This window comes from Salminus brasiliensis, chromosome 14 (assembly GCF_030463535.1).
Source record: "Salminus brasiliensis chromosome 14, fSalBra1.hap2, whole genome shotgun sequence".
Classification (NCBI taxonomy): domain Eukaryota; kingdom Metazoa; phylum Chordata; class Actinopteri; order Characiformes; family Bryconidae; genus Salminus; species Salminus brasiliensis.
Window position 1 is genome coordinate 17,137,857 of NC_132891.1, and position 142,290 is coordinate 17,280,146.

The 142,290-nt window shown below is 40.3% G+C and overlaps 10 protein-coding genes and 2 non-coding genes across 16 annotated transcripts; 9 read left to right on the forward strand and 3 right to left on the reverse strand.

The window, feature by feature from the left end:
- The first annotated feature begins 4,773 nt into the window (after positions 1-4,773).
- prim1 (DNA primase subunit 1) lies at positions 4,774-11,504 on the forward strand. Its single transcript, XM_072696651.1, has 13 exons — positions 4,774-5,032; positions 6,425-6,582; positions 6,681-6,787; positions 6,877-6,950; positions 7,146-7,282; positions 7,895-7,953; positions 8,935-9,044; positions 9,506-9,597; positions 9,739-9,874; positions 9,998-10,067; positions 10,403-10,506; positions 10,655-10,753; positions 11,106-11,504. The coding sequence occupies exons 1-13, from the start codon at positions 4,924-4,926 to the stop codon at positions 11,123-11,125; spliced, it is 1,275 nt and encodes a 424-aa protein (XP_072552752.1). The 5' UTR covers positions 4,774-4,923; the 3' UTR covers positions 11,126-11,504.
- A 278-nt stretch (positions 11,505-11,782) lies between these two features.
- tfip11 (tuftelin interacting protein 11) lies at positions 11,783-21,840 on the reverse strand. The gene is made up of 14 exons (XM_072697175.1): positions 21,758-21,840; positions 20,878-21,084; positions 19,794-19,950; positions 19,528-19,684; positions 19,307-19,434; positions 18,997-19,152; positions 17,861-18,052; positions 16,664-16,978; positions 16,471-16,577; positions 15,392-15,560; positions 14,854-15,097; positions 13,517-13,659; positions 13,064-13,229; positions 11,783-12,322 (listed from the first exon to the last, which is right to left on the reverse strand). Exons 2-14 carry the CDS (start codon positions 21,078-21,080, stop codon positions 11,952-11,954), a joined length of 2,508 nt encoding a protein of 835 aa, XP_072553276.1. The 5' UTR covers positions 21,081-21,084; positions 21,758-21,840; the 3' UTR covers positions 11,783-11,951.
- On the forward strand, positions 21,823-31,589 carry naca (nascent polypeptide associated complex subunit alpha). 2 transcript variants are annotated; one of them, XM_072697176.1, is made up of 9 exons: positions 21,823-21,919; positions 23,142-23,217; positions 24,863-25,597; positions 29,910-29,995; positions 30,272-30,349; positions 30,434-30,580; positions 30,915-31,043; positions 31,160-31,282; positions 31,478-31,589. In XM_072697176.1, the coding sequence occupies exons 2-9, from the start codon at positions 23,148-23,150 to the stop codon at positions 31,490-31,492; spliced, it is 1,383 nt and encodes a 460-aa protein (XP_072553277.1). In that variant the 5' UTR covers positions 21,823-21,919; positions 23,142-23,147; the 3' UTR covers positions 31,493-31,589. The 2 variants fall into 2 exon arrangements, with proteins under 2 accessions (XP_072553277.1, XP_072553278.1); XM_072697177.1 differs by lacking the exon at positions 24,863-25,597 and having other exon boundaries at positions 21,830-21,919.
- On the forward strand, positions 25,605-29,903 carry LOC140577279 (uncharacterized). The gene has a single exon (XM_072697178.1). It carries the CDS (start codon positions 28,299-28,301, stop codon positions 29,481-29,483), a length of 1,185 nt encoding a protein of 394 aa, XP_072553279.1. The 5' UTR covers positions 25,605-28,298; the 3' UTR covers positions 29,484-29,903.
- Positions 30,727-30,802, forward strand: LOC140534982 (small nucleolar RNA SNORD59). Its single transcript, XR_011977521.1, has one exon. It is a non-coding gene; the product is annotated as a small nucleolar RNA SNORD59 (small nucleolar RNA).
- Positions 31,330-31,402, forward strand: LOC140534981 (small nucleolar RNA SNORD59). The gene has a single exon (XR_011977520.1). It is a non-coding gene; the product is annotated as a small nucleolar RNA SNORD59 (small nucleolar RNA).
- Positions 31,590-32,322: 733 nt separating the features above from the next.
- Positions 32,323-34,781, forward strand: LOC140577302 (uncharacterized). Its single transcript, XM_072697214.1, has 3 exons — positions 32,323-32,712; positions 32,793-32,981; positions 34,368-34,781. The coding sequence occupies exons 1-3, from the start codon at positions 32,539-32,541 to the stop codon at positions 34,566-34,568; spliced, it is 564 nt and encodes a 187-aa protein (XP_072553315.1). The 5' UTR covers positions 32,323-32,538; the 3' UTR covers positions 34,569-34,781.
- Positions 34,782-37,610: 2,829 nt separating this feature from the next.
- LOC140577216 (calcium-independent phospholipase A2-gamma-like) lies at positions 37,611-46,555 on the forward strand. Its single transcript, XM_072697080.1, has 9 exons — positions 37,611-38,867; positions 41,272-41,421; positions 41,550-41,707; positions 42,090-42,184; positions 43,620-43,791; positions 45,045-45,102; positions 45,191-45,385; positions 46,020-46,215; positions 46,293-46,555. The coding sequence occupies exons 1-9, from the start codon at positions 37,611-37,613 to the stop codon at positions 46,553-46,555; spliced, it is 2,544 nt and encodes an 847-aa protein (XP_072553181.1).
- A 3,275-nt stretch (positions 46,556-49,830) lies between these two features.
- Positions 49,831-74,890, forward strand: nfascb (neurofascin homolog (chicken) b). 4 transcript variants are annotated; one of them, XM_072696302.1, is made up of 28 exons: positions 54,155-54,386; positions 54,493-54,559; positions 57,372-57,516; positions 57,633-57,738; positions 59,786-59,976; positions 60,400-60,522; positions 60,673-60,843; positions 61,990-62,101; positions 62,211-62,395; positions 62,523-62,654; positions 63,005-63,148; positions 63,246-63,357; positions 63,466-63,629; positions 63,850-63,997; positions 64,109-64,233; positions 64,324-64,425; positions 65,157-65,369; positions 65,518-65,594; positions 66,332-66,557; positions 66,793-66,908; positions 68,106-68,316; positions 68,408-68,530; positions 70,500-70,673; positions 70,787-70,918; positions 71,097-71,163; positions 71,928-71,939; positions 72,239-72,274; positions 73,843-74,890. In XM_072696302.1, exons 3-28 carry the CDS (start codon positions 57,423-57,425, stop codon positions 74,072-74,074), a joined length of 3,528 nt encoding a protein of 1,175 aa, XP_072552403.1. In that variant the 5' UTR covers positions 54,155-54,386; positions 54,493-54,559; positions 57,372-57,422; the 3' UTR covers positions 74,075-74,890. The 4 variants fall into 4 exon arrangements, with proteins under 4 accessions (XP_072552400.1, XP_072552403.1, XP_072552399.1 ...); XM_072696299.1 differs by lacking the exon at positions 54,155-54,386 and adding an exon at positions 49,831-49,891 and having other exon boundaries at positions 64,109-64,425; XM_072696298.1 differs by having other exon boundaries at positions 64,109-64,425.
- Positions 74,891-87,785: 12,895 nt separating this feature from the next.
- On the forward strand, positions 87,786-92,132 carry LOC140576659 (acidic mammalian chitinase-like). The gene is made up of 12 exons (XM_072696173.1): positions 87,786-87,810; positions 87,929-87,955; positions 88,045-88,249; positions 88,344-88,400; positions 88,502-88,667; positions 89,161-89,285; positions 89,621-89,744; positions 89,857-90,039; positions 90,306-90,422; positions 90,502-90,634; positions 91,529-91,594; positions 91,691-92,132. The coding sequence occupies exons 1-12, from the start codon at positions 87,786-87,788 to the stop codon at positions 91,876-91,878; spliced, it is 1,416 nt and encodes a 471-aa protein (XP_072552274.1). The 3' UTR covers positions 91,879-92,132.
- Positions 92,133-93,695: 1,563 nt separating this feature from the next.
- On the reverse strand, positions 93,696-107,987 carry LOC140577325 (N-fatty-acyl-amino acid synthase/hydrolase PM20D1.2-like). The gene is made up of 13 exons (XM_072697244.1): positions 107,730-107,987; positions 104,693-104,779; positions 104,352-104,587; positions 104,170-104,256; positions 102,238-102,371; positions 102,000-102,119; positions 100,793-100,868; positions 100,611-100,672; positions 99,198-99,276; positions 99,018-99,089; positions 97,183-97,348; positions 96,736-96,835; positions 93,696-96,639 (listed from the first exon to the last, which is right to left on the reverse strand). The coding sequence occupies exons 1-13, from the start codon at positions 107,947-107,949 to the stop codon at positions 96,510-96,512; spliced, it is 1,569 nt and encodes a 522-aa protein (XP_072553345.1). The 5' UTR covers positions 107,950-107,987; the 3' UTR covers positions 93,696-96,509.
- Positions 107,988-108,233: 246 nt separating this feature from the next.
- lemd1 (LEM domain containing 1) lies at positions 108,234-118,037 on the reverse strand. Its single transcript, XM_072697357.1, has 10 exons — positions 116,492-118,037; positions 115,397-115,508; positions 114,538-114,678; positions 114,167-114,228; positions 111,595-111,660; positions 111,071-111,148; positions 110,055-110,141; positions 109,840-109,926; positions 109,379-109,443; positions 108,234-109,088 (listed from the first exon to the last, which is right to left on the reverse strand). The coding sequence occupies exons 1-10, from the start codon at positions 116,684-116,686 to the stop codon at positions 108,779-108,781; spliced, it is 1,203 nt and encodes a 400-aa protein (XP_072553458.1). The 5' UTR covers positions 116,687-118,037; the 3' UTR covers positions 108,234-108,778.
- Positions 118,038-142,290: the final 24,253 nt, after the last annotated feature.

Here is a 142,290-nt window from a genome sequence, read left to right on the forward strand (position 1 = left end):
TAGCAGGATTGCTGTATGGTGGGTGTGGTTGAGGTAGGATGATGCTAAAAGCCTGTGACTGACCGGGGCCCTTAAATGTGTATTTTAATATTTTGTCAGAATTGTTCTCTCACAGAGTTGTGGGGCGCAGTGTAATGTCTTTTTTGACAGGGCCCAAAATCCCTGGCAGCGCACCTGCAGAAGAGGGCTAGAATGCAGCAGAATGCGAGTTGTATTATGTCCCAATATACTATTATACAATATTGAGTTTATCAAATTGTATTATGATATCATAATTTTGTCCAGACATATTGATGCTATAAAAGCAAATCTCTGTCTAAAAATATTAGATTAGAGATTCCTTAAGCAAAAATTTTCCTGTGTAATTCAGGAACGTTTCATTTGGTCCATTTATCATTTGGTATTTATTTAGGCACAATGCAAATAGTAACTATAGTTTTCATATTATGCAAAATATGTTTTTTGCAATACAGCGGCAATATGTAACAACTGTCTCCACTGCCTGTATGTACAACCAACGAAAATTAGATTTGGGGAAACCGTAGGCCTCAAGCATAGCCTTTACACAAGATTCCATATGCTATGGAATTAATTTCTGTAAAATAATTCATGTTGTGGCTTAAAGGTCAGTGAATGGCTGAATGGACTAGAGGTCCAAAACAGACACTGAGATTGGTCAGACGGTTTAGCACCACAAATGCAGTAGTTTGGGAGGAATAAAAAAAAAAAAAGAAAAAGAAAAAGAGAGGAACACTGTTTGTGTGTCGAGTTTGCACACAGGTCTCCCAATCAGTACAGAACAGTGGGAGAGAGGCAATGTGAGAAAAGGTGGTGTGTATGATCCCTATGGAAACGCATGACTCATCTCTCCACACACACACACACACACACACACACACACACACACACACACACACACACACACACACACACACAAAGAGAGAGAGTGAGACTTGCTCACAGGGAGCCAGACATCCCCACTACCGATGCTACTCCACAGTGCTTACTACCACTGCACTGCAGGTTGGCAGAAGAAAGAAGCGAAGGCCATAAAGAAGGCCTGGAGGGGGGATTACTTGGCTAAACTCTGACCTCTAGTGATTGAAATACAGAGCTGCACACAGGAGGTGAATATTAAGTCTGGGACTGTTTTTTTTTTTTTTTTTTGAGGTGGAGAACATGCAGGGTTGGTGTACTATGTTAAATAATAGATACACTACACGGACAAAAGTATTGGGACATCTGCTAATTTACTGTTACCTCTGAACTCAAGAGTATATAAAAAAAATACAAAAGAGTTGATCCTGTTTTTGTTGGAGTAACTGTCTCTACTGCCCACAGAAGACTTTCTACTAGACGTTGGAGCATTGCTGTGAGGATTCGATTGCATTCAGTGACAACAGCTTTAGTGAGGACAGGGGGCTGGATAATCACCCCCTCACTTTCCCCAACTCATGCCAAAAGTATTGGATGAAGCACCACCATTCCAGAGAACACACATCCACTGCTCCACAGCTCAATGCTGGGAGGCTTCTGGGGCTCACACCTGGCATCAAGCATGGTGCCAATAGGTTTATGCTTACCTGCTCCAGAGAGTCCTACTCTATTGGCAATACTTCTATACAGGGACTAGACACGCTGTGTGCATGCATTTACACATCTGTGTCAGCAAAAAAGAAAAGGCTGTGATGTGATGTGCCTTCTTGCCAGCTGCCAAGCAGCAAATTGTTTACATGACATGATGGTCATAAAATCACGTGCCAGCAATGTTTAACATTGTATTTATTTATTTATTTTTTTAATCAACGGCTATATTTGGTCTCTGGAACAATGGGGCATAATCACTTTTGGGATGAGATGGAGTGGTGATCATCCAACATCCTGACCACACTAATGCTCTAGTCACAGTGTTCCATGGACATGGACAGTACAGACAGTCACTCCAACAAAAGCAGGATAAACTCTCTGTAAGTAACCATAATTGAGCAGGTGTCCCAATACTTTTGTCCATATAATTAAATTACTTACCTGAAATCTGAGGTCAGAGGCTTCTGATGTCCACCAAGTGGCAGAAATTTGCATTTCTCTCGCCCTCCTTCAGGTCCAGAATCAGGTTGCAGACGCAGGTTTTTGTTGCTAACCTTATTTTAACTCACCTGTTGGTCGAGTAACGTTGGCACCAACACACCCACACCCTAAATACAACGTTGTGTGTTTGCTGAGTGGTAATGAATGAGTGGGCGATTGGGTTGCCTTAAACAAACATAAATCCCAGACAGCACACCTATTTGTTTAGATATATTAGCTGTGAGTATGTTTGTGGCCTAAGTCCTGGCATGATGTCTGATCTAAGCAACTGTCCCAGTCCGGCCCTGCTCGACAGGCAGCCAGGGCCTGGTCATGTGCACCCCATCTCACAACACACAGGACAACAGATCCGCTGCTAATGTGTTGGTGTTCACTTCAACAGACCAGAGCAGACTAATGTGTGGGCCGAGGGAGAGCCACACATTAGGCTTGACCGTCTGACTCGGTGCGGTGCTGGCCGGTCATTTTTTTTTTTTTTTTTTTTGTCAAGATGACGTACGCCGTTATAATCTCGCGAGGGCGAGGCGGTTGCAGGTGTCGGCTAAAAGAATCCTCATTGGCTAGAAGCTCCATACGGTTTCCTTTGATTCTAAAATGCAAATTTATGTAAATCTTTGGTCTTTGTCTTACCTCTCATATTTTTTATGTAATGTTTTCAAAATGTATTTTTGTATTTAACTGTTATAGTCATATCTGTATATAACTGTATATATAAAAATAGTATAAAACTGTTATTTTCAATAGCGCTGTATTACTATTGCATTTTTATTTTTCTTTCTTCTCTGTAAATGTCGCTTAAAATGCTTAATAAATAAAGCTTGCTGTTGTTGTTGTTGGTATTATTATTATTATTTTATTTAAAAAGGAAAATGCAGACTCAGATTTACTTGCAATAAAAGTTAGGTAGGCCACTCTTAGAACCCATTTCTGTAGGCACAGGCACTGTATTAAAACATTACATAGCCAATTAAAATGTGCACCTTCCTGGTTATCATTAAATGTTGGACACAGTGGTGTCATGGCATGGTTAGCATGGTTAGCATGGTTTCACTCACTGCTGTATATCGTCGCTGTCCAATGGAAAACATGTATCCCCAAAATAGTAACTTTACAGGAGAAGGAAAAAAAAACTCCAGACCCGCAGCTCAAGCGGGTTGCCAGGTTGAGGACGCTGAACCTGCAGGAAGGAGCGCAGGACGAGCTTTTACAATGGCAAGAGACGAGTCATACTCAGTAAGTTGATCAGCAAATGTATCCGTTTTTATTGTTAGCACATTGTAAACCAGCGCAGGAGAAAATCAGAGACTTCGGCGTCTGACTTGAAAACCGTCTGGGATCTAAGCTGCCGCCATCTATCAAACGTATTGCTAATATTTACTTTTGTTTCACCCCGTCTCTAGTTATTAAGCTTATTAGATGGATGCCGAGGCTTGTTAGGTTGAGCAGCGCCTAATGCTGTATCTGTGGATGCGGGTCGCTTGCTCGCTTCCGTGGCTGCAGCACGGGGGGCTTCCTGAGTGCTGTGTTCCCTACCTGGCAACCCGGGGTGTGGCAGTAGGACAGGGCAGCGGGGCAATGGGCGGGATAGAAAGCTACAACACGACCAGAGGACTGAGAAGCACTGCTGTCAAGAAATGCTAGTGCTAACACTTGTATGTTTCTTTAATATCTGATTACACCTTCTGACTTTAACTCAATGTAATATTTAATGGACCTTTAACTTTCAATGGAAGTGAGTGTAAAAATATTTTATTCATTTCGGTCTTATTTGGTTCTATTGGTCCATTTATCACAGTATTCATCACACAGTGTACAGCTCCGGAGTTCAAATGATGAGGGACGATAAATGTATAAGGCATCCCATACAAATAATAACTCAACTAGCAGCTGAAATGAAATGTGAACTCATAATATCTCAACATAGACAGCATCAGGAATGGAATAGAGTATAACTAACTAGAGCAAACCAGATATGATCTGATCAGTAATCAGTAAAGTCTGAAGAATGGCGAGTAAACAATAACGCAAGATACAGCTGTAGTGATTTTTGGAATATTTTATTTGTATTGACATACTTTTCCAAATTAAAGTACTTGAGCCTAAGACTGTTTATTCTACAAGACAAATTAATTACAAATTATAAAAATATTGATTGACAAAGATTGACACTTTGTAGTCACCTATAGTCACCACTGTGGATTTGCATGTTTAGTTTAGCCTCCAGAGGATTTAATTAAGGTTGTTTCACGCTCGTTGTTCATTATATTCAATTTCATGCAACAGCAAAGGGATTTCTATTGTATCCGCTGCACCAGCTACGAAGAACGCAAACGCCGCGAGATCTGCCACAGTTTACGAGGGATGCAGGTGGCGACTGTCCGACTTGACGGCTCTCCCCACCAACCTCCTCCCCAAAATGCAACCGCCTGCTCTCGCTGACCTCCAAAGAGCAGTTCGTCTTAAAAAGCCTAGCTAATGTTTTGGCAGATGTAAAGTAGTTTCCAAATAAACAAAATAAATTAATAAATAGTAACGGGATATAAAATCTCAATATTATAACAAATAAAATATTATATTAAAACATTAAAACATGTTTTGATTTTAATTCATTTATTTCAAACTTCAAAATAACTCCAGGGAAACGCAGACAGGCCTGCTCATATCAGCCAGGACTTTAGATGGCAGCAAAGCGCCCGACACTAGAGCAGACAGGCGAAAAACAGACGAGTGAGGTGGTTCGTCATTTCCCCAGATTTCCCGCGCTGCTCTTGGACGCAGACCCGCCGTGTCTACTACAGCTACAGCGGTGACAGCAGTGTTTCTGACAAATACATAATGTCCACCTCCGACTATGATCCTGCCTGTTTACCCGATCTCCTGCCGCTGTATTACCGCCGTCTGTTCCCTTTCTCACAGTACCATCGGTGGCTGAGCTACGGCGGCGGTGAGTAGACTTATTAAAAACAGAGGTGGTGAAGCTGACTGACTGACTGACTGACTGATTAACTAATATGGGGACATTAAGCGAGAATGCTCAGTCATTTTTTTCCCCATCTGTGCTTCTTTACTAAACGAAGCTGAATATATATATATTTTTTTTTTGGTTTTAGCTCGGAGGCAGGTCCCGTTTACTGTAGCTATCTTAGCTACTACAGTCCCTTAACAACAACACCTCGCGTTTAGCGGCTCCAGGTGTTTTTGTTGTGATTGAGGGAACCGTTAGTCTGTCTGTTCTCTATCTGTTATAAAGGTAGCTAGTATTAGCTATGTGTTTTCCTCAGATCAGAGCTAATTTATTAGGGAAAGACGTTGGAAAATAAGTATATGAACTTATAACTAGCTATAGAAACTGCTGAATAAACGTAGTGCTACCTTATTCCGGCTGTTTGTGGTAGATAACGTTAGTGCTAGCTGTATTATTATGTTTTTGGTAGGTAGTTTTTTTTTTATTTTATTTTATTATTATGTATGTATTCATTATTTTATATATATATGTATGTATTTATTTATTAGAAATTGACGAAACTGAGATGGCCGTGGTTATGGTGGTCGTTTATCTTCTTGCTCATATTGCACTAGGTACTGTCTTTAGCCATTGTAGGTGCAAAACAGCTCATGAACCTGGCTTGTAATTCACTCACCCAAGTGGGCTAAAGATTCTCCACAAGAGCACTTGCAGTTATTTTTCCTTATTTACACTCTGTGGGCAAAAGTATTGGGACACCTGCTCATCCATATTTTCTTCTGAAATCAAGAGGCTTGAAAAAGAGTTGATCCTGATTTTATTGGAGTAACTGTCTGTACTGTTCAGGGAAGGCTTTCTACTAGATTTCGGAGCATTGCTGTGAGGATTTGACTGTATTTAGCGGTGAGAGCATTAGTGAGGTCAGGATGTTGGATAACCACCACCCTACCTCATCTCACCGCCCCTTCAACTCATCCCAATTTCAGCTTTCTACCCCTCTAGTCCATGCCTAGCGTTAGGCACGGTGTCAGTATGGGTCCTGTTTATCTGCTTCAGAGAGTTACATAAATCTGTCAGCGATGGGTGAACCCTAATGTAGCTAAATGCAGTCATTAGAAGGGGTGTCCACAAACATTTGGACATATAGTGTAGGTTTGTAATACTGTATTAACACATTTTGACATGATTAAATACTGGATAATATCAATTAAATAATGCGTTCATTTACTTTACTCAAGTGTCTGTCGAGGTCTTCCAACCCATATCTATAATGGGTTGCTATTAAATTTCGCTTGACTTTTGACCAATAGTTAATCTAGCTAACAATGTTCTACTAACTTTCTCTAACACTGTAAATGTTCTATTCCCCAGTGGCCAAGAACTACTTCCAGAACCGGGAGTTTTCTTTCACCCTCAAAGATGATATCTATGTTAGATACCAATCTTTCAGCGCACAGAACGAACTGGAGAAAGAGATGCAGAAAATGAACCCGTACAAGATTGACATCGGAGCCGTCTACAGCCACAGGGTGAGGAGTCTTTGAGATTCTTCCACGATTTGCAATGTCCGGTTGTTCCTCATGTGTCGTCATTATCTTACTCTCTGTGTGTACTTCTTGACTGACAGCCCAGCCAACACAACACTGTGAAGTCTGGAACGTTCCAGGCCCTGGAGAAGGAGCTAGTGTTTGATATTGATATGACTGACTACGATGATGTCAGAAGCTGCTGCAGGTACCTCCACTTACTACTTTACAGCTATCATTGCACACCTACTCTGCCTCACTTGGTGTGTTTATATGGTATTTGACTCTTATTTCCAGTGCCGCAGATATTTGCTCTAAGTGCTGGACTCTGATGACCATCGCCATTCGAATTCTAGATCGAGCACTGAGAGGTGAGAAGTGTGTACAATGTGAAATGTTTTCTACTCATTCGTTCCACTTCTGTGTACCATCTCAAGATATACACTCATATAGGCTCGACTGCTACTCTATTACTGTACTGTACACTAAAGCAGAACTGGATCTAGAGTAATATGTGAAGTGGAAAAGCAACTCATACATGACAGATGTTTGTTTTTGTGGATCAGAGGACTTCGGTTTCCAGCACCTCCTCTGGGTGTACTCAGGCAGGAGAGGCGTGCACTGTTGGGTTTGTGACGAAGCTGCCAGGAAGCTTTCAGTGGCTGCTCGTTCAGCTGTGGCGGAGTACCTCAGTTTAGTCAAGGTAAAAAATAAATAAATAAAAAATTCTACGCCTTAGTATTAAAACCATATCGTCATAGCATAAAACTATGAGCATGTCAGTACGTCCCAAGGAATATGTATGCATTACATTACATATTACATATGTGTGTGTACTTTTTAAAACATTGAATGAGCAAACACTTTCTCTGTATTTCTCTGATAACCTCATCAAATAGCAACACTGTTGCTAAAGTCTGAATAGACTGATAAATGGGATGATTAGGAATTTCTTTTGGGTAATGATCTCTTTTGTGGGATAATTGAACTGATCATCCCTTTAGTATTATGGGCAGCAGTGAAAAGAGGTACTCGAACATGAGAACATTATTCTGAAGATTTTGTATGTAACACTAGTAAGAATAATTATATTAAATAATTTAATTTGTGTAAGTTTTCTAAAATACATACATTTAGTATTAATCATTGGTATGTTTCCATTCTTTTTTTATATATATTAACATATTACAACTAATAAATAAATAAATAAATATATATATATATATATATATATATATATATATATATATATATATATATATATATATCCTATGGGCCTTGTTCCAAAAGCCTGACCGTGCATGCAAATGTTTAGGGTGGCGAGGAGACGGTGAAGAAAGTTGTGCTATCAGACCCAGTTCATCCCTCCATCAGGTGAGGTGACCTACATAATACACCTTTGTTAGAAGGACAATAGTCATTTCTAGCCATGCAAAACCATTTTGTCTATGTTGCAGAATTTGATTTGTAGTCAGTCACTGTCTAATCTGCATTATGTCCACAGCTTAAGGTCACAATCTCCAATTTAAACTCTTTGGACCCGTCACATAACAGTTACTAATAAGCCAATATATGTTGCACAGGTAGCAAACATACACTATATGTATTAATGTTTGTGACCGCCCCTTGTAATGAATGCATTCAGCTACTTTAAGTTGCATCCATTGCTGACACAGATGTGCAAATGCATGCACACAGCTTGCATAGTATTTGTAGAGACGTATTGCCAGTAGTGTAGGACAGGTGAACATGAATCTATTGCCTCCTGTGGCAAGCAGGAGCATTGAGCTGTGGAGTGGCAGAACTGTGTTTTCTGGAATGATGGTGCTCCATCCAATACTTTGGGGTTTAATTGGGGTGGTGATCTTCCAACATCATGATCTTACTACCGCTCTTGTCACTAAATGCAAATCAAATGCTCACAGCAATGCTTTAAACTCTAGTAGAAAGCCTTCCCTGGCCAATCAAGATGAGCACTCCAACAAAAGCAGGAAACACTCTTTTACTCTTGATTTCAGAAGAAACAATGAATGTGAAGGTGTCCCAATAATTTTGGCCATACTGTGAGGGGGAAACCCACGCTGAGGTCTTCAATGAAGAATGGAACACATGTTTTTATTATTGTTGTTATGCTAGTCTCTGTCCAATCTGTCCTATGCTCTTGTATTCATTGTGGTTATAGTCACACTATAATCGTAGCCTATTCAACATGGTAGATGTGTGTTTTTGCATCATCTGGCAATATTTTAAACTAGGTGTTAACCAGTGTTAGAATATTCATTAAATGTGGTTATACATGTAAACAGGCATCAACAGTTTATTAACCTGTAATCCTGATGCTAATGTGTGTTACAGCCAGTCTCTTTTAGTGGTGGAGCATTACTTCCATCAGTATGCCATTGTGGGACAGGACCTGCTAAGCAGCAAGGAGAGTATAGACAAAGTGCTCAGCCTGCTGCCTGAAGATATCCTTTTTGTGCTGTGTTCAGTGCGCTGTTCATTATATTGTGTTTACTGTACAGTACACTTTCTAGTTATGCTGGCTCTTGACCAGCATAGGGTATGTTTTATTTAATTGATTTAGCTGGTATGTAAGTATTATCAACCTCAACAGGTAGACCACCAATATGACCAAGCTTGAAGTTGGTCGACCAGCATGACCATGGTGGTCGGCCAGTGACCAGCATCACCAAGCTGGAACGACCAAAATCAAATGCAACATACACAATGCTGGTGAAGAGCTAGTTAACCAGCTAGCTTACCAGCATGGGCTGTGTTTTTGTCTGGATGACCAGCTTATCAAGCATCTTTATCATCAAAGACCAGTGTAGCCCATTCAAAACCAGCTACCAGCAAAAGCTGGTCTTGTGCTGGACCTTTTAACAGCGATGTTAAAGTGGTGCTGTTTCTTTGACTAAGAATGTACATGTCAGGAAGGATCTGCTGGTTCTTTATCAGACTGAGAAGAATCCAACAAAGCGCTGGGACAAATTGAAGGCTATGGTGCACCAGAAAAGGGTAAATAATATGTAGGGGGAAATTTAAATACTATATGTCAAAAAAAAACAAAAAAAACAAAACGAAATGAGTTAAACTTGTGCCACAACTGGAATATTTAAATATAATCTGAACATTTAAAATCACTGATCATTTGTTTAGGCAACTAGTAAGAAGGGCGGTCAGTACTTTGACAAGGAGATCATGTTACAATACTGCTACCCACGTCTGGATGTGAACGTCAGTAAAGGAGTAAACCATTTACTGAAAAGTCCATTTAGCGTCCATCCTAAAACAGGTAAGAGGGCGTTGACCAGGTTTGCAGTGTTTAATACTTATACATAAATAAATTTGATGTTTTAATTATAGTAACTCTGGCTTGAACTCTTGATGAATGTGTCATTTATGCTTGTTTCTTTAGGCCGGATTTCTGTACCAATTGACCTAAGAAATCTGGACAAATTTGACCCTTTCGAAGTGCCGACAATAAGGTGTTTTGCGCTGTCCTAAAAACATCATATTCATCATATTAATCTTAGAGAGGGAGGGATCACAGTTTTTCAAAAATATAAAACTTGTGATTTGACAATCCATGTATGTGATTCCATTCTATTACTACTACTACTCGATCACTCAGCTATTTAACAGGCTTGTCTCGAAGGATGAACAAAACTGTGGGTGATTCCATTATAACTAAGAAAGCTTTAAGTCATTAAAAAAATGAATATCCAGAATGTCTCGTATTTGAAAAGTGGTGGTAAATCCTAAAGCTGATAACCTGCTAGGAAATATAGGAACTATAAATACCCTCTCTCGACATCTGCAGCCTTATATGTGAAGAGCTGGACAAGCCCAGAGCTGACGAAAAAGAGGAGGATATAAAAGATAAAGAGAATGAAACCGAAGCTGGTGAACGACGTAAAATCAGAGGTCAGCGTGTACTTTACATGCATTTAACGTGAAGATGTGTTATAAATATTGATTGATTGTGTTATACATTGCATGCTTTACATTGGTTGTCTGCAAAAGTGTTCCTCTTCTGCAGTTAACTACACAACTCTTATTTTTTGCTTTACAGATTATAAGCGTACGAGCCTGGCCAAGTACATAAAACTATTTGATCAGTTTTTGGATGCCATGGCTCGCTCTAGGAAAGGAGAGATGCTGAAGAAAAGTGGTATGTTTAGAACAGGCTTGGGGGGGTTGCTTTAAAATGTATTTCATTTCATTACTAATTACCTGTGAAAGTAACGTTATCTGATTTACTTTGTTTCTTTTGGAATGATTGTTGTTTTTTTTTTAAGGCCATGTATTCATATTTAAACGATAAACAACCTTTTTGTAAAACAAAAGATAGATATTTAAACACTATTAAGAGATGAAGGTGATGAGTGAACACATGCAACAGAAGAAACGCCTTTAAAAATAATTTGTGAAATGTAATTCATAGAAATGCAATTTTCCTGTGAGGACAAAGTTAAGACACCATATGCCCTATATGCTGGTATATTTCTTTCTTTTTTTTGCAGATCTCCAGAAAGAGTTTTAACAGCATTGATGGCCCAAACACATCTTCCTTCAAGAAACATCTGCTACTGCCTTAAAGGATTATCCCTTTTTATGAGGCAGAGGAAAAGGGGGATTTTATTATTCTGTGACTCAAAGCACTAACCACTTCAGCAGTCAGCAGAGTGTGGATATTCATTCAAAGACATCTGGAAGCAGAGAGAAACTGTATAAGAAGTATCTAAGTCACAGTAGTCAAATTCCAAGTGATACTTTACTTGTGTATAATTACTAGCATCAGATTTTGTACATTTAAAATAATAATTTTGGGGGCTTGTCAAACCTGCTTATTATTGGTGTTTTACTTTTTTGGTCACTTAAACTGTATTTTTACATATGTTAATAAAGAGGTTTGTTTGGTAGCTGTTTGGAGTATTACATATTGTTAAGTATGAATGGGGGGGTGGTGTGCTGATTAATCCAAACTGCTAATCAATGTAGCTTTTCTATACATTTGTGAACCATGGGATGTCTGAACTATACTAGAAGGCAGAAAAGAGCCTGTCTTACATATTGATAGGTCTAGTTTTCCAAAAGCATCAGTGTTAAGATTACTACTAATTGCTAAGTGTGTTTGGTGTAATAAGAAACCCACCTGTTAACTCAAAAGGATGCACAAAACTACTTCAGTCATCTAAACTTAATTTCCAAAACATTTCCCAGTTTATTTCAAAATTTCAGTTTGTTTTTACAAATATATAAAACGTGCTGTACAGTCACAAAAACCTATTCCACTACCTAAAGTCTGCATTAAAACCAAAGTGCCCCAAAACACCCTACACCACCTGGCAGGTTGAGCTCTTTCCCTCTTATTTGGCCATATCGATGAGACTCTGTAGCGATGTAGGAACCCATGTCTTTTTGCCCTGGACAAAGACCACCCCCCGCTCGATGTAGATCATTATCCTGCCGAAAGTGTACAGCTGCTTGCCCATGTGCCGCTTGCCCACCAAGGGCATGAAGACTATGCCGTTCTCCTCAGCCTTGGCTTGGATCAGGTCTTTGAAGTGGGTGGGTATTGATGGGGGAACGGAGGTAGTCCCTGGAGGGCGCGGGACATTGCTTTCTACCTCGCGGCGCTCCTGCTGTTGTGCCGAAGCCTCGTACTGGAAGTCCTTCCTCCTTTCTGTCTGGGTGAGATACGCAATGTTCTCCCTCGCACCAGGTTGCATGTAGCCACCTGTGGGGCAAAGAGCAGGATCCAATTAGCATTTAGAGAGTGTCCTGCCTTATAGTTCAGTGCTGGTCTTAACGAGCCCTAGTCAAAATGGCCTGACCATTTGCCTTTGGTGGAATATCAAAGTAAGTGTAGTTCAGTTACTGCAGTATTTAAGCTGGCTTGTACTTCAAATTTTCCAGTACTTGTACTTCCAGTAGTTAATTTATAATTTTACCCCATTTTCTACCCAATTTGGAAGACAAAGTACCCAATCCCCATTTACATGAACTCCCTCAAATCACTAGGAGGGTGAGAACTAGCACATGTGAAGCCAGCCACTGCCTTTTACAAACTGCGGCTGAGGCAGCATCACTAGGTAGCCAGCTAGTGACTATATGACAGCTGACAGACTCCAGTGATGTGGGGAGGAAGTGCTATCAATTCACCCCTAAGAGAGCAAAGACAATTATGCTCTCTAGGAATCTGGCTGCTGATGGCAATCCTAAAGATACTCAGATCATAGTGGCAGCACCTAAATGACCTTAATTACTGACTTTTTAAATTCGTTTTACTTTGGGTGATTATCCTGCAGACATTTATGACCAGCAAACTGACTTAACACCAAAATGTTTTTTCTCTTTGACAGAAAAAAAGTGATAAAAACCAACAACTGTAGGCAGGTAGACAATGTTGATGATTTTTGAACAATAAGTTGCTTTTTGAATGAGGGAGTATCTGTATGGATTTCCCTGGCCGACTGACCTAGTCCAGAGGCCACAGCTCTGTTCATGATGTCAAGAGCCTCGTTGAGCTTCTCCTTAACGACTGGGTGACTGAGCAGAGTCTCCGAGAGCATGCCCTTCCAGCCCAAATACCACTTGGTGATCTCCTCATAGTTAGGACTGTTACTCAGCCACGAACACAAAACCTGAAACACATCACATATGAAGAAAGAAAACATGAATTTATTCTCTGCAGAGTTCAGACACTCAACGGATTCAAATGAAAAGAATAAAACAAATAAAAAAGCTGAAGAAGCCTTCCCGTTCTTTTAATGTTTAATGTATCTGTAAACTATCTGCACGTCTAAAATAAATCTGTTTCCATCAGTTACATTGTCAAAAATCCCAAAGCCTTGTTTCTTTAAGCTAAAAACCTGCCTGATAATAACTAAACACTTCACTGGCTAAGAAGAACAAACAGGCCTAAACCCACCTGTAGCCATTTGTTGAAAAAATGCTTGTCAAGTAGTCCCACCATGGAGGAGAGAGAGAGCATGCCTTCCCAGTCCATCACCCAAGTGAATGGTTCAACCAACTGCTGATGTGGGTTCACCACCAGCTCCCCTAGACACAGAGCTGCACCACAAAAACACATTAGGAAACAACAATAAGGCTTTTAGCTTTGTAAACACATCACATTAAATAGCTTTTGTCTTTGTTCATAAAATAGCATTAGTCTATGTTCACATAGTAGATGAAGTGCCATTTATTTATTTATTTATTTATTTATTTATTTAAAAAAAAAAAAAAAAAAAAAAAAAAAAAAAAAAAAAAAACTGTTAAATGTAAATGCGCAAAAGAACAATGCTCATTGTGACCCGCTTCTCCTCAGCCCACATTTATGACGAATGTCGAGCTGGATTGATATACATTTTGCATAAATCCCGATCTAGCTGTTCAGGTTGAGTCGCACTGACACATATTGGATATATAACAGATTTCTCAGAGTGGTCTAAACCTGAAGTTTGCGTTTAACGTTTTTTTTAAAGCAGCATTATGCAAGAATTGGCACTCTCCCTATATTTGGGAAGTGTAATTCACTTTTACACCACTGCTGTAAACACAAATGACAAAATTTAAGCTCCTCTCTCATGATACATATGCATCTGTTGATAAGCTGAAGAATACTAACAACATCTGTGAAGTGAAAGACCCATGTAAACTGACACTGTAGAGTAATATTACAGGATTTTACACAAACATAAAGGTAACACAGCATACACTTTACCAAAGTTACATAGTGCAGTTAGTAGCATTCCAGCTCAAAGCGGCAATGATGGAGACGGCATTTTTATTACAAGCTATTATTTCATATATTATTATATTATAGCTTATTATTATAAGCTCTTATTTTGAATAAAATTGTGCCATTAAGTTCTTTTAAGCAGTATTTCATAATGCTGGTATTACAACAGAAACATCTGTAAAGAATGGGATGGTTTAAAAATATTTTGGTGTGTATATGGGTCAGTCTGTACAGAAATATGGTTTATGGTGGTACTCATTAAAACAGAGTTTAGGTCAAGCTACTGAAGCAAGACTCCTACAGCCAGCTGTAATAGTCTAATAATAATAATAATAATAATAATAGTAATAGCCAGAATAAGTTTGTTATTATTATTATTATAATTATCATTATTAATAACCCTTCTGATGCAGTTTGCCAGATCTGGTAGTCATGTGGATCCACTCTGCCAGCATAATTACTGAGACCATGAGCTACAGAGTTGGGTCACCCCTAGAACCTTGGACAGACAATCACACACATACCTAGCTTAGGGACAATGTTTTTGACCATGAAGGCCTCCCAGGCTCCAGGAGTAAAGACGTCCTTCCAGGGCTGTAGGATAAGTCTGGCAGAAGCATCGCTGGGGTGCCAGCGCTGCAGTGCGTGGGCCAGTTTGCTGCGGATAGGCGAATATAGCGGTTCCAGGCGCGCCTGCATGAGCGGAAGCCATGGGTGGATCCATGAATGTATGGGAACGGTGTCCGTTAGTGGGTTCCAATTATCCACCTGCAGAAAAGAATATATATATATATATATATATATATATATATATATATATATATATATATATATATATATATACACATATATACACACACACACACACACACATATATAGGAATTATATTATTAAACAACAAAAAAAACTGCCAGAGAGTGTGCTTTAGGGGGATAAAGTCAACAATGTTACAGAAAAAAACACATGTAAATGTGTTTTGTGTCCATTTGACAAACTAAAAATGAAAAAGTAAAAATAAAAAACATGCTTGTTTTAGACATGCATGCATTGGTGAAAGTGACCTCTTTCTGTAGTCGTGGGAAGATGAGCTGCTCCAGTATGTAGTCTAGAATCCAGAGAGGCAGCACAGGTGCCCAGCAGTCCACCAAATCCACCATCGGGCCCACATTCCTGGGCTGCCACTGAGCCACACAGCTCCTCAGCACTGGAACCCACACTTCCCATATCAATCTGCACACAGACAGACTCCTTATTAGATCTCTGTTAGAGGTCATGTGGACTTAATCCTCAAATCATGCTGAACAAACCACAAGATAGCATACCAGCTGCTTTGTTTTTATAGACTAAAGTAAATCATACTGTGTGCTGTCTAATGTTTGTTGAGTTAGCTGAAAGACATTTGTGGGCGTAAATTTACAGAGATGAGATGAGCTCAACCCAATGTTTGTCAGCAACGTTAAACTAGCATCTCCTGTTCTAAACTAAAGACTTGTTGCCTGATCGACTGCATCTGGGTGAAGTGATTAATCATGCCATCATATCATGGAAAAACAAATCTTACTTCAAATAATTACTTTTAAGTACTTTTACTTTTTGTTTAAAGTAAAATGTAAACATTATTCTGGATGAGCTAAGAGATTCCGAACAGTCACTAAAAGTGAAAGAAGAATGTGGACTGACGTGATACAGTAAGATTACCAGACTTTCGCCAGTATTGTCCTGCCCGCTTCTCCAAAGCTGCATACTACAGTCCGTAACAGACAGTGATGCTAGTCTCACTATTCAGTGGAGCATAAACATGATTGGAATCTGCCATTTCAAGGTAGAAATGCTCCACAGTGTTGCTTTAAAGTTTCAAAACATTGAACTATTCACTGTACAGTCCATAAATATCTGATCCATGGTTGTGATGTCACAACCAAAAGAGGCTTGTCATGATCAAGCACTTTAGATGATAAAGAATGTTTCTGATGCAGATATGTGTAGTTCTGCAAAAGATGTGCAGGGGAAATGATGATGTGTGCTGTTTGTGACTGTAAAGGAAACATCCTAAAGACTCTAAAAGAAGTGTCTATTTTTATGATTTATGACATTTTGTTCCACATACAACAAACTGCAAAACTACTTTGGTAGAGTCTACCTGTGATAGGGGTCCATGCTGTTAGTGTCAGGTGTGGCGTGTTGAAGCTGAGTGCCCTCTAGAATGGCTCTCCATTGGCCTACATCTTCTAAACCATATGAACAGTCCTAAAAAAAAAAAGAATATATCACATATGAATGATGATGTATGAAAAGGTTTCCTCGCAAACATGTGCATCCTCATGTATTTTCACCTTCAGAGGATCCCAGGTTCTGAGTTTTTCAGTCAGCAGTGGGTGCACAACAGACACAGCAAGGTCAGCAAGCCCCATGGTCTTGTACTCTTGGTAGAAGTGTGTTTGCAGTTGCTGGAAGGCTTCAGCACACTCCTGGAGGCTGAGTGGTGTTCTGCCTTCCTCTCCAGCTGTCTCCATCTGCTCCACCAGCTCTAGCACTCGCTCTAGGCGCTCCACAGCCTCTGCCTCCTCGCTCAGCCTGGCCTGCAGGGCGGTGCTTTCGTGCGTCAGAGACACCACAGTGTCCTGCTCGTGCTGCAGACGCCGAGCACTCTACTCAAATAAGAGTCACACACAAACACCAGCAGAAAAAGGTCAGACCGCGACAGTATCGGCAGTGTTAGTTTTCTATGTAAAAATTGTTGCAGTTGATCGGCTGAAAAAGTATAAAATTCCTTAAGGTCTTCCTATTTTTGGGAGAGGTTTCCAGGATTAGTGAGATCTTGATTATTATGGAGCAGGGCATATTGGCAAGAACCTAATACAATATATATCACAATACAGAGGTTCAATGTATTGTGATATATTGCAAAAAAAAGTATCATATTTTAGGAAAACTGTCTTAATATAAAAAACACAATTATATGCATAAAATTGAGTTTGAGAAAATATGACTTTTTATGCAATCAGAACAGTGGTATCTAAAGATGGTAAGGGCTTAGACACAACACAAAATGAGCCACTGTCTGCCACCAATCTTTGCATGTAAACTATTAATAAAAAAATACAATAAGTACAGTATTGCAAAACAATACCGGGATACTTTGATATATGTACATTTTTGTACACTCATAACAAAACTGTAAAAATGCATTGTTTATGCTATCTGAAGACTATTATTAAATAATTAACCATAATCAGTTGTAATAACATTCAGTAAAGCATTTGCTGATTGGCAAACTAATTCTATTGTCATACATAAACATTAATCAAAAAGGTCTAGTGTGTTTTACTGTCTAGATTACATTATACGTCAAGGGACATTGTGTCTTCACTGCACTTTCAACAGTGATTTAGAATTATTATAAGGTGTGAATTGCGTGGATTTAAATGGAAGAGATGACAGGTTAAAGTTCCCGAAAATGTTCTTAAAGGAAACAGACATTTTCAAACTTAGGGAAAGAAATATTTTGAGGAAACATGTGAGGCACATACCTGTAAGATGTCCTGCTCAGTGAGTTCAATCAGCAGTTTGAGGTTGTGTTCAAGTTCTGGCAGAGCGAAACTGGTGCTCTTCTGCTCTCGTGCGCTCACACTTAATGGAGCCTCCTCAGGGACACTGTGCTTCTGGCTCATCTGACTGTAGCTGTAGTACACCTTTTGCTCCCTGCCAGTCATATCTATCACCTATAGACAGACAGACAGATACACCAAGAGAATTAGTTTACAGGTTAATTATGAAGTGCCTTTTTATGTCGAACTTAGCCTACACAATATTTTTGGTTTTTCACAATGTTCTCTATGTTAGTTTTGGAGACTAACATACACTACATGTTTGATGCAGACCAAACATCACTCATGTCCTTGTACGAGTTTGTACGTCCTTGGGGAGGAGGGTCAAGAAACTGTCCATCATGGCTACAGAAACACTGTGTAATTCCAATGGTTTTGTGCTCAGAAAAGAAAAATAATAAGACTGGGTGTCACGAAGAGGACAGTATGGGTTGTCTACCCTTCACAAAGAACATGAGGTAATGTTACAGAAATGTAGCTACTAGGTTAACTGTATGTAAACAGAAGGTCTCATGGAGGAAAAAACAATTATGAAAAGAAAAATAAATTAATTAAAGGCAGAGGTATTTCCGCCGCAGATCAACGACCCTTTGCTCACTTCTGGTGTTCCACATGAGAGCTGCAGCATCTGTATCCCAATCTCTCTTCAATATGTTTATATATGTGCGCCAGAGAGCACGGTGTCCTCCAACTTGGCAACGTCATGTCGTAGGACATGTCAAACTAGGTGTAAAATTACACAAAAACCTGACATGCTATATTTTGTCAGCGGCGTCCCAGATGTCAAATTGCTGTTATTTGATTATGTCACTCAACACAGTCTGTTACTTATTTACAACACTCTTTAGGTCTGATCCTGGTATTACATGCATTCAAAACAGGTCATTTGCAATCAACTGATGTGCTGCAGTATCTCATTAAGTTCAATGGGATTTTTGCACTTTTCTGTGAAGCTTATACAACCAAGCACCAGTTGCTACTAAAAAAAAACAAACAAAAAAAAACAAACATTTTTTTTGCATTTGTTTAATGTTGTTAAAAGTTACCAGCAGTCTCACCTTAACCTGGGCAAGTTCTCCAGCTGGCTTGCTCATACTCTTATTGGTGAGTTTTCCATGAGCCTTCAGCTCTTCCACAGTTTTGAAGGAATATTTGGGCTTTTTCTTCCCTGCTCCAGGATCTCTACGCCATTGCCCCAACTCCCTCTGAAATTCCTGCAGAGAGAGAAAGAGAGAGAAAAAAATGCAAAAATCAGTGTCTGATCTTCTGATCTTGGCAGGCTTCAGGGGAGAGTCTGAAGAACAGGAAGAGCTCTTTAATTAATATCAACAAATGAGTGTCACAAAGCATCTCAAATTCCTGACTCACATTTTCCTCTTCCTCCTCGGAGTCTACCACTGGGAAATCCTGCAGAGACTGCTGAGTCCTTTCATTCCCATAAGCCCCCACCGCTCCTTTGCCCTTCCGCACTTTAGCCTCAATTGGGTTGACAATACCTGTAAAAGACATCCACACATCAGGACACATTCAATAAAACCCAGATTGTCCATCTCTGTGGACCTGAATCTGCAAAGACACAGACACTCTACCCTGCGCATTTTTGCCGAGTCCTTTGCCCGAGACGTAGCCCATCTTCTGCAGAAGCTTCTGACCAATGCCTCTTGTATGCTTTTCCCAGACTCCGATATCCTGGCCCGGTCTGATATTTCCCGCAAACGTCTTCTGGGAAGTCTTAAAGTTACCACCCTGGGGGATGTAAACACGTAACGTTACACGTAAGGTTATGAAGCCAACAATGTGTCTGAGAACTAATTCTCACAGTACAGAAGTTCAGTGTAAGAGTCTTGCCATGTACCGTCTGAAGCTTTTTGGGTGCAGTAGCACGGGGTGGTGGAGGCGCTTCCTCATTCTGGTCAGAGTCATCAGAGCCTTGCTGCTGTTGCTTCTCCTCAGCAGCAGTCTTCCGCAGGCCGGCACTTACAAAGTTTACAGGGGCTGTGTAGTCTTTCGATCTATAAAGTTTTTCACATACAGACATAAATTAGCATTCTCTCAGTGGCGACACAAACAGGAGCAAACCATCATAATGCCGACAGACTGTTCACAACTTCTATGCTTATGTTCTTTTAAGGTATGCACAATTTAAGTACATTTTAAATGTGCTTTTGTAACTTCAGGAAGGATGAGGATATGCTATATAATGTGTCATGTTTTCTACACTGTTTATAGCTCATAGATCATCATATCACATATCTCCAAAGGACATGCTGTATTAGCAAAGAAATCAGCATCTGCCTGAGTAAAAATACTGGAGACCCAGAAGATCTGGTTGGACTGTAGCCACACAGCACACGGCCTGTTCACCTTACTGCCATCAGGCAGGAGGTACCACAGCATCCAGACCACAACAAACCGGCTAATGAACAGTTTCTACCCACAAGCCATCAGGTTCCTGAACAAGATGTGAACCTTTCACCAAGTACCACTGCACTTAGACACTTTATTATTAATACTATATATATATATATATATATATATATATATATATATATATATATATATATATATATATATATATATATAAATATAAAACTACTATGGACAACATCACTTATTCAACAGGAATAGACATAAACATACATATTTATATTTAGCTCCACTCTCTCTCAGACTATACCTGTCTCAAATGTACAGATCAAAGAATTTCTACAAATCCCTTCTGTCTTTGTATATTCTGTATTTTGTGTATATTTTGTGTGTATTTTGTATTTATTTAATTTAATTTTTTATATAACTTTACTTTTAATATATTTAGTATGTATACAGTTTGTCCTCCTGTAGAGCATCAACCTGAGCCTCACCACATGCATTTCAATGCATAAATGTCCTGACATGTTGTGCAGATGACAAATAAACTTAAAACTAAAGCATGTAGGTACCTCTTGCCTCCAAAGCTGGGTCTCTCATCATCAGAATCATGCTCAGCCCATATGCCGTAAGTAGCCTCCTCTTTGGTCTGCCTGTGCCGACGTCTCTCTGGATTAAACTCATTGGCCAAGTCCCATTCAGACACCTCAAACTTCTCAATCTCCACTCCATCCTCCTCCTCTCCTCTACGCCCATATAGATGGGACATAGACATGATTCTGCAGGAATGAGAACAACATATATAATAAATGGCACACAGTCAGATTCAGCAAAATGACAATATTATTATGATGACTTACATATGTAACATGTTTTTCATATTACAGTAAGTATAATTAATGCTAGAGAACTAAATTCAGTGCAGTGGGTAAAATTAATCAGGTTTTAAAAAATTAGCTTTTCTTTTTTGTCCATTTCAAACGGAAAGATTGTGATATTACATTTATCACATATTGCCACGTCTAGATCTTCTGTTAAATCATAAGCTAGGACCCTATGGCTCACCCTATATCACATACACACACAACCACTACTGACTACTGCGTTTCTCAGTAGGACACGATTACAGCACATGGGTTGCTAAAATATTAGGACTATTTTTACAACGTTATTTATTAAGAATAAAGCTGATACTTTGTTTATTAATCAGAAATTATTTATCTACTAATCCTAGCTACTATACAGGGGCCGAAACAGGCGAAGAGAGCTAGCCCCAGGTTACCAGAACAGCGCTGCTGTAACGTTTTGGTTAGCAGCGCTAGGCTACAGCTAGCTAGCTAGCTAGCTTTTTTTCTCGAAGGTTGTCTGGCTAGCGAGACTGTTAGCTGATTTAAATGTATCAACACAGTTGCTGTAGTTAAATAAAATAAGGCCACAAAATCCAGCACCCACCTAGCTGTATGAGCTCTTGAGCCGTTAACGCTGATCTTTATAAACTAAGCAGCTATTTCCTGTCGGCGAGGCGCTGAACCGGAAGAGCGGTGTGTATGTGAGAGTGACGCAGAGGTCAGAAACCCTCTCTCACAGCCATCTTGGACCCCGAGCCCATACCTAGTAAGTGTTTCTGCTTTCAATCGTGTGGCATCCAATCTTTCTAAACGGGCTTGTTCTGTCAAAACCGGCTAATGTCGTCGCGTAATTAGTCTTCTTTAATTCGTGGTAAATATTGACACGACTCGTCTTTCCAAATTTGAGATATTTTGGTTCAATGCAGCCGGTAGACTCTTCAAAATGGGGGAGCGGTGGCAGCGCCTTCTGTCTAGCTAGCTAGAGCTCGACAGTTGGCGTTTTTGCTTACCTTGGAAGAGTTTAGAATGGGGAAATACTGCTGTTTTCTTGTTAATATCGGTAAAGCTTTAGGTTTTAGTGTCCGTTATAGCCGTATGGAGTCGTGCTATTGAGTGAACCTGCCAGAAGTGAGCTAGGTTAGCCACCTAATGAGCATCGGCTCGGGGTTGCCTGTAAGCTGGATAGCCAGCGCTGCTTCAGCTGCTACAGCGTGTTCCTGAAGCTCATGTCCGACTAGTCATGTTGCGACATCGAAATGCACGTGTAGCACGAGTTGTGAAAAGTCATATTCTTGAAGGTTTGTCATTTCTACATGTAGAAACCTAACGATAGCTACTTAAAAAGACCTTAAACGACAAATGTGACTTAATCATGACAGATCATACAACTAAGATATAGTTGTATGATCTGATCTAAACCGGTTACCAACCCTGTTGTATCGGTCACTGCTTTCTAGAGACTGACTTTGTAAATCGCTTGAGCTTCCACATCTTTAAAAACTGGCTGTTACAAGTCTTACATCGCTTTTTTAATTAGAAAAGAGGCACGTCCTAATGATAAGGCAAAAGGGAAGAAACGCTCAGTATTATTCTTGCCCCAACGTGTATTCAGCGAACTTGTTTGATATTTGACGTGTTGTACCTTTGTAATCGTAGTTCTTGGGCAAAAATAATGCAACTAACAAAAGAAAGTCACCGAAAGTGTTTTACATGAGCTTGTATTTGATTACTGTCTCCGGGTTTGTATAATGGTGGTCTTAATTACAATCCATTTTTGTAATGCTGCCCCCCATTCACGAACCATAGGTTCAACCTCCAGTTCAGTTAAGCTTGCATTATACTAACAAGTGGTGTGAGACCTGAGCACATTCGTAAGCAATAAATGTCTCATTTAATTTGGACTCTTTTTGTCTTGAGTGCTGATGGTGGAGTTACAAAAGCCATGTGACGAAATAAAGTTTGTAATGATTCCTCTGTTTCTGTTATAGACAACAATGCCAGGCGAAGCCACAGAAACTGTCCCAGTGACAGAGCAGGAGATGCAGCAGCCCCAAGTGGAGACGGGTTTGTAGTACTCCATTGTACTGTACTTCAGACTAAACTCTGTAGAGGGGTCTTGGAGCTCATTTGAAATAGATAAAACACACACACAATGTGGTCAGCATAACGTTTTGACTTTGGTCTTTTTTATTATTATTATTATTATTTTTAGGGTATTTACAACAGTGTCTGACATTTGGTCCTTTTCACTTTGTGACCAGCTGTTGTGGACACTATTTAAGCAGCAGGTTTGGCTAGAGTGGGGGGTAGGGGTGGTGTCAGGTTTGGTTAAGTGGTGTGTATAAAACCTTATACACAAATGTAGAGCTGACAAATGGTTTGGTTTTAAATTGACATGATCCAAGACCTCCTTCCCCAGAAACCAAAATGATTGCCTGTGATGCCTGTTGTTTATGTGACGGTGTGGTAGTGTTTATAAGCACGTGCTCACTCTTGTTATTGTGCATGGGATATGGATAAGCCAACTGTGCATGAATCAGGTCCTATGTAGTGTCAATTTCTAACCCCTACACACTTTGTGCTGGTTTCCTAGACAGTGATTATGCCTAGAACGTTGTTCTTTCAATGGAGAATCTCCAGTCATGCTCTGTAGTCTAGGCTTAATCCTTGTATGGGGAAACTGGCTCTAACAATATTTTGTTTAGTAGTCACTCTGAAGTTCAGTTTGCGTTGTACAGTTTGTTCTTGGCTTCAGGTTTTTCATACTGAGCGTTTCATTAAGAGTTAAAGGTGTGTTTGAAGTCTTTACTTCCCCAATATAGAAAGCTTTTTAATGTTTGTGGATATCCATGTATTTATGGATTAATGGTAAAACTGAATTAATTGTAGGTTTGTGCTATACCTACCGACGTTGTCCTTTTTTAGTACTGTGAAAAATATAAATGCTACAGAAGGGGAGGATAATTCATTGATTTGCTACAGTTCAGACAACCCTTTTCACTCAACAGATGTTTGGTTTTCAAAATGGTCCTTGGCAAAGTGATGCTGTTCACATCTGTAGCCTACAGCTTTGACTTCATGTTCTATCTATTGTTTGTGAGAGTGAATGGTTGATGAAAACATACTATAGGGAGGTCCGCTTGGATGAAAACTGTCAATTTATGAAGGTCTGAGGCACCTTGACTGACATTTAGGACCACATGACATTTCCACAGCCATTGTCTTGTCAAGTAACAGGTTTTGGTTGCTTTAGAGATCTGAATTTTGAAGCACATTCTTGTCTAGAGAACCTTCCTCAGCAGGTGTTGGACGTTCACTGTACTTGACCGTGGGCACTGCATGATAGAAGTGGAAAATGGGCACTTTTTTTCTCCCTTTCTTTCTTTCTTTTTTCTCCCCCACCCACTGATAAATGGGCACCAACTAACGATTCACAGTCAAACTATTGGATATACTTTTTTAAAACTGTTTTCTTTAGATAGAAACTATTATCAATGTTCTGTTGCATATAATTTTATTTATTTATAAACATTTTAATACTTGACCTCCCATCACTGTGTGGTCATTAGGCACTTAAGGCATGCTGTTCACAGGCAGGTCTTTTGATTATATGCAACAGAATGTCTTGAAATTTCTCAAGCTGCTGCTGACCCTTTCACTGTGACTGCCCTTCCTCCTTTCTCCTGCCTACTTTCCTTGCTCCCCTTAGCTCCTGGGGTGGTAAACACTCCTGCGTGTTCTGAGGCAGCAACTCCAGAATTTACCAAGCCTACTCCAGTGGAGAGTGCTGTTCCTGAGGCCTCTAACGTTCCTCTGGAAACCCAGAAAGATATCGAGATTGTAGCTCACTCTGTGGAAGAAGTAGTTCCACCTCAAGCAGAAAGCCTACAGTCCAATGGTGAAGTGGCAACACTTGTTCCTGAGGAACAGGTCGTCACTCAGCCTGTTACTGCAAATGAAGACTCCAAAGGACCAGAAGCACATGCCCAAGAAGCTGTTGTCCAAAGACGAGCAGATCTTGTTGAAGACTTGAACGAAGCTCTGGTGGAGTCTACAACCCATGTGTCAGATGTTACTACTGAAGAACAGCCTGTGATTACTGATGTAAAACCAGTGGGATCTGCAGCTGAAGAGTGTGTTGTGATGGGAGATGTGGTAGATGGTCTGGCTGTTGCTCCTGAAAACATGACCGAACCCCAAAGGGTGGAAGCATTATCTGATAGCTTGAAGTTTGAGAGTGTAGAGGCCACCCCTGAAGACGTAAAAGAAGAGTGGAGTGCTTTAGCCACAGAAATGGAGGAAAAACCTGTTGATCTTACTGTAGATGTGGCAACTCAAAATGAAATGGTAGCAGAGAAGGAAGTCATAGCCGATTCAGAGACTGTCCTGGCGAAGGTGCAGGCTAATCGTGCTGGCCCTTCTCTCTCCTCTCAGCACCTGTCAGGTGGGTCAATTTGTGTGAAGTTTGACCCTCTGCTTACAGAGCAAGAACTCCATTAACCTTTGCACTCTTGCACACCAGTCCTCAGGTGTGGCGTTATCTAAACAGTCTTGGTGATTCTCAAAATACTTCATTAATTAGATACTAGTTTGTGTACAACAGCTGATTTAAGGTGTTTTTTGTGATCCCACTGTGGTACTATTCTGGGACCTGTGTAGTGTGAGAGAAGTTCAGAACACTGCAGGGTCTAGGTTAGTGCTGGGCAGTATGTCTATTCTTTCAATATACGCACAAGTGCCCCAGGCAGTCTTTGCGCCCACCTGATTAAAACAAACCCACTAACTGTCAGCGAACACTGATTGTGTTCGGTAGAGGAGAGGCTGTTAACCAACAGGTCTGGGAGACAGTAAAGGGAGCTGTGTTTAGCAACAGCTCAGTCATAAAGCATAGCTCATTTAAAAAGTTGCATTTTACCTAATTCTCTCCCCACATGTTCACACACACAGACTTTCTGAACATGCTGTATGTTGTTTTTAATATGATACAATGTGAAAATAGAACTTAAAAACAATGTGATCCACATGTTTGGCCCTACTGCCCAGCCTTATTCTAGGTCTTTCTTACTGTTGCTTCTCGGCATCTGTAGATGACATGAAACAGGCCAGATGTGATGTCTGCCCAGATCTATATACACTCTTGACTTGCTTCACTAGTGACTTTTCTGTCTGTCTTAAGTTTAACCTGGAGGTCTGCACGATGCTAGTTTGCCCGCCAGTTCCGCATCATCTACAGGTTTATTCGTGTGCAAGATCAAGTTTGCCTGGATGTAATGACTGCATTTTGTAAACAGAGTTGCAAGTCAAAGTGCAGTCTCTTATGTTTGCTGTACTAAAATTAGCTGGGCAAATGAGGGTGTTAATGTGGGTGGGTCTGCACAAGGGCTAACTTGTGTCAAAGGGGGTTCCCGCAGAAATTACGTGATGACAGCAGGCGGGTGCTGTCAGGGGTGGCACTAGGTAATGGGACTGTGAACAAGCAGAAGTGATGCCAGGTTGGCAGTGAATGCAGACCTCTGGTTTAACTGTGTGATTGTGCTTCTAACACATTATTTATTTAGTCAGTTTCAATTATTTTTTGTAATAGTGTTTTCAGTCCTGGTCTACCACTTCAGTGTTTTCCTGTTTTAAGAAGTTCAGTTCAAGACAACTTAAGAAACACCAAAATATGCAGGGTGTTCCAGGTTCAGGGTTAAGAAACGGTGCTCCAGAAAACTCAACAGTGTGCAGAACAGGAGATTTACACACTTGGAGGAGAGCCCAGTAGTTTGGTGCAAATCATAGCTGGTACTCTATGCAGTTTTGTTTTAAGGGTCACATCAGTGACTTGTAGAGTGAACAGTTGTTCAGGTTTGCTTTAGACACTTCAGTGGTTGTGCACTATAGCTCGCTTGTTTGTTGTTGTTTTTTTTTTAAACTAATCAAAGAGTTGCATGTTTAACAAGTTAAGCTTTGGACTAAACTTTCAGGGGTGGACTTTCAGCAGTATTAACTTTAATTTCATTGTGTGAAGCTGCTTCTCATTGCCTAGCTACACCTTGTGTGTGGGTGTGGTTAATGCTGTACTAGTTTAGTTTTGCTCAAATAAGCATATTACCAGCAACCAGTCTTACTACTTGGGTGAGGCATAATTGGATAACTAAGCTTTTCACACGTATTGTGTGCAGAACATACAGGCTTATGCAAATCCCTGGGTGCACTGGGCCAACATTTTAAGTATCTGCTTGTGCAGAACCTGCACAAGCTACATTAACACACTAGAAATGAAGGGTTGTAGAATCTCTCTCTTTTGGCAATTTTTTTTTGCTAAAGGTTATGAATATGAATCTGTGGTTTGTGAATTTGTGATGCTTAAAATCCAAGTGTAAAGATCGCAGAAATGTTAAGTGCTGCAATGCTTGCGGGTTACCTGAGTGGCAGTAATGGCCCAAAAAACTGCTTGGTTTGACAGTTTGGAAGCTTTGGTGTGACTTAACACCTTTTTTGCAAGGAGTGTGCGGAGGTTTTCCCCTTCACCTTAACGTGCATGGATATGGATTTTCTTAGCACAGTTGCTGCATTTCAGAACAAAAAACTCAAGCCCTTTATTTTCCTCAGCCTCCCCAGCTGTCCCTCCTGCTGCCTCCCAGCCAAAGGCTAAAGGGGTTAAGGCTGACTCCAAGCTATCTTCATCTCCACGCACTTCTGCCCCCAAGCCTGTACCTGTGGGCCGAAGAAAGCGCTCCTCTCTCTCTGCTTCTTCCTCTTCTCCTACCTCCCCCAAGTCTGCTTCTGGCTCTAAAGCCACCCCACCCTGTTCCCCGCTTGCATCTCCTCCAGCTGACTCTGCAGGTGCAGGGAAAGCTGAAACCGTTGCTCCTAAGGTTGTGAAGGCTGGTAAACAGGCGAAATCCAAGAAGGCAGATGCTTTCAAACTTGCTGAGCCTCAGCAGGTAGCCCCAGCATCCCCTGCCAAAGAGGTTAAGCCAGCACCTGAGCCTGCTGCCGTTTCGGTGACCACTTCTCCGTCAGTCGAGACTGCAACAACTGCCCCAACCACCCCTAAAGTCGCTGTCCCAGCTCCAGTGGAGGCTAAACCTGTGAAGGGTGCACCATCTACCCCAGCCTCTCCTAAAGATGCTGTTCCTGCCCCAGTGAAGGCAAAACCTATGAAGGATGCATCTCCTAAAGCTGCAGTTCCAGCCCCTGTGGAGGCAAAGGCAGTGAAGGATGCACCCCCTGCCCCAGCATCTCCTAAAGCTGCTGTTCCAGCCCCAGTAGAGGCAAAACCTGCAAAGGATGCTTCCCCTAAAGCTGTTGTTCCAGCCCCAGTGGAGGCAAAACCTGTAAAGGAGGTACCCCCTAAAGCTTCTGTTTCAGCCCCAGTGGAGGCAAAACCTGTAAAGGATGCCTCCCCTAAAGCTGCTGTTCCAGCCCCAGTGGAGGCAAAACCTGTAAAGGAGGCGCCCCCTAAAGCTGCTGTTCCAGCCCCAGTGGAGGCAAAACCTGTGAAGGCTGCACCCCCTGCCCCAGCATCTCCGAAAGCTGCTGTTCCAGCCCCAGTGGAGGCAAAACCTGTAAAGGATGCTTCCCCCAAAGCTGCTGCTGCAGCCCCAGTGGAGGCAAAACCTGTAAAGGATGCTTCCCCCAAAGCTGCTGCTGCAGCCCCAGTGGAGGCAAAACCTGTAAAGGATGCTTCCCCCAAAGCTGCTGCTGCAGCCCCAGTGGAGGCAAAGGCAGTGAAGTGTGCTGCATCTGCTGCAGCATCTTCTAAATCGGTTGTGCCTTTAAAAGTAGATTCTAAACCAACTGCCCCTGCTCCAAAATCCTACTCTGAAGTTGTGGCATGTTGTCCACCCAAGATACAAGAGGCACCAAAGGTTGTTTCTGAGGCCCCTGTAGCTCCTAAGGTGACTGAAGCCCCCAAAGTAGCTGCTGCTGTTCCAGAAACTGTCAAGAGTGCTGAAGTGCCTAAAGAGAAGTCTGAGGCCCCTAAAAAGAAGCCAGATGTGGTTCCTACTGTTGTAACAGCACCCCCTCCTCAGGCTGCCCCTCCAGCTCTAGAGGAGGATGATGACCTGCCTCCACTCATTCCACCTGAGAAACCTGTAACCATGCCTGTTTTTCCACCACAACCTGCGGCTGTGGCTCCCCCAAAAGCAGCCCCTGTAATCACCACTGTTGTGCCCCCAGCAACCCCTGCCCCAAAAGCCACCAGCAAGGCCCCTAAAGTTCAATCTGCCCCTGCACCTACAGCAGTCAAAACCCCATCCAAACCGGAATCAGGCATCAAGAACGACAAGGGTATCTCTTTGTGTTTTTCTTGTCTGCTGCTTTTGTTTGCTGGTGTGTAGTTTTGTCTGTCTACACACATTAGGTTCTTGTCACCTTTCACTAATGTTGGTGTAAAGTATAACTGTGGCAAAGTTTACCTCTGTCAGCTACTGGCCTGTTTCAGCAAGTAAAAAAACATAACATACCTTATTTACTCAACATCACTTGGGTTATTACTTGTGGTGAAGATGTCTGTTGTCCATTGCTGTAATATACTGCACCTGTGCAATTCCTAGGTTTGTATGGATGTGTATGTATAGTACAGGCTTAATTTTGTGCTTATTTGGGGTGCAGTTGAATTACATTAGGTAACGTAACAGACCAGATGGAGGGGAGGAGGGGAAGGTTGTAATGTTTTCTAGCTCTTTTTTTTTTTTTTTTTTTTTTTTTAATAATGCTGAAATGTGTTTTTCTAACTCTTCTTTTTTTTAAATATACATATGAAGGGTCTGGCACTGAATCCGACAGTGATGAGTCTGTTCCTGAACTCGAGGAGCAGGATTCTGCACAGACACAGACACAGCAGGCACAGGTAAGATTGCCTAAATATCTGTAAAGAGGGGGGGGGGGGGGGATTACTGGATTCTAATGTCTATGCTGGTTCCACATAAATTGGTTGTTGCGTAAACGCAATTACTGCGTGTAAGTTTATTGCAAGTTTAATTCATTTGCTATAAACATCAATTGTGTGGGACCTTTTTCAGTGTGGTAGTTCCAGATTAGCTAAGGCTGCAAATGAACTAATTTAAGTAATTTAAAAGTATTTTTAGGCTCTCAAGTTTCCAGTAAAAACATTTTCTCCCCACAGCTCGCAGCTGCTGCTGAAATCGACGAGGAACCGGTCAGCAAAGCAAAACAAAGCAGAAGCGAAAAGAAAGCAAGAAAGGTATTCACAAATCTTTTTTACCGTACTTCTGCCTTGGTGTTGTCAGTCTGTAACCTTTTATAATATTTTTTTGTATTTTCCTAGGCTATGTCCAAACTGGGTCTCAGACAAGTGACCGGTGTTACCAGAGTAACCATTCGCAAATCGAAGAACATCCTGTTTGTCATCACTAAACCAGACGTCTACAAAAGCCCTGCATCAGACACTTACATTGTCTTTGGCGAGGCTAAGGTGAGAATCATCAAATCGTTCTATTTCATTGAAGTTTTTCTGGGATTGTTTGCTGTGAATTTTAGTGCAGAATGACTAATAGGGAGGACCTATGTATTGCTGAGTTTTTTTGTACCGGACATTTTATTGTGTAACGAAGCCACATCCTCTTCATGATGATTTAAACAGTTTGACTTTCGTTCTTCTGAGTCTGATGAAGCCAAACTTTCTGTTCTGAAAGGGGATTTTATACACATGTATAAAAAAAATAGAAATAGGAATTATCTTAATAAAAGCTGTTCTGAGGACTCCAAGGGAAACCATTAATGCCCTTACACGTGTGCCTGTTCCCCAGATTGAGGACCTGTCCCAGCAAGCTCAGTTGGCTGCTGCAGAAAAGTTCAAGGTCCAGGGAGAAGCCGCTTCAAATATCCAAGAAAATACACAGACGCCCACAGTACAGGAGGAAAGCGAAGAGGAAGAGGTGACCATTTGTTTTCATTACGCTCAGTTTTATGCTCATCAATTTACTCATTTGTACTATAATATTCAAAGCACCCCCTAAAGATACTGATATTTTGTCCCCATGATCATTTCTAGGTTGATGAGACCGGCGTGGAGGTTAAGGACATTGAGCTGGTCATGTCACAAGCCAACGTGTCACGGGCAAAGGCTGTACGCGCACTGAAGAATAACAACAACGATATCGTCAATGCCATCATGGTGAGTGTAGACAAGTAAAGCTTGACATTCTGCAGTTGTTCTCCATTACTTCTGTGATGATTTAACAGTATGACTTTCGTTCTTCTGAGTCTACTGAAGCCAATATCTGTTCTGAGAAGATTTATTAACAAGGTGTTGTAAGGAAGTTTTACTTACTTGCTTTAACATCTTGTGCTTTTCTCTTTCTCTTCACAGGAACTGACGATGTAGGTGGAGATTAGAGCGGGTCAGAATGAGATGTTGCTGAATTAATCTACACTATTTGTACAATTTATACCCGAGAGAAATAAAGTTGTGGCTTGATGAATCTGTCTGTGGTTTGATTGATTGTTTAGGATGCTAGAGATGGACACCTTCAGCTGTTGGAGATGAGATGAATTGACCTGCTAGCCTTTCACAGTGTTTTAAGCTAAACAAGTTTTTTTATTCACCATAAATGTTCCCAATAAAAACTGACAGAACATCACTGTTTTCGATGATTTACTATGTATAATATATTAAGAGAAGATGCTGGGATACTTCTAAACTTTCAATCTGTTAAAATCCAGAATGACTTAAATACTATTGCATCTTAAGATGTATGTAAATGGAAACTTTTTTTTTTAACTAGAGAATTGTCCTTTTTAAAAAATATTAGCTGTTTGCAGCGATGCAATTAAAGATGACGTCCATCTACACATGGTCATACTTTAATTTTTTAAGTTTGTATATCTCAGTGGTTTCTGCTGTATTCCTTGATGTATAAATTAGGACTTAAATGAACTAGAGAGCTTGCTGCATCAAAGGTAGCTTTTTTTTTTTTTTATTTTTTACACCAAATTTTATGGAGAAATTATACGATGTTCTAGTAGGTAACTAAACATATAAAACTAGTTATTTGAGTTATGTTACAGTGGACACAAATACGTACTTTTAAAGTGAGACCTGTGTGGACTTTTATTATGAAATTGAACTAAATAGGTGGCCGCCGGTCTGCCTGCCGTTTAATCAAACCGGTACTATCGGCAGGTCTTTTATAAACCCAGGTCGCTCAGAGGCGACCGACAGTCATACAGACAATGACCTAAGCAGACTCTGACATAACTGTATGTCAACCTGTATTACAAAAAAACTATTACCTAAATTGTGTAACTGTTTTTACGGAAGTGTCAGGGACACGTGGGTAAACTTCAGTGTCTGTGTATACCGGGGTCTGCTCTGGTGCTCCTCTGCTGTTAAGATAGGGTTAGTGTCGTGAGAACTGAGTAGCTGTAAGAATGGCTCTTCAGCCCTCTGTTTATCGTGTAGTCCAGTGTGTTAAATTCGCAGGTTATGATGTTAATAGGGCAGCCATAACAGTGCTCAAAGCCCTGCGGTGTAACACCGGTCTCAGATCAGCTGCTGCGGGTCCTCTGCGGCTCTTCTGCACTGCCTCTCCGCGGGCTGTCAGGGTGAGGATATCTGCTCGGTTGTGGCTTTAACATGATCATAGTCCGTTAAACTCCCGAGGTCACGTGTAAACTTTTCTCAGGTTCTGTACGATGGAGAGTGTCCCATATGCGTAAAGGAAATCGAGTTGCTTCGGTTGGTGCAGAAGAGAAGGGCTGGTTCAGTGGACTTTGTCGACATCTCCCTGCCAGAGTACGATGAGAGGAGATACGGAGGGGTCAGTTATGAGGTGGCCATGAAGGAGATGACCGTGATCGACGAGAATGATAAGGTCAGTGTCCTGATCTTACACTAAATGTCCAAATGTTTGTCCAGACTTCCTTTCTAACAAATGCATTCAGCTACTTTAAGTTGCACCTATTGCTGACACAGATGTGCAAAGCCTCACACAGCTTGTCTAGCCTCTGTAGAGAGGTGTTGCGAATAGAATAGGGATCTTTAGGGCAGATAAACATGAACCCACTGTGATAGGAGTGCATGAAGACCCCCAGCATTGAGCTGTGGAACTGTGTTCTCTACAGTGATGGTGCTCCATCTAATATATTTGGGGTGAGGTGGGGATCATCCAACAACCTGACCACACTAACACATTTGTTGCTGAATGCAATCAAATTCTTACAGCAGTGCTCCAGTCTAGTAGAAAGGTTTCTTGGACAGTAAAGACAAAAGCAGGATAAGCTCTTTTTAAGAAACAGTGAATGAACAGGTGTCTTAATACTTTTGTCCATATTGTGTACTGTATAACACTCCACATATGCAACGCGAAAGCAAAGTGTAAAGAATGAGATTCTGATTGGCTGCCATGTATTGAACTCCATTGAAAAGGCAGTCTGGCTAAAGACTAAGCAAACTAAGCGGTGCAGATTAAAGTGCTGCTAAGAGAGACAACGGAGATTTATTTTTATTATTTTTTAAATTAAGACATGTGGACCCCCGAATGGCAAGCAAAAAAAGGAAAAGAATAATGGCCATTTAAATTTGAGACAAGGCCGTTATTTAAATGAGCGAAAATTATGCATGTGTTTTTTTTCCCCCCACAGATCAATATCAATATTACAGTACATGATAAACATGGCCACCTAACCATCACACCTATATGAGCTTATTGGACAAGCCAGTCCAAACACATGGGCATTAATGTGAATATAGGGTATATATTACAATTGGAATTTGTGCCCATTTAGTCAAAAGACCAAAGATTAAGAATTCATTCATTCATTCATTCCACTTCCTCCCAAAGATGTTTGGTGGGTTAAAGTCAGGACTGTGTGCAGACCATTGACTTGAACTAAGAGGTGCAGGTTATAGTGGGTTCACAAAATGGGAACAAAACAGATGGAAAGCTTGTGCAGTTTAGAGACTTAGTAATGATGTAGTAATGAATAACAGAAGTTTGGTGTTCCTAAGTGTTTTTTATTTGTTTGTATTTTAGTAAACTTCACATATAACAATCATTACTGCCATAGATCAGCATTTAATGCAGCATTTGGAAATGCAGGGATAAATTGATGCTTATGGACGGTATCTGAGAGAAGGGTTTTACTGTGAAAACTGGATTACTGAAGGGGAGTGCAATGTGCAGTACAACAGCTGCGGCAGTCAGTTTAATCCCAAGGCTTTCTTTACTTAGCTTTCCTCTCTTTTTCTCTCATGGCAGATTCACCGTGGCATCCATGCATTTGCAGTTATGTACAAGGCAGTGGGTCTTGGCTGGTTGGCCAGGTTCATCTCTCTTCCTCTCATCAGACCTCTGATGGACCACACATACCTTGTGTTTGCCAGGAACAGACTGAGGTGGACCGGACGAGACGAGTGCACAACAGGACATTGTGCTAAAAGAGACAAAAGAGCACCCTGAATGATTTAATTAAAAAAACAATACTACATTAAAAAAAATGTAGTAAAATAAATGACAAAAGAAAAATTGAGAAAAAGAAAAATTACCATTAGAATGATTACACTACATGATAAATGTGGCCACCTAACCATCAAATCTATTTGAGCTTGTTTTGACATGTCTTATAAAAAACATGGGTATTAATATAAATATATTATACATTTTAAAAATAAATAAATAAATGATCAAATTTCAGTTCACCCCAGAGGTGTTTACTGTGTGTGCAGACCCCTGACGTTCCTCCACAGCACACGTTTTTGTGGCTGAGCTGTTATTGCACCTAGATACTTCTGTTTCACAATAATAGACCTGACAGTTGACCAGGGCAGCTCTAGCAAAGCTAAAATTTGACACACTTGTAATAAAGGTGGCTACACAAAACAATTTGATTTAGATAATGTATTAAATGATTCCATATGCTAAGCCTGAGTAACATCAGTAGATTGTAAAAGAAAAAAGAAAGATCCTGTTTTATTAGAAAGTTAGGAAGCTGTTAAATATAAATATAATATAAGTCTTGATAAATAGTTTATGGGAGGATACAAAAACAATATGATATAACAATCCATCCAGTATTAATTCATTATGTCTCTGCATAATATCTAGTACAGATTAGAAAGTTGGAAACTTGATCTCAGGGCAGCGCAGGGTTTTACCACCCCCACCCCCTCCAACTGTAAAACGCCCCTGTGTTTCCTGGAAAGTATTGACATCTAAATCTGGCATGCTTTCAGAACACTGAAGGTACATTCACTAAATATAGAACACTTATAGCTGTGCATGTCCAGGAGCACTTGTTTATTTTGTGCAGGAGAAAGTGGATTGGTGCGTTGGCAATAGGATTGAGCCAATAGGATTGAGTCCCTACATGACATCACAACTAAACCCAGTGTAAATAAAATAGAAAGGAAAACTAGCCTACTAGCAGGGAATACTGTGCTGATAAGCTTTGAAGATAAGTGAGAAAGTGTTCACCATAAAGTCCCGTTGAGGAGGACAGTAAAGACACAGGTAAAACAATATCAAAGTTTCTCTGTGTGTTTCCATGAACATGAGTCAAACTCAAGGTCAGGTTGGCTGTGCTGGAGTACAGGGTGGACACAACTTGCAGATTAATGTTTTTTGGTTATGGAATATGTAATAACTTTATAGGAGACAGGAATTTTGAAGATTTGTGCTTTAATGTATAAAAGATTTGGACCATTGCTATTGGTCCATTTGTCATGACATGTTTACACATTGGGCAGTTACTATTTCTAAAATGTGATGTAAAAATCAGTAACTAAAACGAAAAGGTTTTGATGTGACACAGCAAAATATGCAACAAATTGTCTTATTGATTAGTGGAAGTTCTTGCTGAAAATGCACACTGCGTTGAGTGTGAAGACCCTTTCACAGGCCCAAAGAACCTTCTCTTAATGTGGAAAGGCTCTTTACCAATTTAAAGGCTCTTCACACTTCCTTGTGGAACCAACAGTGGTTCCAGTGGCCCGTGGGGCGCCACTGTTATGCCATGGGGGGGCACTCAGCGTGCATAAAGTCCACTCTCTGTACACCTTCACGAAGGCAGCTCTAGAACATGCCACAAAGTTATTTAGCGTTATCTGAGATGCTCCCATCCTTCTGCCAGTACCCTGTTATCATGCCCTTTAAGACCTTAGTCAAATCACATCATTTGCCCATGACGATCATTTTGCACTCTGCTACAACTGACTGGTGTGCTCGCTTGTTTATTTGTACAGCTAACATTGTGACAATGTTGTGACAAGCTATTGTTTTGGTGCCCTCAACATTATCACAACATTAACATAGACCTTGTTCTAATTAACAGACAGTTGTACAACTAAGAGGCAGGTTTACCTAATGATGAGGTTGTGACAACGCTGTTAAGAAAACATAAACAGTGCAACCTTTGGACAACGCTGTGGCAACGTTGAATGTTTGCCTCTGTGACGTCCCGAGCCGGGTGCATTCCAAGCCTGGGGTGGTCGTAATGTTCTGATATGACTGTGTATTAGCAGAATGAAGTAGGATAAGCTGAGATGTTAAAGGACAGATATGCAGACTGTTTAGATGGTAATATGCTCAGTACTGTTTGTTGAGAGAAGGTGCTTTTTTGTCCTTCCGGTTTGTTCTTCTGTCATCTTTCTGGTATTCAGAGAAGCATGCTTGCTTCCACGTGGGTTAAAATATGGGAACGAGGCAGCGATGGGACAGTTTGTACACACCCTCACAGACAGCCAACCAGCCAACATTCCTAATGAACAACAAAGATGAGAGGAGGGGTCCTGTATCTGCTACATGACTTAAAATACACTATGTGCTCTAATAACTATGGTTACTCTGACACTTTCTGAACTCTGGTGCCCTGATTCAGAGCTAGTTTGTACATGGTTGCTACTGTTAATTCACTGGATAAAGTAGGAATCCCCCTCCTCTGATCTACTCAAGGCAAATTGTGTCATTAGGGCCAGAGGGGCCAAAATTTTTATTACAAACTTTTCTATTACCAAAGAATAGCCCCACTAGCGTTACTGAGTAATAGGCCTTAGTGTGTAATAAGCTTTTCTGGGGTTTAATATCTAACCTGGCCCATAAACAATGATTCTAGGGCTGAAATAGGCAGGATTGTAGCTTTATGTATTAAAAGGTTTATTAATTTGTTGTTGTTTTTTCACAGTTTTAACAAAAGAGATGCATGAAAACAGTGTTTAGGAAAGTAGAAGGTAGGCCTTAAGTTGCCCAGGAGGGGGCAGCACAGTGCTAGCTATTTCCACATAGGTCATGAGTTCTACATACAAAGGACACTTTCCTCCTGTTACGTTAACTGCTGTAATATGAAATGGATAGGGTTTTACATTGGGCTCTGTTTAGAATGGTAACTGTGATAACTGATCTAAACAATATCCACTGTTTTGCATTTTAGGCTTCCAGTGGCTCAGGTTCATCCAATTTGGGGCATTTGTGTGGTCATTGTGGTTTTCCATGAGGAGACCGTTTTCCATGAGGCCTCACAGATCATATTTGAGCTGCCATCCTTTTCCCTGTCGTTTTGCGGAACGAATTTCCCTTAAAAGGCCAAGCCAGAGGCCTCTGAGCTTCACCACTATTGGTTCAAAACATGGTGCTAATCTGTCATGTGCTCAGGCTTCTCAGAATTATTCCACCTCCGGCAGGGACACATTTAAAGCAGAAGCTCCAATCGGAGTTGACCAGAACAGTGAGGCTGCGTTTCAAATGCAGTTATTGCCGATGAGACTTGGGGACTCTTTCAAGCACCTGTCCAGACACATCAATGTATACTTTAAAGAGAAGGAGACGGCTAGGTCTGGTGGTTCTGGTCAGGCTAGCTTAGCATCTGCAGTACTAGAGCCTGTCACTAGAGTACAGAAAAGAGCACTGAGAGATAGATCTTACATGGTAAAAGGCCCTAGAGAGGGAAGCTTCATGAACAAGCCCGAGGAACCATCACTGATCTCTGCATATCCTAGTTTGGAGCTGTTCCATATCAGCTCATTTGCAACAAGGTTTGGGGAGTCCTATAGCTACGTAGCCAGTCACATAAACTCTGTGTTCTCCAGGAATCCAGCAAAACAAGCCTGTGTGGAATTGCAAGCAACTGCAGATATAGTTACAAAAAGCAGAACAAGAAAGAGGAGAGTTAGCAACCAGCAAAGCACCGCAAGCAGGCAAAATATCCCTTCAGATACTAGCTCAGCTCGTCTAAACGCAAGCCCAGGAGCAAGAGATGTAAACAGCATAGATCTTGCCTGTTCCAGGGAAGAGGGGTATCTTCACTTTGCTCGTCGTATCAACCAATACTTTAGGGCAAAAACAGCAGAGACCTTGGAGGAATCGCAAAATGATCCGAGCACATGCTCTGCAAAACATGAGCAAGGTTGTGCAGCATCGCAGGGCAGGCCTACCCTAGAAAGCACACAGAACCCCATACCCCTCAGGCCTAAATCCCTCTTCCACATAAGCAATCTCACTACGCACTTTGGGGAAAACTACGCCTATATGGCCACTCATATCAACCGCTACTTCAAAGGTTCTTCAGAAATGGAAGAGGAAATGGAGAGAGATCCATATAGAGGACAGTATGAGTACACAGTCACTCCAGCGAGAGAACATGGGTCTTTTTTCCAGGGCTTTTTAAACCCCTCAGCCATCACCAGCATTGTGGGCAGCTACCTGGGAATGGCCGCCAGTAGTCCTACTACTCCTTATACTGCTCCAGAGGCCATGCTGGACAAAGCGGTGAGTCCTCCTCCTAACTGTTTGCTCTGATGAACTAATAGTGAGGTTTTTCTTTTGTCAGCCATGGTATGTTTGGTATATGAACTTTGCACTGGAGCTACGAGGCTGATGTAGTGGATCACTGGTCTTGATTGGGCTTCAAAAACAGCATTGTGTGAGAATTGGTATTCCTTGCTCCTGGGCTCCCCCTACAGTCAGAAATTTTAAGTCACGCTTTAAAGGTGCTGGACTGATTCTGGAGAACGACTGTTGATATTGGAACTCAACAGCAAAACAAACACATCCCTTCCTTCAGTGCTCCTTCAGAATCTCCGCCCCCCGCCCCCTTTCCAAATTCATGCACATGCTTAGCCAAGGTAACAACACTGGGCTTGTGGAAAAGCAAAGCACAGGAAACAAACACAGCATGCAAAACACAACGGCTAGAGGCCTCGTCAAACATCACTGCTTTGGTGTTAGCACGCCGGCTATCAGCCTCATCAGGCTAACATTAACTGGTCTAGCGTTTCAAATTTTGCTAATCATCCCGCTGTGCTAGCAAACATCATTTTAGATCTTTATGGCCTTGAAATCCTTCTCGAAGATTGTATAATCAAATGATAAACGTTAGAGAGCGCAAACATATATGGCAATTAATTAGCTTTAGCTAGGTTAGCGTTAGCAATACTGACCACAGACCATCAGCAAAAATAGCCAGTTACCCACCTATCGAGCAGCATCTCATCTCATCTCAACCACATCCCTTTTCATGCCTTTCAATGTTCAGAGGTCTCTCGACCACATTACCAGTGTTTACACATGCTCTCATCTGATCTATGAACTTTCGTTTGTTCGTCAGATGTTTTCCTCTTTGGCTGTTTCTCACACATCTCTCCTTGACATGCGTGTAGTTCAACACATAGCTAGCAAGTGCCAGATACACACATGCATGAACAGCCTCTGGGTTGTTGTTGTTGTTTGTTTTTTTTGCCATATTGAGTTTGTTGACTTACTATGGGGGATTCTCAGTACAAGGTACGTCAAGTTGGGACGGGTGTACTTGTTAGTGCTGACTTGGCCAGTACTGCACGCAAGTACAAACTCCCGAAGACGGGAGGATGCTGTGCGGTAATTTTGCAATTGGAACAGCTGCATGGTGTATGATGCATTTTGGGATATTTGGCTGTGCCAAGTCCACACAAGTCACATCGTGATGCATCCTTGATAACACGGGCGGCACTTGGCTAGATGAGAGCTGTTGAATAGAACAGTACCTGGGCTGCCAACCAGCAGAGGTGGCAAGTAACAAAGTATGAGTAAGCAATTGACTAATTTAAAAGTATTCACATTCATTACTCAGGTAGAAGTGTAGGTACTAGGGTTCAAAAAGACTTCTATAGAAGTTGAAGTATCAACTTAAGCTTTTTACTCAGGTAAAAGTGTAAAAGTACTGGTTTCAAAACTACTTCAAGTATAAAAGTAAAAGTAATGTAAGGAAAACAAATGCCAGAAGCTTAGCCACAGGTGCCATATAGTTATATTAAAATATTAATGTTGAAAAATGCACTAGGCTGCCTATTTCATATGTGCTGCATGTGATGCAAGGAGCATCTATGTGCACTACTGAGCATTAACGTGTTTTCCGCATTAGCGGAAAACATGATGAGTAGTTGCCTATAAGTATTGTAATGATGCAAAAAGTCAAACTTCAGAGGCATGTGATCAATAAGCTTTATTGAAAATGTAAATGTGGAGTTTAGTCAGGACATTTCACCAGAAGTTCTCTTCAGTCTCTGCCATGGACATCTTCATACTAGGCTACATACGTCTACTGTGTCCTTGCTGGAGTGTGACTTGACGTGCAGGTGCGATGGATCATTTACAAACCATTAGGGTGTCAGAATGGTATATGTTTATACGTCTTATCCAACCACAATCAAGTTCACACTTTCCGGATGGCGCAATTTATCTGGATAGGGTTTTTTTTATTGATGACAAGCCGGAATGAAAACAAACTGAAATGAAATAGGAGTAACAAGGCTATTTTTAAAATGTAAGGAGTAGAAAGTACAGGTTGTGTGAAAATGTAAGGAGTGGAAGTCGGCTGAAAAATAGTTACTCCAGTAAAGTATAGATAACCAACATGTTTACTTAAGTAAAGTATCAAAGTATTTGTACTTCATTACTTGACACCTCTGCGAGTTTGAGGCAAGTGTGTGCTGGCGAAGACATGCAGTATGCCCAGGGCTAAGCTAGCTACACTCACAGCTTCAGTGCAAAACTAAAGCCGCATACTAAACCAAGCATGTCTTAGCTGACTGCTTTTGATGAAAGAGGGAAATTGTGTACTCTTGCTTACTTTATTAAATTGTGTAGGTGCATACAGTATTAACAGTCTGTGACTGATGGTGGAACTGCCCTGTAGGCAGTGAGCAGGAGGCTGTCAGAGGAGAAGACTCAAGTTCTACTCAGCAGATTAAAGAGAGCCAAAACACGCTCATCCCTCAGCGTCTGTGTAGAGGAACTGAATGCTCACCTCATTCTACACCCAGCATGCAAAGCTGCTGTGTGGCAGGTACAGATCTATACTCATTTCCTTGAACTCTTGAACGGCTCCACTTCATTTCACTCTGCAGTGGTTCTGCAGTAGATCTTCACTGATTCCTTATAGATCATACTTAATTAAGTGTGAACTGCCCTCAGGACAAAATGATGCTGCAGATACTAAAGCATCGGCAGCTTTTTCCGATGGATGAGAAACTCCAGGGAGGCATCCGAGAAACTCTGGCCCTGATTGGATATGTGGATCCGCTCAAAAGCCGGGGGATACGAGTGCTGTCCATCGATGGGGGTGGAACCAGGTATAGAAACTGTGAGAATTGTGAGGCCGTTTTTAATTTGTTGGGCTGTGTAACTTTGAAGAAACACTGTCAAATTGGGCTGAAAGCTTGAATGTATGTGAAAGAGAAGGACAGTAATGTCAATGCATCTGACAGTGGAGATTCAACACCACTGATTTACAATTGATTATAACCATAGTCATAAGCTTCTATAAAGTATATCCTCATTTTTTTTCTTGGAATATTACCGAATCTAAATGTAGAAAAATATTTAAATTATTATTGATTTATTGATTATTTTGTACATTTTCCTTTTTTTTTGTCTTTTTTTACTTTAAATTATGCCAAAAGAATCAAATAATCTGTCAAATATTAATAAATGTATGTCATTCTTCTGTTACAGAGGTGTAGTTCCACTGCAAGTGCTGAAACAGCTGGAGGCGCAGACAGGAAAGCATGTCTATGAGCTCTTCGATTACATTTGTGGGGTCAGCACAGGTGACCGACTGAATATTTAACCAAAGTTCACACATGGGCTTACTGATCATCCATAATTATAACAACACAAATAATACAACACACTATCACCAAGAACATCACTTTGGGCTCACCCTAGTAGGACAGCATATCTGGATAATGATCCCAAAATAGATATATAATATACACTTTATATACATTTATATATATTTTTTTCTTCCAAAATAAAGAGTAATTAGAGTAACTGTCTCTACTGCACATTGCTGTGAGGATTTTTTAGTTTAAGTGAGGTCGGGATGCTGGATGATCACCACCCCAACTCATTCCAAACGTTTTGGATGAGAACAGAGTTTATGTTTATCTGCTCCAGAGAGTCCTATTCTATTAGCAATGTCAGCAGAGGGGGCAACGTAAAGTAGCTGATTGCATTTATTAGGAATAGGACATATTAGTGTACACATTTGGACATGTTAGCATAATAAGGGAAACCGTACGTGCCTTATTCACTCTGCCCTGCCCTTGGCCTCAAATACAAAGGCATTTTTTTAGTGTTGGCCAGCAGAAATCATTATATTATTATATAAGAGCACAGCTTAAATACAAGCGAGTGAGTGAGTGAGTGGAATGCTGCCTGAATCGAGGAATGTATTTGTGCCATCTAGTGGGTAGAGTGGGTGATGTGCTTGTATTTTTCCTATTAGTGTTAAGATGATTATCTTAAGATAATTAATTTCAGATTTTTCAGAAAATGCCCACTATGTCGTTTTTGTGGACTTTGATCACATTTTGGAGTTTCTGAAAAGATGTTGTGACTATATGCTGAAGATGATAATGTGTCAGGAAGTGTAACCAGTAGCTAACGTTAGGCTACGTAGGCTATAGTCAAAGCGAGGCCTCGTTCAAACAGTTCATATTCGTTATGAACACAATGTGCACAAGATGCGCACTTACAAAAGTGCTTCAATATTCACTCAGGAAATATCCATTGCTAGTTTGTATAGACTAGGACCCAAAAAGATACCTCTAAGCTTAGATACTACTAAATACAGAGGTCAGTATGGAGTCCACAATACTCAACATACACTACACCAAGTACTCTTGGAAGAGGTGGATCTTCAGTCTGCTGTTTGGACACTCAGGGGAAGTTCGTTCCACCTCTTCGGTGCCAGGACAGAAAAAAAGTCTGGATGCTTATCTTCTGTGGATCTGCTAGCTGATCCTGATAGCCTGAAAATACTCTATGATCCCCAGGCTCTTGAATTTGCCCTTTGAGGTTTAGTCCTGTGTAAACTGCTCATCTAAATCATCACACACTTGCCCCAACTTGCCCCAAGTAAACTCAGATATAAATGTAAAGAGGATAAGTTAACATTACCTTTATCTCTATAATCATATCATTTCCAATTGCCATGTGAGGTTTCAGTCTCTGCTTCCCCCCCTCCCCTGACTCCACCAGGAGCCGTTTTGGCATTCACCCTGGCTTTGGCTCGTATTTCTGTAGAAGAGTGTGAAGACATGTACCGACGCTTTGGCTCAGATGTTTTCAGACAGAACCTGCTGGTTGGCACGATGAAAATGGGCTGGACTCACTCCTACTACAACACAGAGACCTGGGAGACAATCCTGAAGTAGGTAAAATATTATCTGGACATAATGTTCCATACAGCATTTGCCATGTAAAAAAATATACTTTAATTAAAAATCAAACACAATTACACAATTTTCCTATTTATCCAATTATAGTCCATCAGCCAAGACATGCTTGGTATCTTACTAGTGTCTTTAGTTTCGCACTGAAGCTACAAGACTAATTCAGCCTAGCAAACAAGTCATGGAAGCTTATAGTAATCTGTTAGCAACTGTTCTGCTTAGCCTTCGACTATGCCAAGTATGATCATTTGAAAATACAGAAGAATTGTCTTGGTAATAGCAGTTACAGCATTGAAGCCATGCTGTTGTCCTATTGAACAGACAACTGTGTATGCAGTGTATATATAGTTCCAGCAACCAAATAAGCATGTCTGTTGGAGCCTACTTAACCATCCAAAGTGATTTAAGCCACATGTGTGATAATTCTGACCTAGAGTTTGCTTAATGTTAACAAGTGGCTATAAGGTTCTTACTTCCCATACAGAAAATGTATGTAAACTGTTTGAGAGCTGCATGGTAAATACATTATTTATATGGCAACATACTCTTAAATATATGCATGTTTTCTAAGAAATGTATCTGGACATATGTTAAAGTGTAGACTTCAGATTTTAAGAGTTTAGGATATAGTTTAGGCCATAACATCAATACCATTTGTTTCTACACTCATTGCCCATTGTATCAGCTCCACTTATCATAAAGGAGTACTTAGTTCACATCATTCTGTAATACCAGGCTGTAGTCCATCTGTTTCTCTGCATACTCTGTCAGCCTCCTTTTTTCCCTGTTCTCCAATGGCAAGGACCCCACAGAAACACCACAGAGCAGGTAGTATTTGGGTGGTGGATCATTCTCAGCACTGCAGTGACACTGACATGGTGGTGGCAACTGTGTAATTGTGGGTTGTGCTGGTGTAAGTGGATCAGACACAGCAGTGCTGCTGGAGTGTTTAAACACTGTGTCCACTCACTGTCCACTCATTAGACGCTGCTTCCTAGTTGATTCACCTTGTTGATGTATATGGGAAGCTCATCTGCTGCTGCACAGTCTGTGTTGGTCATCCGCTAGTCCTTCATCAGTGGTCACAGGACGCTGCCCACAGGACGCTGTTGGTAACACACCACCACCATGTCAGTGTCACTGCAGTGCTGAGAATGACCCACCACCCAAATACTACTTGTTTTTGGGGGGTCATGTGGGGTCCTAACCATTGACTTCTGAATTGACACAGGGAGAAGATGGGTGACCGGCTCCTTATTAAAACAGCCAGAGATGAACTTAGCCCGAAGGTAACTCTGTTCTCTAGTGTTCTGTAGTTAACTTCACCACTGGGTTTCTATGTCAGTGCCCACAGCTGTAAACTCTCCATTTCTATAGGTATCTGCAGTCAGTGCAGTGGTGAACTGGGGGACCAGTCCCAAACCCTTCATCTTTAGAAACTATAACCACTCTCCAAGCCACCTCAGCCGCTACGCAGGAGGGTCCAGTTATCAACTTTGGCAGGCAGTGCGAGCTTCCTCTGCTGCTCCGGGATACTTCCAGGAGTTCCCTCTGCACAACGACATACATCAGGTCAGACTGGTCTAATACATACAGCTCTGAAAAAAATATTAAGAGAGCACTTAATTTTTCTCTCAAATTTGCATCTCTAAATGTATGGCAGACATTTTACTCCAGGTGCTTCATCAAACAAAGCTGAGTTACATAAGTTTGCAGACCATGAATGACATAAATTCACCCCAAAACAATGTGAAAGACTAGTGGAGAGTCTGCCAAGACATGAAAGCTGTGATTTTTTGAATGTTCAGATATTATTAAAATATTATTCAAATATTATATGATATAAAATATAGTTAAAATATTAGTGATGTGTTGTTTAAATTTGAATAATAAATTATTTGCATTATAATTATAGTAATTTTTTTATTATTATTTATGCAGTTATTTTTAAGCAGTTGTCACCTCTGCAAATAAATGCTCGAAATATCAATATATATATATTTGGAATTTAGGGGAAATGTTGTCCCTATAAATAGTAAAACCAGATGATAATGTGGGGTGGTTTCTTAATATTTCCCAGAGCTGTATTTTGGGTGTCATGCAACATGACCCATAGGTCGAGCAGGTAAAGATTAAACAGCACAAGAACTAGCATACTGTGCAATGCTGGTTGATGTGTGTTCTCAAGTAAAGTTGGATTTTCCAGGATGGAGGCCTCATTCTGAACAATCCCTGCGCCCTCGCTGTTCATGAGAGCCGCTTGCTGTGGCCCAACCAGCCCTTCCAGTGTGTGCTGTCTTTGGGAACAGGTCGATATGACAATGCCAGAAGGGGGCCTGCCACGTCCACCAGCCTAAGAGCCAAAATCAGCAACCTGATCAGCAGTGCCACAGACACAGAGGGTCAGTCTGCAAAGCACTAATGTGACCGTCTGGTTAAACAGTTTATTATCCCACTAATCAAATTCTTTGCATTTCAGGTGTTCACACTCTTCTAGATGACCTGCTGGAGCCAAACGTGTATTTCCGCTTTAACCCGATGCTGAGTGCCGAGGTTTCGCTGGATGAGAGCAGGCCTGGTGCTCTGCAGCAGCTTCAGGAGGACACTCAGCACTACCTGGAGCGGAACCATCTCAAACTGGAACAGCTGGGCAAGGTGCTGGGGGAAGAACGCACAAAACTGGGGAAAACCTGGGACTGGATCAGTGAGAAAAGCTGGGAGCTGCAGCAGCGTTGGGGATGACCATGCCAGAACTTAGGCTGGGTTTACATCTTGGCAAAATCCTTTATATATGATGGGAATAAAAACATTACAACCCTCAACTGGTGCTTGCAATATAGAGCAGCAGTGATGTGACAACCCTACTAATCAAACCTGAATGTATAAAGTAGGTTCTTAGTGTGTGCTCAGTGCACTGAAGGCATGCAGGCCTTGTGTCTGTGTGGTTAAATATGGCTGTTAATGATCACAAACCCATGTATTTGCTCCTGTATTTATTCTTTATACATTTCTATTTCTTTATTGGTAGAATAAACTCAGAAGTTGTTTCTGAAGTCCTGATCCAAGGTGCTGGTTATGTTGTGAGTTGTGAGTAAATCCTGTGAAGTAAGCTTGGAGGGGAGTGGGACATCCCTGTTGAGGCCTGTCCAGAGGTGTCATGGGCTTAATTCAGCAAACACTGACAAAGGAAGGTGCCTACCTGATGACCCCTGTGAAAAGCTTGCTAGTTAGTGGGTGATTAGTGTATGGGTGCTGGGAAGGTTATGTCTGACCTTAACTGGTAGGTGTAGGATCTTGTCAGTCCCGGTGGAAGTGTTGCTTGGATCATAAATGGCCGCAGCAACCTCAGCCGTGCTCTGGAGGGAGGTGCCTACCTGATAATGCTTGAGATGTTAGTGGGTAATTAGAGTATGGTGCAAGGGGATTGTCATCAGGGTGTATGTTATCTTTTTTGTACGTCTGGGAGTTATCTATGTTATCTTTTTTGTACATTTGGACAACTGGGAGTTTGTGGACATTTGCTCGAGGTAACCCTGCACTAGCACGAGTGGAATGGCCTAATTAGGTGGCAGGGGCAGGACTACCCTTTTAAAAGAGGTGACTTTGTTCACAGGGGAGGCTAGTTTTGGGGGAGAGAGTCTAAGCTAAGGGAAAAAACGAGTGGTGTCCATGCGGCTTTGCAGCCGGAGACACTCTGGTTGAAGAATAGGCCAGAACATCACTGATAGGACGGCAAGGGCAGCCCGACGGCCTGCTAGGTCCATTTAACTGCGTTGCAGTCCATTTCATTTATGTTTTTATCAGTTTTCCTTTCGTTTCTCGTGTTCGTGTGGTACAATAAAAATCCAGGTGCGCAGGTCAACCTTTGAAATCAGCCTCATCTTTTCGAGGGGAACCCAGTCCTCAAAGAAAGCACGGTACCGTGAATTGTAGCTCCACACCACTCAACATTCCCAGAGAGTTATAAACATTCTTTTACTAAAATAGTAATCTATTTTGCATATGGGAAAGACCTTGAATCCTCATGTATGGCTTTTTTGTTGCATAATTTGAAGGATGCACTTATCCTTTGCACTGCGCTAAAATATCATGATGAACAGACCAACAGAATTACTTAAACTGAACTCATTTGAATATATGAGGGTTTTTTTTCCAACATGGATATGTTTATTATTTAAATGAATGTAAAGTATCTTAGTTTTTCAGAGTTAATAATTATTCATTCAGTTTTAGACATTTACATGAAATAAAAATAAATATTTTACTTTGAAGACATTTTTGTTTGTTTGTTTTCTAGAAAACAAAAACATTTGACTGCACCAATCAGCCATAACTTCAACACCACCTCCTTGTTTCTACACTCACTGTCCCCTATATCAGCTCCAATAACCATATAGCACTGTAGTATAATTACTATAATTACAGACTGTAGTCTATCCGTTTCTCTGCATACTGTGTTGGAAGTCTTTTAATCTTCAGTGGTCAGGACCGCCACAGGTTACAGGTATTATTTGGGTGGTGGGTCATTCTACTGTAGTGACTCTGACATGGTGGTGGTGTGTTAGTGGTGTGTGTTGGGCAGGTATCAGTGGATCAGACACAGCAGTGCTGCTTGAGTTTTTAACTGGATTGAGAACAGTCCACTGATCATAAAAATCCAGCCAACAGTGTCCTGTGGGCAGCGTCCTGTGGGCAGTGTCCTGTGACCAGTGTCCTGTGACCACTAATGAAGGACTAGCGGATGACCAGCACAAACTGTGTAACAACAAATAAGCTTCTGTCTCTCACTTTACATCTACAAGGTGGACCAACTAGGTAGGAGTGTCTAATAGAGTGGACAGTGAGTGGACACACTGTTTAAACACTCCAGCAGCACTGCTGTGTCTGATCCACTCAAACCAGCATGACACACACTACTAACACACTCGCCACCACCGTGTCACTGCAGTGCTGAGAATGACCCACCACCCAAATACTACCTGCTCTGTGGTGGTCCTTTGGGGTCCTGACTATTGAGGAACAGGGTGAAAGGAGGTTAACAAAGTATGCAGAGATACAGATGGACTACAGTCTGGAATTCAAGAACTAAAAAATGCTCAAAATGCTCCTTTATGGAAAGTTCTGACTAAATGTGTTGACTACGGCCAAAACAGAAGGCCTAGACCTAACAATCAAGATTGTCACAACAAGTTGCGTTAAATAAGCTCATTGCAAATGTATTGGATGGAGCCACAATCCCTCCAACCAAAGCAGCTCCACAGACCAGTGCAGCGAAGCTTTATACAACTAGACATTAGGAGATAAATTCACAAATTAGAAGTGGTGTCTAAATATTTTAATATTTAAATACATACATAGTGATTCTGATAATAATTGATAGTACATGTACAAGCGGGTAGTAAAACTGTATTTGCAGTGCAGTATATACATGCACTATATGGACAAACATTACCATGTTATTGTTTCCTACAAAATTAAGAGTACTAAAGAAGAGTTGATTCTGCTTTTGTCTGTTTCTTCTGTCCAAGACTTTGTGGATTTTGGAGCATTGCTGTGAGGGTTTGACTGCATTCAGCAACACGAGTGTTAGTGAGGTCATCCCCAACTCTCCAGCTCATTCCAAAAGCCATCACCACCACTGCTCCACAGCTCAGTTCTGGGAGGCTTTATACCCCTCTAGCCCATGCCTGGCGCCAATAGGTTAATGTTTATCTGCTCCAGAGAGTCCTAGTCTATTGGCAATACATCTCTACAGGGACTAGACAAGCTGTGTATGTGCATTTGCACATATGATAGCAATGGGTGCAACAAAAGTAGCTGTATGCATTCATTAGAAGGGGTGTCCACAAACATTTGGACATTATAGTGTGTGTGTGAGTGTGTGTGTGTGTGTGTGTGTGTGTGTGTATATGTGTGTGTGTTTTGTGTGTGTGTGTAGAGCTGCCCCATCTCTGAGTGTGCAAGTTCTGCTCCCGCTCGACCTCAGACAAGATTCAGCTAGGATGGTTCTGAAGAACTGGCACAAGGACCTGTCCTGTATCCTAGGCTTGAGGAATGGACTCTGAAGCATCATCTCTGGTAAAAAAAGACATATCCAATATATTTCTATAGTATTTTTTTGGAATCAAAATCAAAACACGAGACAGAAATAAGCAAGGTTTGGCTGCTTTTATGCATACGACACTGACACAGATAAACTCTTGATGTGTCATCATGTGTTAACAAAGAGGTAGCTGTCATTGTTATACATTGTAGTGCATGCTGATGTCATGGTCTGTTCTGACTTTGCGAGAGATGTTTTTGTGAGTCAGCTGCTTTGTGTGGCGTTCAGGAGGAGGGCTGATACCGTCTCTAGCAGTAGAATTGATTCTTTGAGAGATACTGTAGACAAGTACTGACATCTTTGGCACAACATCCAAAATTCCTGATCTCATGTATATGTCCCCATGCGTTGCTAGTGTTAAATGAGGACCAACAGTTGGCAAAGTTGGCAGATGCCAAAACTTATTTTAGAGGGATTAAAATGCTGGTTATTTATTTATGTGTTTATTTATTTAAGCATTTGATTTAATATAAAAGCATACATTTATACATTTATTATAGTCAAACAGTGCTGTACTGACCGATTTGATTATTATTTCTCAATTTCACACACTTTTATCTCAAATAAATGTAGAAACAATCTTAAATAATATTATGATTGTAGAACTGGGGGTGGAGCTAACTGGGATTGTTTACTAGCTTGGTTTCTGCTAAATTCTTTGAAATTGTCTATATTTAAGTGTTAAAAAATAGTTTTAGATATCCATATGTGCACATACTTTTCAAACAATGTAGTAGTATAATTATGATATAGGCTAGCATATTTCTAATTTCTGACATACATAAATATTTAAATACTAATTAAAAATGCAAATTATTTGACATGTAATGTGACAACACTAAACTATCCTAACAACCATTCAACCAGTCATTACCACCCACAAATTGGCATATATTTTGTACATGAGGAAATAGAAAAAATATATATAGATTGTCTTTGTTTGGAATTTTGGTCATTACATATACTTCTGTTTATTTTGAATATTAGGAAGTGAGCTTTTTCTAGGTTTAGATTTTGGTGTTAAGGCACTACATATATTAACATACATTAAACATGTTTTCAATTTGATTAAATCACAGTAGTCACAGTAATTGGTGTCCACTAAAAGTAAATAGTAATAGTGTTATGTTATCAATACCTAGTGTATACAGAATGTAAGTGGTTATTTTGTACATTTCTACTCTACTTTCAAAGGTAAAAATATGAGATTCTGTTATTTTCTTTTACAAATTTTATTATGTAAGAACATAAATATTTGACCCATAAGAGCCCAAGCTCTTTAAAAGATGTGGAAAGTTCCTTACAGCTCTTTGTTCTTCACTTTAACTATTAAGGTCCTTAGGCAACATATACTGAACAATCTGGATGCCTCTTAAAGGTCTGTTTCAACCCATTTAACGATTCAAATGATTTAATAAAAAACATAAAATAACATATTATATAATAATACATATATTACATATAACAATGCCCCATTTCTAGAACAAAATGATGAAATTCAATTTATAAAGTTGTTGTTACATTAATACATTGATTTTCTTAAAAAATAACTTCTCACTTCAGAAAGATTCTAGGAACAGTTGGTATTCTCTATTTATTTTCTTAACCTTCCAACAGTCTCTCACTTGTCTTAGAGTGTGAGAGTTCAATAGGTGAGCCTCTAAAATGATCAGTTTAAATAGTTAAATTACAGAATTAATGTGTAATTGAACTGGATTACAAGTGGAGGTTGTTCTTAGAGGAAAATTACCTGAATACTGGAAAAATAAAAACATTATTTGGCATTGCTTATGATATACCGTGTCTTACAGATGGCCTAAATAAGATAAACCAAGAATTTCTAAAGAAGATCTTAAGAAAATAAACAAGAATGGCTTATTTACATTAAGTTTTTTATTAGGAAAACTTGAATCCAGACCCAGGATTTTAACCCTGTAGAAGAAGTCTGCTCAATTCATGTAACAGATTAAATATTTTGAACCAATATTCAAAATTGCTCTGGGCTTTTATGGGTTCATTTGAATAAAACTAGTACAAATAAGTATAATTACTAATTCCTCACAAGCTGAGTTCAGGCCGAGTGCCTGCAGAGCTCTGCTGCAGAGGCAGATGTGTCTGGAGCTGAGAGGATAGAGGCCTTGTTGTCCTGTGTTCAGAGGAAATGGCTCATTGAGCACTTGTGCTCTGTGCTGTGCAGTCTGGTGCATGGCACTGCCCCGCTACTGATGTCATGCCTGCTGCCCAGGAAACTGTAGGGCCTGGAACCATCAGCAGGGTTAGATCACTCCTCTGCTTCAGCTCAATAGCCAAGTAACCCAAGACCTTTTTGTGTTTCGCCATGACACTGATGTTTTTCATTGTCTTGTTCTTGAGGTAATAACTATTTGAAATCTTATCGACATGAAGACTGTAGTGGCCGAGCTCTGAATAGGCTTTTGATTATGGTTACGTATTACGAAGCAATAAAATTACATGATTTTCAGATGAACATTGTTCTACTTTTATTTTCTTTGGCTTTTTGATGGCTAACTGGTCCCACATGTTTTGAGAACTCCAGATTGTTGGATGTGATTGTGCTATTTTTACAGCTTTTGTAGCGGTCAAATGGTTTCTGCATAGCAGCTGTTTTTTATGGGGGTGACCACCTATTAACACGCTAGCAACCACTAAGGAACTTCATAATAGCCACCCAGCATTGACCTAGGAACAACCTAGCAACACTATAGCACCCATTAGGCAACCACTTAGCAACTCCATAGCAACCATCAGGTATACCATCACAGAAAAAGCCACCAAGAAAAAGCAGTTGCACTTTCATGACCACATACATAGCAAGAGCCCATCAACTAAGCCTCTAAGGGGGAACTGCTTAATCTTTGCAACCTTTCTGCCTTTCTTCCAGTAAACAACTAACCCCAATGCCAATCATCCACCTGCATGCAATTAGCATCTGTTTAAACAGCTACAGTGGAAGTGTGTGGTCAGCTGCTAGAGTCTACAAATCTCTTGACTGGAAAGTATGTTTACATAGTTCTAATCTGAACAGTGAACAGTAGGGGCGCTGGTGATGGTGTCATATTTATTTACACTGTAGTATTTAATAGTGTAATACACTGAAACATGCATCATCATTCCATCCCTAACTCTGAAGTGTATTTCATACTGTGTTATCATGAAGAGGGGTAAAGTTTCTGAGATTACTCACAGGCAGTATTTACAGAAGGTTCATGTACAGTCAGCCTACGTCTGGAAGTCCAGTGAATTGTTCCCTCTGTCAGCGAACGAGCAAAAGCGGGGGCTAGGAATGCGTTTCTAGGGTTGAGATATATTTTTCTCCCACATTCTCCGTCTCTCCTGAGCTTTGCCCCCAGGCCTCGCTTGCTATTCGCTATTTGAAGGTGAATTTTAGGGGCCTGTATTGAGGTATAGTCCTGGTATCTAATCAAATACATAAACTGGACTCAATGCATTCAGTGCTTGTAGCAATCTCTCACAATATCTATTCATGTAAAGCAAAAAGCACTGGCTTTTTCTGGAAATGGGATCATGGGATTTTTGCCGCATGTTAATTTTTCGGGAGAAACAAGCATTTCATTCACTGTGCCAGCCTCATTTTTCAAAAACCAAACAATGCAGCCCACACATTGATGTCACGATTAAAAAAGAATGCTACAGATTTTTTTCTTTGCCATGAGGGCTTGAGTGTTTTGACAATGAGCACAAATGGAAAAGTGTTATCACAGGATCTTCACCATGTTTATTCGTCTTTGATCTTTTCTCCTGGTGATTTAACTTACAGCAGTTTGTTTTTTAACCCCATGAAGCAACTAGGCTTATTACACACTAGGGTGTACTATTCAGTAACAACAGGGACATCTGTACACACTGGTGGGGCTATTCTTTGGTAATAGAAGTTTGTAATAACACTTTCGGCCTGCCGGTGGTCCATAGGCTGTTAAGGGGTTATACTTTCATAAAGTACTTTTTTCCCTCAATCAATACTGAGAGATGTCAGATAATTGGACGTTTTGATTTTTTTTTTGTTTTGTTTTAAACCAAGGATCTGCTTAAAAAGGAAAAAACAGGACAGTCAAATAAAGAGGATGTAAATCAGCATTCGCATCGTAAGTCAGTCAGAAGTTCACGTGAGAATGACGGACTGAGAGAGAGAGAGAGAGACAGAGAGAGAGAGAGAGAGAGAGTGGGGGATGGCATGTCATTCATGGCGCGTGAATAGGGTGGGTAAGGAGTCAGGAGACAATTGCAAATAGAGAGCATTAGTTTGAGTGGCTTACAGTAAAGGAAGCATCTGCTGGGATATTTATTGTTTTTGGGGCATGTTATTTTCACTGTAATGCTGGTTATGATCGAGATGGGCATCTGTGATGGGATTACCATGAAATTAGGATGACCGAACATTGATATAATCACTATCATCATCATCATACCAGAGGACACCTGACCCTGAAGGTAACAGTTGGAGCTGGTTACTGAATCTATTGAATGTATTGAACTTACTGAATTGCATGTCATTTTAATGTAATGCTGCCTACAACTATTTGTTGTCTTTATTTAGTACTGTGATGACCTGGAGGCGTGGATGGGTCAGCGCCACTGAGTTCTGAATGCTTCTGTCTAAACTGGTAGGCCTTGAACCTCCACACTCATTTCCTCATTTAACTGCCGTTGGTAGTTCCAGTGTAAGTGTAAGTTTGGAAACTACTGGGTCCCAGGATTAGCAACCCCAATTATTGGGATTTTATGTAGAATTTAATATCTGCAGCATGTTTTAACTGATGTGTATGGGCATTAAACTGCATACAAATCTAAAAGAGGCCAGATTTTCCCTAAGTTTACATCAGTTTGGTTCTTCTGCATGTTTAAGTGCTATGCTGTGAAGTGGCAATTAGTGAGTTCACACTTGAGCTTGGTTTCAGGCTTTAGTTAGCGAGCACATTGTGTGTTTTAAAGCCTTTGGATGTGTAGCGGGGTTGAAAGTTTGCTCTGTTGCATATAAAAGTGTACTACAGTGAGATGTATTCACTATGCACTCTTATGTAACAGAACTCTTCACTAAGAGCAGAGGTGGCAAGTAAAAAGTGGAATGATTTTTGCTGGATTTGTACTTTCCTTGAACATGCTTCTACACTTTAAGCTGTAAAGGTTAAATAAACAACCTCCTTTTTGGTGCTATATAGAACCTGTATTTTGTAAAATGTTCCATATAGAACCATGCATTAAAGGTTTTCCAGCAATCTGAGGAACGTGTTTTAACCATTTAAGCATCCAAACTGATTATTCGAGTTGTCGCTGTTATGGAAGCTTTGCCTTTATTAAAGAAGAATCCATAAAGAACCTTGTTTGTACTTTTTAGCTTCTGAGTTTTTTTAGCTTCTGTTCAAGCTGTATTTGGGAAAGGTGCTGCTACTTAAGAGTCACAAGTCCCTTGGACTTAGTAGTTGGCTATGTAAAATTGGGTTTAAAAAAAGTCTTAAAATCTACAATGTTAATTAATAAAATGGGCCAAACCAGAAAATTAGGTTGTACCATAAACAAAAAAAACACATAAGTTCCTAAAGAACCCTCAAATGGATGGCAGAACCAATGTGTAAATGATTTTTGCATGCATGTAGGACTGCTTTAATGTATAAAGAACTTAAGGAACTAAAGGAAAACCCTTTACCTTGTATACCATTAAAAGGTTCTTAACTTTCACAAATCTCTAGTTCTTTACGCATCCAAAACTGGTCCTTTTGTGACACCTTTATTCTTGTGACAACTTCTGTCCACAGTGATTTAGTGAGTAGACAATAGACAGTAGATACATGTGCAGCATGTCATTGGTCACAAGTTTTGCATTTGCCTCCCTGAAAAGTGCCACGGACTTAATGCAAGCATCGTTTTGAGAGATTCGTTTTTAAGCTGTGCCAGAAGGAAGAGGGGAACCAAGCCATTCTAAATGAAGTGGGAAGCTCATTTCTTGACTAAGGGCTGAGGATGCCAAGTAGTGGGAATCTCATCCTACGAGCATGGTCTCAGCAGAGGAGTCAAATTGGAGAGTTTTAGAGGGTTGTGGATTAGACAGACGGAAGCTTTCTGAATGTTATGTAGCGTGGATGTCTCATGTGGAAGAATAGAAGAGTAGAAGGCCGGTCTTGGAATGAGCAAAGCCTGATTAAGGCCTTGGCCAGCACTGGTGCTCAGGAAGGATTGTCTGATCTGACGTTTTAGAACAAGAGGGACCTTCAGAACAGATAAGGCAATCTCAATTAATGGATCTGAGCTGCATGGATGGTGGTAGAACTCCAACCAGAACAGGGCTAGAGATGGATTTGTTGATGGAAGATCAAGAGACACAAATATGTTTGTCATTTCTTGAACAGTGGCCTTGTAAACAAATGTAAATCCAGTTACCTGGTGATTTTTGGTCAATAGCAATGTGATGAGAATTCATCCCTGGTGAACTTCAGTGGCAGTGGCAATAGTGAGAATTTTTATGCCCAATTCTGATTTCCTTACAAGAAAATTGGCTGAATGATTTTATTTTATTCCAATGTGTCCCTATTTGTAGTGGTAGTGTTGTAGTGTGCAGGGTGCATGGTTGGACAGAATGTCCAAATAGTATGCAAACTATTAACTTCACTGTCAAAACTGGAATTTTACTTTGAATTTCTGGGGCACTTGAATGAATTTTCTACTGAGTGGCGCTCTATAAATAAAATGAATGATTCCATAGGAAGATTTGTATGTTGGTAGTGTTATTAGCCACATGTCCTGAGCAAATGTTTTCTTCAACATCATCTTACCTCAAGCATGTGTCTAGGAAAGATGATATTTTAAATAAAGGAGATTAAAACACATGAATGGCATTTTTTAATATGTTGCTTACTTGCTGTGGATTATTCTAGCTAGAATAGTTTTCTGATGTTTTGGACATGCTAGAACATAATGGCCCAGTAGAGCCTAATGCATTATTTCCATTATCATGTTCATCAGTTGAAGATGGTTCAATGTTAATTCAATGTGTAATTCAATTTCTTCCCTCATTCAACTTTTTGTTTGGTTTATTATTTGTATTTTAATCCTATAGCAGAAACTACTATGAATAATTTAGTAACAGCAAAGACAGTCTAATAGCATAGGGTTCTGTTTCAGGGTCTATGCTGTTAATTATGAGAGAACTGCAATTATGAGGGTAAAGAGCTGAAGTGTATGTCTATGTATGCGATTTAAAGAGTGAAGGCCTAACTAGGCCTAACTGATGCCATTTCTCACTTTTTTCCACACTTACTTTTCCAAGAGCAATTTTTAAAAAAGCAATGTGCTATAGTTTGCATCATGGGGCTGTCATGTACCTACATAACTGGCAAAAAGTGGGATTAAATGGCCAGATGTCAAAGAAAGCTAAAAGTAAATCTATCTTTGGTCTTCTTATTACCATTTTTTTTTTGTCAGACCTGTTAGGCAGTGAGTTGGTGGTGTAAGTGGTGGTTGTCCCAAACAGAGATGAGGACTGAGAGATGGTGGGAATTTCTGGCCACATTCACTTTCCTGCTGCGAATATGGATAGTGGTTTCTGTGACGGAAATCCCTCCTAATGGTGAGCAGATCTTTGGTTTTGCAGTAGTTCTTTCAGTAGACTTTCTCTCTGGGCTGTGACTTTGTTCGACAATGTCTGTATTTATCGTGTTGTGTCTGTACAAAACCCATCCACAGTGAGACAGCCACCTATGATAACTAAGCAGAGTGTTCAAGATCACATTGTGGAGCCGACTGATCCCATTACAGTGGAATGTGAAGCCACTGGAAACCCCCCTCCAGTGTAGGTGACACAACTAACTTTACAAATTTCTGTTGCTCCATTTTTTAGATCCATTCACCCTAAAAGTTTCCTAAGCTTATTAGAAATCATTAGGTTGTTACAATGTTGTATGTTAACCATTTATCCGAAGAATACACACTCAGGGACTTTATAAAACATGCATAAGCACAAAAAGGTATTCATAAAGCAATAATTGAGTGGTAATGAACAGCTTATGGCAACATCTCAAAATTATATGAGATGTCTAATGAAGAATGCTCAGATGCTGTTATGCCTATTTACAACCCTGTTATTTTGCCTTAAAATTAAAACACACAGAGGTTCCTTTTATGGTGGGCTTGTGGGAAAAAAAACTCTGCTTTTATTGGTTAGTTCATGTCTCTGAGACCTTGGAGATGCCAAGCTTAAGCCAGCCTTGCATTGCATATCTTTTAAGACAAAGTAAAAGTAAAAAGAACTTTCTGTAGTTATTCCCAAGTCTTACCAGGTAGTGTTGCTGTCCTCTCTGAGTCCTCTCAGTGTCCAGTTGGCATAGTGTGTGGTTATCTAGCTGAAGAAATTGCAGTAAGCTAGCACCCAGCTAACTTCATCCCCTTTCCTAGCTCGCTTTCCCCAACCATGGTACCTTGATAGATTTCCCAGTTGGCTTCACTTAGGCTCTTTTCCATATTCTCCTGAAGTAGTCCATGCGTTTAGCTTCTAAATAGCTAGTAGGCTGGGTGTATATACATTTCGGGGGTGTAAATAAAATCAGTAAAGAACTGAAATGAATGAAATGAGGTCACTACAGTTTAATAGGTTTACAGTTTGTCATTTCCATGTAGCAAACTCTCAATATTTAGCTATGCCAAGGTCATTTTGTACTTTAGCACCAAAACAATACATATCTAGAACTACTAAGTGTGTTTTACTATACATATGCCATTTACAGTTGCAATCTTTGCAAATTTTTCAAGCAAAATTCAGCTGTTTGCAATAAGCCAAACTAGAACAATTTAAACAGCCAATAAACACAACTACTAGAACAAGCGGTTTCTCCAAAAGGATACAAAAAGATAGCAAAGGCATTGAATGTTCCCAGAGATACAGGCACTGAGGTTTCTGAGGTTTGCACGGCAAGGCACATACTAAGTGCTGAAGGTCTCCAGGCCTGTACACCTCTACTGACCCCCAAAGACAATCTGCTCCAGATTTTGTTCTGTAAAGCGCTGAAACTAAATTGGAACTTTTCAGGCCTATGGACCAGCGGTATGTCTGGAGGAGGAAAAATGAAGCACCTGAAGCTGCTTCCTCTGGCACTGGAAACCTGCAGCATGGGGAGGGCAAGGTGGATTCAAATAAGTATCATTAAATCCTAGGAGAAAACTTCTTGTGAGGAAGTTAAAGCTTGGGCATTGTTGGACCTTCCAACAGGACAATGATCTAAAGCAGACCTCTAAGTCCAAGGCTTGGTTTCAGAAGAAGTCCTGGAAAATTGTGGAGTGGTGGCTTGAACCTCACAGAAAATCTATGGTGGGATTTGAAGTAGGCGCTTGCAGCACCTTGCATGAGGAACAGCTTAAGATTCCTTAGGAATGCTACCAGAAGCTGGTGTCTGGCTATGCATCATGTTTGCAGCAGGTCATAACAGTAAAAGGGTCTCTACTAAGTACTAAAGACACTTGACGGGGTTGAATAATTCTAAGACTGCAGTCGTCATTAAAAGTGTGATTTTGTATTGAATTTGGAGAAACCACTTGTTCTATTAGTTGTGTTGAGCTATTTAAAATGGTCTTGTTTGATTGGTTTATTGCAAACAGCTGAATGTTCGTACATTTTGCAAATAACCCTTATTTGCAATGGAGGTTATAAGTAAGTTCCATTACGTTACAAAGAAGCTTCATGGCAGTATGAGATCCCTATTCACATTGCAATTACTGGCATAAGCTGTACATAAGTACTCATACATTGCTTTTTAAGTACATTATGCAGTGCTTATGCATGTGTAGACTCATCACAAACAAGTACAAATGAAACTCTTCTGTACTTCTTCTCTCGGCTAATGTAGCTTCACTTGGACTCGTAATGGCGTGTATCTGAATGTGGCGCGGGACCCTCAGGTCTCCATGAAAAGACGTTCTGGCACGCTGGAGATTTTTTTCTGGGGACGGCCTGAAGATTACGAGGGCTTGTACCAGTGCACAGCTACGAATGAGTTTGGCTCGGCTGTGTCCAGTCATATTCATTTGCGTGTCTCCAGTAAGCCCTCTTAAATACAATGTTTCCTGAATGGTTTCTTGGCTTGGACAGATGGTTCTAGAAAAAAAAGCTTTAACTAGAATAGACCCTTAAATTTAGCAGGTACTTCTCAATGTTCTGAAGAAGCTGAATTTTCATAATAAAAAAAAAAAAAACAATTTGTTTGAGTTTGATGTAGTATATAAACATTATTACCATTATTACCATTTCAAAAGGTTCTATTTATTCCTTAATCCAATCTGTTTAATTCGGTGGGAAAAAAACAAACTCATATCAGTCCCTATACCCATGCAAATGTCACATGTGGGCATCAGAATAAGAAAAAATTAGTAAATAAAAAATGATGTAGGAAATGGACCATCATTAAAAATACATATTGTTATAATCTCTGTCCTCCTGTTCCTCTGTTTCCGTTCCAAACAGAGGCTCGTTCATGGCTGAAGGAGTATTTGGAGCCAGTGTCTGTGTTTGTCGGACTTCCTCTTATTCTGCCGTGTAATCCTCCAGTTGGCCCTCCCAAACCCCAGACCTACTGGATGAACAGCTGTGAGCACTAATTGCCTCCACTGCGAAAGAACAGTGGTCGCAGTCACAAAGTTTGGAACAGAGCCAAGTCACATAGTCACACAGTCTCAGTGAAATTTACAAAGGTCAAATAAAGTGTGCTAAACATTTTGATTTGTTCTGTCACCCAAGCGATGGTACCAATCCGGCAGGACCGTAGAGTATCGATGGCAGAGAATGGAGACCTGTACTTCTCCAGTATCGTCGCTGAGGACTCTCTCACGAACTATGTCTGCACAGCCCGCTTTCCTAACTCCAACACCATCCAGCAGAAACCTCCACTCATCCTTCAGGTGCTCACAGGTAAAGAATAACTCCATTAGCACTTATTTGGATAGATTTGCCCTGACTGGTGTTTCAGCATCTGGCCTACGATCTGCTTCTTATCTGGCTTACAGTAACTATGGGTGATGAGTGATCTTAGGTGGAGGCATCCTGAAAGAGAGAGTGGCTTGAGTTTTTTGGCGGGGTGATTTATAGCTATTATTTACAAATTGGTGCCCCCCCCCCCCTCTTTTAGTAACACCCCTTTACTCCCCTGGAAGACTTTACACTTTTTGAAGGCATTCAGCCACAAGAACATCGATCAGGTACTGAAGTTGGCTGATTTGTTCTGGATCACAAGCACCACTCTAACTCATTCCAACTCAAGGTAGTGGAAGGAGCTCCACTGCTCCAGAGAACACAGTCCAATTGGGGGTGAGCTATATACCCCCATATAAATAAAATCTATAATAGAATCTGACCAAATGTATAGTTTTCAATTCGAGGAGGGAGTTTATTCGCTTACAGCATAACCAGCAAGCAAGATTTGCTCATTTTGTTGAAAGGCAGGACTTTATCTATAAACAGACATCATATTGAGCATTATGAGAACTCCTATTCAGATTTCATCTGGTCTTCTCTCCATATTTGACCAGTCTCCTCATTGATAATGTCTTTGGGGCAACTTAACATCCCTGTGTCAGTAATGTGTACACCCTAAAGCAGGGGTGTCTGATCTTATCTACAAAAGGGTCAATTTGGCTGCAGGTTTTTATTCAAGCCAAGCGGAGGCACATGTGATCAGCTGTGAGAAGACTCAGCAGTTGATTAAAGTGGAATCCGGTGTGCTGCTGGTTGTGTAGAATGAAAACACACCGGTCCATTGCGGAGGAGATTGGACACCCCTGCCCTAAAGCAGCTGATTGTTTCTGATAGTAGAAATGGTATCTTCTATAACTTTGTGGTATAGCTTGTTTGCAGAAGACACATTATTATCTCCTTCTAACTGTCTAACACAATGCAGGTCATGATTCAGGCTTCAATCAACAACTGTCCAGCATTGAACAGTTGTCCAGAAAGCTGGTACTGACCCACTAACTCATAACTTATCCACCTTTTGGTTGGCATTGCATGCTGATAAGAAGATTCAGCTGTGTTCTGATGTGTGTTTTGTGCACCTTTCAGCCCGAATGGCAGCTCAGATTGCTCCCAAATTCATGAAGCCCAAAGGGACAGCCAGCACTCAGATTGGCATGCTGGGAGAGGAGCTTGTCCTGGAGTGTTTTGCTTCTGGAGTGTAAGTCTTGTACTATGAAGCTTTAGAAAATATATATATATGACAGATGTTGAGATCTTTGGTTGCAGTGATGCTTGGCTGCTCTCTCTCTCTTTCTCTACTGTCTCAGTCCAGCTCCCACCATCAAATGGACTAAAGACTGGGAAGCACTGACCATGTCAGGCATGAAGCTAGAGAACTTCAATAAAACTCTGCGCATCAAGAAGGTCTCTATGGAAGATGGAGGCGACTATATCTGCACTGCCAGCAACAGGATGGGCTACCTGGACCATATCATCACTGTCAGAGTCAAATGTAAATTCATATTAAATATCACTTCATATTAAGTATCACCTGTTACCAAAAGCTCTGCACTGTCGACTGAGACTATTCTCAGATCTTCATATTGGTCCTTCTTACTCTTTCTCTCTCCACTTTGCAGCGGCTCCCTTTTGGGTCGAGAAGCCGGAGAGTCTAGTTCTTTCTCGAGATGATAGCGGGCAGATAGTATGTCAGGCTGATGGAATCCCCAGACCTCGGATACAATGGCTAGTAAATGGAGAACCAATTGAGGGTACGAGACATTACATGATGTGGCCATGATCTCCTAGCCTCCATCTTGCGTCCAAACATTCATCCATCCACTCTTCTTGCTGTCTGTCCATGTATCTGTCTATCCATCCATTGGTCCAGTCATTAACCTGTCTATACATCCAGCCTTCTATCTGTCTATCCATCCATCCATCTATCCATCTCTTTAGCTGTCTTTCTTTCAGTCATCCATCAATTGGTCCTTCTAGCTGTAGACCCATCCATCCATCCATCCACCCATCCATCCATCCATCCATCCATTCATCCATCTCTCTACTTGCCTATAAATCTATAGATAAAATGTTTTGCTTTGTTGATGGGATATTGTTCCAGATGCTCCTAAGAGTCCAGGTAGACAGGTATCTGGAGACACTCTGACATTTCGCTCTGTGGTACCAGACAGCACAGCTGTGTTCCAGTGTAATGCATCCAACCAATATGGCTACATACTGGCCAATGCCTTCCTTGCAGTCATGGGTAAGATACTACAAATTCAGTTTCACATCAAGAACTATAAAACTATAAAAGCTGCTAATTGTTTTCATAATTCATAATTTCATGTCTCCTCCTGTAGACATGAAGCCTCGATTGCTGGGCTTTAGAGACCAGTTGGTTAAAGTGACTGAAGGTAGTCAGACTCTTCTGCACTGTCCATATTTTGGATCCCCAAAACCAGACTTGCGGTGGTAATGGCTCTGTTATGAATACACTAATAATGATGATCTGTTATTTACTTTGGAAAAAGTTAACACAGATGTTTGTACAGATACTCATATATATATGTGTGTGTGTAGGTCAAAAGGTGGGATAGGTTCGTTAGAGGGAGGTCGTTTTAGAGTCCTCTCAAATGGGACACTTGAGATCAAGCGCACCAAACTCCAGGACCAAGGAACGTATGTCTGCGTTGCCAGCAATGTCATCGGGCGAGACGAGATGGACGTACAGCTGGAAGTCAAAGGTCGTATTTTGGAATTCTTCAAATTTTCTTAATGAAAAATGTACTATACCTGCTGAAAGACGATCCTTTTCCCATTTCTTTGTATGTATTACCATTATATAAGTAACTTATTTATATGTAATATGTAAATGTATTATGCAGTCATCATTTTTTCATTATAAATTTACTACTCCCATTATCTGTAAATACGTCTAAATTAGCACATGTTGATATCTTCCAGAGCCCACTAAAATCCTCCGTGCCCCACATAACGTGATTGTGATAAAGGGGAGCTTGGCACGCTTTGACTGTAAGATCCAAACTGACCCAACCTTGGACGTGACTGTCACCTGGCTCAAGGACAAAAAGTTCCTGATCTTAGGTAGAAGGTACATGCATCCATCTGAATATGCTGAGATTTGATTGCATCAGGGCTTCTGTGAAATGGCACTATCACATTTTAGCATTCATGACTTACAAATGGCCATGTGTATGCGCAGGATGACAAAGGATGAGGACTCTCTGAGCATCGCTGATGTGTATAGAAGAGATGAGGGGATGTACACATGCAGAATTAAGAGTGAAGTGGAGGAGATCAGTGTATCAGCCAAACTCACTGTGATGGGTATGCAGAATATACACATACACACACAGAAAAACAACACACACAGTAGTGCAAGGAAGGCTAACCCTCCATTTCATCTTCTTTATTTAGATCGTCCTGACCCCCCTACAGACCTAGAGGTGTCTGATCCATCTGAGAGGAGTGCTAGACTCACTTGGGTACCAGGACTGAGCAACCACAGCCCTATCAAAGGTATCAAAGTCATTTATTAATTTTAGTTTTATTTATAAATGATTTTTTCTCTGATATTTTTGTCAGGATTTTTGTATTTGGTGCTTGTGTACAGCTTTTTGATCGCTGACAGAACTCTGCCAACTCATAGCATAGCAACTATAGCTACCAGCACCCTACAAATCATCTCACATCTGGGACAGCATAGCAATCTCTTACCAAAAGCATAGCACCCACAAGTCTAGTAACTGCATAGCAACCACCTAGGACACAATAGCAACTGCTTAGCAACAGCATAGCAACCACAATGACCTAGTAAATGCATATCAACCACTTGGGATACATTGCAACTGCTTAGCAACAACATGGCAACTACAATGGCATTGCAATGGCATAGCTACCTCCTGGGATACCATGATAACTGCTTAGAAATGCCATAGCAACCACATAAAACAGCAAAGAAACTGTCAAGAATTCCATAGCAACCACTTGGAACAGCATAGCAACTGCCTAGCAACAACCTAGCCACCATTCAAGAATTGCTTATGCTGTACAGTCATTGGTTTTAATGGTTTTAATGTCTTTCAATGTTTTTTTTTTATTATTAATTAATGGTGTACACAATTTTACAGCTTTCTACCAATGTTGTTATACTGTAAGATTGAATTATGAATGATTGATTTCACATTGATTTGATCATGTTACATACAATAGACCATGTGCAGTAATTGTACTGGAAATCTCTCTTTCAGAGTATCTTGTGCAATATACTGAAGATCTCCTCGCTGACTATTGGCTAGTACCGAGTGGCTGGAAGAACCTGACCAGTTACCCTGGCCACCTGAACTCGGTTATGCTGAAACTCATGCCATTTGTTGAGTACCAGTTCCGAGTTATCGCAATCAATGGCATCGGCCCCAGCAGGCCCAGCAAGCCATCTGTGTATTACGAGACTGGTGGAGCTGGTTAGTTTCTGACATTCACATACAGTTCTACCTAATCTGTGGAGCTGGAATTACACACTGGATCAGTGCTAGTTTCAAAAGCAAGACAGTTATTGTTAGTAGAAAAGTGCCTCAGGTACAATCTGTCTGTGTGTTGTGTTCTGTTCAGTGCCGGATGCCATCCCAAAAAACATTAAAGGAGTCGGGACTGGAATCTTCAGAAATAATATGGAGATCAGCTGGGAGGTGATGGAATTTTGGGTTCATAAATGTGTGTGTGACTGTGTTGGTGGGGTGTATGTTCAGTTGTATGCTCAGGACTGTGTTCTGTCAGATAACAAGCCTTTTAAACTACTGATACTACCTTACATCTATTGTACCTATAGACCTGGATAACCCTTGCTTGCGTATTTATTTTTTCTGATACCTGATACACCTGATATTTGATATATGTGATATATGGGGGCAGTGGTGGCTCAGTGGTTAGAGTGCTGGGCTATTGATAACAGGGTTGTGGGTTCGATTCCTGGGCTCGGCACTACCACTGTGGGATTCCTGGGCTCGGCACAAGCTACCACTGTTGGGCCCTTTACCCTCTCTGCTCCTGTGGCTGCCCACCGCTCTGGGTGTGTGTGTACTCACTGCCCCTAGTTCACTAGTGTGTGTGTGTTCACTACCACAGATGGGTTAAATCCGGAGGACACATTTAGCTGTATATAGTACATAAGGCTGAATGTGCAGCTTTTCTCCGAGCGGGCTGGCTGCCCGGCGATGCCGAAAAGAGGTGGTGGCAGGCTTTAGATGTATCGTGGCAGTGTTGGGGGCATTGCTAGTACTAGAGGGAGTAACAAAGGGGTGGGTTGATTGATTTTAGCAATCCCCTATTCCCATGGCAACATCACTTGTGAATTTAGACAGCAGTTAGTATGCACAGATTCATCCAAACTGTACTGTTGAGTAACTGTGGTGTGTTGTGTCTGAAGCCGTTGGAGTATAGAGAGTGGAACGGGCCAAAGCTCGGCTACATGGTGTGGTGGAGGCGGAGGGACTCCAGAGAGGAGTGGAAGAATTACACCACCTACTGGTGGTGCAGTCACATCATCTACGAGACAGACACATTCACACCCTACGAGATCAAAGTACAGGCCATCAATGACTTTGGCCTTGGTCCAGAGTCCCCCATTGTCATCGGCTTCTCTGGGGAGGATCGTGAGTGATATTATCCCACGCACACACAGCTACACATGCACAAGCACAGTTAAACCCTCAGGACGTACTGCTAAGACCATCGTTATGTAAGTGTAAATAGCAAAAGACACTAACTCATAGCTGTAAAATGAACCAAACAGCTGCTGTGCACACATGACTGATGATGGTATAATGGGACATTGTACAGTGCATGAAGTTATTAACCTCAGACATGGTTCATGACATGGTTTAACAGGTCCCACTGTTGCTCCCACTGACCTGCGGGTCTCGGATGTTGAGAGCACGAAACTGACAGTCCATTGGCAGCCTGTGCCTCGAGACAGCATCAACGGAGAGATTAAGGAGTACACGGTGAGACCTGGGTAGCAGTCACTTCTACAGAACCACAACAAGCAAATAATAAACAGCTTCTACGTACATGATATGGATAAAAGTATTGGGACAAATGCTAATTCAATGTTTCTACTAAAATCAAGGGTATTAGAAAAAATGTTTTCCTGCTTTTGTTGGAGTAACTGTCTCTACTATCCAGGGAAGGCTTTCTATTAGACTGGGAGCATTATTGTAGGGATTTGATTGCATTCAGCGACAAGAGTGTTAGCAAGGTCAGGATGTTGGATGATCATCACCCCACATCCTCCCAAAATCCTCCCAAAAATATTGGACGGAGCTCCAACATGGGTACATGTGGGACCAAATGGAATGTGTTCTGTCATATAACAAGCCTTTTACAAACTACTGATACTACCTTACACCTATTGTACCTATAGACCCGGAGTACCCTTGCCCTGCATATTCATTTTTTCTAATACCTGATACACCTGATATATGAGCCCTTAAGGCTGAATGTGCAGGGTAGGGGGGAGATGGGGAGAAAAAAAGATTTCCTGCTTTTGTGGGAGTAACTGTCTCTACTATCCAGGGAAGGCTATCTACTAGATTCGGAGCATTATTGTAAGGATTTGATTGCATTCAGCGACAAGAGTATTAGTGAGGTCAGGATGTTCTGCTGGCAATGCTTCTCGACAGAGACTAGACAAGGTGTATGTGAGCACGAATATGACTCAGGTTACACAATGTCACACAGGTCCACTTCATGGTTAACTTTTTACATTTAGAATTAGCATGACATTGATATATAAACAATATTTTTGCAGATTTGGATCAATGTTGTTCAATGTTGACAGTTTATCCAAAAAAATCGAATAAGCTTATCTAATACAGCTCAACTGAATGAGTTCCACTGAGTGAAAGCATTGTAAGAACTGATGAGGTCCGGCCCAGTCGGTAATCAGCATGGTAGCTCTTGGGATCAGCTAATGAACCAGTTTTTGATTCTTTCAGCTCAGTGAGTCTGATTCAGCTCAGTGTCTTGGAGTCTGTCTAGCAGGGCGTCCTTAGTGGTTCTATGCACAAACACATGCCCAGGAAGTTAACGAGAAACTTTCTAATGTGTGGGTTTTTTTATGTTAAGATTTTTTTTATGAGGTTTAATTGTGAAAGTCATTTGTGTATTCATACTGTTGAGATGTTTATGATGCTATTCAGGTGTATTTCTGGCGCGAGAGCAGCCGTCTTCCTCATCATGGAGTCAACAGAAGGATTAAGTCCAAGAGTTTCAAAGCTAATGGTCCACGGCTTTCCGGTAGCCTTACTGGTCTCATTCCCTACAGCAACTACATGATGTACATTGTTGTGGCCAACAACCGCTTTGAGGGTCCACCCAGCCACAGGATTGAGTTCCAGACACTTGAGGGAGGTACTGAAAGCTGTTGTTATTATAATCACAGGATGAAAATCAGGATGAAATATTGAAATAGCATTTACTCTCTCTCTCTCTCTCTCTCTAGTGCCATCTGTCCCCAGGTCATTCAGGATCATGCACAGGCATTATGACACCATCTACTTGGACTGGGAAGAGCCTGCAGAACCCAACGGCATCCTCACTGGATATATCCTCAGATACCAGACATGTGAGGACCCCTCTATCCTCCATGTATGCTTGCACATGGCCTGGATGTATGGTTCTAGGGAAAACCTTTAATGTGATAATACGTCTTTCTGTTATGTGGAGGTTCTTTAAAACTTCACAAAGATTTTTCCAAAGCCAGTCACTGAAATGTTCTTTAGGCAACCAAATGAGGTTCTTCTGTAACATTGCTCCAAAAAGCAATGCAAAAGTGTAATACACATCATCTAATAGCACTAGAAGTGTGACTGCATGATTTCTGGTGTGACTGCATTTCTAGGGTAGTGGTGGCTCAGGGGTTAGAGCACTGGGCTATTGATGACAGGGTTAAGGGTTGACTGTTGGTCCCTTGAGCAAGGCCCTTCACCCTCTCTGCTCCCCAGGTGCCGCAGTATGAATGTGTCCCCTGCACGGATAGATTAAAGGCGGAGGCCGAATTGTGTCCAACACAAATGGTGAATATGATGGTCTTGTCTTGGATCTGAAGTAAGGTAGCCAGAATTCAGCTTTTGGACTGGACAGCGCATGTTTTTGGCTCCACATACACATACTGAATAATAAATGCAGGTCTTTGTCACAAATGCAGCCAGTAGTTCCCCTCCAGGCCTACAGCGGTCTCCCTAATCTAAGTATTATACTCTTAAAACACTGCTGCTACAAAGAGTTCTTTGAGCGATGCAAAAGAAGAAGCTTGATAAACCATGGCTGCATCAGAATGGTGTACGTATAACTGAAGTATGCAGTATAGATTAAAGTGTCAAAGTTGAGTATACTTAAATATCCAAGAAACATACTCGCACAGTCGTTTTTTGAGCGTGGTTTAGATGCGCAATGCAATACAAAACGAAAAAAAGAAGAGCTACTCATGTCTGCAACAATTCCAGACAAAGAGGCAAGAGCAGTGGCGGCTGGAGAACGTGCAGTGACGTATGTTGGCATAGCAATGCTTCATCACTTCCTGTTCGTAGAAAATGGGTCAATATATTAATATGTTGTGTACTAACCCGCCAAACCTGCACTAAGATAAGTACATAGTCAATACCTTATAGTACTAGTGTGTAGAACCTTTAAAGGTTTAAAGAAGTGGATGTAAAGGTTCTTTACCAATTGCTAGGTTCTTCACACTCAGATCTCATGTACAGAAATGCTTTTTTATGGAACCAAAACAGATTCTTCTATGGCATCGCTCAAAGAACCCTCTGCAGCACCTTTGTTTTTAGGTGTGTAGGGTAGGGCTCTCATCTGCACCTTTATCAGACCATCTAGTGGTATGTTTAAGACCAGGGGTTGGTTTGTTCTTTGCAAAGTCGAAGGTTGACCTACAATTCCAAGCCATGTTCTTTTTTTAGGTGTAGGTAAGGGAGCGGGTGTCTACAGACGTGACAGTCACCAGCAGTATTATATGCATGTCAACTGTTTATTGCACCAAATTCAATTTAATTGGTTAAACAGTTCCACCAAATGACATTGCAACTCAACAGGTTCTTTGAGCGATGCCATAGAATAACCACTTTTGGTTAACAGAGATTTTTGTAACAGGGATGTGTGAGGGTGATGAACGTTTTAAAGGACCTTCACTTGATCAAAGCCGTCTTTACCAGCTATTACTATAGATGGAAAATTCAGACTCCAGAAAGTAAAAATCCAGCCCAGGATTTTGATGCAACTGCCTGGGCATTGATGTGTGAGGGTTAAGATCCCTTTAAAGGTTTGAAGAACCTTGATGTAAATCGTTTTTACCAATTTGAAGGTTCTCCTCAATCATACGTCTCCATTACTACAACAGATGGTACTAAGATGGTCCAGGTAGTTGGAACAAAATTCTAGGGTGGACTAAATTTTCCATCTCTATCTATTACAGACATGAGACCCACAAAAGTAGTTCCTCTATGATATCATTTGAAGAACCTTTTGAGGATCCTTTATTTTTAAGAGTGTAGATAATCTTATAGGTGATGTCCTTCCCTGTATAGTGAATGTGTCTGTGGGAGAGAGGGTGCAAGTGGAGCACCTCCCCCCCAACACCACCTACTTCTCAATGCGGCGCTTCGACCGCTACACTCGCTACAAGTTCTCTCTGGCAGCCCGGACTCAGATCGGAGTTGGTGAGGCGGTTACAGAGGAGTCACCCCATTTCACAACTGAAGGTAAGAACACATTCCTACATGATTACACACAGGACATCCAAGTACTACAAAAAGTCAAAAATGGTTTTCTTTTCTGTGTGTGTGTGTGTGTGTGTGTGCTTCTGCTTGAACAGAATATACCCGGGATCAAGTGGATATAGCCACTCAGGGATGGTTCATTGGCTTGATGTGTGCCATTGCACTCTTCGTTCTCCTCATGCTTACGGTCTTCTTCATCAAAAGGAGTCGTGGGGGAAAGTATCCAGGTACAATTAGCACACCATTATTCAGGCTCTTTAAAGGGAATCTCTGAGGCACAGTAAGTGCACCATTATAGAAAATCTTTAGGGTAAGCCACTTAGGTACATGGCACCATTAGACGGGATATTTAGAGTATAGCTACTATCACTGGGTGTCTAATGTACAAAAACTTTCTTTGTAAAGTGCGGGACAAGCGAGATTTTGCACTTGGTCCTCTGGATGATAAGGAAGAGGGGAGTTTTGACTACAGGTAAGTTAATTTCTTAACTTTGCATACTGTTATTATTTAATTCTAATATTTATACATTTGCAATTATTTAATATAATATTAGGGGTATAACGGTCCTTAAAAGCAACAGTTCGGTTCATACCGGTTTGTTGCGGATTTGGTACAACAGGGGAAAAACAAGCAATAAATAAATAAATAAATAGACTAACCCAGGGTTATTTACATAAATATTAATATAAACATATTTACCATATTTACCATATTACCCCCCCCCCCCCAAGGCAGCTGCTTTAGCCTGTAGATTATTAAGCAGTAAATTGCAAACATTAGCATTTTGAATGTGTTTTGTGTTTTAGCACACATACCCTATATAGTATGGGTTTAGGGCAAGACTACAGTTACCATAACAATACTCATAAACCACTACAGTTCCCACAATACCATTCCAACACCAATACCAGCGACCTACAGCTTAGTTTTTCTGGGGGTCACAATTGCTTGTGAAATTACCACATTTACCCTAATAGTGCATACCGTTACGCCCCTAGCGTTAGTTAATATATATATAAATAATAACCTATTTGTAATTGAACAATAAACTATATGAAAATAATACAGTCTTGACCATCTTCCATGTCATGATTTAACCCTGTTATAGCACACTATGATGAGACTATGCACCACACTAACTTACATTCTCTCTTTTCCACATACATCCCTCCATCATTCAATTGTCTCACCTCTGTTCATTCTTCCTCACATCTTTTCCCATCGTGCCCCTGAAGGTCTCTTGAAAGGTATGATGTATGTCACACATAACAGTGTGTTTCCTTGTGTGATATTAGATTTTTGTGTATTGTGCAGCAACCAATAGGAGTACATGTGTACTGAGTACTGAGTCATTTTCAGTGGCTTCACTAGAACTAAATGAAACTGACCATGTTTCTCCATTCAATCAGTCTGCTGTCTGATACTGTACAGTTTATTCACCATGCCTAATTACAATGCTGATCTAAGTCGAAATGAATACATGATCATGACTGGAAGGTTCTGCGCACACTCCATGTTGCTTAATGTTTTATGTTGTTTGCTGTAGGATAACGCGATTGTCCACCCTACCTTACTCCAGGCGGTATGTATTTCCTTCAGGCTTTCAAGAGAACATTTACATTTATGGCATTTAGTTGACGCTCTTACTCATATTACAATAGTGGGCCAAAGTAGTGTTAGGAGTCTTGCCAAAGGACTCTTATTGGTGTAGCACAGGATAGTCACCCGGCCTGGGAATTAAACCCCAGTCTCCCACAAGGTGTAATTGCTCACTGGCAGGTACTGATGTCATCTGTTGCACCAATCCAACCACCAGAACACTGTAAAGTCATACATTAGCGTAAAGCTAGTTTATGGATCAATCATGGTCAAATCTATATGGACACAATGATACCTTTAGAAGTAATGAATCCAGTGTGTGTACATGTACATAAGTAATCTGAAGGTCATGGGAAAACTATACAAAGATTCTAAATACATGGTGTATTTAAAAAAAGTGCATGGACGTGACATTTAAACTCCAACATTAAATGTCCAAAATCTGGGAAGGCTACTGTACGTATTACAATACAGTACAATGCAAAACAGTACAATACAAGTATGATTCAAGATATTGTGATACTATTGCCATATAGTATATCATACCTAAATGATATACTGCAGTTCAATAAAATTATATATTTTATATCAACATATGCATAAAATAAAATAACAAAAAATTAGCAGTCAGAGCAGTGGGATCTGAAGACACAGATCTGAGTTGCAGGGTATAATAAATTACAGAAAATATTGTGGTTTTACGTTTTCACAGTACACAGTATTTCACAATTCTTTCTCTTGTTGTTGGGGTTGTTCCTCCTCTTATTATTAATATAATACACTGACCCTTAAAGGAATAAAAACTTTTTTTTAGGTTAAACTAAATATTTACATCAGTTGAAAAATGTAATTATGATAGAATGCGAATTATGTAAAAATACTCTTAAAAAAAAGAAAGCTGCACATGAGGTGGAGCTCTTTTGAACTATTTTGTTTCCAGCTAATGATTATTTTCATTATGGATTAATTTTCTGATTAGTTTTTCCACTAATCGATTGATTGGTTTGAAAAATTCTGGAAATGGTACGAAGTTGGTGGGATTGTTTTGCATTTTGAATTTGGTTGCATTTTGCAATGTTTATTATTCAGTAACTACAGGGACTGGCGGGGCTTTTCTCTGGTAATATAAGTTTGTAGTAACACTTTCGGCCTGCTGTGGGCCATAGGCTTTTTAAAGGGGTTAAGCAAATGTACACTAAAACCAGTTTAACTGCTGCAACACTAAGTACAACACTGCTATCTAGCAGTCAGGGTTTAAACACAACAGAAAATGAACCACTATTCCACCAATCATTTCATGTAAACTATTCATTAAAATCCACACTAGGTGTCTTTAAAATCTAGGAGTGTTTTTGGAATTCTTAAAAAACAATAAGAGCTTCAATCCAACAAGATATCATTATATGCCATGTATTTAGAATATACTGTTTATATGACAACTCAAACAGTCCAGAACTGGCCAAATCAGGTAACAGTATTACTGAGATTGACCCCATACACTGTGCTTATGTTCACGCCAGTATGTGTATATGCCTGTGTGTGTTTCTCTAGAGAGGAGGAAAGTCGTCAGGGTCGTAGTCAGGGGTCTATCGAAGACATGCAGAAGAGGACAAACAGCGATGACAGCCTGATGGAATATGGAGAGGGGGATGAGATCGAATTCAATGAAGATGGCTCTTTTATTGGAGAGTACACAGGCACCAGTAAGAGAGACAGAGACAGCAGCCAGTACCACGAGAGCTCCGAGGCCACCTCCCCGGTCGCCATCTACTCTTTTGCATAAAGCAACTTTCACATACACTGTGAGAGAGAGAGAGAGAGAGTAGAAGCGTGTGGTGTCCAAAACTGGGCCCACCGAAAATACTCAGCAGTTTCATCTTCAGTACAGCTACGCATGGACATGGGACTGGCCATGTTCAGCCATTTATGAAGCAGGACAGAACAGGACTGACACCAGAAGCACTGAATGCACTGATTCAGCTTTTAATATGGCGAAGGCGTTAGGCTTACAATGACATTTGGCAGTGATGCTGATCGAACGTGTTTTATATACCAATCAGATTTGTTTCTCATGTTTGTAAATGAAGAGAGAAGAGGCCAGTGTGGAAGATGAGTCTATTTATCATGTTGATAAGAGAAAAGAGGTGAACATGATTTAAGAATGGGTGTTAACGAGCTGGTTGAGACGGGCCTACGGCAACTTTCGTTGTTTAGGATAGAATTTTGAATGACAATGTTTTTTTTCTTCAATCTTTACTATCCGCATATCAACGGCCCCATATTTAAATGCTAACACACTCAGAGGAGTCAGATTGAACCACTATCATATGCAACTAACCATACTTAAATTTGGACATTATTGCTACTAATGGTCCACTATTGTGAGTCTGTTGGTACATCATGCAAACCTGCATTGAAAACTGAATCTCGGTACAACTTAGCTCCTTATGTTTGTCCCATTTGCTTGACTGGAAACCTTTTGTCCATGGTGTATTGTCTTTTATCTCTAATTCTGTAAATAACGTGGTGTTATCGGTACGATAATAAAACATGTTTCATACATTTCATTAATAAATTACAACTGTACACATCCCATAAAGACTTGTCATGTTCAAGTGAAACAATAAAAGGTATGCTGAAAGGATACAGGATACACAGGGGGACCAGGGGACCCAGCACAACCAGCACATTTACATTGTGTTGGAATGTCCATTCATCCATGAATGAGTCCAGTATAGGCGGCCCCGGGTGGTCCTGCCTGGTAATGTGTGGCATTGGTGGCAGTTCGAAAAAGAGGTGGGCTGGCTGTGTACGTGTCGGATGGGGTGTGTGTTGGTCTCGCCCTCACTAGTGTCGAGGGCGTGCATGTGACGGGGAGGAGGGAGAGAATATGTATGGGTTGGGTAATTGATGATCTTAATTGGTGAGAAAATGGGTAAAAATCTGAAATAAATAATACAAAAAATGCTCCAATATGACAATACATTGACTTCTATTGAAAGTTTCAGAGGGTTTTTCTAGGGATGTCCTGATCAGGTTATTTTGATCAGCTGATACTGATCTGATCTTGTGTTTCTATAAATTATACAGACACAGTTTAGATATGATGAGCTGCTGATTAATACTGAAGTAATTTATTATTTTTAGTAACATTCTGGACTGATTGATTTAATTTAGTGTGTTTAATATCTTATATTTCAGTCTGACTCTCCTGCTTGACCAATCAGCTCCCAATTCCTTTTAAACACTGCAGTCAAGTCACTTTGTATGAGTGGTACACACTCTGAACTGACATCTGTTGTTGTTTGTCAACCACTGATGTGAAATATATTTTTATAGTGGGTGATTTGGATTTTTATAGCAGTGATTTGGGTTTCTATAGCATGTGTGTGTGTATTAGCATTAGCATTAGTCATCACTCGGTTCTTAATGTGCTCCTCAGTGCGGGTTTAAAGTGTGCGGTTCTCCCGCTGGTAAAACAGAGCGTTTCAGTCATGGTTTAATAAAGGTTCAGATATTATGGTATGTTTTTATGCTCCACTGTAAAACAGCTACACAATGCAGACTCTATACTATTTTATTTACCTTCTAAAAATGTCATTACTGCTGCCAACTGTCTGTTAATGGCACTTTAAGGACACTAGATGGCACGCTGAACACCATGGTTGAAGCAAAGACTCGGAACTGGATTGTGGTTAAAACAGCCGATACCCAATCCATTAAAACATGCCACTGGATCAGATCGGGGCATCCCTATTTTTTCTCTTTCTCTTGTAAAGTTGCCTTTATTTGAAAATACACAGATTTTTTTTACACCTGGTCACTTCATGTGACTTGTATCTGAATTGTATCCTGACAAGATTTTAGCCTCATGCATTTACACTCAGTAGTCAAATGCATCTCCAGTAAGTCTGACTGAAATGGGATGGAATATGCAAATTTTCTCAATGGGCAACTATTATTTTGTTGTGAGGGGAGGAGTTTTGGCTGTGGTATGCATTTACACTGCTATATAATATGGCTCAAATGTGTATCAGACCACCTCCTGAAGTGGTTTCAGTAATCAGATTTGTTTCTGGTTTAAATGAGTCTTGGATGTGTTTCCACTTGCATCTTTATGTGACTCTTGAGAGTCTATTTGCGAAGTTTATGCATTGTCATATCACCCAGTATCATAACACATGTGATTCAGTGCAACAATACACACTGCCCTTGGCATCGCGTAATCAATAACACCAACCTAGTATCACATAATGTAGCTACATCGCTAAAATGCATATGATTACTTATAACAGTATATGATTCACAGAGAAGCTGTAATGCATTGGTGGTTGATGACTACCTTGTATAAGTTCCATGTGGTCTGTCACACACCCTTGTTGCTCCATCAGAACTTATTTAAGAAATATAATGTCATACAACAAGAGTTATGTGAATGAGTCATGCCACTATGTGACTACACACTCCCTCACAATTCATAAGACCTCTTGCTGTATTCCAGGACAAGGTAGATACATACTGTATGCAAAGAAACATTTTGAAATTTAATTCATATTTCATTAAGTCTATTTTTTAAAAATGTACCTACATAGCATCAGCAGTGTTAAAGCAACATTATGTGGTGTTGTATCTTAAAATATCAGCTTCAAAATCATATTGATGCTCCTTTGACCTCTAATAGGGAGAACAGCACCTTTATTGTTGTCCCACTTTGTAACTTTGGGGAACCGTACAAGATAACTTTCCAGATAACTGCGTAACACTGGATAAACAAAGTCATATTTGTGTAAAATCTGTAATATTACTCTACCGTGTCAGTCTGCATGCTTTTTCACTTTCAGGGCAAGCTCTGTATCTCTGCGCTCGTCCAGAAGTGCATGTAAAGTATGTCCTTTTTGAGGGTGCTCAAAGCCTCTCACAGCTTCTCGACTGTAGGGGGAGCCCAGGAGCAAGGAATGGCAATTCTCGTATAATGCTGTTTTCACTCGTTGCTTTAAACATGCATTTCTGGACAAGTTGAGCGATACAGAGCCATCACTGAAAGAAGCATGTGGACTGATGCGGTAGAGTAATATTACAGGATTTGACACTAATATGACTCAGTGTTACGCAGTGTAATGCTATTCTCATAAAAATTGTATTACTCACTTCACCAAAGTCACACAGTGCAGTCAGCAGCATGCCGAGCCCAGAGTAGCAAAGAGAAAGACACTATTCTCTTTGTTCAACATGATTCTGAAGTTGCTATTTTAATATACTATAGAAATAATGTTACATAATGTTGCTTTAATGCTACTGTGGAGCTTATGGCCCCATTCCACAGAACAAAATGCTATTACAAAATGTTGTTATACTTTCTGCATTTAAAAAACACCACTTAAAGTGAAACAATATGACCACTGGTATTTACAAATTAACACTTTTAATACTCCTGATAATTTTTGTACCCCTTTTGTTAATAATTATAACATAATAGTACTAATAAAATATAATATAATAATAACTGCTTATAATTATCACTAATAAAATATCATTTTCAGAGTCCATCCAGCTTCCTGTCATAGGGAAGATTCATTGTGAACTATTTAAAGGACTAGTTAAACATTCAGAGGTTTCAGTGTGTTGTCACAGTTCTATTTAGAACCCTGTACAACCTCCACTGACCAGTTGTCAGTAAAGTGGTGGACTATTCTCAGCACAGCACTGACACCAACATGGCAGTGGCTTGCTAGTGTCTGTTTTTAGCAGTATATTAGCCACAGGGACTGTTGTGTTGCACTGTAGACTTTATTAGAGACTATGACTTTGATTATTTGCTGTTTGCACAATATATTAGATGGAGAATCACTCCATCCAAGTTAAAGTGATGTATTAGAGGCACTGCGCCAGCAAACACTCTATGCACACTAAAGTACCAATACCACATCAGTATTACTGCTGTACTTAAAATGCCATCAAACAATAAAAACACAACATCTGGTCAGTGATGGCCATGTGGTGGTATCTTTCCTGAGCTACACTAGGTGATTTTACACCTACAGTGGCAGGCAAAAGTTTAGGCATCCCTGCTCTGTAAAAAACATTAAGTAGAAACGTTGAGTAGAAGATAAACTGAAGTTAAATATTAGGAAAAAGGAAAGGAGTACCATTTTTCAGGTCGAGTTTTAATTAGCTTGTTAGGGTTATGGTTTGCTCACAATCTTCATAAAGGAGAGATCAAGTGATGCAAATTACAAATCTTTATAAATACTCCCTCCTGCTTTTTCAAAACTTGTTCTAACAATCAGCAGCCATTGGCACCTCTCAGCAGCTGAGAATAATTGAGCTGTACAAAGATTTCAAAACAGTATCAACTAGCCGTTTCCACAGTTCAGAAAGTAATTAGGAAATGGCAGTTAATAGGAACAAGGAGGTCAAGTATAGGTCTGGAAGGCCAGGGAACTTTTAGATACAACTACTTGTGGGATTGCAAAATAAGGCAAACCAACAGTCCATGGAAGCAAACATCACACCATCTGTAAAAAAAAAAAAAAAAAAAGCTGAAGATGAAAAGGGGATATCTTCTACAGCACTGATCCTAAACACAGCTCTGAAATCCACAGTGGACCACCTCAAGAAGCACAAGCTGCAGATACCTAAACAGACGTGCCCAGACATTTGCATGCCACTGTCTACAGCAGTTGTTTCTGCAACAATTGCCAATATGTGTTTAGGTACATGGTAGGTATCCCTAAGAACACGCTGTGTACAGTTTCATCACATTCTGGGGCTGAACCTACTGCATGCCTGACCTATTTGCAATGAGAGCAGACCTATACCTTCCTTTATCTCTCTGGTTACAAAGGACGACCTTAATAGCCCAAGTTTCACAAGGCACCATGTTTTACAACTACTTCAAAACTGAAGATGTGCCATTACTCGTTTAATGTGACTTTTAAAGGACAGCAGCATAGCAACGAATCAAACAATTGCCTGCAGTCATGCTGGACCATAAAGATAAGCATAAAGGTAAGCAAGTTCCTACCTGGCTACAGGGTGCATGGTGAAGCGACCATCACTATGTGAAACATAAACAGACCTAGACAGAGCAACTTTCATTTGGTCTATTGCATGTGTCTTATCAGACTTATGTAAACTACCAGGTGTGAAGGCCCATTTAACCCCATTCAACTGATTATCATTAGAGTGGCATTTGTTTTATTGCATGAGATAAAACAATGTATATGATGTTTTATCTGCTTGTCCTCAATGTTTATTAAGAGTCTCCGAATCTTGATAAAGTGTTACAGCACAGCAGTGTGCCACATGATTATATGTAATACCACTGACATGTATTCAATTTCAAAAAAGCCTTTCTTTAAAGGAATTAAATGTGGAACAGATTTTTAATGTAAAATGCTATTGCCATGTATCCAATACATCCAAGCTCCATTCAAGGCAATCATCGTTTTCTTATCTGTAAATGTTATAACCCAAGGACAATTTTTCTAATGAAAATATTAGAGATTCTCATTAACCTTGGCCAGAACCTAAATAACTGAATTCTCAGCTCATCCGTTGTACGGCTGTTTATTCACGTTTGTGCCAACAGCACTGGTTAGTAGCAAAAAGTAGGTCTACGAATGCCAAAACTGTAATATCCACAACCCAAACAACATTAAACTACAGGAATTTAATTCTAATACCAAACAGTAAGGATGGATTTTTTCTTAAATCAAGTACTAATCTGTCTCTCACAAACACCTACTGAGTCCTGAAAATTCTTAAATGTACTTTCTGCAATATGAAAGATCTTCATATACACAACATGTCCAGATGGACACAACATATCCAGGTGGACACCCCTTGTAACGAATGCATTCAGCAATTTTGTGTTGCCTCCACTGCCAGCACAGGTGTGCAACTACACATACACACACTCAGCTTGACTAGTCCCTGTAGAGAGGTACTACCGATAGAATAAGGCTCTTTAAAAAAGATAAAAAGACAAAGACAAACCAAAAATAAATAATACATTAATCTTGCTTAAAATGTTTCTTTAACATCATGCCTTTCAAAGAAAATGACCATTGCATTATATTTTAAGTTGAACCTTAACATATCTTTAAGCACCCTATCGGTGAAAGATTACATGGATCTCATGTAGTCATTCCACATGTCCTGTACATGGATGTCAATTAACAAAATCATGCAAAAACCTTTTTAATAATATAGATTATTCATGCATAATTCATATTTATTCATATATGAATTGCATTTCCATATATACAAACATTGCTTAAATGTTAATGCATTGGATGATTTACTTTACCTATATAGATGCTATATGCAATATATCATCTTTGAAATGTTAATATTTTAGTCAGGTTTCAAAACTATTTCTGCTAAATGTAGATTTTAAATTTCAGCAAATATGTGAATAAGAATAGTTACTACATGTCTTATTAACATTTAAAGAGTAGAGATATAATAAGAAGCAACACAAAACTAAATCAGTAAATAAACAATTGTTTCAGTGGATTTCAAAAGAATCATTATAATGCTACAGAAAGTTTGTACACACTGCGTTTCATTTGAATAGATTCTTTCAGAATCAAACGTTTTACATTTTTTTATACACTTAATTTCCAAAAAAAAAAACAATGGGTGAGCAGGTGTCCCAACACTTTTGTCCAACATATGACTATTCAATAACATATCATTAACATATTTAAAAAAAAACTGTAGTATATTCATTAGCTATGCGGATGCTCATATACCTGAAGGAATGGTATGGAGTTAAGGAATAATATGGTGAGGTCACATGGGCTAGACTCGGGAAAGAAGAGCGAGATCTATTTCCAGGCCTAACTTGGTAAAACTGCACATGTTGTTCAAATATAGGAGATTGTTTAAATTGGACATACACTCCAATGTAAGTAACAGAGATGTTGAGTCGATTCAGCGTCTCCATGTGTACTATGTATGTTAAGCAACAGTGGGGGCTGATTTTCACCCCATATTGGTTAGACATTGACATCCTACATATGGGAACAGTGCAACAACATATGACATGTAGTAGGGTATAAAATGTGAGGTTTTCCTTTGTCTAGGTAGAGAGAGAATTGGCAGACTCTCTCCACACTGTACTTTTGATTGGAATAAAATGTTTTTATGATTGCACCTGAAAGACGGTGGTCACAAGTCTCCTTTCAAGAGAACACCTCAAAACATAAAAAAATGACCTAAAATATTCTCTCGAGGAACCCCAGAAGTAATAAACCTAGGCAAAGGCTGTGCAGCACCCACGCCCACCTGCCTTGAATCCCCTCTTTCAATTAGGAAATTTAAAGGTACCGTTTTGTTTTACTTGGCAGAAACAATGAAACATCATCAGTTAAACATCATTTGTTTTAATCCAAAAGACACTGTGTGTCTCATTGTCAATTTTTTGTACATTCATGAGGTTTAAAAACTTTTTTTCTAGCTTTAGCTATTCACCCAAACAGCTCATCTGACCTGGACCACCACTGTCATTAATCATGCTGTTTAGCTAGACACCCAGAACCTCATAAGCTCTTCGGTTTGCATTCCTTTGCGTGTAGTTACTGATTAGTAACCCTTAGGGTGCAATAAAAGTCACAGAGCATAAGGGGTCACAGTTGTGTAAACCAATTAAACACTGGAGATAAATATGTGGCATTGACTGACACTGCTAACTTGTCAGCTAGTGTGTCCCAATTCAGGGGCTGCATCTTTCAGAGGTTTTATTTAATAGGTGATTGGGTCGCAGTAGCACGACTAGGTTGTCCCATTTCAAAGGCTCCTTCGTATGCAGCCATTTTCCATGGTAACAAAGATTCCAATGAGTAGATCCTTCACCAGCCTACATATCCTGAGACTCATTGCTTGCCGGTGACGATGTCCATAAACATACTTTTGCTGAAATTGGTTGTTATTTTTTATTATTATTTCATGAATATATATGCATATACAATTACAATTAAGGACATCCAAACTAAAAAATCAACTAGAAAATTAGGCCTTTTGTTTAAGACAAAATCAGGATGCAATGGTGCAAAGGGCAGGAAACAGCAGTGCTGTGACGCAACCAGGAGATCTAATTTCTTTTTGGCCTGTACAGCCTTTGAAGGCTGTCTTTGTAGGCTGCATCCTTCGAAGGATGCAGCCCCTGAATTGGGACACAACTAGCAAGTAAGAATGACTAGACATAAAAAAGAGGAAGCTTTTAAATAGCATATACATTCCTTCACAGGTGTGGTGCCCTTGTCATCATGGGTGGTTTCTATGTCTTTTGAAAATCTTACAACATCACGTTAAGGAACTATTGTGTAGAGTGTGACAGGTACAGAGTGTGAGAGCGTCACCACAGTATGTGCATTGTAGTTACCATCAACAGACAAAGGCACTGACCATGATGACTGAGCCATGCCTCAATCTGTTTCCACAGGCTTTTGAAGGCTTTAATGAGCAGAACCTGGCCTGAGTGTAACCTGAACTGGGCCCATTTTGCTGTGTAAGGACCTATCTGTGTAAACAGTGAAAACTAAAGGAGCTATTACACTCCCCCTCTCCTCAAGAAGTACGTCTTTTGGAGAGCGTGGTAAGTACTTCCATTGTCTCTATGTACACAGGTGGGTCCTTACATGGCTGAGTGGATGCAGTGCAGGTTACACTCAGGCCAGGTCCAGCGAATACTAGTTTTGTGAACTGAGTTTGATGTGAGCACACTGCCCAGAGCAGTGGGCAGCCAGCGCTGCAGCACACAGGGAGCAGAGAGGGTTTAGAGCCTTGCTTAGGGGCCCAACAGTGGCAGCTAAGAAAACCAACCCACAACCCTGTTATTAATAACTCAGTGCTCTTCCCACAGAGCCACCACTGCCCAGCTTGAAGGAAAGGTCATCACTGTCAAAGCAGGTTCTTGAGGGAGGCATGAAGAGAGAAGTTAGAACGCAATGGTTGTGCTCGCGTTTGGGCTATCTGAGTTACGTGGACTTGATCCTTTGACCTCCACCATGTCTGGGTTCATATGCAACTATTGGTTCATAGAGCATAGAGGCAGGATTTGGGGCCTGCTATGAGCTCTGTCATCAATTTACTTCTATCACTTTATCACGAGCAATTTGGTTTCACATCAGTGGAAAACTTTAGTGACATCTACACCGATGACGCACACCTGCACCCTAAGTAAATTGTGTTGAATGTCTTATCACTGTGCGAAACCATTGATCAGACGATTATATGACCTTTATGCCACTAGATATTTTTTATTCCACTGAGTCTGCTCATCAAAGGAACTTCAGTAAAGTGGTCTGAGGATCATAAAGTCTCCTATAGCCTTAGTAGGGCATGGGGAGAGAAAACTAGGAGATAAAGATGAATTGATAACGGAATATGGTGTTAAATTACCTGTGAATTTGACACATTGTAAATATCTCTCTTTTTTTTTTTTTTTATTTCCTGCATGGTTGCAGACATCGAAGCCATTTCAATTTTGTTAATATGTAACCATGCAACATTTCAAACCTGTGCTAAAATATTGAAGTCTTCAAAAAACTTAAATCGCATCTTAAATATCAATTAGAAGTGCTTATAAAATGACTAAAACATAGCTACAATATGAACTAAATATTAATGCAACACTAATATTTCACTTTAAATTGATTGCTTACATCTAAATACATGACCACAACATGTTCATCTAATATTATCCATGGATGTAGCTCTATATGTCTATAGAAATGAACGCTGGACAAGATAACCTTTATAATGCTTTAGTATGCTTTTATACATGGAATCTCTTGCAAAAACATTAAACTAGCACTTTGTCCTCCCAGCCATTGACTAAAAATGAAGTAGTAAAAAAGAAAATGGCAAAGACTGGCAAATCTTCATGAAGTTTCCTGAATGAATCCTATCTACCATTTCCTGTCAAAACAAGATGCAGTGTGCCTCCCTGGGATTCAGGTCCTCAGCTGACTGTATCTGAATGCTCAGGGTCTGCTGCAGGTGTGACTGTAAGAGAGTCTTCACTGGATTTCTTTTCAGAATTTTTCTTTCCCTCTCTTACCTGAAGCTGGACACAAAAACAGGAAACAGAAGAATGATTACCTCTTAAGAAGGTGTATCAACTTTCTGTAGCATTATAATGATTACTTTGAAATCCAGTGTTTCTATTTACTGTTTGCTTCTTATCATAGCTGTACTCTTTATATGTTCATAAGACATACAGTTGCTAGTGTACATGCAGGTAAGGATTATTCACAAATTAGCTGAAACTAATTAATATTTTATAAAGCCTACATTTAGCAGAACATTTAGAAAATGACTAAAAGGTTAAATTTCAAAAATGAAATATTGCATATTGCCAGATCAGCATCTTCAAAGTACGTCCTCCAATGCATTTACAAGCAGTGGTTTTATATATGTATACTAGAATGTATATAGAATTACTATAAATAAATGAGTTGCATTAAATAATTAATGCATCTTTAAATATATATATATATATATATATATATATATATATATATATATATATATATATTATTTTTGTGTGATTTGTTTTTAGGGTGCTAAGGACAGTATGGCAGCTATTGGACAACCTGAAAAGTTAAGGTGCAGCACTGGTTTCAAAGTGCAGCTGGAAATTAACCAGCACTAAATGGGATCAGACCGTAATTCTTTCCACTATTATCTGAAATTAAGATCTTGGAGTAAACTCCAGAGTTGATGCTATAATCAACAAAATAATCTTCAAAATAAATGAAGAAAAAGAGAAGGAAGAAATATAATTATAATTATTAGCTTTATACGCAGGAGAGTGATGTGTTCAATTTAACAACATTTGTATCACAGAATGCATCAGTGCGCCATACTGATAGTTCCATTCAGCTGACCGTCACGACGCCGTCTACTGTTCAGAGGAAATGTTCCCTTAATGAAAGAATGCAGCCAACATTCGTTTTCATGTTCTGTACTGGTGTACACCAGGTCATAGCTTCCCTTCAAAACGGCATCACATCATGTCTTAAATGATTTAAGCTGTCATTCATGTCAGGGCTGAGACAAAGGCTTCACTCTCTCTGCACTTGTGGTATTCACACATCATGTGGGTACTCTTATCTGGGTACCCACATCAAACAGCCCCAGGATTGGAAGTACATTCTTCTAACAGAAGTATGGACATTTTAACTACCTCAGTCTTCAGTCATGAGTAATCATTGATGATGCAACTGAGAGTTTTATCTGATTATGATGTCATCCGTCTCCTGAATATTCATTAGTGGGTGAACGATAATCTAAGTTTAAACAAACCCAGGTATAGCTGACACGGTCATGTGTGCGCTGTAGGGATGCAGTGTCTAATAGACTTAGTCGACTAGAATTGTCATTGACAAATGAGCTGACAAATAATCAAATAGTCAATTAGTTGGTGATGTCATCACAAGTTTCTCAAAATTCGACAAAAGTGACTAAGAAACAAATAAACAGGTTGTGTCAAAATTAAAGTCACTAATACAAATGAGTAAACAGACCATGTACTTAATACCCAAGACAAAATCGCTAAAAATACTGTCTCACATTTGTGGATTAAGTGGATTTACTTGTGTTATATTTGGTTGTTGCTAAGATACTGTAGTATTATTGCAGGGAAGTTCATTAATGCAGTGAATTTCTGAAAAAGGGATTCAACTTTAATTCATTTTTAGTTAGCAAATGCATAAACAATCTCAAGTTAAATTTAAAGGCTGAAAGCTACATAAGAGTTATTTGGTAACTGTGCGATTCATAATCCGAATAATCAAAATAGCCCTTAGTTGCAGCCCAAGTACACTCTTAAAAAAAAGGTTATTTAAGGGTTCTTAGGTAAAAGCAGTGGCAGTATATACAGTGGCATGGAGATTGATCTACAAAATACATGAAGTTAATAAAGATAAAACATTTTAAGGAAGATTAGTGTGATTTTTTTTTATGCAAATTCTATTCAGCTGACTTGTAATAACCTTCTGTTGATATGTTTCTGATGAAATTACCACCATGGAATTCTTGCATTCTTGCAAAAGTTACCACCATGGAAGAATGCAAAAGAGAGCCAAACTTTGATTTGATCTTTTGACTGTAGTATACAGCAAGTCTTAGTTTCCCTTTAGAACTGCGATGTCATGGATGAATGTAAAAGAAACTATTGTTCATATCAGGGCTGTCAGGTTTACAGTTATCTTTAGAAAAGTGATGCACCCAGTGATGCATATTCCAAACCTTAATAAACACTTCAACTACTCAAATCCACTCCAAACAGTTCACATTAAAGAACTGCGTCATCTTTGTCCCTATTGGAAATCAGTTCATCTTTTACTTGATAAGGTATTCACAGTAACAGATATTTTGCCCTGGGTCCCCGAAATGCTTGCCTCTGTAGAATCTTGACAATTCCAACACTCACTTGAACGTTTTAAAGGTTGTTTTTCTGGTAAAATGTTCTTCTCTTGTAAATCTTCTCTTGTAATCTCTTGTAAATCGTTCTACATAGAAAATATTGAAAGAAAAGTTTGTACACCATATGGACAAAAGTATTGGGACACCTGCTCATTCATAGTTTCTTCCAAAATCAAGGGTATTAAAACTTTATCTTGATGTCTCTACTGAAGGCTTTCCACAAGATCTTCAAGCATTGCTGCGAGAGCAACAAGAGTGTTAAACAGATCAGGATGCTGGATGGTCACCACACCACCTCATCCCCACCCCCACCCCCCAAAACCCATCCCAAAAGTATTGAATGGAGCCCTGCTGCACCATCATTGCAGAGAACACCGTTCCACCGTATGTTTTTATCTGCTCCAAAGAGTCCTATTCTATTAAAAACAAGCTGCATATGTGTGTCTGTGCATTTGCACACCTGTGTCAGCAATGGAATGCAACCTGATGTAGCTGAATGCATTCATTAGAAGGGGTGTCCACAGACATTTGGAGAAGTAGTGTAAATAGCACTAAAAAGACTTCCACTATTGTCTGGGGTTAAGGAACTCGTAGGTGAGCGATTAACGTGAGCAGAAGTATTTTTCTTTGTATTCATGCACAGGAACTGCAGCAGGAATACATTTTTGATAATAATGCAAACATTTGTGCTGACTTAGTTTGATCAGCTTAAGCTAAAGAGCTTAAAATAATCTGTTGGTTTGTAGGTGAAATATAAGAAGCCGTGATTGAACGGCGTGTGTTTCCTGCTGTAAGGTTCAGTGAGCGTTCACTTTGTTAGCCAATAGGTCATGAATACATTTGGAGCCATTACAAATTTGTGAGCATGATTACACAAGAACAGATTTTTTTTTCTTCTTCATGTGACGTGTGCGACACATGACCGTTTTAGTGACGTCTGAGTGTGTGTACTGGTCAATCATTGTCATGTGTAGGTCAAGCAGTCAATATAACTTCTCTTAATTTCTCTTTTTGCTCACTGCAGAAAGAGCAGCAGGTGTAACACTGAGGCTACAATGACCCGACTAACTCTCTTGGCAGGTAGATGCTACAGAGCTGGATTTGGCTTTTATATTGTATATATAGTTATTAATAATATTTTATTTTTATATTGACATTTATATGCTTAAACATTTTCTTTGTATTTGTTACATTTTAGTCCTTTGCCTGTTACTGAGTCATTTTGGTGAGCTTTCTATTGAATCAATATATTCATAAATACATGATTTATGTATTTTTTACACGTATCTAATCATATTTGTTTTATTGTTTAAGGTTCTGCTTCCGAGCTTATATGCTACTTCACAAACTGGTCCCAGTACAGACCTGGTACTGGAAAGTACATGCCTGATAACGTTGATCCCCAACTGTGTACACATCTGATCTATGCCTTCTCCATCATTAACTACGCTAACGAGCTGGTCACCTATGAGTGGAATGATGAGACTCTCTACAAATCCTTTAACAATTTGAAGCAAAGGTGTGTGTTCTGTTGTCTTCAGCAGATGAATAATTAATATTGTACTTTATCAAGCTGGCTTGCTAATCATAGATTTCACTATTGGGTTGAACAGGAACCCCAGTCTGAAAACACTTCTGGCTGTTGGAGGGTGGAACTTCGGTACAACTCAGTAAGCACCTTTAATGATCATGTTAGTGGATCTCTGTTGAGGTGTGAAACACAGACATTTTAACATGGGGGAAAAGAAAAATACACACTTGTCTTGTCCAGGTTCACTACCATGGTGTCCACCCCAGCAAACAGAAAGACGTTCATCCAGTCCTCCATCAAGTTCCTGAGAACCCACGGCTTTGATGGGCTGGATCTGGACTGGGAGTATCCCGGATCCCGTGGAAGCCCTCCAGAGGACAAGCAGAGATTCACTCTGCTCTGTAAGGTCAGTCCTCCAGATTTTTATTGTCTTAGGTTTCTACAGAGGTGAGAGGAGTCTAAGTTAAATACTGAGTAACTTACAGAACTACGAAGGAACATCTTACCGCATCCGGTCTCTCTCAACACAGGAAGCTTGACAGACTCTGTTTTTTTTTTTACAGACTTTTGCTTAAATGCCGTCTTAAGCTGGGCCCTGTTCACTATCCCCTACATGCGAAAATCCAGATCACTGTACAGAGCACTGTTAAAGGAAACAGAATTCGGCATGGTAGTGAAGGTTTTCGGACTGCAGCAGAGTGCATTGTTATGGTGGGATTGTAATAGTGCACTGAAAATGCGGCCCCATGTTTACGGACACCACTACAAAATAGCGGATCCCCAAAGTAGTGCACTATATAGTGAATAGGGCCCAGATGCCTGGAACACACAGGTCCTGAACTTAACTGTATAAGTGTAATGGGGTTTTGATGAACTGTCCCTGTGTTAACACCCTGTAGGAGCTTTTGGAGGCCTATGAAGCTGAAGGCAAGGCTACTGGACGTCCCAGACTGATGCTCACAGCTGCAGTGGCTGCTGGGAAGGAAACCATAGACGCTGGCTATGAAATTGCTGAAATCTCCAAGTAAGCTATGGCTCATTGCAGATGAATTCCATATGTGTGTATATTTAGGAGAAATACTGAAGGCCTACAGGTTTAGATTTACTTGTCATATGAATAATGTTTGTTATGTCTATACATTAATAGCTCAATAATGCAGAATTTTAATATTGCAGTCTAGAAAGTATATTTAAAATATTATATATATATATATATATTAGTGTCTAACTAAAGTCTAACTAAAGGATCATGAAGTCGAACAGGACTGACATAGAATCATTGCATAACTGACATGCCACCAATTTATCCATATAGTATTTAAAACACTGATTCTAAACCTTTGGATTTGATTGATACAGGTATCTAGACTTCATCAGCGTGATGACCTATGACTTCCATGGGGCCTGGGAGACGTTCACTGGCCACAACAGTCCTCTGTATCGAGGTTCCCATGACCAAGGAGATCTTATCTACTTCAACACTGTAAAAATGCAACTTCTACTGCTTCAGTCGTACTTTAAATTAAGAGCATCTTCTATTTGTGAGAGATGGTGGGATGTAGAATGTACAAGAACACTTCATGCTGATTTTGCAGGATTACGCAATGACGTATTGGAAGGATCAGGGGACCCCTGTGGAGAAACTGAGGATGGGTTTTGCCACGTATGGTAGGACATTCCGTCTGACGACTGCAGCCAGTGGGGTTGGAGCTCCAGCCAGTGGTGCTGCTTCTGCCGGGGCTTACACCAGAGAGGCAGGATTCTGGTCCTACTATGAGGTCTGCTCATACACAGCTCACTGGGATATACAAACACATAGCACTTCATGCACAACTTAGTGGGTAGTTCTGCTCCAGAGCTACAAAGCTAATGTAGCTAACAAGTAAGCGAGCTTATAGGTTATTAAGTACACTCACATCACAGCTACATCATAAAACCCATCACATCACATTTGAGTTAAATGATAATTGTGTAGGCCTACGGGTGTATTTTTGTGCTGAACTATCACTTTAACAGCATAGTAATAAAAGGTCACTTTCATCAGATCTGCAGCTTCATTCAGGGAACCAACATTCAATGGATTAAGGATCAGAAAGTACCTTATGCCTCCAAAGAAAATGAGTGGGTGGGTTTTGACACCCAGGAGAGCTATGAAATAAAGGTAAGCACAAAAAAGCTTTGTCCTTAACCTGATTCTTCACCATTTCTAGGCACATCTTACAGGTTTTTCCCCATTTCAGGTGCGTTACCTGCAAGATAATAAGTTTGGAGGGGCTTTCGTCTGGGCCCTGGATCTGGATGACTTTGCAGGACAGTTCTGTGGGAAGGGAAACTACACTCTTATCAGCCACCTTAAAAAACTTCTGAATACAGGTACACCTACAGCTTTATTATAGTGTAAAGTAATGACGCAAGGTTATTTTAGCCTTTAATGACACTGTTTATGCAGAGCTGCATGATATGGACGCAATTTCTTCCATTGCTACATATAACAATTATGATATGATAATAATATTAAATATTTAAGGCTGAAAAAAGGCGATACATTAAAAAGCACTGCCACAAATATGACATGATTTAGGATTAGTTTTGATTATTTTGTCCAAAATGTTTCATTGGACCTCTTCAATGCGTCAATTTACCAAAACACGAACAGAAACTTCTCTGTAATCTGAGATTAGTCTGAGATTTTAGCACAATGATATAAAAATTGTATATATTTAAAGCACTGTTGTAGTCTGTAGTTGTAGTCTGACTTTGTAGTTGTAGATATGGGGTACAGGAGTGGGTGAGACCAACAATGTGAGACGTTACAATGGAGAACACCTGGGAGATAAATGACAAGGTGGGGCAAAAGGGGGAAACTAGGGAGGAGGCAGCAAGGACTAAATACAAACAGAGCCATGTGCTCATGTGCCTCCATCCAGCCTCCTTTCTTCTCAAAATTTAATATTTACATTTTAGGCATTAGGCTGACCTTGTAATCCAAAGCGGTTTACGTATGAATCATGCTACACAGATAGGCCGTTGTTGTTAGCTAGCTAGGAGCTTTGCCCAGGTACTCATACTGGTGTAGTGGGGTGTACTTGCTCAGCTAGGGAATCTGGCACAGGAAGGCTGGCAGTGTTGTTACCCACTATGCTAGCTACACCAACCTCAAAGTACTCAAAGTTACTAAAACAAGTAGTCTTTTTAAAAACTGACTGCACTGCATACTTACAATAATAAAAAGATAATGAATGCCTTGTCTGTGCTTTTTATTGACAGACCTGCCTACTCTACCCACTCTTCCGGCACCCACTACTTGTTTGCCTTGCCCGACTTCACCCACAAGTGCTAATCCTCAAACAACTGCTGGACCTCAAACTACTGCTGGGCCTCAATCGACTGCTGGGCCTCAAACGACTGCTGGGCCTCAAACGACTGCAGCTCCAACGGCTCCCCCCACTTCACTTCCAGGCACCGAGTTCTGTGCAGGCAAGCCTGATGGTATCTACTCTAATCCCAATGACCAGGCGTCCTTCATCCAGTGTGTTAACGGCAGTAAATACACACAGCTCTGCCCTGCAAATACTGTCTTCTGTGACAGCTGCAAGTGCTGCACCTGGCGCAACTGAACACGGACACTGGCCTGACGCACACACAAGCACTTTCTACTGAGCAGACAGAGCATGTATTTGCATACATGACTATAGAAATGAGTTGCAATATGTTTGTGATTAATTTAACAAAGAACAAACTGGCTTTATGTTACTTAGCACACAAGGCAGAGCATGGATAAACTACTGGCTTGGCACTAGTGCAAAAACTCTATCTTCAAAAACAACTGCACCTATACTACTACTTAATGGTCACGAGCATCACTTAGCATCCCTTCACTGTAAATACATATAGATGTGCCATTTACTATAACTTATGAACTGCTAACTGGACTTTGTAAATGTATTGCAGGGGGCTCTCAAACAGGGACCTTTTCTTGTGTTTGCTAGAACCGTATATATTAAATTCATTTTAAGCTCTACTGTTGCTGTTCTCGCATTATTGTATTTGAAACAACTTTTTTGAAACAGCTTTTGAGAATCACAGATGTATTGTAACACAGATTTTAAAGCGCACAGCTTACCTTGCTATTAAGGACAAACAGCATACATGGACTAACTAAGCACCATGTATAAAGTTGCAATAACCAATAAATGACTGACCTCTTCCCCCCCTCTGTGTGTAAACTTACATGTCCAGCATGTCCAGTCATGTAAAAAGGTTAGGACACTCCATTAAAACCTTTTTGTCTTTTGTAGTATATTTAAAAACGCTGATATTTGATCTTCATTTAAACAATATTAAATTATTGAGGTTATATAACTAAAGCAATAAAAATGAAAAAATGTCTTTGAGAAATCATTTGTAAAATTTTATTAATAGAAATGCAGTTTTCTTGTAAGGAAAAAGTTAGAACACCCTATGTAGGACAGCCCTAATAGCTGGTAATTTCTAAAATCTACCAGTCTCGGACATCAACGCTGAGAAAGTCTTTCAGGTGTGATGTTTCAGCTTTGGTTGTTAGACAGATGGTCTCATATTTTTCTCAAGCTCCCTCCGATACAATGACGATTTCCTATGTTGGGGAGCTCTTCAGGCCCTACTGCCACCTCCATGCTTCAGAGCTGGCATATGGGTTCTTGTGCTCAAACGCTGTGTGCGGTTCACACCAAACATGTCCTCTGTTACTGTGCCCAAATAATTTAACTTTAGATTATTTTATCCAAAGCACACTGGTGTCCTCAGGTGTCCTGCTTTTGGTCTAAGTGTTCTCTGGAAAACTTTAGTCTTGCTCTGAAGATTTTATTGACAGCAGGGTTTTCTACCTTGCACACCTCCCATGAAAATCAAAACGTGTGGTCTCATTTGAAAGGTAGATGCTGTACTTGGGCTCTGAGTGGGTTTGTACATACTTTGTTACTGGGAGCCAGTTGGGCTTTTCAAATGGGCCCAACTGTTACCTCCCACCTTAACTCACGAGTCCCATCTAGTGTACAACCCTGATGGGGGCTCATGTTTAACCCCTCTGGTCTCATTACCGACTCTGGCGGGCAACCTGGAATCCAAAGACAAAGCTTTCAGGTTCCCAGCTGAGCTACCCATACAGACCCCACATGGACGTTAGCTGGGGAAGTTTGTCAATGTAAAGAACAACTGCCAGATAAGAAAAGTGTAAAAAAACAATTAAAGCTTTACTGGACATTTTATAGAACAGCCAATTTTAGTATAATGCAAATCTTTATATATATATATATATATATATATATATATATATATATATATATATATAGTACATGGTGTTTCCTGAAAGTGCATAGTACAACTTTTAACAGTTAAAAATGACAAAAATTAGGTAAATTAAGCTGTGGAAAAGAACACAGGTCAATACACTACAGAAAAGGGAATCATTTTTATTGTCAGTTGTCAGTTCAGATCAAGCAGCATCAAATACATGAAAACTTTTCTCTACAGAAGATTCCTGGCATCTTATATTCAGCAACACAGCTTCTGTGTTCATAAGTCCACGTCACTCATCTCTCTCAAGTATAATTTCATTTCCCACCTCTAAAACAATCACATCATCACAGGAAGAAAAAAATTCAGGTATTAATAAATTAATTACAATCATTAAATGAGCATCAATAAAAACCCATTCATTCAAAAGAGCTTTTCACACGGCAAGCAACAATCACACAACCTCCTCTATTTTGAATTAAAAGGAAGGCGGAATGGCAAAGTGACGTAGGCAGTGCAACTACTGAACCTGAACGGCAATAATTGGGTGTCTTTTTAACAGTTAGTGTAAATCTGCAGTTCCCTTGAACTGATACTATATTCGTTCCTCATTGTTCTTGGTAAACAATCGCCTGTAGGAAGTTTCATAAACCTAACATCCCCTTGTACACTCCAGAGTGTGTGGCTAATAGGTCACTGGTTTTTAAAGTTACAGACATGGCCAAAAGCATTGGTATCCTCGCATTTTATGGACAATTAAGCACCATTCATTCTGAACATTGCAACTGAAAATGCTCTTGTGTCGTCTATGCTTGTTTGTAGTGGAACAAAACAAAAAAAAGCTATGAAAAAGGATAGACTTTATTTGCTTATTCTATAAAGATATCGCTTGACCTGGAAAATATTACTGATACCATTTAGAAGTCATTAGAAATAACTTGATTGTACTGATACTTCAAGCAATACAAATGTATCATAAGGGCTGTGTCCCAATTGCACACTATATACTAAGACTACGATATACAAGTACTGCATGCAAATCTTAATAGTGTGAGTTTGACAGGTTAGTTAACATGCTAACCCATATTTTATTAACAGGAAGTGATGACGCATTGCTATGCCAACATACAAACATAAAAACATACAGACATACATACATACTGTCATCACCACTGCACCTGTATCATTATCCACCTGTTTTTCCCCAATTTGTCCCAGCGTGACTAGCTCCTCCCACTCTGGTTCACACTGCATTGTAAATTAATGTTGAGACATCATAGATATTTGAGTGTATTCCACTTTGACACTTATCTATACTACATGATGAAAAACTAGTTAGTATTAATTGTTTGCATGCAATTGGGACGCACCCATGGTCACCCATTCAGCCAGTTTAATTTCAATAGAGTAAGGTAATAGCCAAGCATGGTCAACGTAAAGACTACAAGTCCACCTCCAAAGAGCTCGATACTGCCAATATTATTAAGTTTAAAGCCCATTGAACTGTAGCCAACATCCCTGTACAATTCCAGATCACAACACTGGTCACTGTCTCAATGAAAACTAACTGGTTGAGAGGTGTGAAATGGTATAGGACCATTCTATTGATAAAATTATAAAGGTTATTGTGGAAAAGTCTCAATATCTTTAGCCAAGTCTGTATTGTCTTTGTTTACACATACTGGTCAGAATCATAAAGTGCACTGGCAGATTTAGGAGGATTTAGAGTTAAGAGAAAATGGCATTGCGGAAAGACATTCATAAAGGACCAGTGGTTTAACATGGTGTTTGTAAAGTCTAGCACAACTGCGCTTTCCCCATATTTGCAGGTGCCGTAACTGATTCATAAACCACAACGTCACTTTGTGTAATAGTGTTAGAATTTCACCCTGATGTGGTTCCGCCTAATACAAACTTTAGCTTATTGATGGTGAAATTATAAACCTATAAACACGAAGAATTCAGCTGAATACAACTGTCTGCTGTGAGAACAGACAAACTTAATCACTTAACAATAGTTCTTTGTAAAGAGCTCCTAGGGATTCATCAGTCACTATCTGTGTTAGTGGTTAGCGTTGTAAAGTGCAGCTGTACATCATTACATAGACTTCTCTGAAGGTGGTTCACCCAACGTTTTATACAGATTTACACACCTGTCCAGGAGGAACGTCACCAATTCCACATCTACCTTCATCCCCTTTCCGTCTTATATTTCTCTTCAACCCAAACAAACTAAGAAGTGCCTAATATGCATGTGCTGATGCCATTGTCAAAATAAGCATTTTTAAAAATATGTTTCACATATTTTACTGTTTTAATCTTCCTTTATCATTTAAACTAGAGCTGAGTGCTGGTCATAAAAATGCATGAGCTCAATAACATGTTGGTTTTGATTGGTAATGTCTAATAAAGACTGAATCGATTAACAGGCAGTGCCACTGACCACAGGCACAGTGGCTTTATGGATATGACTTAAAGCAACATTATGCAGCATTTCTACATTAAAATACCAGCTTCAAAACCACTGTAATGCTCCACTGACTTGGAATAAGAAGAGCAGCGCCACTATCGTTGCTACTTCTGGCTCAGCGTGTTGATAACTGCACCTTCTTGAGGGTTGATTCAAAGTGTGAATCAGACTACCTAACTATACAGGGAGCCCAGGAGCAAGAAATACCAATTCTGGCATAATGCTACTATAAATATCATGATGTTGCACATTTTGCGTGCCATGGTGGCGTCACTGCCATGCTTTAAAGAATTGGGCCTTGAGATTATCTTTGTCATTTTTACATTGAAAATAAATTATAGATACTATTCTCATTATTTTATCATTCCTGAGTAAAATACAGTCCAGTGCAACAGCAGAAAATAAAAAAATATAGAATTTCTACAATTTCCTTCGCAATCAATAAACTTACTTCGATTCTGTTCTATCTGTTCTATCAATTATAATACCTAACAGCTCGCAGGCTCACAGCTCATGCTGGCCGGTGTGGGGCGTAGGTAAGTTTCTGACGTCACAGTTCTGGATGAGCCGAAAGTAAAAAAGCACAAGCTCCTCGTAATTCTTACAAGAAATCCTCTCATTGATGCCATGGAACCTAAACAGAGGCATAAAAAAAGGAAAGCAGGTGAGTACCTGGCATTCCTTCCTGACCCCCCCCCCCCCCCCCCCCCCCCCAGCTCCAGTGCCTTACCTCTGAGAGTCACCTGGTTTGAACCAGGATGGGGCAAAGCGATAAATGTCCTTGGTAAGGGCAGTGTAATGGCGGCTATCTGTGTTGCCGATGCAAATCCCTGTGAGGTGCACACAAGCAATATTAGCAGAAACAGGGAGAAAGTAGGAATCACGCAGTAGGATGGGCTTCTTCAGCAACAAATGAAGCATGTAAGTAGCTCTTTAACCACTTGAGCATTTAAGAGTGGATTAGGCAGAACAACAAAGGCTGCTCATTTATGTGGAATTTATATACAGTCTGTGTGCTTTAATGGTAACATCTGGTGGGCTGACACGAATATGACTCTCCATTTTTGGTGTTTATGACATTTTGACAGGATGTTAATCTGGCAGTTGTTGTTTGCATTAGAAGACAAATTTCTTCAAGGAAACTTAAAGTTGCAGGCCTCTTTGGTGAGGCGCTTACCTGGAGCCACTGTGATCTGGGGAAACATGTCCAGAATTGTCTTCTTAATGATCTGGAACCCAAATGACTGCTCATCGTAGGAACTGATGGGTAGGGGGTCAAACCCACCCACCAGTTCGATTTTCACACGGCTATCCGATACAGTGGATTCAATCAGCTCCAGCACCTTCAGAGAGAAGTTGACAATGTCTAGCCTAGAAACCTGAGAACCCCTGGCTTACAGGTTAACAAGGTACAAACTGCAAGCGTAGATCATCACACACTTGTCTTACACCACGCTGTGTTGTCATATAAGCTCCATATAAGCTATTGTCCATGGTAGGACCACCTTGATAAGAAAATGCTGATTACATTGGTTACCAGAAATTAAGTGAAAAAAATAAAATCTCTGAACATTTGTTTATGGATAACTGTCATACAGTTTTACAAAGCACATATGCAAGTCTACTGAGTTTACTTAATTAACAGCAGGAGCGATTGATTGGATTTAGGCTTGCAGTTTGCACTGAATGCTAGTCGGTGGGCTGTAAACATCCACTGCTTGTTAGTTACGCTAGCCAAGTTAGAAAAAATACAGAGAAACTCAAGCAAAGGTACGGATAGTGCTTTAAAGTCTGCGTCAATTAAAAAAAAAGGTACAATAGAGCTAAAATAAGCTTGAATAAAAGTCAAAGAGTATCCAGATTTTTAATTATATACTCAAACATGTATCTCTATATTTTGCTGTTTTTCATGTTTTGACATAAAGTGAATTTGGCCGAGACGAGACAAGACGACCATATTCACCACTAGTGTTGGACACAGATAGAATTAGTCCTCCGCCTTAAACCCATCCATGCAGTACACACACACAAACACACTAGTAAGCAAACTGCAGTGGGTTAAGGGTGTTGCTCAAGGGCCAAACAGTGGCAGCTTGCCCTGGGTATCGAACCCACAACCCCGTCATCAATATCCCAAGGCTCTAATGGCTGAGGCACCACTGTCCCTGTTCTCTACACTGTGTCAACATTTCCTGATCCCCTTTTGGAGATCAGGCTTTCGTATGACAACAAAACCACTTTCATCAAATAGATTCTTCAGTTTGGTGCTGTGTGGTGTGGTAACTACTGGGCATCACCAGTCCGCTACATTCTGAGTAATGAAGTAGAGTGACTTGACTTGATTTGACTTGACTACTGTCCACAGGGCAGGTTTGATTCCCCACCCAAGTAAGCCCACCACACCATATCCTTAAACACTACACTACAAAGTCCTTAGACAAGACTCCTAACCCTACATTTGCCTGACTCTGTTACACGATTAAACTGTCAGTTGCTTTGCGAGATTAAAGCACCTGCCAAATACTGTAAATGTAATTTATGTGTAGGAGGAATACTGTGAAAATGTGACTGTTAGCTGACATTGCTTTAACATGAACTAAACTGAGACATATCAGTTTCTTGCACTGACAGATGTAAAAAAAAAAAAAAAAAAAAAAAAAAAAGACAGACTGTTCTGCACTCATCTCTTTTCAGAAAAGTTTTTCCCCCCACTGCAATATTACATCACCTTTGTATGACTTGGAATTCATGTATATCATATTGTACCATGATTACTTTGCTTGAGGCAGAGGAGAGAAAGCCTTTTGAGAATTTAAACCTGACTCTTCAAAAGAACCCATTTTCACATTCTGTACAGCGTCATAAAACGAGTACATATTGTGGCATCTATGCCCGAAATCTTCAAAGCCTCCATTCTGAAAGATCTGCTCTTACACAGTACAAAACAGTAATATATTCCCTTTGAACTGGACTGCTTAAAGTCCACATCTCCATGACAACGTGACCTCTCACCTCTTGCAGTGTTTGAGCTGAGTGGATGCGCAGATTCACGAAAGCCTCGGCATGGGATGGGAGTACATTGACCTGCAGGGGTTGGAAACGAAACAAGGTGCCTCCATTAAATGGAAATATTTGTGTGTGTGTGCGTGCATACGTGCATGAGCATGTCTGATAAAAATAATGTAATTCTACCTTCACACCGGAGTTAAACATGGTGATTGCTGTAGTAGTTCGCACGAAAGCATTAGTGTCAGGTTTTCTCTCCATTATCCTAGAAACATACACATCTGATCAGCTCCAAATAATGCTACACAGGTTAAGAAGCCCTTAAGGTTTTAATAGTTAGTGAATTTAATAAAACAGGTGGTTCTGGCTGTAGAACCCAGGGCCTAGTTTTTATGCTTAGCCACTAAATTTTAAGCTTGGTTTAATCAAACCCTATATTTTCTGCTTTGTTATGATGGATCACATTCACCAGGCTACAAAGCTACATCACCATGGCTAATTACACTATATAAAGAGTATCGTTGTTACCCAGCCTCATAAACGAGTTGCATTTATTAGGTTTTGTGATGCTAAACTATGACTAAGTTAAAAATGCTTCTTGACTGAGATTGGGCCGATCTAGGCATGTACTGTATTGGGTTTCTTTTAAAAAAAAAATCCTAATCCAGTTCCTAGTCTTTATTTTAACCACAGTGTCCAGAGCGCCATCTAGTGTCCTCAAGGCATCATTAACAGACAGTAATGCCCAGCTGGCAGCAGTACAGACGTTTTCAGAAGGTAAATAAAAGAATAGAGTCTACAGTGTGGAGCTATTTTACAGTGGACCATGAAAACAAACAAATATTTCAAACTTTAAAAAACTATCACTGAAATGCTCTGTTTTACCAGCAGCCATAGTCTACTGGTAATAACTACAACAATCAGCCATAACATTAGTACCACCTGCCTTATATTGAGGAAGCTCTTACCTTGTGCCACTTTAAAAGATCTAACCATTTGAGGCACTGACTCCACAAGACTGGCTAATGTCTTGTGGAGATCTTGACAGGTACAGCTGTAGCTGAACCTATTTAATGTTTTTCACTCCATCTATTAATGGTGCTAATGTTATGGTTGATATACAGCTTGACAAAGAAACTGCTGATTGCGTTTTATACTGAGAACAAATTTGTCTCCATTTCCATCTCTATTTTTTACTTTTTGACAATGTGAATCTGGCAGTGATCCTTAATACTGTGTCAAAATAATGATGACTGCACCAAAAAAAATGCTACAAAATTACTTACATTTTTAAAAAATGACTATTGAATAAAATCTTTTTACTCTGATTCCAACTGAAAGTCAAGAAGCTATTTTTCCTTCTCCTGTAAAGTTACCTTTTTGGACATACAAGGGTTCTGCATGACAGAAACCTATTTTATTAAAATATTTATTGAACATCAGTGAACTACATAATACTATATATTTTTTGCCATTTTACAAATGCAATAAGCCACTCAAGGCCATGCATTACAATGATTTTACTCCCCTTACCTATGGTAAAAATCACTGTTATGCACTTCCTCTTGGGGCCTATTGTGTTATTCACACATGAACTACCTGCTCATCAAGGGCGTGAAAAGCCACAAATTGGACATGATGAATCTGAGAGGCAGGGCAAACTGCAACACACAAATCACAGGGGGTAAAGCTTAGCATAAACCTCACACATTTAAAAACCAAAGAAATCGTACAATAACAGAAACTTGCTTTATAACACCTTGAGCTTGACTCTGATTTACCTTATGTGCCAGGTGTTCAAAAGTGCCTCGTTCAGGGCCGTAGCCAAACAGTCTGGGCATTGGGTTTTCCTCCAACCTGCAGAAGATAAAGTTAAATGTACTGTAAATAACAATAACAACAACACAAATTTTCAATACTTAGTGCAAAAAACGTTTAGACCTGAAACACATTTAGAAGGGAAGCTATTTAGACAGTTAAAGAAGTACATGTTTATGCAAAACACTCAACGGTGCTACAAATGGTTCTTTGAGTGATACCATAAAAGAACCGCATTTGATCCCATAAAGAACCTTGTTTGGAACAGAGATGCATGAGTGTGAGGAACTTTTAACCATCTAATAAGTCACTTAATTTATAGGTTCACTCTTTATAGAACCAAAATGGTCCTTGGCAGCACTCAAAGAGCCTTTTGAAGCACCTTCAAATACATTTTAAGAGTGTATTAGCAGGTTTATAGCACTTTTAGACTTTTTTTGACAGAGGGATGAATATGTGGTAATACATCCAAAGTAATGTTGCAACAATAACGGTATGATAACAGTCTCAGAAAACTACTTGTTTTTATGCTACATACTACTTGATAATTCTTCTTCTTTTCCTAATAATCATCATCATCACCATTAACAGACAGTTTATGACCCTTAAAGAAATGAAAACTGATTTTTCTGACTGAACTTTACTAGTGTATATAAAAACTCCTTGTGTATATAAAAAAAAACTTTTAATAACTACAAATAAATAAAACAGCTGCACACGAGGTGGATCTTTTTTGACCATTTGATATCTAGCTAATGATAAAAACAGTAAGAATTTGATGGGATTCTCTGTTTGGTTGCATTTTTTTTTAAATACGGGTATTAAACACATGTACACATGTAACCATCAATTTCATACAATGGTATACTTAAAACTAGTATACCACTGCAAGCCTAATTAAATGTGTAGTGGTGTTGATGCTGTTTTCACAGGTTCCTCCCTGATGAAGCATCTGTGATACCAGAAAAGCTGAGGAAAAGAGAAAGCACCTGGATTCGCTTTCGTATAGTGCTGCTCCAGTGGTCAAAAGATGGACTTGACACAGATGTGATAGAAATTAAGGTGAAAAACATTGGACTGCTCCTTTAAGTATAGAAATGTGATTCAGAGAGGTAAAATAATAATAGGATAAATAATCCTATATACAGTACAAGAGGCTTCTTGCTTCACCTTGTAACTGCAGCAGCTAGGATGCCAATACTGTTCTCCCTTGAGGGCATAGAGGAATGCCCTGGCTTCGTACTGACACTCAGCTTCACTGTAGCTGCCCCCTTCTCGCTGATGCCTATCCTACAACATTACACATGCATTACACACACACAAATAAGATACATGTCATAAGGTAAAGTTGTAGAATGTAAACCCAAATGCATGGATTTATATATCAAATCAATTTAAAAGGTCTCACAGTGCAGCCGGTCCATCCAGACCACTTATAACTCCGTCCAGCACGGCCAGGCCTTCATCTAGGACGTAGTGCAGCTTCACTCCGCGACTCTTCAGCACTCTGACTATATTCACCGCCCCATTGTAGCCATTGACCTTTAAATGGTGCATTTCATCAGTGTTCATCATATTTACATGTATCTACCTGGTTTATAGTCACAGTCAGGCATACAGTTGCTGTCCATACATGCTAAATTTATACTTATCCAGGACTGTATGTTGACTGAGGCACAATTAAGAGCAGCCAGAACAAATTACAATACAGTGCCAATAGAAAATGATTATACCCTCTAAAAATCCGGAAAGGCACAGGTTAGGAGAAACATCCAAAAACTTTTCAGAGACTTTAACTATGCCTCTGATGACTGCTACTAAGAAACTGAAAGAGCCAGGAGGATTGACCAAGGGAGCTACCAAGAGATCAAACTGATCACACTGAAGATTTTCTAAGTTTGTTTTGTTGGAGACTGGTCAGGCTATATACAGACCACCTCACATGCTTTACACAAAGCTGCTCTGTACTGCAGGGTGGCAAGAAAGAAGCCTGCTCAAAAAAAAGTGCAACATTGTGAAAACAAAACACCACTGAAAACAAACCTTACTTACTGTACGACGAGACAGAGGCAGCTTTATAGTGTGGAGGTGTTTCTCCTCAGCAGGGACTAGGCAGGTCAGGATTTAATACATGAATGGATGCTGCCAAGTACACCCAAATTCTTGGGGAAAACATGCAGCTTAAAGTTGGGCAGGAAGTTTCTTCTTTAACTGCTTCTTTTTTATTCTCAGCCTGTGTCCTATGAGACTACCCCTCCTCACACTAATAGAACACTGCTCTGAGTGATGTCACTGCAGAGGCGTTGCCTTCTGGCTCTCTTGGCTCAGTGTTTCAAATCGTACCGGTTTTATCCACACCGATCTTGTATGTTTTCACTGCAGCTTTGCGTCCAGATTGTGTCGACCTACAGTACAACAATGTCCTAAACGCCCCCTACAGCACAACAATGTCCCAAACGCCCCCTACAGCACAACAATGTCCCAAACGCCCCCTACAGTACAACAATGTCCCAAACACCCCCTACAGCACAACAATGTCCCAAACGCCCCCTACAGCACAACAATGTCCCAAACGACCCCTACAGTACAACAATGTCCCAAACGACCCCTACAGTACAACAATGTCCCAAACACCCCCTACAGCACAACAATGTCCCAAACGCCCCCTACAGCACAACAATGTCCCAAACACCCCCTACAGCCCAACAATATCCCAAACGCCCCCTACAGCAACAACGTCTCAAACGCCCCACACAGCTCAACAATGACTCCAAAGCCCCCTACAGTACAACAATGATCCTACACACAACACCTAAATAAATCCGGCTTACTGATAGGAAGATACATTTTATTGAGCAGCCAAGTCAGAGCCCTGACCTAAATGCGACAGGAAACCTTTTTTAATGGACTTGAAGAGAGCAGTCTATTGCCACCAAAACTCGACTGCTTGACTCTACAAAGTACTAAATAAATTATAGCTCACTCCCATTTTTTTAATTCAGAAATGTTGGGTTTTCCCCCTCATTTCTTAAAAACGGTAAGGCAAGATGAATTAAATGTATTAAATAGCTGGAAAAAAAGATACATTTTGATGGGATTAGATTTTTTTATTTTAGGCTATACGACATAAAATGCTATAATGCTTTCCTATAGGCACTGTATATCAATTTGAAAGGCTATGAAACACACAGCCAATTTAATTAGAAGGATTAAATTAATGTGCAAAAATGAATTACCGCACATTAAATGGCACAAATTGTAGAACTGGACCTCGGGGGAAGAAAATGAAATATGATCAAAATGTAGAAGATAGGCCATTAAAAGTGTGAGAGTGCCTGACCTCTTCGTCGTGACCCAAGCCAATGTAGAACCCTCGCCGTGGAACATATCCTCGCTCCAACAAGTACTCCAGCGCCTGAAGGATCCCCTTGAAGGACAGACGTAATCATATTCAGTAGCAGTTTCTTAGGAACAAATGTAATATTGTTTTAACCAACAAAAAGAAAGCTCTGCCTTGCATACCATGACAGACTGCTTATTGTCGATGGTCCCTCGTCCATAAATAAATCCATTCATCTCTTTGGCCGAAAAGGGAGGGGCCTCCCACCCGTCCGCCTCATTCGCTGGCACCACGTCAATGTGCGCCAGCAGCATGTAGGGTAGCAGCTCCGGCTCTGTCCCCAGTACGGTGAACAGGTGGCTGTAGTTAGCCACCACCTCATGCTTAACCAGGCTGGACGAGAAGACTGTTGGAAAGACTGACAGAGACAAGCTGCAGATGAGGAGGAATCCCAAACAACTACATACTGAGTTAAAGCAAAAGTATAGAAAGAAATTGTTAGTGGTTAAAGAGGGATTCTCACCTTTTCTGAGAAGTTGGCCAAACTCATGAAGAGCACTTGTGTTCAGGTGCGTTTCCGAGAATGATACAGTTGGGATCCGAATGGCCTCTAATGAATCCAACAGAAATGCTTTTATTAATTGGACTTATTAATTTAATAGCTGATTTTCATTATGGCAGGTACTTAACTCAGAAATTTTTACAAGCTTACTAGACTTATTTCTGACCAATGGGTTCAGGTTGCTTCGAACAGGGGAGGATCAAGGCCCTCCCAACTATATCCATGTAAATTCTGCCTACTTAAGAAATGTCACTGGCACGTGGTCAGTCAGCACTGTGTTAGCGTTTGACTCTTCAATATTTATGTTAGCATCACTGCTAACTCTGCTAACTATAGTTATTATTTTGCTAATGGTTCCCCATCCACTAGATCACATGAATCCAAATATCAATGACTAATTACCATTCAGAATGCAACAGCTGTTACTGTGCAAATACTGAGTGATTTATGTAAATGATCTCTGTTCTTACTGGCTGGCCTGTACTGTCCCTTGCATACTGTTAGCTTTTTCACTCTGTTCTTCACTCTGTGGTCAGGACCCCACAGGACCACCAGCGAGCAGGTAGTATTTGGGTGGTGGGTCATTTTCAGCACTGCAGTGACACTGTTGTAGTGGTGGTAGTGTATTAGTGTATATTCCGCTGGGACGAGTGGATCCAACACAGCAGTGCTGCTGTAAACACTGTGTCCACTCACTGTCCATTCTATTAAACACTACCTAGTTGGTCCCCCTTATAAATGTAAAAAAGAAGCAGAAGCTCATCCTCTAGTCACACTGCCTTCATCAGTGGTTACAGGATGCTGCCCAGAGCACTGCTGTGTCTGATCCACTGGTACATTTACATTTACATTTACGGCATTTAGCAGATGCTCTTATCCAGAGCGACTTACAAAGTGCTTTGCTATTTACCCAAGAAAAGCCTTAGCTAGTTAGAACAGACTAATACAAAAGATACCTCCAAGCTTAGACATTACTAAACACAATACAATAAGGCGACCATAGAACTATTCGTCCAAGTACTCTCTGAAGAGGTGGGTCTTCAGTCTGCGTTTGAAGACAGCGAGCGACTCGGCCGTTCGGACACCCAGGGGCAGCTCGTTCCACCACTTTGGTGCCAGGACAGAAAAAAGCCTGGACGCTTGTCTTCCGCGGATTTTGAGGGATGGTGGGTCGAGCCGAGCCGTACTTGAAGCTCGAAGGGCTCTTGGTGCGGATCGGCTTTTGACCACTGCCATCAGATACGGAGGGGCTGGTCCGTTCTTGGCTTTGTAGGCCAGCGTCAGGGTTTTAAATCTGATGCGGGCAGCTACAGGAAGCCAGTGGAGAGAACGCAGCAGTGGAGAGACATGGCTAAATGTTGGGACATTGAAGACGACCCGTGCCGCTGCATTCTGGATGAGTTGCAGGGGCCTGATGGCGCGCAGAGGGAGACCAGCCAGAAGAGAGTTGCAGTAGTCAAGTCTTGAAGTGACGAGAGACTGAACAAGCATCTGGGTGGCCTCTCTAGAGAGGAAGGGTCGAATTCTCCGGATGTTGTACAGAAGAAATCTGCAGGACCGAGTTACGTTTGCAACATGACTTGAGAACGATAACTGATCATCCATCACTACACCAAGGCTTCGGGCTTCAGTAGAGGGAGTGACCAGTGAGTTCTCGAAGGTGATGGCAAGATCGTTTCTTGGTCCAGCTTGGTTAGTGTGTGTTGGTACCCAGCCAACACACACTAACACACCACCACCATCAGGACCATCACGTCAGTGTCACTGCAGTGTTGAGAATGACCCACCACTCAATTACTACCTGCTCTGTGGTGGTCCTGTGGTGTCCTGACCATTGAAGAACAGGGTAGCAAAGAATGCAGAGAAACAGATGGACTACAGTCTGGAATTACAGAACTACAAAGTGCTGCCATATGGGAAATGGAGTGTAAAAAAAAAGGAAGTGTATAATGTTTTTAACATCAGAAAAACAGGAAATCCAAACTAGGTGGTTTGGCTCCATAGCTGGACTACATTTACCAGGGATGGAGGATTTTGAAAGCTCTTATAGAAAGATAATAAATAATATATATATATATATATATATATATAAAAGAACAAGGAGCTCCCTGGTATGCATAGCTTACGAGTTTGCACGATCACTGTACAATAATAATGTTTCCAGTCCAAGTTAGGTACACTAAGAAGTGCAAAAGTCATAGTAAGATAATGGCGTGATTTGCAGGTCAAGGGTTGCCAGGTTCGCAGTTTTCGCGCCAAATTAGTCTAGTTGGAAAAAGCCGCAGGGGTAAGGGTTGAAAATTTGATACCTTGATTACAGACAGTAGAAAAATAATCTTTGTAAGTTTAATGTACATTAATCATGTTGTTGCACAGCTGTTCATCTAAGAGCCAATATTCACACACAGTTGGGCCCAGTTGAGAAGCGTGCAGTCGAACACATCGAGATCTACCGAGAACCGAAACATTTACTTTTACAACAACCGAAATATTTAAGTAATTTAAAGCTTAATGTTTTTGTTTGTATTTTTTTTTTATGAAATCACTGAATTAAAAAAACATTTTTTGTAAGCTTTTTTTCTGACATTATCAGATCTTTATCTCCGATCTTTCCATTCAGCGTCCAGTGGGGGAGTTTTAGGAGAACTTTTACCCGGAGGGTTTTTTCTCTAAAACCTGGCAACCCTCACACAGAAATCTGTACCACAAGATAGTGGCATGAATTATACTGCGTATCTCACGTGTCTGCAACCACCAGTCATGTAATTGTGCATTTAAATGCTGGAAATATTGCACTTTATTTTTGACATAAATTCAGATGAATTTATCAACAATATCCCGACTTAGATCAAACCAAAATGATAATTTACTTGATTTATAATCAACGTTAAACTGAGAGCGAGACCGTGACCGCCTGTCCTAAGCCGTCTCACTCGTGGACTAAGCAGGTCATCTCCACACGTTTGAGTTTACAGACATTTACGGACACTTTCTTTACCTTTGAAACGTGCCAGCAGCAGCTCTCGCTGTTGTTCATTTATATCGGGTGATACGGTGTTTGTTTTTTCCCATTCTGCAAGCTGGAGTCCTGCATTCACCCCTAACGTGAAAGTCCGGACTGTGGCCACGAGGAATACAATCAGCAGTATCAGTAACAGACTCAAAAACACCACTTTCAATAACCTGACCGATCTCCACGGGGTGTTATGACCAGTCATTTTTGCAGGAAGCGAATGAGTGAATCAGGTGCAGTTGTGGGGGTCTGGTACAGGGGCAGAATTGACACACGATCGCCCCCTACTGTTTTGGAATAAGTGCAATCGGTCCACTGGTGATCGTATAGACTGAGGTCATTACACGGCAGGCTTCAAACACGATCACTGCATTATATATCAAATTATGGGCTTTTTAACAATTGTATAAGACTTTGAGGTAACCATTTCCACAAGAAAAATGCATCCCCACGCATTATTTTACTGACACCAGTTCTGCAGGCCTCTAGTCCTTTATTAATGGTCAGTTTCTGTCCACAAAAAGACAGTCACGATAGCTGGGCAGACTATTTTTAAATGGGTTTAATATTCCCAGACTATTTTCCACATGGTCTAGTCATTTTAGAATTTAATATTTCTAATTGCAAGACATTTTCAGACCCATTTTAACACATCAAGACTTTAAATTCACCATTCACCCAAAAGGAATCCAGTTTTAAAAAGGGGGCTGATACTACATTTGATACCACATTTATCCATTTATTTATTTAAAGTCACCACAACACATCAAAAAACAATGTATAATCGCTCCTTCGGATAAGACATGGGTCCCCTTTGCTGTCAAATCAAGAGTTCATCGGTTCATTAGGGCAGAGTGGATGAAATGAACAAGCTATAAGATGGTGTAAGCAAATATCTTAAAAGAATTAACCATACTCATTTTGCACAACCTCCCATTTCTGCTCTCATTGAGCACAATAAAAAAAAATTGCAATCATTAATAAGGCATTTTGTTCAAAATTAGTCAAACACACCGAAGTATCACTGCTTCACTCTAAGCAACAGTCTCGCCTGTGGGTACGTCTTGAGAACTGGGGATTAGAGCGAGCTCCTCAGGAATCGGCGCCTCATTGAGACTGTCCAACATCACACTGAATGGGTTCTCCAGTCCGTCTTCTATGGATACGTATATAAAATAGAGGAGAACAGCCACTAGGAGAAAGACTATGATCTGCACCCACAGAGGCACCAGATGCTGCTGGATCTCCCGTCTCTCCAGCGTGGCAGGACTCAATGGAGTTTCTGGGTATTTGAACTGCACAGGACGGCCTGCGGCCCCTTTTATAGACCGTCTTTTAGTAGCACTAGAGGGTAATAGATTTGCAGTTAAAACACAGTTACCCGATAAAAAAAAAAAAAATAATAAAAAAAAATAAAAGAAAAGAAATAGTTTGGACCAGAGTTTCTCAAACCTGGTCCTAGAGGCACCCTGCCCTGCACATTTTAGTGGACTCCCTGCTTTAACACACCACCTGCAACTCGGAAAGGCCTTGTTAAAGAGTTAACCTAAAGAATTAACAGGGAAGCAGGGAAAGCACCAAAATATGCAGGACAACTCCAGGACCAGGGTTGAGAAGCACTGGTTTGGACTCACGTGATTCCAGTTGGACTAGTTGCAGTGTCTGGAAACAGCTCCTTCAGAATATCAGGCGCTGGTTCCTGCGTGGAATAAACACGATTGAAATGAGAGAGGTAAAGTGGCTGATGAAAGAAAATGAGGGGAGACAAAAATAGTGGAAATAGATGTGTGGCTGAAAGAGGACAGCAAACATCCTGAAAAAGGTGACCAAGTTAGGTGACAAAAGAAAAAGGGCCCGTGAAGTAAAGAAGAAACATGTTTGGTAGGAAAAAAACATTAGGCTGGCCGCAGCGGATCATTTGGAAAGAACCGCAATAAAAGAGGAAAAAGGGGAGACAAGTGAGGAGAAAAGGATTGCTCTGAGGTTGACAAAGTAAAAAAAAAAAAAGCCCATTAAGCTCTTGAGCGTGCAACATCCACCAGAACACCAGAGCGTGAAGTGAAAAGAGATACAGCAGGAGAAAGGCCAGAGTTACGGGAGATTGTCTTTGATGGGGCAAACACTCTGGGGTCAGATAGAGAGATGTATTGGTCATGGTGCTCTTGTTGAGGCCTTGAAGATCCTGCTAAATAGACAACACTGACATTGTAAAAACAAGTTCTCTCACTTCCTCCCAAACAGTCTGTAACTCATACCCAAACACTATAATCTCAGATGATATCCATATGTTGTTTAATATGAATTACTGACCCAGTGCACCCTGCCGGCCACTGGCGTCTGACTATATCTCCTCCCAGTCTCTGCAGGCTTTGACTGAGGACTCAGCCTGTTCTCAATCTGCAGGCCAGACACGACAAACTCATTAGAATTCCCTCTCATGCGCAATCAATGAGCCGAAGCAATGACTCGGTTGGTTTACTAATTAGCATTAGGCCTGAGCAATGTCTACAAAAATCACAGTTTTCTTGTTGAAGCTGTGCTTCCTTGATGTCTTCTATTTCTTACAATTTTAGCATAAAACTGTTAATCATGTCCCAACAGTATCTCCTCTCTTGGAGCTTTATCAGCGCGCTAACTGTCAATCATTGCTGCTGTCCAATTAAATCCTCCCATCACCCAGGTCTAATTAGTAGCATAATTTAGAAAAGGTGCATCCAAAGCAAATATCTGTATGAATAGTTTATCTTAAGCACTGAAGCTTACATGCAGAAATTCCACACAAAGCCAGGTAGGACCGGACTTTTTTTTTTTTTCGTCTGATGTCCACCAGCATCAGAATCATGTTAATGCTCCACTGACGAGTAATGGGTAGAATAGTGTTTATCGTTGCCATTCCGGGTTCGGCACGCTGAACGCGGGCAGGACAATGCTCAAGGACTGACAAATGCTGCTTAACTAGAGTCATATTCATGGACAATCTTTTAATATTAATTTCCCATAGCAGTTCATGTGCTTCTTTCACATTCAGTAACTGTTCTGTATCTTTCAGCTTCACCAGAACTGCATGTAAGCATTTCCTTTATTAGAAGCTCAAAGCATGCATTACACCTCCCTACTGTAAGGGGAACCCAGGAGCAAGAAAAACTCTTATTGCAGAATTTTGCTTTTTCTACATAAAAGGTATAACACCACTATTTATACATACCTATTTATTTAATGACCAATTGTGCTACATTCAATAAAGCTATAATCATGTCACATACATACCATCTCCCAAAAATGCACTTCACCTATTATTTCTCTCACACACAGACACACACAGACACACTTTCCTCCTCGACCAGCTGGGTGATGCTGAAAGACTGGGAGCCATTTCGGCTGTTTTCCAAGGACCTTTGTAGGTTCTTTTCCTGTAATTCACAGAGGTCCAAATCAGCCAAAAAGACTAGCAAATGCTTTTGCTCTACACAACCAGAACACAACATTATCAACATATAGAAAGGCAATGCACATCTAGTACACTAAACTGATATTAATTTCCCACAAGGAACTGTTATTTCCATTTATAGCCCAACTGAACATCTGTGCAATAAATATGGTGCTCCCATGCAGTTCAAATGTGATCACACAATACACACACACACCCACACACACCCACACACACACCCACCCACACACACCCACACACACCCACACACACCCACACACACCCACACACACCCACACACACCCACACACACCCACACACACCCACACACACCCACACACACCCACACACACACCCCAAGGAAATGGATTCCTCCCCCTCACTAAACCAACTATAACAACAAATTAGGTCTTAATACAGTACCTGTCTCAGAGTGGGGATAAAGCACTGAGGATAAAATAATTCTTTGCTCTGGTTGTATATTCCCACCTGTGATTGCACAAAAGGGAGCAGAAACCTTCAAAAAGAAGTCCAAATAAAAAGCTCCAGCCACAAGGTGGTGACAAAGTCTGTACTGGAACAATAAAAGCTCAACAAGCTTCATTTTAAGCTATCTGAAATCATACATTGCCATGGGAGTGACTGATCCATTTATGAATTTGTACACATTGTACTAATTTTATGGTGGATTGTAGTAGTAGTATACCGATGGAGTCATTTTCTTCATGTCTTTGATGTGCAAGGTAGTATTATGCAAAAACAAAACATAAATCTAAAGAACTGCTGGTCTCTTTTGCCTTAGCTAAGGTCAGATATGACTTAACCATTGTAACAAAAAATATTGGGCAAGGGGATCCATTACCAAATAGAATAGCTGAATCCATTGCTAACCACGATAAATAAAATTTGTGCATGTCATGATCACCATGAAACACCTAGACAATGCTCTTGAGTTCTGGAGTCTTCTGTAGGACTCGGACCATACAATGTCTTGTGAAAGCACAATACTGCAACTGTGAAGCATAGTGGTAGTAGTGTGATGGTTTGGGGATGATTTGCTGCAGCAAGACCTAGAAGCCTTGCTACCAAAGAGGAAACTACAAATTCTGCTCCATATCAGAATTGTTCAAGAAATGGTCAGGTCAACCGTTCGTGAGCCAAAGTTTGAGAACAGTTGGGTTAGGTCAAATTCAATGATCCAAAGCACACAAGTATGTTTTATAAACATTTTTATATTTTTATATACATAAAAATGTGGCATGTACAAACTTTAACACACTATGTTTGTGGACACCCCTTCTAATGAATGCATATAGCTATTTCAAGTTGCACCCAATGCTGAGACACGTTGTGCAAACGTACACACAGCTCATCTAGTATCTGTAAAGAAATACTGAATAAGACTTTTGGCATCATGACGAGAAGTACCAATACTTCTGTCCATATATTGTATGCTTGCTCACACAACTGTGTGGCATTTAACAAATATGAAACTGTAGTAACTAAGTAACTTAAACAAAAACAAACAAAAAAAAAAACATTCCAACAGGACTGTCCAAACTTCTGCACATGCAGACACAAACAAAATGGGCGCTAGCAGATCTAAACTGGTAGGTGCTGATGAAAAGGACAAGGGGGAGAGATGGGGAGAAAATTAACCTAGGGAGTAACTGCAGTGTACTTCAGCAATAAATGCCAAGTTTGCAAAAAATGGGTTTCTTGGAAAACAAAGTTCCAGAAAGCCTTGATCACCAAATCACAAACTGTGCATGTGGTGTGTTTTTTAGGAAACAGCCAAGCCAGAATTTGTCTATGTATTTTAGACAGAGTGAATTAAAAAGGCCCAAACGTTACAAACAGCACAGCAGTTACGAAATCAAAGTCAATCAAAGCTCATTAGATGTAGGTTTAGCATCTGTCCTTCCAACCAACCCATAAAACTGACAGGTACTCTTCACACTCCCAACAATCTCACATAGATCCACTCCTGCATTTATTTCGGTCTTCATTTTTCTTCCAGCACTATCAATGCTGCGTTTGCCATAAAGCAGTGTATGCCAAGCTTGAGAAGCAACTGTGACACTTCCATTTCTCACATGCAAACAGGGGCTGCTTTTAACTTGACTGACAGGGAGTCCAATTAGTTCACTGCCGCTTTAAATTTTTTGTAGTGTCTGCAGCGACACTCCACCATTCTAGTTACAAACAGAACTCAGTTCATGAGACGAGTGTGCTAATGGATCAGTGGAATGTTTGTTGTTGTGTGCAACAACATGCTCATCAAGGTTAATTGCATTTAGAATTCATGATCACTTGACCGCTGAATTTAATCACATCCTTCAAAACAATGCAGCTCAAGCTAAGCGCCAGCTATATATAGGGCCGGTTTCCAAGACCGTACTTATACTTAGTCTTGGACTACGAAGCATTCCAAATAGTGATTCTCTACTGAAAGTACAATTTAGTCTAGCACTAGGCTAATCCCTTTGTGGGAAACCAGCCTATGGTGTGCCTGGCCCATAGTTTGAATGCTGCTTCAATATCAGTCTACTTTGTTTAAAACTAAAACCCTTCCGGTTTTTAATGTCTAATTAAATATTTGATCGTAGTTGTAGACTGTGTTACAAAAGCACTTTGTCTTGTTCTAAAAGGTTTTGTCTCATGTTTGTAGTCTTGAAATACAGAAGTAGTTCTGTATTATTAACGACAGATCCTCAAAAAGGGTTTGGACGTCTCTGACCTAAAACACTTCACAATTCTTCAAACTACTGAAAGCATGACATCCATATTTATTTTTTTAAGTATCTATTATTCTATGTGACTAAACAAAGTGAAATAATTAGAAGTCATAATCGCGGTTACAGGTCCATGAATAATTCCGAAAATCAACAGTCTTTCCCGTTTGCCCTGATCTAGCAAGCCATAAAACATTCAAAGGACAATGGCTCAAGATTGGTCAGAGTTGTGGAGAAATACAAGGGCAGTGTATACACACCGTATTAGCTGTCGCACTAGTTTCAGTATGATATGCTGACTCCGGGCCGAGCTGTTCTGATCCTGCACAAAAGCACAAGAAAGTCAAATAAACAGAGTTTTTTTCCTCCCAGAATGCAGAGTTGTTCCATCCAGTCCCTCAAGGACAACTACACATTTTTGCTGCTCTAGCTTCCATCACACCTGTGTCAGGTAATGACTAGCGGCAGAACCCTTAGGAACTGAGATACACTGAATTGGTTGGAAGCCCTTGAAGACTGGATTGAAAACCTCTTCCATCTAGGGTTATCAATATGACAGGCTGAAGGTAAAATACAGAGTTAAAGGTAAATGCAGAAGAAAAGTGGTGAAAAATGTATTTATAGCCTCTACCAGACGACTCCTCCTCTTCCTCTCCTTCTTCTTCCTCACTGTCAGAGTACTTTGCAGCATGCCTTGTTCCGTTGACTCTGAACTGTGAGGGATGCGTCATCAGCCTCTGCAGCTTTCTCTCATACAAAGCTCTAGTGCTGGCTGCGTACACAAACAATTTACAGTAAAGTTCTGCCTAAAATCACTGAACTTTTACCTGGCATTGTCTAGAAATAAACATCACTGACTCAAAACTGATTTAGTTTCAGGTGATTTTATAAGGCCCAACACCACTCATAGCCAGTGTTCAAGTTAATGTGAATTTAAATGTGTTTAAATTGTGGTTAAACTGCTTTCTTTGGAGGGACTGAAACTACACTGTGTTTACTGGGGAGTCGCAGTGAGAAGCTGTGTTCAGAATTTAAAATAATCAATTTAAAAGCTCATGTTTGTTTGTTTAACCAAGGGTAGTAAATTCATTTTGAGAAAATCAGATTCTGAAAACAGCTTGTCACACTGATCCAGACTGACCAGATGGTCTGTCTACCATTCAAAATATGGCATCTCAAAAGGAAAAGGGAAAATAATAAATAAATCAAATTATGCACTCACAGAAAACTACGGAGGTTACAAAGAATTCAGAGATGACCATGTAACTCATCCAATTAATACCAACAGAGGTTAGGGTAGCATGAATTCATTGTTTTTCATTTATATATGAAAATAAAATAATGTTTACATGCTGCAGTTGTTTCAGGCTTATTGATGCCTTCATATATTGTTTTGTGGGGCCGAGCAATACTTATAGTACTCCTAGCCTTCATAAAATATATAGATTTTTTTTTTTACTGCAGTGCTTTCCAACTGAAAGCATACTGACCTACAATGGGCCCAGCTTTGATTCCATACTTTAGCAGTTGTTTTTTTAACTGATCATCAGTCAATGAGCCCAGGTCCACCATGTCTGCCTCCTCTTCTTGCTCTCCCTCCTCCTGCCCAGTGAAAAACACACACATGCATGCACCCAATTAAACGCTTAAAGTGCTTAAACATACCAGATTTGAAGACCACTGCAAACTAACTCACTGTGTCCGAAACTGAATTGTATTTTCTAGTTGTAAAAGTGAGGAAAACCCCTTTTCCTTTGAAGTACAGTCGCTCCTAACCAAGAACTTAATGCTTTTAGAAACACACATTTCTCAAATATGGAAAAATATAGAAATAAGAATATCATTAAAAAGATCAATAACTAAAAAGTTACAGAAAATAATATTTTTACACCCAAATCTTCAAAAGCGAAGACTGTTTCAAATGTTAGGAGTTTGTTATGCTATTTAGTCTATTTAATATATAACAACCGCTGGTTTTTAGAGGCCTGTACAGCACTGTAGTTCACAAAGTGTAAATCTGACACCTGAATGTGGGTTTCTGGAGTGTGACCCAGATTCCCCAGTCATGGGGGGGGGCTGGGGTCCCCTGCCTGACACACACACACACACACACACACACACACACACACACACACACAGTTATCTTCTGTACTGGTATCGCGCTGGTGCAGCCGAGGTGGTGCATGCATATGTGCAAAAGACAGCTGCAGCAACGCTCAGGTCCTCTGGAGTCAGGTTTCAGAATCATGAAGAATAACAAAACCACTATTTTTGGCTTCCTGGCCACTGGTGACAAATGCACTTAGCATTTTTTTTTGTTCCTTTTTGTGCATTTTGTCTAACCTGCAGGGCTACATTAGTATCAGTATGAAAGATAAGAATAAAATAAATAGGCAAGGATTTCAACCAATTTCCACCGCCTTCACAGAAACTGTAACTTCACCTGTAACTTCAATGAAACAGCAACAACTAGCTACTAATAGTCACCCATCTGGCCAGTATACCAGCGAGAGAGAGTGGATGAGAGTTAACCTCCACTCAGCAGAATGCTGTATTCAGTCTGAAGGTAGCCATCATGTACTCACTGTGTCATTCAGAGCCTGGTCCTCATCATCACTAGAGAAATCAGCGTTGCTTTTATTCCAAACATGTTTCAGATAAAGGTCCAGGTAAATTTCCTTCTTACTCTCTTCTGGAGGCAACTCCACATTATGCGATATTAGCGCGGACCTCAGTCGCTGTTTGGAAAACTGAGTAGGATCCTCCACAAAGGCTGGCATGTCAACTTTTACAGGAATAAAAAGGTAAACACATACACTACACTACTTCTGAGGAAACCAACAGCAAGTAGACTCTCTGCTCTCTCAAACTCCTGCTTCCCAACACTTCAAGTTAGCTAAACCCTGACACAGAAACCTCTCAAATTGCATCGCAAGCCACGTTATGGTATGGGCAACAGGTGGCCACGGACCAGCCAGACTGCAAGCACAACCAAGCTACACCATGTGCCCAGTGTGTCTCCCCAGAAGCAGCATGAACCAAATAGAGGTTCCAGTGTAGTGCTGGTTCACCATCAGCCCTGCAGTTTAGACCAAGACTGGTCCATGTTTGACATGTCCAAAAGTTTATAGACATATGCGTGTCTTTGCTCCAACCTCTACTCTTCTGGGAAGGTTTTGCACTAGCTATTGGAAAACTGCTGTGAGGATTTGATTGAATAGTGTAGCCACATTGGTAGCACACTAGCTAGCTACTTAGCAATCTTTTCCTTAGCCACAACTACTACTAGCTAGCTAACATTATTGAAAGTGTTTTAAAAGTTGCTTTAATTGACATCTTGGATCCCTATTGTATCTTATCCTGAAGTATTTTGAATATTTTTACACTGCAGATATGGGTCTCGCTGAAGTTTAGCCGGGTAGTGACGCCGCCGTTTCAGCTAACGCGAGCTAGCTAGCTAGCTAACTCTCAATCTGTGGCTCAATTCTCAGTTCAATATTTTATCATTATCTCAGTTCAAATTAATCATTAATAAAATTATAACAGTGCCTTAAGATATTTTCTATATATCAGCAACGCGTCTCTGGATGGTTTGCCAGCCTTTTAAGAAATGATGAGACTATCGTTAGCCGACGCTGCTGTCGGGCACTAGCACTAGCGGGAGCCGTTGCGCGCTCGTGGAGCCAACCGTAGCGACTGGGGCCGGTAACGTAGCGCCAGTATGTTGGAAAACACAGCTGTCACACAAACCAAGTCGTATGAGCTCTTTAATGCACTATGAAGTCTTGTTCACAATGGACTCACCACAGGTTCCTGTTACCGTCCTTCTCCCACTCAGCAGAAGAACTTTCGCTCTCGCGCCATTTCTTTCAATTTTGTAACGTAGGGAAGCGCCTTCGTGTGGGCGGGGCCAACAAGCCTGGACCGAGCTCGACACACACGTCTGTGTAATTTAGCTAATATCTTCAATTATATGATTAGTCAATTAATAAACGTTAAAAATGCAAAAAGAAAAAATGTTGGTAAGAAAAATATTATATTATTTATAGGAATGCACAGATACCCCTTTTTTCTTTACGATACTGATACCAGATTTTTAAGTATCTGCTGATAAAGGGTACTGATACCACCTCTGACTTAAATACTGGATAGAGGGCTATAAATCCTGATATTTATAGTATTCCACTTTTTATAGACTCTACTTCTATAAAAAAAATAATAATCAAAATTGCCACAATGCAGAAACATGTGAAGGAAGGGAAGCATAATCTGGCTGAGCTTCACCAAACAGCTTTAAAATCAGTGTTTAAAATGCACATTTCTGAGCAGTGGGGAAAAATACCAGTTTAGAAAAAATTAATTATATTCAGGTACACGTCGCTATGTGAAAAGGTACCAAAGTTCATTGCTTGGCCTTTAAACAATATGCTTAAACTCAACTAGAGTTTCTTATGTGCGTTCTGACACTCCATGATTTACTGTTACAGATTAAAATGAGAAAATCTTTTTTTAATCTTTGGGGTGGCTGCAATGCAACAGATTGGTCCACTGTCACATAAAGATTAATTGTCATACAGTGTCAGAAAGTCTATTTTAGACAACTTTACAACTCGACATGGTTTGAGGCAAGTGTGTGATCATTTATGCAAGCAGTGTGCATGAGTGCTAATTAGTGGAGCATATGTGTCCGCTCTTGTTTGCTTCCTTACAACTCCTCACTCCTGCCTCACAACTCCAGTTAAACCTAAATGAGCAACTGTTAACCCCAAACCTACAGGCGAGTGAAAAATGTAAGGGGAAAGCAACATATTGGAGCATTGTCATACTCATCAAAGCTTGATCCATATCTTTTGTGGATTGGGGATGGATAGTGATATGGGAATCATATCCATATTATCTGATTTACATGAAAAAAATGGCTTTAGACATTATGTTTATTTATTTGTTTATTTAGGTTTTTCATTCACTTTTTCATATGTCTATATATTGTCTGTTTCTGCACAGAATTCAGCACAAAAAGCGATGTCCAATTGTACATGTCTTTGCTTTCTTCATCTTTATGTCTGCTTCTTACTTGTCAGGGCCGTGGTGGGTCCAGGGCCTACCAAAAATGATTGGCCACAAAGCTGGAATATCTGCTGGGCAGGGCGCCAGTCCACCGCAGGGTTCCACACGGACCCAGGCACTCCTACACACTCACACCTAGGGGCAATTCAGCATAGCCGATTCACCTGCCTTGGGTTTTTTTGGAAGGTGGGAGGAAACAGGAGTATCCAGAGGAAACCCAACGGGGATATGGGGAGAACACACCCAACTCCTCAAAGACAGACAGTGACCAGAGTGAGGACTGACCTTACAACCTCAGGAAACACAATTGAGGCACCACTATATATAATTATGTACTGTAAATTAATTGTTATTAATAAAAGAACTCAAAATATCAAAGCCATATCATGCACTGGAAGTTTGAGTTTTCTCAACAGCTGCGTCACTACGGTCAGTTTGTTTATCCAACTTTAACCAGATTTGTCGGTTCATCCAAACGAACAATAAAATATCAAATTGATGCACAGTCTAAACAGGAATACCAGTTATGATAAGATGATGGGGAGTGGTGTGGTATAGTTCTCCTAAACCTCAAAGATGGAACCAGTGACTGGTAGTGTTTCCACAAAGCAGTGTTGTTCTTTTATGTATTAATAATATGAAAAGTGTATGTGATTGTAATTTAGGTAACCCCGTTACCTAAGCAGCTCAGGTAAAGCTAAAAGATGGTACATAGAATAGTATATTATAAGTACCTGGACTTAAGTATAATAAGTGTATGTTCAGGTCTTTTGAATATTCAGGTGCCCATGAATGGAATAGTATACTTTTTGAGGTAAGTGTATGCCCCCTTTGAATAAACAGATGTAGTTGCTAGATAAAATAACTCAGTGATGTACTAACTTATTATCTTTTTGAATGTGAGCACAGTGCACTGTATGAAAGCCCATTCCCACCACTTAAAATAATAAGATCCAGCACCTAATTATTTTTATTATTAATTGAGTTGTTGTCATTATTTTATTATACTACAACATTGGTTTGCGATACTAATTCATTGTTGTGAGATATAATGTCATTTTGAGATGCAAATTCATTATTTTAAGATGCTAAATCATTATTTTAATATATATATATATTAAGATAATAATCGATTATTAATAGTGTTGGCAACGAATTTCATGTTCGATTCGCTGTGTTGCTCGATTTATGCGTTACTCGCCTCGTCATATCCGCTTACGTCACATGCGGCGCTTCGTCTGCGCTGGAGAGCGAGTTGAAGGAAGCGAGCCGGAGCGGAGGGGTGATCTTCAAAACACGTTTAACTTCAAGAAGTAAATACATTCCAAAAAATGAAACATGACCGACGCAGATCCTTAAAAGAGTGGAGCACAGTCACTACAGTATCCTGAGTTTGTTCCGTTTTGAAGTGAGGAAACGTAACGGCGCAGCACGGCACGCGCTGTTTTTGCTCGTTAGCTAACTGGACAATGACAGTGATAGAGTATATGTGTGTGATTTATGAATATATTTGATTACACTTAATTTAATGATTTAATAATTTATTATATTATTGTTGAATTATTATGCGCACTTATTTGCTCTGTTATTCAATATTCTATTTTTAAATAAAGACGTGAAAATGTATTTTAATCCGATTAATCAATTAATAAAAAAAAAATCAACAGATTCATAAATTATTAAAATAATCATTAGTTGCAGCCCTAATTTTGAGATACCAAACCATTATTTTTTAGTTACTAAGCTATTATGTTGAGATAGTAAGTCATTTGTATGAGACACTATGTCATAATTTTGATCTACTAAGTAAATATTTTGAGATACCAAGTCATTATATTGTCTTTATGTTTTAAGATGATTTCTAAATTATCTCATTATTTTGAGATAATTTCTCATTTTTGTAAAGATATTTTCTTGATATTTTGAGATGATTTGTGCTTTTGGAATAAAAACATTCAGCGGTAATGGACTTTTATAGTATTAGGTGCTACCTGTGTTAAAGCAGTATTAACAGCAGCACATATTTGCTAGTTAGATTTGGCTCCAATTGAATAAATACAAATATAGATTAGGGTTGGGCGATTTTTTGCAATATGCGATGTTTAGCACAATACATGTAAATCACAGACTAAAAACATCAGTAGCAACAGATTCGTATAAACTATTATTCACTCCTGTACTTTATTATATGCTCTCTCCAACTAAATACAGTGATTTCTGCTGCTCTTCATCTAATTAAACCAGTCTAATCACACTGTCAGTAATGAAACCTGCAGCTGATCAGTGTTTATTAAGCACTAACAGTATCCTCAATATACTTAGAAAAGCATACTGTCATCACGGTAACAAAATAGATCACGATACGATAAAATATTGTCATATTGCCCAGCTCTAGTTTAGATGCAACGTCTACTGCAGTAAGAATGACTGGACCGGTAATAGCAATGCACTAGACATGCCAGGGCTTTTAAGTTAAAACAACAGAATCATATCGAGCATTGCATGATTTATGAAAGAACCCAAAAACATCAGAAGATATTCCTTCGACCATCTTGATGTGAACAGAGCTCTGTGCCTGAAAGCTGTTTGACTGAATCTGTTGAGCTTAATTTGCCTTGTGTCCAGAACTGACCGAAGCTTCCACTCCAACAGTGCAAATAAGTCTCAGAGACAAGAGAAGGCATTGCTTGTTTGCTCTCATTTTTCACACACTCCAGGCTGTGAATTCCACGCGGACAGAATTGTGTTTTGGTTATTCATCAGGCTTATATCTTCCTGATGCATTACTGGTGCCCGGCTCTGTGTAAAAGGATTATCCTGTACTACAAGACACTTTAATAGGCTCCTGCAGTCCAGAAGGATCTGCCAGCGGGAAACGTGCCCAGCATCACAACTGCGCTCCTGCTCCCTCATGTCACCGGCGAGTGCAGAGCGCAGATGCCCCCCAAATTCCTCAGCTGCTGCGCATCCTTGGCGGACGACCCCCGCCCCCCACCTCCCACCCCACCCAAATCATTCTGATCCGCATTCTCCCAATGTAGCGTTTCACCTTTTGCCCAGATTAGAGTGCCACATCGTCACTCATCAGCATGCAGGGCCCGTTTGCATGCTTTTCTCGGTTTCATTTTTTTTTCACCCCTTTTTTTGTTTCTTGAATGGCCGTGTCCATTCTCCAAGGAAACCGTGACACAAAGAGAGGGTAAACGTGCTTCCTTCTTCGCACTGGTTCATCAGAATTCAGATGCCAGGCTGACCGCAAAACATACAGTTCAGATAGCTGGTGTAAACATCAGGATGGAAATCAATTTGAGTCTGCTGAACTGTGGCCCTCAGTCGTGTCTTCTGTCTTCAAGCCTGTGAACGATCCAAACAAGCTGGACCTCCAGCGAAAGAAAGCAGGCAGATACTCGGGTGGGTTTCTGACCCAGTAAGGCAAATAATTGTGAGATTGAAATCTATGAATAATTCATGCATCTGATTTTTTTTTTTTTTTTTTTGGGGGGGGGGTGTCCCTCGACGATTTGCCACTCTGTACCTAATGGCTTTGAACCCTACATGACATTATAGAGGAGTCACATAGGAATAGAAAGCCATAAAACACAGGAGCGATTTCTGCAGCATTTCATTAAATGCTAACAATAAAACAAAACGGCAATAAGTTGCCCCGTATTGAGCCTCTTATTGTGTTGCTTTATCACTGCCAAAAATATATAAACCACTTGAGCCAAGTTGCAGGCAGCACAGAAGATTAAAAAACTCACATCAACATGAATAATTAAACAAAAGAAGCTGGGTATTATTCAGCTTTTTTTCCCCTGGCCTGGGAGGATTAAAGTGTTTGTATCTCATTATTCTTTTTAAAATAACTCCTCAGAGATGGTTCACTGGGTTCTCTCTCTCTCTCTCTCTCTCTCTCTCTCTCTCTCTCTCTCTCTCTCTCTCTCTATCACAACAAGCCACCTCCGAGCTCCTCTTACTGCTTCAGTAGTGAGATCTGACTGAGAGTCACTGGCTCCCAGAGGCCATTCAAACCAGCCTTTGATGAAACGTGGTAACCATGCCAAAGAATGAAAGGTACAGTGCTAATCAAAAGGGGTTTTGTAGTTGCCATGGCCTGGTGAATGCTGCGGGGATTACGCAAACCCTCATTTTCAATTTGACGCCAGAACTCTTCTTGACTTTCCGCTTCCGACAAAAGGGCTCGGAGAATTACCTCACTGATCAAGGCTGCTGCCTGGGGAGCTCAGTAGATTTAGATAATTAACACAATCTTTGTGTAAACAGTTAAAAGCGAACTCGCGGTTAAGAAGTCTGCGCATAAATTGGGCAGAAGGCTGCAGCTTTTGTCTTGCATCTGTGCTTCTTACACTGATTTGTTTACACAACCCAAATGTGAGTTCAGACTGTGCTTGGCATCTGAAAGCAACAAAAGCGAATACATTTTACTGAGTAGTCTTTACAGTCTTTAAAACTGGGTCAGGGCCTCTTTGCACATTTACTGTTCTATTATTTAGCAGATATTAATGATGTTCCTCTCTGGTGTTTGCTGTTATCAACATAAATAAGAGTGGGGTATTTTTTTTTTCTTCTTCTTCTTCTCAGCTCATTCTCAGTTCTGTAGCCTGGGAACTCCATCCGTTAAACATAACGCAGCGGGCGGTGGACACCGATATGAAGTCAGGAAGATGTTGGATAGATGTTGAATTTTAGTTGGACATGAAAGTCGATGATGTCAAAACCCAATTTTGTACAGATGTTGAACTTTGGTTGGCAATCAAAGTCCATCCATATCAGTCAGGAACCAACATTATGTTGACATCCAGCTGCAACTTTAGATAGATGTTGAAGTTTTGTTGAAAATTGGGTTGACATCAAAACCCAACTTTGTATAGATGTTGAACTTTGGTTGGCAATCAGAGTTCATCCATATCAGTCAGGAACCAACATTATGTTGACATCAAGCTCCAACGTTGAATAGATGTTGGAGGTTTGTTAAAAATCGCATTGATCTCAAAATCCAGCGTTGTACAGATGTTGAATTTAGGTTGGAGATCAATAGTCCATCCATATTTGTCAAGAACTAACATTAGGTTGACCTCAAGCTTCAATGTTAGACAGACGTTACATTTTGGCTGCTTGGCCATGACTTAAAACCAACAGCATGTTAGCATCCAACAACATTAGAATTTCTACCTAGAATTTCACTACCTCACATCTAAATGTTGGTATTGTGATGTTTGGTAGAAGTTGGAGTTTGGTTCCTTCACATCACAACTTAACACCAACAAAATATCAACGTTTGCATTAGACATTGTCCTGACATAAATTCTTTGGTCACCCAACCTCATAACCTACATTCAACCTAAATAAGACATAATAACAACTTATATAAACATTGGTGCACAGCTGGGAAAGCCATTGAACACACAATGATGACAGATTCAGTATGCTAATCAGCAGATAATTCCTCAGAAAACAATTAACGGCATGGGACAGATGTTTAGATTGGATGCACGTTTCAGGCCAGTATTTGAGCAGAATGGCTTGATGTTGTTGGCCTACTGCGATTCATTTGTTACCCCTATACAAACAAGTATCACATTTCTTTGGAATTGTATTTCAGGTAGATGTAATCCCAGTTTCTACATTCTGCACATAAACGTAATGTGTGTATTAGCATCAGTATTAGCACATACAGTGTTTGCACAAAAAAAGGATATCAGATATTGGGCCAGAATTCCCATATCTGTTTAAAAAACAAGAAACAGAACAAAAAAGACCTGCGAAGCTCCATTACTAGTTCTTCTGCAATTGGAAGAACATCAGCCGGATTGTGAATCTGTTGCTATGTATCTGTTAAGCGAACGAAGCTCCAGAATCCCACTGTAATGTTCACAGTTTATCCTCTGTACCCCACATGCATTCAGGCATCGACTAAGGCTGTCAGGTTTTTCTCTTCAGGGAAATGAAAATAGATCGACTGCTACAGCCAATTCATCTTCATGCAGTGTGTGTGTGTGTGTGTTTGTGTGTGTGTGTGTGTGTGTGTGTGTGTGTGTGTGTGTGTGTGTGTGTAGGGAGCTCACAAGGACGTGTCTGCTCGTGTCATCAGACCCCAATGCCCGTCTGAGGTAATTAATATTTGATTAAGCTTACTATTAATCTTTTTCTCAGTTGGAAAAGATCAAGTGCACTTTGTGTTCCATAACCACATTACATTCAGAATGGTTTCACATATCGTGGCATTATGAGGTGAAGGGCTTCCTCTGGAGTGCTCTTTAGAATTCCTGACACCCTTGATGAGGAGGAAAAGGTCTATGGAAAGAATGCCAATAGTTGTTTATCAGCTTGATTTTGCATAGAAAAGCCTTTTAAAGTAAAAGTTCAAAGATGGAGCAAATCTATATGAAGTGTCTAAGGATAATGATGAGAAATGTTTATGAACAAAATCTAATTGACATGCACTACATATACCCTACTGCACAGCACCCTTCATTTAGTAGCACCCTTCACAGATAGCACCCTTCATTCATTTAGCTATGCTAACTAATAAAAATAGATTTATTTTTAAACACTAGCAGATTTTTCCCTGTCCTGTGTCTAAACTCATCATATAAGAGGGGGCACATGTGAATTCTTCTTAAGAGGTCACCCACAGTTGCCCATAAACAGTTTACTGTCACCCATCAGAATCAGAATATCAATTCTTTCCAAATTGACTTCATTGATATCTGGTTTCATGCCTCTCGTGAACAAGCTAAGAGTGACAGAGGCAAAGACAAACCCCCTGACAGCAAGACGAAGAATCCATCCTTCTTTGGTCAGCATCAGATAGCAAACCATTAATGCAAACAAAAGCAGCAAGACAGAGTGTTAGGCAGAAGCATCCAGATTCAGCAGAGCAGTAGGAAGAAGGATGAAGTTTTAGAGAACACTTTGGGTTGGTGAGCTTGGTAAATCGTGTAACGGCTACGTGAGAAAATAGCTGCTCAGCTCTTCTGTTAGAGCAATAATTAAGATGGTTCAAACAACTAGAGCTTTCTCTATGAGGGAGACCCCAAGTGAGTTTACTCCCCTAATAGACTTTTAAAGGATCACAGTGGCAGGATTGGTTGCTCCCCGAGGATCATCAAATCTCCAATTTGGAAAGCTTGCTAGAAAACTCTGATGTCAAACCATAAACATTATCATCTGTTCACTAAAGATTAGAAGAGCTTTGATAAGAATGTGGTTTTATGATCAAATGAGACACCAGAGATGAGTTTGGAAAAAATATGGAAGGTTACGGCAGTAAGGAGTCAATCCACAGAGAACTATGATGATTGGATACATGGGCATTGAACCTGCCTCTGCCAGGAGCCTAAAAATAGATTGTCATTGGTTCTTCCTGCTGAACAGTGATCCAAATGCTATCTCTAAATACACACAAAAATTGCTTTCTGGCCCCGGAATCACGCTTTTCCAGTGGCCACCCCAGGCCCTTGCCCTAAACCCACATTGCCCTAAACCCACTTGGAGGGCCGAGGACCTGGAAAGATATTCTGCAGATAAATGGCAAATATGATTTCTCAAAAAGGTTACTTATCTTCTTACATTTTCAATACAAGATTGAGCCAAAATAACAGAGGCTTGCTAAGGGTGTCAGTAATTCTGGCGGTGCTATACAAACTTCTCCAGTCAGTGAATACAATACTAAAAATGTAGCAATTCCGTGCCTCACCAGAAAGCACCAGAATAGTCCTCTTCGCAAAGACTAGTCCCAAGAATCTCTGTAAATGATTTAGATGATATTCAGTAGTAGGGAATATTTTGTAAATGTTTTCTAGTTAACTATTTTCCTCAAGTAGTTTTGGTAAGGTTAACTATTTCATCTTCAGCTGTAACTATCTATAGCTAAAATTATTATTTTTCTTTGACAGTTGGCCCGTTCCTGTTACAATGCAAATTATTTGCATGGTTAATATTCGCATGGCTCTAGTTAATAATCTAGCTTGTATTATATATTCTTGTATGTAGTTCTTTATATAACAAATTGTAATCAGGCAATACTATCACATGGAATCAAATCCAGAAGTAAAATAGTCGTTAAGCAGCAGTTAAGTTTCCCCTCTCCCTTTTTTAGTATTCTTGCTCTCCTGCACTCAGTGCCAGACTGGTTGTTTTTGTTGTCTTGCCCTTATAGACTAAAAATGTTCCATGGATTCCATGCTTGTATACACAGCACTTAAATGAGCTCAACAATGCCCGGTTGAATCAGCTCAGCTGACATCACATCTATGGTTCAGACAGTCAGTCAGAGGTATGTCATGGTGAACCACTGGGAATTTTGTAAAAAGGCCTTCATTCTTCAGTGTGATCTGAACAGTGAATTTCACTAGATTTAAGGTACCTAGCACTTGTCATTTACTTGGCAAGCGTTAGCATTTAAGATTTTGTAGATGCAGTATGTGAAAAGTATATCTAAAACCTTTGATAATGTCAGCAAAAATATTCATGTGTTTCATTTTGTTTTTTGAAGTGGAAATATGCAAATTATTATGGTCATGGACAAAATTGAAAACATTGCTTTGACTATATTATTCAGACAAACAAGACTATACAAGCCTATGTAGCAGGGCTGAGAATTCAGCCTGTGACCATGACTTTCTGTCCATTAGCATCTGTAAGGACCATACATATTTGGACAGTGACATATTTGTTTATGATTTTGCCTCTACACACTGCATAGTCCCTCCATTTCCACAGGCATAGAAGCAATTAGACAAACATACTTCTGCAGATAATGATTATTTTAATACCTGTATGCAAACCATTTGCTGTCAATGACTGTTTAAAGTCTGGAACACATGGAAATGAACAATTCCATTCAAATTTCATAGGCAGCCATACATGTTCATGCCATAACAGTGCCTCCATCATGTTTGACAGATAATGTGATATGCTTTGGTATAGTGAACACTTGCTTTCCTATCCTTTTTTAAACTCTAGTTAATCATGGTTTTTGTCCAAATACTTCTGGATGTTTACTTTTTGTTTTTCATACTGCCTGCCTACTGGCTTCTAGCTAGATAACATATTTATGTGGTCTTTAACAGATAATAAAGGTGTACAGAATCAGTGCAGAATTAGCTAGATAATCTGTGAGTACTCATTTCTAAATAAAGCTAAGCTAGTAAAGCTAGGCTAGTAATGTGGTTCATTTATATGGATGTAGTTATTAGTGAAAGAACAGTAGTTACTCTTTAGTTCATCAATTTGCTTTAAAATAGGCCTGTTAGGTTTTAAGTGTTAATATGAAGGGATCTGCTAATGGCTTCGACACACTTACAAGACTTGTCAGGTCGCTGTACTGTTCAAACCTTACAACTCAATCTCTTGTATGTGTAAGTCTTTGTGGTTTGCACACTACATGACCGCTCCAGGACAAATCGTTTTGCCATGAAAACATACGTGAGATGTGACAGAGGATGCGTGAGAGAGGTCTTTCTCATTAAAATATGTGAAAAAACATCTAAACACATGTAGTGTGAACTTGGCATAAAGGGTTTCAGAGTTTACAACCAGGATATTGCCCTGAAATTAACCATTGCATAGTATAGTATAGTATAAGCTACCATCTCAGCTGAGTTCATTAATGAAGGGGTATCACTTAAACAGCCATTACAATTTGGGACATTGTGTAAATTCTGTAGTAGGTTAGCAGGGGAATAGTATGTACTACTACTGTGAATGTGCACAGCATGTACTACTGGAATTAAACCTGGCCGGTGGAAGATGAACATGCAAAAACTCAAAACACTCAAGCTATGTACGACTTGTTCACACACTTATTTTCTAATTATGATTTAATGAAGGCTGCACAATTAGCACAGCGTTTGGTGTGGATGCGTAATTACTTAAGTGGAACTTCAAAAGCCAGAGTCAGGATCTGCTGGCCCTAAATGAAGAACAGATGTCAGGGTATGCTCTTGCTTCATTATACATGAAGACTTCCTGCTCAGTTTCCCATTCAAAATGCTCGCCATACAAATTAGCAGTAAAAGCTGTGGAGGGTTGGGCAGTCTTCATAAGCAACAATGTTTGAACCCACCTGTCTGACCTCCATAACCAGTCAGAAATGGCCTGTTTATTATTCCTGGGCTGAATGGCAGTGGTTTTAGGCTTTGACTGCTGGAGCAGAGCACTTAGACAGACAGTAGATTTACAGACAGTAGTTTAGCCTACTGCCTACGATGCTACAAAACACTGCAGACAGTAAAGCAGCTCTTCAGACACCCAATTCAAACTGGCAGGATTATCCTCCCTCCAAACCACTGTGACTGGGGGCTCGCACAGGCATTGTTAGGAATATTACTTTGGTCATTTACGGATGCTTAAACTGATCAGGAGTATAGTAACCATGCAAAAATGAAAGCAAGAGTGAGACTGTGTGTTTGTGTTGAAATCTGTTTAAGCAATTTGGTCCACAGGGACAGCTCGAAAGGTTTGACTTGAGCACAGCCTCAGTGACGGGTCATTTGAATGTTGGCCTTGACGATTCCATAGGAATGTCCTGTCATTGTTTACATACTCTCACCGAGCACTTTATTATGTATACATGTACACCCACTCATTCATACAATGATCTAATCTGCCAATCATGTGTCAGCCGTGGCATACATAAAATCCAGCAGCTCCAGGTTACGTTCACATCAACCATCAGAATGAGAATGAATTGTGATCTCTGTGATTTTAAGTGTGGCAGGATTGTTGGTGCCAGATGGACTGGTTTGAGCATTTCCAGAACTGCTGATCTTCTAAGATTTTCAGTCTATAGACTGTACTCAGAAAGGTGCTCTAAATGACAAATCATCCAGTGAGAAGCGGTTCTAATGAAGCTTGAAGCTGATTTCTGCTGAGGCATACAGAAGATGGGGTCAGAATTTGACACCAACAGCATGAATCCATGGATGCGACCTGCCTTGAGTCTAAGCTGGTGGAGGTGGTGTAATGATGAGAATTTTTTTCCTGGCAAACTTTGGGCCTGTAAATACCAATCAATCATCCTTTGAATGCTGCGGTCTGTTTGAGCATTGTTGCTGACCAAATGCATCCCTTCATAACCACAATTTGCCCATGTTCTAACGGCTAATCCAGCATGATGATTAAACCGGTTTCATGAACATGACAATGACTTCACTGTTCTTCTGTGGCCTTCCCAGTCACCTGATCTTAATCCAGTAGAGCATCTTTGGGATGTTGTAGAACAGGAGATTCTTTCAGAGCATGAAATGCTTGTGAAAAATCTGCAATTGTGTGATGCAATAATGTTAACATGGATGAGAATCTCTAAGGAATGTTTCCAACATGAAGAATTGAGAGCAAATTTTGAGAACAAAAGGAGTATAAATTAGTAGTGTTTCGATGAGTTTACATCCACTTCTATAGAGAATTCTGTTGCTCGCAGTTCATTCTGAGTCTTTTGATTTGTAAAACACTGCTAAACACAGTCAAAGTAAGAGCAGCATTGACACAAGTTTGGTGGCTGACTTCTATATGAACACCTAACACAGTATTCCAGCTAGCAGAGAACATTGCAGGAACATTTAGCAATGTTTTTAATGCTTTTGGTCTCCTTACTGACTTGTGTTTAGTAGTGTCTGAGCTTAGAGGTATCTTTGAATTTTTAGTCTATTCAAACTAGCTGAGGTTTTTCTTGGGTAAATAGCAAATCGCTCTGGATAAGAGCATCTGCTAAGTGCCTTAAATGTAAATGTAAATGTAAATGTTTTAAAAGGTTCCAACCTGTAACGTTACAAAAATGTTAACTAAAAACATTCCCAAACATTATAGAAACATCTGAAGTAACTTTACTCACACAAAAAATACAATAAATAAAATACAGTACAATAAAAAAAAACATTGATAAAACTGATACCTAATCACACAGATAAATAATATTTAAAAATTGTGGTTCATAAATTGGAGCATTTTTTAAACATAAAAAAATCTGAATTTACACTGATAATAAAAAGTTAAAAGGATGAACTTGCATTACTTTTTGAAATATGCCACCCAAATATGCCAACCAAAGCCCAATTTAAATTGTGAGAGTAAACAAATATAAACTTCAAAATAAAGTTAAATTAAAACATTGTAGGAACGTCCAGAAAACTTGACAGATTGAACGTTCTAAGACCCAAAACTGTGACGTTCTACTAATCAGAAATGTCTAGCTGAGTTTATTTTCGTTCCACCTGAGGCTCACCGCTCATTTACATCGTGTATTGGTTATTTGTTTATTTAGTTTCATTTTTTAATTATTCCAATGTTAGTGTTTTTTAAAATATAAAGGACCTCCACAGAATTCCCTACCCTAAACAGCAAGAAGCAGCATGCTACCATTGGATTGTTTCTACAGCACAGACAAGACCTATCTAGGAACCTTTAAATGTCATGTTTCATATTTTATGCAGCAGCATTCAGCATGTATTCATGAAGTCAGTGCGTATTATACAAGCTCAATAAAACGCATCAAAACCCCAACACATATCCCCGTTGAGCCTCATACAAGTTGCCCCTCTGGTGTCCAGTCATATTTGCAAGGGGCCAGTGTAGCTGCAGGTTGTCAGTCCAATTCCAATTCAACCTGATTTCACTTGTTTAAGCAGATGCTGTAGGTCTTCAAACAACTGATCAGGTGTACTGGTGCTTTGTTGGAATGCAGCCGCACCAGCCCTTTGCAGACCCCTGGCATATGCAATAGAGGTATGTACTGCTAAAACATAGGAAACACTTACCTGCATTTCCATGTATGAGCTGGTATGTGATAGAGGTTGGAGTTGAAGTCCTATTATAACCTGTTGGGATGGTGGAGGGTGGTGGTGAGAAGCAGGCATTGATTGGAACAAATCTAGTCAGATACGACTATTGAGAACATTTCAAACATGTATTTTATTTTATTTTTTACACACTTACACAACACACTTGCCCACCATTCTCCTGGAAAAAAAGGTCAGACTGTTATTGTCCTTACCTGGTACTCTTCTGGGCTCAAAATACGTCTGAATTTCTTCCATTTTCAAGAGAGATTTTCAATTTCTTCCTTTCTTCTGAAGCTAACCGGCAAACAGCAATTTGATCAATAGAGAACACCACTTGATGTTCATTGTCAAAGTCTGTCCAATAGATTGGAGTTCTTTTTCGTCTGTTCGGATGAGGGCTGTTGCTTTGATCGTCTAGACGTGGCTATGTTGTTTGTGCTCCTTTGAAACCCAATCAGGTTGGGTCTCATTACTTTTGTAGTGATGAACAAATTTGCAATTTTATAAGCTGCATAAAAAGTCGGGAAAAGTCGAGAAATCTATGAAGTTCAACTGTTTCGGACTCGGGCCTCTCTTTTGAGCTTGGAACGTCTCCCCATTTTGGAATTCTAGAAGTTGGCAAGTGCAGCAAGGCTTAGTTAAAAAAAAGAGAGGAGTTTAAACCTTCCTAAGAGTGGAAGAAAGGAAGGGAAAGAATGAGAATGGGCCCCAGCCTCTTTCGTACTTTCTTCAATGAGTCCTTGTTCTTTACCTTGGCCGTGTGCCCCTTCTTCTTTAGAAGGAAAGAATACAGAAGGAAGGAGGGGGTCCTTTTGTATATGCCCCCTGCCCCCCCCCCCCCCCTTCTTCTCAAGACTGGAACTCCAACTGATATTGGAGCTTTGGAGCTGCACCACCATCACATGCTCCATATTTATAGTCCATTGTACAAGTGTCATTCATCCATAGTCCAACAGTCATTTTCTTAAGTCTTGAAAGGGGTGACGTCATGTGACCCCCAAAGAAGATGCTCTAGATCTAGATCTTCTTCTGTCTTGTCTTGTTTTCCTTATGGTTGCTCTTTCAAATGGAGCTCTTTTATTATCCTTGGAATGAAACCGCCATGTACTATTTTTTTTTTTATCATTCTCGTAGGAAATTGTGTCATCGGAAACTGGCTTCAAATTTTAGGTAGTATCACAGAAGAAGGATACAGTTCATTTGGAAACCATGTACACACTTCCAAGGTCAGAGAATGATTCTCCTTTCCAAATGTCCCAAAATTCGGATTCTCCTGCGGTGCAAAACTTCCATCCAGTTCAAGCTAACTCTGACTTGAACAGAGGAACCCACTTTATGTTCATTGTTGAAGTCACTTTCTCTTTTCTGAAGTGCCCCCCCTCCACCACCCCCCCCCCCACACACACACCACTATACCAACCGCTGTGTTGCCACTGGATGGCAGGTGCTTTTCCATCCTCGGAAGCACATTCCGTTTCTCTCCTGCGTACTTCTCTCTTCTCTCAGCTCCTCTCCCTGTCCCTCTCTTCATTTCTTCAGGCCTTTCACCTCGCCACAGAAATCCAGTCGGGCCCTCCAGGAGACCCAGCAGCAGTGTTGGAGCAGCAGAAAAGAAAAAAGAGAGCTGGTGAAGAATCAGGATTGGAGACGATTCCACATTATGCTATAGTGAGAACTCTCCGCCCGTTGACAAGGAGTAAGCAGGAGGGAGAACCGGAATGAAAGGAGGAGCATAAAGGAATGTAAAGACAGGGATTATTTTGCTGCCTCCATTCTCCTCTGCATCTCTCCACTGCTCTGTGCTTTATCCTCACAGCTCTCACTGCAACCGTACACACACACACACACACATACACACACACACACAGCCTCCTCCCCCCCTCCTCTGTCAAATAGACACAGCAGCTTAGTTCATTACTATTCACCGGCTCTCCCCGAGACACGCATCGCTACTCTACAGAGAGAGAGAGGGTGGTCAAGACAGAGAGAGAGAGAGAGAGAGAGAGAGAGAGAAACGAGAGAGAGAGGATAGGTGAACACACTGAGACATTTAGCACTGATCCAATAGTCTCATATTTTCCAGAATGTTGAAAAATAACTATTATTATTACATATACTGTGAACATTGAATTTTTACATGATTATTATATATATACACACTTATCATTGCTGACACGCAAAAAAACATGTATGTCCCTTTTGGCCATTTTTCAGTTTTTGACATAAGGTGAATCTGGCAGTTGTTCTTTACATTGTATCAGCATCCATTAAGAATGGTTCAATAGGAATGCTAAGAAGCTCTTTAAAGAAGGTCTCTTGCCTCTTCTGTAAAGTCGCCAGGTTTAACGAGTTACAAGGTTTTGATCCGACAGCGATATCATTTGTTTTCCTAGTCCCTCCCGCAAATACCAACAACATGAACACATACAAGAGGTCCATGATGCAACATGATGCAACATCCTATTGTGGTGTGGTGAGTATTGTGCTGTACTGTGGTCCACCACCAAGGGGCTTGGCTTGCAGTTGGATTTGAATCTCTATGCCCTGCTCTACTTATTAAAAGTTCCCCTTCCACTGAAAACTGTCACAACCCATTGGTTAAAGCCAAGGAATAGGGAGGGAGGAGGGGGGGGACTAAGCCTCTAGTGCTGCTTTCCTCTCCCACTGTTGGCTGCAGGATGATCAGTTTTGCATGGCTGAACAGTTGGCAGCAGGGTGAGAGCGCTGGGGTCACCCGCGTAAGTCCACCTTCGGACTGCTAACAGCAAGCCATGCTGTCCAGAAGCCGCCACTGGAGGACCTCCCTGGTGCATCCTCCTCCAGGATTCGTCATCTCATAGGAGCTGTGAGAGCAGCATGTTGGAGGCATACCTCTAATGTGTGGCGTTATTCATTGTTATGCTCTACCTACCAAAATAATAATAATAATAAATATTATTAATAATAATTGTTCTTATGATGATGATGATAATAATAAAGTGAATAAGTTGTTTTTGGAATAGAAAAGTAGCTGAATGATCAAATGAACCAGTGCAGTGAGGGTCACTAGGACTCAATCCTGGAGTGGGCATTTGGATATGTAGGGTGGGCTGTACTGTACATTCAACATGAAAAGGATTCCCTAACAACTAAGTAGGACCTGAAAATTTTATTAGTAGCCTGAACAATCTGATTGCAGCAAAATCACTAAATGGACAAAAGTATTGGGACACCTGTTCATTTATTGTTTTCCCTGACTTCAAGGGTATTAAAAAGATGTATAAATTATTTTTCTCTGTGTGTGTGTGTATGTTAGCTCTTGCTCTCTCCCTCTCTCTCTTTCTAAATTTTACTCTCTCTCCCTCAGTCTGGTCTGGTCCAGTCTGGCCGGGCTCTATTTAAAGCAGGGGCTCCTCTGGGGGCTGGAGACTCCAAGGGTGAGACGGTGTCGTAATTAAAGGCCGTCATCAGTGGGGTAAACCCATCCCTACAGTCTCTACACACTCTACCGGGTTTCTTCTCATTTGAAACAGTCAAGCCATTACAGTAACAAACACAATACAACTAATTTTATTTTACATGTAAGAGATCAACTATATGTCCAAACATCCTGACCTGGCTAACGCTCTTTTTGCCGAATGCATTCAAATTCTTACAGCAATGCTGTGGTGCAAAATCCAACAATGCAGGATAAACTCTTAACTCTTTTAATACAATAATAAACAATGAATGAGCATGTGACCAAATACTCTTGGCCTATGTAGAGAAATCAATACCAAACATGTGTTGTCACTTAAAGTTGGAGCAAAAAAAAAACAACAACAAACAAACATTGTGGCCTTAAAAAAGTGTGAAGTGCAGATTCAAGCCTGTTGATGCAGGATGTAAGCCAAATGTAATAAAGGATGTAATTGTTTGATTTCATAATTACTAAGCGCTAATCCATAGCAATCAGTGTGCTGTTTGCTATAACCATAAGCACACCAATGGATCCTGTCAGTGGACATTATCAGGTTCATGATCAGATCTAACGAGGCTCTCTGTCTTTTCTGTTTGTTTTCTCATTATCTTCACACGTCTTCGTAAACTGATTTGTTTACTTGAGGCTGATGAAGCCTTGTCTTTCATGAGGCGCTGAAAGGCAAAGAAACCTCACCGCCGCAGATAAGGGCGCAGTCATCTTATCTACCCTCAGCCAGCAGTCCGCATCTGACCACCATCTGGAATGTTCCAGAACCATCAGAGCATCCCGCCTGAATCTGGACGTTCAAGCGGCGGCCAGCGCGTCAGGCAAGGCTGATCAACACGCAGGCCTGCTCTTCTGTTAAAGGCCAGCACGCAGGCTTGCTCTTGTGGTAAAGGGCAGCTGTCACTGCCTCACATCTCCATGGGCTGTTTCTCAGTCATTTCAAACTGCCCAGAAAACCTGGCAGCAGATGGAAGGACCCCTTCCTTCGCTCCCAACATCAAACACAAATGCATTTCAGCAAGCAACAGAAACTCAGATCTGCCGCTTTCGGGCAGGTCCTAGGCTTGTTTGTTGGAAAGGGAGAAATAGGAACGGTTGGAACCTTTGTTGTTGTTTTTTGTTTATTTATGTTTGTTTGTTTTGCTCAGGAAAAAAAATTAATGGATACGTTGACTTAACGTATGTTAATGTGTGCATTTAACAATTTCCAAAGCTCTGCTTAAAGAAGAAGTTGGGTTTGGTTTGGCTAATCAGTACTTCATTACGTTAAATCAGGTGAGCTGCTGCATTGCATTGCCCCACTTTGAATCCTAGGCTTATTATTCTGTTATTAATCCAAATGCAGAAACTACTTTGAAGTGTTTGGTACCCATTTAGCATTTTTGTGGCGGCCCACAGGGTTCTATTTTAGCACCTATGACACTGATGTTTATTATGACAGTAATAGTAATAGTCTGTTCACATCTTCAGTCCAGTGACATCTCTCTGCTGTGTTGGTTACTGCTCACCATCTGCACTGCCCTTCTAATGATGGCTTCCACATTTATCCCATCCATGCAGTGAACACACACATACACACCAGTGAAACACACACAGTGGACAGTGAGCATACATGCCCGGAGCGGTGGGCAGCAGTGAGGTTAAAAGGCCTTGCTTAAGGGCCCAACATCAGCAGCTTGCCAAACCTGGGTATCAAACCCACTACCCTGTCATCAATAGCCTGGAGCTCTAACCACTGAGCCACACACTGTCTTGTGTGGTAGTGTGCGGACTGGATGCAGCATTTTTGCTCATTGTAAGAGGAGGAACGTGAGGAGAAATTGGAGACCACATTGGACTCTAACAATTACCCCTATCTCTAACAATAATAATCCCTCATCATTATCTTTTTTATTCTTACCATCACTACTATGATTATATCAGGACACCTGATATAATATATGTACAGGTTGAACAGATATGTTTCCATAGCCTACATTGAAACATTGCTAAAATAAATTGGTCGGTGACTTCTCTCCTAAGATGCCTTTGCCTTGTTCGGACCCTTTCCTGCTCTGTCTCTGTGTTTTCCTTTGTCTGCTTGTCTTGTTTGTCTTGTTCGTTTTGTGTTTGTGTTCTTGTCTCCTCCCTTGTCGCCACCTTAGTGTTCCCACCTGTGCCTCCTTTGTAGCCCTGCCCTGTTGTAAACTCTTGTCATGTGTACCTTGGCAGTTTCTGTGTATATACAGTCCCTTTTTTTCTCTTTCCTTTTTTTTTAAGTGTTCCTGGTCAGGTTTGTGCATGTGCATGTTTCATGGCAGTTCATGGTGTGGCAACTTGGCCTGTTTGTTTACTTCGTTCTCCAGTTTTGTTCTCCAGTTTGTATTTTTTCTGGTTTTACTTTGTTTTGTTTTATGTTAAATGAATTACTTGCTTTAATTTATGCCTCCATCACCAAGCTCCACAACTTTGACAGTGCCTTGTAAAGCACTTATTTTACTTGTGTCAGTCAGTTTGGTTCACAGTTCAGGTCCACTAGCGGACCTTGTTTCTAGCATCAAATTTTGACAGGCACCTTTGCTCGCTCCCTGGATTTATCCGCGACTCTCGCTCCAGCTAGGTGACCCTCTTCGTCTTCGCGTCTTCACGTTTGGTCGTAGCTGTTTAGGGTTCAGCAGCTGGTTCCCCAGCTCTCTCTCACCAGCTCACCTAGCTCAGCTCCCAGAGCCACCCCCCAGTCTCAGGTGTGCTTTTGTGTTCGCCCGTTTTGGTTGTCAAGTTTACTTTGTTGTACTATTTAGTCCCTTTAGTTGCTGCATTGTTTGCTTCGTTTACCCTATGTGTTGTACCCCTTTTTTGTTAATAAAAGTACTTGCATTGGATTCATCTCTGCGAGTGTTTGTCCCTCTATGTCTGGCCTAACCAGCCATTACAGCTTGAAATGCCTTAACATTATAAATACAATAATAAGCAAACCATGAGCTTACTAAACTGTCTGTATAAATAAAACTATAAATAAATTCAAATATATATAATTATTACTGCTTCAATACACTGTGATTTTATGTTTAAAGGTGTTAGCTTAACCGTTTCCAAATTTCAGCCTAGTATCTTATAGTAGCCAGCTAAAACTTACTGTGGCTGTTCAGTCCTTCTGTTAAATTGTATTTTATTGAGTTAAAGCAGCAGTATGTGAGAATTGAGTTGTTCTGGTGGTTGGTGTGGCGCAACAGATAACACCACTACCTGCCAGTGAGCTGCCACACCACGTGGGAGACTGGGGTTCGATTCCTGGTCTGGGTGACTATGCTGTGCTACATCAATAAGAGTCCTTGGGCAAGACTCCTAACACTACACTGGCCCACCTGTGTAATATACGAACGGCAGAGTCGCTCGCTGTCTTCAAACACAGACTGAAGACCCTCCTCTTCAGAGAGTACTTGGGGGAATAGTAGAGCTGAGGTTATTCTTGAGTAAATAGCGAAGCACTTTTGGAGAAGAGCGTCTGCTAAATGCCTTAAATGTAAATGCAAATGTTGTGAGCATTGTCCTGCCTGCTTTACCAGAGTTACGTAGTGCAGTTAGCAGCGAGTTGAGCCTGAAGTTGCATTGATAGAGATGCAGTTACAGGTCGGCGCGGGCATTACAGTGATTTTGAAGCTGTTATTTTTTAATGGTAAAAATGCTACATAGTGTTGCTTTAAATCAAGTGTGTTGGCAGTGAAAAATGGACAAATTCATACAATAGCTGGACTGAATTAAGGGGGAGGAGAGGAACAAAACTTGTGGCCCTCTAAACATCTCACAAGACTACTGAATTGTTGAAAACAACAGATTCATGCTACCTTTTACTTGTAAATAGAAGCTTTCTTCGCTTGCACCCGACTTGAGTATGAAAATTGTTGAATCTTTGCTTCAGTTCTTTGCTTCTAAGCTGACTGCGAGTAAACGATCCTTCACAGTGAAGAGCCAGCAAATCAATGGAACCTCAGACCATGACGCTTGCTGCAATACTCCAGTGGTTTTCCACCTGTTCTTTCTCTGCTGCATCTGTGGCATGTGGTTGATTATTACAGTCGGGCATTCAGCCGCTTTACTCTTCATAAAATAGAATTTATTCAAAACCTATAAGTCCAACATCTAAAATATACGCTATGCACCTATAATAGAAGCCCGTGGGCAGGGGCTGATGCAGCGTGTGAAAATTAATGTTGATGTAGATGCAGTAGATAGAGATTAGGTTGGAAACCTGGAGTTTTCCTTTAACTTATCTTTTATATCTAAAGGGAGAGCTGCATTAATGTCCCACTGACTGCAGTAGAGCTCAGATGGCCGGCGCAGCAGCGGGGGGTTGGGGGGGTGGTGGGGGTCGGTGCAGACAGCGGAGTCCAGAATACTCGCAGCTTGCACACGGCCCACTGAAGCCCATTCTCACGCCTGTCAGGACCTGATTTATCTTGTTTAGAGGGGTGAGATTGGCTTTTGGATAAAGCAGAGGATATAGTCCTGCGTTTGCCTTGAGGCGGTGAGATAGATAGGCTGCCTTGGCGTGTCACGCTGCAAAAGATTGATTTGTGGTCGGTTGTGGTCTGGGAGATCTAGGATTCTGGAAACAACCTGACACTGAGCTTTTATTCTCTTTATAAACCTTCAGAAGGCTGTCTTTGATCAGCTGGGGATTGAGGCTAGAATTAAGCAAATGTAGGCTACCTTGCTATGGAAAAGAGAACTGAGAGATTGTTTAAAAGGTTCTGTTGGGATGAGTGACATAACTGGAGTGATGTCTAAATTATGTATTACAGTGGGACATTTGATGTGCTTTCAGTCTCACAGTGTAGTTTGCAGTGTTGAATTTACTGAATGGTGTAAATTATGCAACACATAATTACAGCATTCACACAGTGATTGCTGTAAGAATTTGATAAGATTAATTAATAGCTGCTTCCAGGCACTTTTTTCTAGTTTAAGTCATTTTATGTAGTGACATTTGTGTTATTATAATGGCAAATCATTTAAAATCCCAAGTATTTTTTAGTGAAATAAAAAAATGACAATATTTGCCAACTGAATAATAAACATGAACTAAAAAAACATAGTTAATCCAAAGAAAAAGCATATGAATATCATACAGAAGGCATTCTAATGTTTCCTTTTTGTGGTATGATCTCAACCAGTAAATGTAGAGATATGGTTGTTAATCTGAGTGAAGCATTTGGAAATAAAAAGGCTCATGTGTTTTATGTTTAACCAAAATAACTGTTCCTTTTCACACAACATAGAGAAGTGCTCCACCACTGCCATGGGTTTACTAAAATGCTGTAGGATTCTGACATCTAGTGTTGAACATGAAGAACACTCACCTACCTCTGCATTTACACAAAAGCCAAACAGCTTTTATGACCAGATGTGACCAGTCCGAAATTTAGATTTTTATAGCCCTCACTGATGGCGGCATGGTGGTGGTGCAGGTAGTGTGTGTGATGTACAGCTCCAGAGGCCTGGGGTTACGGGAGTTTGAGCCTCGCTCGGGAGGAAGTGTGGTGTGCTCTCTTTTTGTACTCTCCCAAATGGTAGGTGAATAGGCCATGCTTAATTGTTCCTGGGCATGAGTGAATGAGTATGTGTGTGTGTGTGTGTGTGTGAGGTACCCTGCAATGGATGGCACCCAGTGGAGGGGTATTTCTGCCCTGATAAGGAAGAAGCTCTAGAAATGTCTTGTTTTTCTGCACAATAAATATATAAATTAATTATACATTTTTCAGGGCCCCTGTCATTCACATGCCTCCTCCATACAGCCCCCCCGAGTGTCAATGTTATAATTAGCGCTGTAAACGGCACACAATTAAGCTTTTAAGATTAACCTCTTTAACACAAACTAATAGTTTTACCAAGTTTGGCCCAAACCTTCTTCCACTCTTCCACTCTTTTTACAGAGCCTAGTGACGTATAAGTATTTTATTTAGGGATGTGAACACAGTGTCGCTACTGTTGAGTTAAAAAAAAGGTAGATTACATTATCCCTTATCTCTCGTTCTCTCTTTTAGCTCTTATCTTAATCCAGCCCAATGACTGATCAACCATTTATCTCTTAAAAAGTTGCTGAAGCATTTTCTCCATCAAAGCTTCTGTGCCCGAGCTTTGTCATGTTCGAGGCTAAAGCTCTCAAAACTACACTGAAATATTATAAGACCAAAAAAAATGGATTCCTCTAGCCTGTTTATTAGGCACTAGGCATGTTTGTTAGATTGACAATACTAGTTAAACCACACGGCACATTGCATAAAAGTATCATGGCAAGTGAAGTGTTTAATCTGGTCCAAATATACAGCTAGCAGTTTAGATACTGGAATAAAATGTTCTAAGATTTCTATTGGTTTTAAGTCATTTTATGCAGTGAAGGTTGTGTTATTACAATGGCAGATGATTGTGATTGTCATTTTAAGCATTAATTGTAAAATAATTTTGCCTATTGAATAAGACACTTTCACTAGAACGACAAGTCGAGTCTAGAAATAGGTCAAATAATCTAACAGTCTTCATACGACAGTCTAAAATGATTAGATAGCATTATGGCTTTTAAGATGATCTAACGTTCCAAGATGTTTTTACAGTGCATGTATTTATAACATAAGCTCCTAATAAACTACTTGCAACCAAGGGGCAAAAAAACCTGCTTCTTCCCACTCAACCCCCTGCCGAGTAACTCGTAACTTTAAAATACATCTCACTGCAGTCCCACATCTTTTATTATTTATCCAGCAAATGAAAGACTACAGAAGCACAAAGTGAAGTAACTTGCAGTTCCAACAGCTTTGATGTGCACATGGTACAACTCTAATCGAAACAATGAATTATTCATAATGAAGCTTCAGCGATAAACTACACAGCTGCTAGAACTTAGCTTATATGCAGTTCTTGGTGCAGTACAGTTACGCAGCACAGGAAACAAGCTCCACTACCTAGAGTGTCTGGCGTCAGTAATGGATTACTGGGGTTAACACTGTTTTACCACCATCTGTTTAGAATACATTTAAGGTTTACACCTAATGACCTTCCTGTTGCTTCAATGCTATGTGGAATCTTCTAT

Excerpts from the sequence above, each read along its gene's own strand:
- LOC140577279 (XM_072697178.1), top strand. The coding sequence starts at position 28,299 with ATGAAGGATGCATCTCCTAAAGCTGCAGTTCCAGCCCCTGTGGAGGCA.
- naca (XM_072697176.1), top strand. The coding sequence starts at position 23,148 with ATGCCAGGCGAAGCCACAGAAACTGTCCCAGTGACAGAGCAGGAGATG. Across the intron at positions 25,598-29,909 it reads CTCCTCTCAGCACCTGTCAG|GGTCTGGCACTGAATCCGAC; the intron begins GTGGGTCAATTT and ends ATACATATGAAG. Across the intron at positions 30,581-30,914 it reads TTGTCTTTGGCGAGGCTAAG|ATTGAGGACCTGTCCCAGCA; the intron begins GTGAGAATCATC and ends CCTGTTCCCCAG.
- tfip11 (XM_072697175.1), bottom strand. The coding sequence starts at position 21,080 with ATGTCTATGTCCCATCTATATGGGCGTAGAGGAGAGGAGGAGGATGGA. Across the intron at positions 18,053-18,996 it reads GAGAACTTGCCCAGGTTAAG|GTGATAGATATGACTGGCAG; the intron begins GTGAGACTGCTG and ends GTCTGTCTATAG. Across the intron at positions 13,230-13,516 it reads TTTTCAACAAATGGCTACAG|GTTTTGTGTTCGTGGCTGAG; the intron begins GTGGGTTTAGGC and ends GATGTGTTTCAG.
- nfascb (XM_072696299.1), top strand. The coding sequence starts at position 57,423 with ATGAGGACTGAGAGATGGTGGGAATTTCTGGCCACATTCACTTTCCTG. Across the intron at positions 68,317-68,407 it reads GTTCCAGACACTTGAGGGAG|TGCCATCTGTCCCCAGGTCA; the intron begins GTACTGAAAGCT and ends CTCTCTCTCTAG. Across the intron at positions 70,674-70,786 it reads ACCCCATTTCACAACTGAAG|AATATACCCGGGATCAAGTG; the intron begins GTAAGAACACAT and ends CTGCTTGAACAG.
- prim1 (XM_072696651.1), top strand. The coding sequence starts at position 4,924 with ATGTCCACCTCCGACTATGATCCTGCCTGTTTACCCGATCTCCTGCCG. Across the intron at positions 9,045-9,505 it reads GCTCAGCCTGCTGCCTGAAG|ATGTCAGGAAGGATCTGCTG; the intron begins ATATCCTTTTTG and ends CTAAGAATGTAC. Across the intron at positions 10,754-11,105 it reads AGAGATGCTGAAGAAAAGTG|ATCTCCAGAAAGAGTTTTAA; the intron begins GTATGTTTAGAA and ends TTTTTTTTGCAG.
- LOC140576659 (XM_072696173.1), top strand. The coding sequence starts at position 87,786 with ATGACCCGACTAACTCTCTTGGCAG. Across the intron at positions 88,401-88,501 it reads TGGAACTTCGGTACAACTCA|GTTCACTACCATGGTGTCCA; the intron begins GTAAGCACCTTT and ends TGTCTTGTCCAG. Across the intron at positions 90,040-90,305 it reads GATTCTGGTCCTACTATGAG|ATCTGCAGCTTCATTCAGGG; the intron begins GTCTGCTCATAC and ends CACTTTCATCAG.
- LOC140577216 (XM_072697080.1), top strand. The coding sequence starts at position 37,611 with ATGAGGCCTCACAGATCATATTTGAGCTGCCATCCTTTTCCCTGTCGT. Across the intron at positions 41,422-41,549 it reads GCAAAGCTGCTGTGTGGCAG|GACAAAATGATGCTGCAGAT; the intron begins GTACAGATCTAT and ends AACTGCCCTCAG. Across the intron at positions 42,185-43,619 it reads CATTTGTGGGGTCAGCACAG|GAGCCGTTTTGGCATTCACC; the intron begins GTGACCGACTGA and ends TGACTCCACCAG.
- LOC140577325 (XM_072697244.1), bottom strand. The coding sequence starts at position 107,949 with ATGACTGGTCATAACACCCCGTGGAGATCGGTCAGGTTATTGAAAGTG. Across the intron at positions 100,869-101,999 it reads CTAGCTGCTGCAGTTACAAG|GTTGGAGGAAAACCCAATGC; the intron begins GTGAAGCAAGAA and ends TATCTTCTGCAG. Across the intron at positions 99,090-99,197 it reads TGTTTAACTCCGGTGTGAAG|GTCAATGTACTCCCATCCCA; the intron begins GTAGAATTACAT and ends CAACCCCTGCAG.
- LOC140577302 (XM_072697214.1), top strand. The coding sequence starts at position 32,539 with ATGGCTCTTCAGCCCTCTGTTTATCGTGTAGTCCAGTGTGTTAAATTC. Across the intron at positions 32,713-32,792 it reads CCTCTCCGCGGGCTGTCAGG|GTTCTGTACGATGGAGAGTG; the intron begins GTGAGGATATCT and ends AACTTTTCTCAG. Across the intron at positions 32,982-34,367 it reads TGATCGACGAGAATGATAAG|ATTCACCGTGGCATCCATGC; the intron begins GTCAGTGTCCTG and ends CTCTCATGGCAG.
- lemd1 (XM_072697357.1), bottom strand. The coding sequence starts at position 116,686 with ATGCCAGCCTTTGTGGAGGATCCTACTCAGTTTTCCAAACAGCGACTG. Across the intron at positions 114,229-114,537 it reads GGAAGAGGAGGAGTCGTCTG|GATCAGAACAGCTCGGCCCG; the intron begins GTAGAGGCTATA and ends GCTTTTGTGCAG. Across the intron at positions 110,142-111,070 it reads AGCTGGTCGAGGAGGAAAGT|ATTGAGAACAGGCTGAGTCC; the intron begins GTGTCTGTGTGT and ends TCTGGCCTGCAG.